At 38.2% G+C, this 144,179-nt stretch overlaps 2 protein-coding genes across 6 annotated transcripts in view; both read left to right on the plus strand.

The window, feature by feature from the left end:
• UTP25 (UTP25 small subunit processome component) overlaps nucleotides 1-6,286 on the plus strand; it is an 18,138-nt gene extending 11,852 nt beyond the window's left edge. Inside the window, exons 8-12 of the mRNA XM_068939731.1 lie at nucleotides 850-1,052; nucleotides 2,268-2,450; nucleotides 3,103-3,215; nucleotides 3,661-3,906; nucleotides 4,710-6,286. Coding sequence (XP_068795832.1) covers nucleotides 850-1,052; nucleotides 2,268-2,450; nucleotides 3,103-3,215; nucleotides 3,661-3,906; nucleotides 4,710-4,956 — 992 coding nt within the window. The 3' untranslated portion in view covers nucleotides 4,957-6,286. The remainder of the gene's footprint in view (nucleotides 1-849; nucleotides 1,053-2,267; nucleotides 2,451-3,102; nucleotides 3,216-3,660; nucleotides 3,907-4,709) is intronic.
• Nucleotides 6,287-40,592: 34,306 nt separating this feature from the next.
• SYT14 (synaptotagmin 14) lies at nucleotides 40,593-119,957 on the plus strand. Of its 5 annotated transcripts, XM_068939738.1 has the most exons (9): nucleotides 40,593-40,704; nucleotides 50,250-50,297; nucleotides 64,312-64,476; nucleotides 70,995-71,213; nucleotides 98,427-98,695; nucleotides 100,649-101,098; nucleotides 114,478-114,667; nucleotides 117,168-117,224; nucleotides 118,353-119,079. In XM_068939738.1, the coding sequence occupies exons 1-9, from the start codon at nucleotides 40,692-40,694 to the stop codon at nucleotides 118,664-118,666; spliced, it is 1,725 nt and encodes a 574-aa protein (XP_068795839.1). In that variant the 5' UTR covers nucleotides 40,593-40,691; the 3' UTR covers nucleotides 118,667-119,079. The 5 variants fall into 5 exon arrangements, with proteins under 5 accessions (XP_068795839.1, XP_068795837.1, XP_009667241.1 ...); XM_068939736.1 differs by lacking the exon at nucleotides 117,168-117,224 and having other exon boundaries at nucleotides 40,604-40,704; nucleotides 118,353-119,957; XM_009668946.2 differs by lacking the exons at nucleotides 40,593-40,704; nucleotides 50,250-50,297; nucleotides 64,312-64,476 and adding an exon at nucleotides 65,424-66,656.
• Nucleotides 119,958-144,179: the final 24,222 nt, after the last annotated feature.

The raw sequence follows: 144,179 nt of genomic DNA on the forward strand, positions 1-144,179 counted from the left end.
CAGTGGATGGTTCGCATATGATCCCAACCATCTGGATTTTAAAATTAGAAAACTCTGCGTTCCAGCAATGCTGCCGTGCAATCGTGGCAGAGGTAATGAACTTGTTTGCTTCCTTTCTTTTTCTTTTTTTCTTTAGCATAAGATATGACACGCAAGCCAGTTTGACCTACGTACTGTATCATTCTGCATGAGAAGCAATACGTTTCCTGGCATCACGTTTCCTGAGAGAGTGCAAGATCTTATGCTTTCAGTCTTTGTAATGTCAAGAACCTTTTCCTTTGCATTTTAGTAATGACTCTTGTGGCCCTGTGAACGAAAGCATTCTATTTTCAAGAGATCTTCACTGAATCTTTCATGACAGATTAAGATGACAGTTATTACAGGACATAATGGCAAAGATCGAAGCCCAGAAATCAGGGTGGAACAGTTAATCATTTCTGGGAGTTTTCTTGTTTGTTTTTGTTTGTTTTTACATCTTCAACCCTCTTCTCCCCACCCCCGCACCCACCCCCCAGCCGAAAGTCAAGAAAAACCTGTTTCAGTTCAAAAACATCGTTTGGGCTATGAACAATTTAGAAAAAAGTGCTACTGAAAGAGTTTGAACTTTGTGAAAATCTGCCAAATGCTTGTCAAATGCAATAATGTGGGGATGGGGTTTAGGGGGAACAGGGGGAAGGGAGAGCACATTTTCAGCGCAAAATAAGGGTTTTGGCTAGATTGGTTTTGTTCAGCTTTTAGTATGTGTGAAGGGAGAGGAAATGTAGGAGTTATTCTTACAGAAGCCTCTGGAAGAAAATAAGTTGGTGACTGACCTTGACTAAAACAATGTTGTTGGCTTTTATTGGACAGGGGTTGCAATTCTTCAAAAGAGTATGAGGTTGTATGCACCATTTTACTCATCAGATATCATCATTGCCTCTCCCCTTGGTATGAGAACTATTATTGGCGCAGAGGGGGAGAAGAAGAGAGATTTTGATTTTCTGTCATCAATAGAAATTCTTATAATTGATCAAGCAGATATCTACCTGATGCAGAATTGGGAGCATGTTCTGGTGGGTTTTTGCATGTGTATTATTTTTATGTTGTACTGTATCTTGTTATTCTGATGTACGTTTTTTCTAGCAGTGAACAGTACTGGTATTTTCTTGCTAGCTATCTTCCAGATACATATGTTTCCCTTCCCTCCCTTCAGCCTGATGTTTTCTCATACTAAGAATAATCTACCTGCAGATTTTGGTAGTATTCAAGCACCTATTCTCTGTAAATCTTAGTATTTGGTGCTTTAGGGGCATATTTCATCAGATTTTTTTTTTTTTATACAGTTTTAGTTATCTTGCAGGATGAGATAATGATGATTCCTTTAATCACGTCTGGGAGAAAATATGCCAGTTGTCTGCCAGTCTCAGTCAGACTGCGGCCGTGTGAGAAATTTGTACAGCCTAATACAGGCTCCCCCAGAAGGCAATGGGAGCTGCTGCTTGCCTCCATTGACTATAGAGGGATATAAGCATTAGTCATGTCCTAACTTAAACAGTATGAAAGCTTTTCTGTATGCGTAATGACAATATAGTTCTAGGATTTGGATAGTATGGGGTAAAATCTTGACTTCTTTGAAAATGTTTATTAACCAGATTAAAGGTTTCTTTTCACATTAAAACACCCCTGAGCGTACCTGAGCAAGGCAAGTTAACAGCATGATGATATTGTAGGTCTTGAATGAGTCCAGAAGGTGTCTTGTTTCCTGGGGAGTCCTAGGAAGGGTATGTGAGCCTGCTTGATATCCAAAGAACAGGTCCTGGAGCTTGTTTCCTGTTTTTCTTCTGGGTGCAAGTGCCTGCCACACAGCAGCCTAGACATCACTGAGGCCCAAAAGCAGTGAATTTCTTCACTTGTACCCAAACTCTCCCTGAGTGGAGTGAGAAGTGGACTTAAGCTTTCTCAGGGGAATAGGCCCAAGGTTCCTGAGGCAGTCTTGAATATAAACAAACAAAAAGCCCCAGTGTACTTGCCCTATGGGAGAAAATTGGAAGCTAAGATAGTATTGTAATGGCTGACCAAAGAGATGTGATTTTATTCCACAGAACTTAAAACTACCATAAACTACTCTTGCTGTGGTCAGTTAATTCCAGTCATGTCTTGGGAGGTCACTACTGTGTTATGTTTTGTGCTGTCTTGCTCATCCCTGCCCACTTTTATGCTGCAATCAAGGCTTTTGCAGTGTGGGTACAATGGTATCAGTCTGTACTGGTGTATTTTCATTTGTGTAGCACCTGATGAAGCACATCAACCTCCTGCCTTTGGATTCCCATGGAGTAGACTTCTCCCGAGTGCGTATGCTGAATCTCAATAACTGGTCTAAGTACTACCGTCAGACACTGCTCTTCAGTGCTCTTCACAATCCCCAGATAAACTCCATCTTCAGCAAGCACTGCTTCAATTACACGGGGCAGGTGAGTTCACATACAGGCCATCGCTTGAATGCTGGTGTAATGGAGGGGGAGAGGAGTAGAAAATCCAACACGTGGAAGCGTTCCATCTTCAGTTGTACAAAAGCTTTCACTTTCTGGGTGCCAGCAGGTTCCATTATCCAAGTATTTCAGTTTGAATCTCTGTGATGATGCACAACAGTCTCTGATGCTGTGACAAAAATTTAAAGAGCTACTCTTTTTGTAGCAGTACTTATTTGATCCGTTTGTTTCATGAGTAACAGCTTTGTGTCAGAAATCAGTTTCTGTTTGTTCATAATTTTACATGCTTACGTCAATTATCTTGTTTTATTTATTTTTGTTGTTAAGTGAAGAGTTTTCTTGCTTCCTTTATTTCCTAATGGAAAAAAAAGGAAACAAAAATACTTGTTGCTTCTGAGAGAAGTAGAGGAAGTGAAAACTTGAGTTTTCAATCTGAAGTGTATGAAAGGCAGGACATAAGCAGTGGTCATGTGCATTTAACAGATTTGTTATGTGTATATGTGTGAATATAGCTTTGTTTTTTAAAAGTAGTCTTGTGTGTTGCCTGAAGATATAAGTCACTAGTTGAAAGCTGACTAGCGTGTGGATGCCTTTTAAATACTGCTTCCGTAAGTGTCCTATTTTCTTCTTGCAGGTAGCTGTCCGAAACATACCACAGGTTGGCTCCATTAGCCATGTTGTAGTACAGCTTCCTCATGTTTTCCGGAGGCTAGAAGCTGACAACTTAACTTCTGTAATAGATGCAAGGTACTCTGCGTTGCAAACTCTTCTTCTGTGCCTCAATGACTGCAAATTCAGATGTGCTTAGCTAGTTGAGCGTACTGCTTCCTGCTGAGTACAAGACCAGCATGATCTCAGAACAGAAGCGTGCTCTCATTAGTCTTCAGGTGTGGGTTGGGCGCTGGTGGAAGTGTGTGCTGTTGGAGGAGAATGCGAACTTCTTGCGAAAGGCCCTGGAGAATAAAGACTGGGGAAAGAAATACCAGTCTGTCATATCTTTGTAGTAGCGATATAGCCTTTGCTTTTCATCTAGTACAAGCATAGAAATCCTAAGAAGTTAAAGTACCAAAGTATACTCAAGAAAATGCTCAGTGGTCTCTCATGTCTGACATTTCTGTTTGGTGAGATCATATCAGTACTGGAAAGCTGAGTGTTAAATTCTGGATAAAACATATGTGTATTCTTGTCCCAGATTTCAGTTCTTCATTGACAAAGTTTTGCCCGAGTACCGTGATGCCATCATGTCACACACACTCATATATGTTCCATCATATTTTGACTACGTACGTCTTCGAAATTACTTCAAGAAAGAGGAGTTGAATTTTGTTCACATCTGCGAATACACTAAGAAGGCTGGCATCTGCAGAGCAAGACGTTTCTTCCTTAAGGGAGACAGGCAATTCTTACTGCTCACTGAGCGCTTCCACTTCTACAAAAGGTGAACTGTGGGCTGAACTCTCTTCTGAGAGGCATGTGTGCTGTTTTGGAGGTAGAATCTGGTATTAGTCATAGATGGGCTATATTGCTTTCTGAACCAGTTGGATCTTTCTGGGGACTTTGACTGAAGTAAGAGTTTTTTAGATTACTTTCTTTATTTATTTTTAGACTGTCAGCAGTCCCTTGCAGAGCTTCTAATGCTTTGATATGCTCAGGGCTTTATTCAGGAATATAAGTACTGCCAAGTTCCACTGATGTCAGGAGAGTACAATCTATCCTGCAAAATGGAATTTCTTGTGCCTTTTATTAGTGTTCATCTGTGCCGCCATAATTACATAACATCTCAAAAAGGATATGGAATTAGTTTCATAATATGATATGGTAAGCCAATAAAACTTGGAAAATTTGCTACAGCCTGACTGGAGCTGTTTGAAAGTTCCTAATGGAACTTTTTTTTTTTTTTCTATTAGCAGATTCTTTTGTCAGATATGAAACGTTTCAGAAGCCTCAACCTGATCAGGCTTCGCTGTGTTAAAGTCCAAGGCAAAGAGGCTGAATTCTGTAGAAACTGATAGTACTTTAGAGAAAGTCCCAGTGCCTGGCAGCACTAGAGCTCTTAATTCTGCATCTGTGGCAAATCTAGTCTTCTGTCCATGATGCAGAGTTTGTCAAGTTGAGCTAATGACTCTAATGTGCACTGATATTGATGGAAATTGGGAGAACTGAGATAGGATTGATTGTAACTTGCACGTTTTGTAGAAATTTGCAGGACAAAACGTGATTTGTTTGTCTTTTCTACTGCAGGTACACAATAAAAGGCATTAGAAACCTCATTTTCTACGAGTTACCAACCTATTCCCACTTCTACAGTGAGATCTGTAATATGATGAAGGCCACAGACAATGGAATGGATGCCACTTGGACCTGTACTGTCCTCTACTCTAAGTATGATGCTCAGAAATTGGCTGCTGTTGTTGGCATAGATCGCACAGCTCAGATGCTACAGTCCAAGAAAAACGTGCACCTCTTCATTACAGGAGAAAATGAATAAGCAATATTGCAAACTAGAGCGTTCCATGAACCTGAATTTGCTCCTAATGTACTTTTTGATGTTGCTTTTTAAATAATTGTTAGACGTTTTAGTCCTTTTACTAACTATCTTGTTGAAATAATTCTTTATAGTATTAATTTTATACTTCAGTTCTCTTTTCAGTCCAACAAGGAAAGGGAAAATGCCATTCAAGGAAGCAGGGGGTGGCAGATTTCTCTGTATGTAAATAAAATCAAGCCACTCTTCGTTATATGTTGAAAAACTCACTGTTTGGTCAAGATCTGTGGTGTTAAAATACCTTTTGATTTGGTTGTTGCACTTCATTTTCAGGTATAGCAAACTCGCCTCCTTTCATCAAAGGCAAACTTTTTCTTTTAATTTAGGGAAAAATGTGCCCACTTATTGAGGCAGTGGTTATTATGTAAGGGAGGTGTAGATAAAGCCTCAGCAACCCGCACATATTGTTGAATGAATGGTTTAATTTGCCTTTACTTGGCTGATGAATGTGCTGGGGTGTGGACTGTGGTTTTCTATTTTCCTCGAGTGGCCTAAATATCTCTGCCTGCTATTTACAACACTCATTTTGGTCCCACAGGCTGGTCAGTTTTAGTGAGGATAGATTTTTTTTTTTTTTCCCCCCCAAAAGGGTTGGAAAATGAATTAAATTTGATAGGCAGAAGAGCCCAGCCTTATCTAGCCTCAGGATTATCAAAGCAGTGCTGTGCAACGCAAAACTGATGCAGTAGCAAATACCTGTTATCTCCCCAGATACCTGCGTTATGTGTGGTTTTTTTTTTTTTTCCTACTGCCCTTAATCATTGCTTGCAGAGAGCATGAAAGTGTCATTGTGCTGCCTCTCGTTTCTTTTTTTCTCCTCCTAAGAAGCTAAGTGTCATTTAAAAGGAGGTAGAAGTAGGGATTAATTTCTGTACGCGTGTGCTAGAAGTGCTGGGGGACGGTTCTGCAGAGGGGGCTGATGAGACCTGTGAGAGCCCAAATGCAAGACAGAAATATCTGCGCTGGGATAAGCTTTGAGGAAATTCTCATCTTGGGGGGATGGGGCAAGGCTTGAGGAAAATATACCCAAGGGAAATAAACTCCTCAAGTAAATGTACAAGCATATAACTTTAGCCAATTTTTTTAAATTCTATTCATGATTCCTGTATTTCTCAGAGGCTGTGAACTCATATGGTAATTGCACTCCTCAAATCATTTAGCAGATGTGCAAATTCATGTAGTTCCTTGCTTTCTGTTTTAATAGATGATGTCTGTTAGTTTTAAACATCTCTATTATGCGCATAAGAATTAAAAGCCAGTCACGGCAAAGTTGTCTTTTTCAATATCTGACATACTGCACAGGCAACAGGAGCAGCAAACAAGGCTTTTCTTGTATGGCAAAGGATTGATGTGGGAGAACTGTGGATGTGCATATAAAAGCAGACACACAAAATAGGATTAAGGATTTGTCTTCCCACATCAGCTGTACTTATCACAGATGAATAGCAGCTGACCTCTGAAAAAGCTAAAGTGGGATAGCTACTTAGGGAGATAAAAATGATGCAGTGCAGCTACTGTTTTAAAGAGGCAGCGAGAGTATTGTGCCAGAATCTTAACTGTGTAAGTTGCTGGCCCACTCGATAGTGGGACTGAGCTATGAACTGGATATGGGATTTGGTCATGTTTAAAATTTCTTTGCGGCCTTTACAATTTTTTTTTTTTTTTAAACCCTGCTGGAGTTCACAGACCCTGCAAAGATGCATGTTGGCAGTAAGGGCTGCAGTGTTGGTGTGGGAATGGGTGGCCGAGGACACGGGGATGAGGTGGGAGCTCTGTGGGCTGGTGTTGCTAACGCTGCTCTGCATCTTTAAATTCTACAGCCTACACCCGTGGCTCTCTGGCAGCTTGTATCATCTAGAAAGAACAGGGAATTCCACTGTGGAAAACCAGTTAGCTGTATTGCCTCACGTCAGGGCTGCTTGAGGGGAGAGATGCTGTCTGGTCTCCACTCAGTTACTCTGATTTCAACACCATTAAAGCAATGGTCCTATGAACTGAGTTGGCAGTAGTTTATTTAGCCGTAGATCCAAAGACAGTGAGATGCTCTTGGATGGCTAGAAGAAGCAGTGACGTGTTTCTTCAGGGCTTGTCTCTGGTGGCGCTCGGCACCCTCAGCCCTGGTTTACTGTGAAACCAATTGGTAGGTATCGAGAGCTTTCCACATCTGGTGGGATTTAGGTGCTACTGGACTATAAATATTGGTAATGACTTTGTCTAGTTGGGCCTTCAGAACCTACAAGGATGGATGTTGCCCCAGCCTGGGTTTGTATTATGCCCTATGATGTGGGTGCTTTCTGGCCTGTTAAATGTAGATGCTAAAAGCAGGTAAGAGATTTGGATCCCTTATTCACAGCATAGAAGAGAAGCTTTAGCCACCTGCTTCATTAGTATATTCCCTTTATTGGGGATTCAGATGTGAAACAAACATTGCTTTCAGCATCTCCTGTCTCTCAGGAAGCCTTAATAATTGATGACCAAAAGAAAGACATGTTTAAATACCTGTCTCTATAGGAATATTGTCCTTTCAGTTAAAGAGTTATGTTATAATGGATTCTTTTTTCACTAGTAAAACCTAATCAGGACGATAGGTTTGTTATGCTTTGTTGATCCTTTCAAAGATGACAAAAAGCATATTGTCGTGTGCAAATGTTGCTGTAGGATAGGAACCAGCCTTCTCCTGACTGAATTAATATGGAGGAGGGAGCGAAAGGTGACTTGGGATGGTCTGTCCACAGAGCTGGGAAAGTGCCTGCTGTGAGGAGAATGATTAGCAGTCATTTGGAAACAGAGGACAAATCGTGTGAGATAAAACGGGAGCGTTCTTATTAACAGCAGTGGAATTAACAATTATTTTACAGTCTCTCTCACACACACTGCCAGAGTTTGTAAGCTCACATTAGTCATGCTCTTGTGGCCTCAAATCCAGGAGTTCATCTCTAGGTTTTTTCTTATTTGGACCTGGTAGCTAACCACGTCTGATGGAGTGGTTTGCTTTCAGCAGGGTTTTCAGAAAGCCTGTCCACGAAAGTCTATGCGATGGGTGTAAGAGGAGACTGAGCAAAGAAGAAGAGGTCTGAGAAGAAGCACAGGACCGCAGTTGCTGTCTTGGCAGAGCTGCTGGGTGGCTGAACTGCGTAGGCAAGCAGGGCAGCCCCTTGCCGTGTCGCCGGCCTCTTGTTGCTGGCCTGAAGACCTGCAGCAGGCCCGCAGAGGGGGCTTGCCCACAAAGAGAAGGATTCCTCCTTCGTGGTCTGTTCAAACTGCTCCCTGAAACATGCAGTAGGAGGAAGCAGACAGCCTTCCACTCTCCTGGAGAGCCCGGGCAGCGTTTTTTCCCATAGAGAAAGTGAGGTGCTGGTACACAGACAGGCCCCCAGTGCTGGCAGACTGCGCCATGCAACAGCCTAGGGACTAACAGGACTGGAAGGGCACAAAGCCGGAAGAAATCCCTGCCAGACACTATATACTGTGTCTCAGATATTTGTATTTTTGTGGCCCAGCTCGCATCCTGGTCAACAGGATACTTTTGCCCATGTTAGGTCCAAGACTATTCAGTCCCTGTGGCTTTAAATCTTTGCCCTCTGTGCTGAGCTTGACAGTAGAAGGTAGTTAGCACAGGGATGGTTACCCATCAGCTTCTCCTTTGTGGCTGTGCCCAGGGACTTGGGCTGAGGCCATCAACTCTTAAAAGGAAAAACAGCAAACAGATTTGAGCTGCTACTGTGAACCAGCTACCTGAAATGGAGAGGTTAAAATAGCCATAGCACTGAGTGGTAGTCAAGAAATAAGTATTTAATACATAAAAGAGATTCAGAAATCTTCAGTAAAGGACGTGACAAGAGATCAAGGTAAGACACAAGGAAACACCACCGCACAGAACAAAAATAATAAGATAGCATAATTACATCACTGTAACTGAAAGCAGAAATTTGGTGTTAGTCTTTCAGATAAAACAGCAAAACCACACTAAAGTCTTATGTGCTTCATGTGACATTATAGTTCCTGGGTCAAACCCTTGCTGCTGATACTGGCACAGATCTAGAGAGATGTTGCTGAAATTGCTAAAATTGAATATTATCAGCATGTTGTAAGGTCTGTTATTAGTGCCTCCTTTACACGCTTATAAAAAGGGAATTTGGTAGCAGGGGCCCTAACTGAAAAACTGTTGCCAGTACCTTATTATTACTAGGTATTAGGCAGTGATCTCCATGTTATTTCCTTGTCTTGGGTGTCAGGTTTCAGACTTCCTTGCTATTTAATTAATAGGTTAGTAAAGAATGAATATTTAGCTTTAACTGTGCATTTTTTTAATCAAAGCAGGAAAAACTGAATCAGTTTTGTATCAAGTCAGTTTTGTATCATGAGCACAGGCTTACAATGGATAAATAAGAACCGGTTCATACACTTTATTTGCATCCAGTTCACACAGTTTTACAAAGCCTTTGAGGAGTTCCTTATTCAAAGGCTTCTAAAGAAACTAAACATCCGGTAAGGCTGGAAGTATCATAGCAGAACATCACAGCAAAGGGTTAAGAGCAGGTTATTTCAGTGCTAACTCCTCTCCTGACCATCCCTATATCGTGAACTGTAATTTAAATTTCCCTCTGCAGTGTTATTCTAGTCCTGGGCACTCCCTTCTATTCGTTAGCTCAATCACACCATTGGCACTGTTTCAGCCTGGGGAGGAATTTGAAGGGAGGGGAGCACACCTGAATGAAGGCCTTGCCACTGTTTGGAGCTGTGGCCAGCAGGTAGATAGATGTATGTCGAGAAAGATCATTTGGTGCCTCAAGAAATGAGTGGTGAAAGGGCCAGGAGGAAGAAGAAAAGTGTCCTACACTGGTCTTCTAGAAGACCTCCTCCCTGTGACCTCCTCTGGAGCAGCCAATGTTGATAGAAAATTTGAGTAGGTGGGGATTAATCCGGATTTTCTGGCAATTCCATTTGTGTTTCTCAGACATCAGTGAACACAGCGCAATTACTTAAAGGCTAAAATCATCTCCTCCTAAACATGGCCTCACTCCTTCCCTATAATAACTAGCATGTCTAGTTTTGTGAAAAAGTAGCAAGATGTTTAAAGGCTATCATTAAATTAACTCAAATACAATGCAGGTATGTAGCTTAATTTATTGCTGCTCTGCTGTTTGTTGCGCTCTGCTAGAGTAGGGGAACATTCAGTGCTAATGAACATAATCTCCTTCTGCTGCTCCATTTCTTTCAAGTTGCCTTGTAGTTTAGTTCTGGCTTCTTGTCTCCAGTGTTGGTATTGTGAGCAGAGCAGAGGCTGATAAAATGCAGCTAAAAAAGGAAGAAGCCTTGAAGGAATAAATTAGTGTCTGAATTAATTCCTCTTACAAGCTGAAAGCTTTCCAATAACTTCAGAGGCTGTTTGCTGGAGCGCAGAGGAAGGAAAGATTATTCAGAGATGTTCGTTGCGGTGCAGCAGCAGTCGGAGCGCTTGCAAGCTGGGGAAGGAGCTTGCTGCTGTGTGTGCGTTTGGTGGGATTTGCCGAAGGGAAATGGCATGAGCTAGGCCACTGTGTCAGTCGCCGTGGTCAGGAAGAACTGAAACAGATGTCAGAGCGCAGCAAGAGCTTGTTTCCAAAGAGGTATGTCCGAATGATGGAGCTCGAAATCTGAGTGCCTAAATGTACCACACAAGTTACTTCCAAGTGGGAAAATATACTAGGGAAAGTTTCTATTATAGTTACTGTAAGAGGGCTCAGAGTAACGATAGTACTGCAAGCACCAGGGAATGGGATGTTTCTAACAGCACAGAAATGGTCATTAGTGTAGGCATAAAGTGAGCAAGACAGTTTGACCTAAGCTGCAAGGTACAGATTGCCCATGTCCGTTTTCCCAATGTGGAAAAACTTGACCCCAGGAATTTTGCTATACCTTCTTTTAGAGATACAGGATAGGTAGAGAATGGAGTGAAGTTAGATCCTTCCCCCCCCCCCCACCCCTCCCCAAAAAACTTTACATGAGGCAAAGTGTGCAATTCCCTTTTTTCAATCAGATGCAGCGGGGCATGTTTTCCTTCTGTTGAAACATGCTGAAGAGAGGCAAACAGGGAAGGTTCTCTCTCCTCAGGAAAGGTGTGGGATCAGAGCTTGGCACTGGAGGAGCTGTTGAAGGAGAGCTCAGAGCCTCCACCAAGCTGGGTTGGAGCTGAAAACCCACCTGTCAGCTGTTACCCAGTCACAACCATCACTGCCACCACCAGTCTGTGATTTGGGGAGGGATACAGCACAGCTGGTGGGTCTGTTTTTGCATAGGTATTGCTTTTCTTCTAATTTCCCCCTAGTCTTTCCACTTGTCTTCCTGCAGGAGGAGGTCAAGCAGAATTCTGCAACGTGCAAAGAGATGTGGTACAGAAATTTTGTCCCAAATGGCAAACCCACAATGAATTTGCTCTCTGTATGGTGGCAGAGAGGAAAGAGCAACAAGACTTGCTCCATAAATTTTGCAACAGGAGTCTCAACAGCCTGTTCTCACAGACTAAGGTTAGTATTTTCACAGCATAATATTTTACTGAAGTTGTTAAAATAAAGAGAAGATATCCAATAGGTTACAGAGAAGCATCAGTGATCAAGCTAAGTAAAAAGCAGTCTCCTTAAACTTCTGGTCTTATGTGGTAATTTGCCAACTCTTTCTCCTTAGTCAAAAGAAATATTATAGTTGAGACCAAATGTACTCAGTGGGCAGAATGCGAACACCTTCAATTTGCAGGTGATGACCAAAATGTTAGGACTTCTCAACAAGATATGGAGCATCTAGTAAATCATTTTATTCAGCAAGGTTTAGAGCACTCAGACCTAAAGGAGAGCTCTTAGCCTGGACTCATCTTTTACGTGTACTTTGCAGGTTCTCATATACACCTATATAAGTAAATTAAACACTTAAAAAAAGGCTCCCAGTGTGTCGAAACAAAAAAAAAGTCAAATACCTGAGATAACTGGGTGGTGGCAAACTCTTTGGCTGCATCAGGTTTTTTTTCAGTTCCTATAGAATAAGACTCACAGAGGCAGGCAGCAGTGCCCTGTTGGAGCAAGGCTCCCTAATTGTGGCTCTTTGGATGCAGAGGCTTGTTGAGGGCTGGTCCTGGCGGTCTGTAGTCACAGTTTCCCTCCCCAGGTGCTTGCTCTATCTGGGAGGTACTGGGGCAGCTGCCATCCCTCGGGTGGCCTGTGGGCAGCTCAGATGAAAGTGTCTCTGGGGGTAGCCTCTGCCGCAGGAAGGTGCTAAGCAAAGGTGCAGGCCACAGATATGCTACAAAGTGCTTCCAGTGCATTTAAGACATTTCTTGATCTCATTGCAGGCATGGACAGAAAAAGCAATAATTGCATCTTATTGCTCCTACCCTTTGCAATTTGTCAGTTGGTATATTACTGCATACATTTTTTTGTGTTAAGAAATTCTAGTTCAGAAAGTGGTACTTTGCTCAGGAAATCGTTTTAATGGCTAAAAAGTTGAAGGTCACACCAGTTCCTTGGGATCTTTTGTACCTGAAAAGCACTCCATTCAGAGTTTTCTTGTGATGTGCTGCCTCTGCCCCCACTCCTCCTAGTAAGCGGATAAGTTCCCAACTGACCTGTCAAATGAGAATAATGATAAGAAGTCTCAGTGATTCACAGCTAGGACATGCAGTGTTCAGTTCTTTGCTCACACTGTGAGGCAATTAATGCAATTTGTGCTGTTTGGCTGAGTGAACAGTTTGAAATGAACCATTGAGCCATCTGTTCCTCCAGCTGACATCAGGCATGTCAAGAGCAGCAGTTAGTTTTTGCTGGGGAAGAAAAGAAATATCTCTCTGTCATTAAGGAACGTTCAAGGAAGGTTTTTTTCCTTCCCCTCTCTATCTTTAGAACAAGCTCTTTCTTTCATATTTGCTTCTGGCTTAGGCTACGTGCCCTGGAGACTTTTCTAGCGTCTCTTGGTGACTTGGGAGAAGTGAAGCAGAAACTATGGCTACACTGAACACTGCCTTCTCTCATTTCTTGCGTGATTTTGGTGGGAGACGGAGGTATTCTTTAGGGTCTGATTTTTTTACACAATTATTTTGCTCTTGCATTGCTCTAATCTTGTCTGCATGCTTATTTCCTGAAGCCCTTAGCTTAAGAGTCTCCCATGAAACCAGCTCTTGTGAGGGTTTTCAAAAGGCCTTTTGGAGGTCATATTTCATCCCCTGCAATTAGTAAAAGATACCTGCTACAACAAAAAGGTATCACCTCATTAGTAACAGGAGGACCGGAAAAAGGTTTGCCCACTTCTCAGTGGAAAGGAAGAGCTACCTACAGATAACGCTGAGGAGCTGGAGATCTGAAGGTGGATGTTTGATGCCTATTTTGCGTCTATCTTCACTACAGAAAGTTATTGGAAATAGATGGCTGGTGCAACTAACACCATTGGCAAAGGGATAAGGTGAACCTAAAATAAGACAAGACTAACTTAGAGAAGACTTAAGCAGAATGTTTTCAGATTAGCCAGGCCTGATGAACTGGCTCCCTAGATAGAGAGAGAATTGTCTAAAGAAACCTCAGAAGCTTTGGTGAGAATTTCTGATAACTTGTGGTGGGCAGGTAAGATATCAACAGACTGGGAAAAGGCAAAGGCAGTGCCTGTCATTAACATGCCCATGTGTAGGGGGGAGAGCAAAGTTAGGGAGTTATGAAGGAGTTTGCATCAGCTCAAAACTTTTAGGATGAGTGCCCTAAACAATTTGAAAGCACCAAGAATAAAAGAACAATGAGAAGTGACTGATCAAAAAGAAACTACATCGTACCAAGCTAATGTTCTTCTAGCCAACAGTGGCTAGGGAAGAAGCTGTGGATGCCCTTCATCTTGATAGTGACTTTCACCTTCATCCTAATACAACATTCCCATTAGAAAAGCTAGGAAAACACAAGAGTCGAAGGGGTTTGATGCCAAGCGGGGTGGGTAGCTTACGTAGAGGGTAGTTGTCATAACAGATATTACATCAGAAGTTTCCCACTACAGTCTTTTCTGGGCCAAGTCTTTTTCAATGGGTTTGTTAACAACCAGAGTGCTAGGCAGAAGAGCACGCTTATTACATTAGCAAATGATCGGAAAGCTTGAAGGACTTCAGAGGACAGGATTTGAATTCAAGATGTTCTCAAGAAATAGGAAAAATGGCCTAAAAAAAAAAAAAAAAAAGCAATTCAACTGAGACAAGGTCAAGATAACGTTCTTAGGCTGGAATAATCAAACGCACAAACACAGGCTATCAAAATACAACGTTTAACAAAAGTTCTGCAAAAGCACATTGGGGTGGCATTGTGGACTGCAGACTAAACATGAGTCCACAATATTCTGAGAAAAAGCTATACAACACTCTGAGATGTATAAGCAGGAGTACAACCTTCAGGACCTTTGAAGTAATCCAGCCCCTCTACTTAAGAATATCAGACCAGACTCCTTTGGCCTGGGGTACCCATTTAATTTGAGGTGCTGCATTCAGAGCAGAGGTGGACCAACTAGTCTGAGGCAAAGTTTGGAAAGTGTAAGAGCAGACTGAGCGGAGGAGAGCTTAGGTCTTCAAACGCACAAAATTCTGTCACGCAGAGCAAGAGTGTCTAATTTTTATGGTGGATAGGGTAGAGAAAAGGAAAAATTGAAGTTTAGGAACAGGGAAAACATTTTAATAGAGATGGCTCTGAGGCCGGGAAACGACAGCTCAGGGAGGGCTTATTTTGCTGAGAGGTGACGTTTGTGTGAGCATCTCTTTCTTTGCACAAATGGAAGCAGAAATGCTGCTGCCTGCGTTGTGGCAGGAGGGATGACTGCGCGCCCACACCCAGGGTGGGAAGCAGGGTGGTGCACGGGGTGGGGAGAGGAGTGTTGAAATGGGAAAGCTGTCTGGGCCGTACCGAGCTTGGCAGCCTCTTCCCCTACCCAGCTGCATTCAAGGCCACAGAGGGCCGCTGTCTGCCCTGCTGCCTCCCCGGCTCCCTGTCCCCCGCGCGGGCGGCCGATGGCCCCGGGGCTGGAAGGAGCCTCAAGGGGAGGGACAGAGCCAGCACCGAGGTCCCAGCATCTCCTGGGATGGCTCAACCTCTTAGAGAGGTGGGTTTGCTCGGTTGCTCGTAAAAAGGCTTCTGAAGAGCTAGGGGTCTGCCTTTGAGCAAAGGCAAGTGGGTAAATTGTTTTAAAACGTCCTAGGAAAGGCTGCTCTTTACAGTGCTCATCTGTCCGCCATCACGTGGGGATTTCTTCAGCAATGTTTCCAGAGAGAACAGCATGTTACATTATCACAGTTCTCACTGTATATTCTAGGAAAGAATCGACGTTTCTAGCAAAAAAGCTATTTGTTTAGCTAATGGACCAGGTTTCTTCCTTGATTTTGGAAAGCATTTGTGCTAAATTGGCAGTAAGTTAACAAAATTCATGGTCCGTTATCCCATACAGCAAAAGAAAGAGAATGATCACCTTAAGCAAATAGATGCTATACAAAGAAATAATTCATATGCAATGCAGTATTTATGTTCCTAAAGTCCTGTGGTTATTCTTGTACTGTCGTATTGTTCAGACACCAAGAACTGCAGCCAGCCAAGTTAAGTGGCTCATCTCTGTTTTGAGATCATTTCGTTTGTTCATAATTAATATGTCCTACATCCTGTAAACCCAAGCAATAGCATCTGACAGGTGTTTTTAATTTCTCAGTAGTCAGTAAACAGGCATCCGGCTGAGCTATGCTTGGCATTGTTTAACCAATAGACAGTTGTGTTTTATGGGCTCGTGGCACACTGGGCCAAATTCCAGTCCCACTGGAAAGCCCTGGTCCCGCTCCAAGGAATTCAGCGTAAGGACGACAGCGATATCCAGACCCGGTGTTTTTATTCTGGTAGGTGGATCCAGTCATGCCGTATTAACAGCTCTTTACTGGTACACAGGATATTGCTCTAAAGCTGTTGCCTCTTCTGTTAGACAAAACATGGATTTATTTATGTGCTGAACGCCGGACAGTGTGACAGAAGAGTGTGAGGCAGTGACCAGGATAATCTGGTAACTGATCTGTTAACTAAAGATGCTACTCCAACAAATTGTTTTAAAAGAGCACCTGAAGACATTTTGACTGCCTCTGCGCTTGGTGTTTCTTACTGGACAAGCAAGGTTTGTGCCTGCTTTCTCGGAGAGCTGGGCAGGATTCCTTAGCAGACAGCGTCCACTGGGAAAATGAGGAGGCGGTCACCTCGGCTGCATTTTCAACTCAGGCAAATTAGGACCAAGCTTCAAAACTCTCTGCTTATTTTAGTTAAAAAATTAAAATGTAAGTAATTTACTACTATTACCCCCCTTTGGCGTGTGTTTTCTGTTATTCGTTGTGCTTAGCAAGATTTTCTGCCATGTTTTATCTGTTCGAGGCGAACATCCCCTAAACAACCTTTCCCAAATCCTTTCTCTGGAATATTTTACGAGTATTTTACCAATCATGCAGCTAGTTGTTCTCCCCTTTGAAAAACGAATTCTCGCTTTGCCTTACAAAGCATCCACAGCCGCAGGACTTTTTGCCCAAGCGGCAGATGGGCCTGACGAGAGGAGCAGGGCGTTATGCCGAAACATCCCTGCTGGTGGCCAGGGCGGAGGGCACTGGGTGGCACCCGGATGCGAGCGTGGCCCAGCCCGGGGCCGGGGTCTCCCCTCAGCGCCCCGCACCGCTGCTGCTCTCCCACGCTCCTCCGAGCAACAGCAGCTCTCTTTACCGGGCTTCGCCTTTGCGTTCGACGATATTACCGGAGCTATTTCATTATCTGAAACTCAACTTTTAAACAAAAATGATCCCTTCCTCCAGGGGAAGGAGGCGGAGAGAGAGCCGGCGGTGTTTCGACGCCCCGGCGCTCCTCGGGCTGCCCCAGGTCCGCGCCTTTCTGGGGCGAGCGTGGTGATAGCTACTCGCCAGCGACATATTCTGTACGTGGTAGGAGCGTTCCTCTGTGAGGGCAGATGGCGTTCAACTGATAGTCAGAATAATACATGAGCAGCAGAAAAGATGTGGGTTGATTAAATAATTAGCATACTGTGACATTCTGCTGCTTAACGGCAATTTCGAGCTAGGTCGAAACGTTGGTCTATATGGCACCTCTCGCCTCCCCCCCCCCCCCCCACCTTCGTTTTCTGCCTGCTGTTGTGCTCACTCCAAGGGAAAGTTTGGACATCACGAGTGAAATCCCTCCTTGGTTGCAAAATGTAAGAATTTGCTACTCAGCACTGCATGCTATGGAATAAAAATAATATTATAAAAGAAATTAAATTTTGCTAAATTAATTTAAGTTGCCAGGCAACCAGTCATACACAATGAGGCTTCTACTCGAGCATTATTACAAATAAAAAGCTGAATGTGTAGAACAGATCAGTGTTTAGGCCAAAATGGATGATCTCAGGGAGCTGGGTCGCTGGGGGCTAGAGGGAGGTGTTGAGGCCAGTTTTCAGTCATCATACGCATCTGGATAGCGACTGCTTTCCGAATGTGTTTGTATGGCCACTAGAAGTGTAATCAGTGAATCTTATTAACTCTACCCCTCCCTGTCCCCCTGCTCTGCAATTGTACAACAATAATAATCACAGGCAGTTTTCTGTCAACTGAAGAATAAACACAGAAAACATGCTTCTCTCAAGAAGGATATCATTATTCACTAACTAAATACAACCCACTGAATTACTCATCCTCCTCTCCAAATCCTGTTGTCTATTCTGGGTTTTGTGGAGTTTCTCTGTGAATCAAAATGAAAGAAGTTGTCCCGCTAATAAATCACTGTCACTGTGAAGTGTTAGTGCAGTCTCCAGAGTAGTCTTCTGGCTGTCCCCAGCACTGCAGCTCTAGCGTCTTGTAATGTCCAGAAAGAGTCCCACAAAGCCAGCAGATCTCTTTTTCTAGTTTCAGTATGAAATTACTGTTTTCCCTACTGATGTCAGTACTGGAGATTACATTTCAAACTTCATGTCTGGCAATAATCATGGTAACCCTGACCAGAGGAGGCAGCTCAGGACCTCTGCTATGGCGAGCTGGCGTTAAGAAGGAAAAGAGCAATCGCGCTCCCGGAGATGTCTGAGTGGAGAAAAGCTCTGGCTCCAGCACGTGTCTGAGGGAAAAGGCTTACCGTTTCTGTGTCAAAGTGGTGTAAACCAGCCATAACTGACAGAAAAAAACAAAACATATGAGAAATGCTTAAGTCAGTGGGATTGCCCCTGAGAATCAAAATTTATTGAGGCTCTTCATCCTACTTTAGAGAACAAATGTTGAAAAATGATATTGAAGTAATCCAGTCAAGTTCTCTGAAAGATACTTGAATACAAAGTCTATAGTTAGACATGTATTAATTTCTATGAACTCTAAGCGTGAACCCTTGTTATTGTGTAGAAGTGGACTGGGAGCCATGGCTAGTGGGGGGTCAGCAAGAGCAGGTGTGTGGGGTAAAGACCGAGGTCAGCTCCTGAAAGTGCTGGCTGCCTTCCTGAGTTCCGGATGAGCCTTTATGTGGAAATTACGTTCTTCACTTCCTGTCCTAACCAGATAGTATAATTCTTGCCTTTTGAGCTAAACAGTTGCTTTGCTCTTCTCTGCAAGTGATTAAATTCCATTGCTGGGAGAAATTATTGCAACAAACTCTCGTTTTTCTTACAGAGTATTATATAGCTTAGTAAATGAATAATTCTAGCAACTTTAGTCAGCTATTGATAATATTATTTAAAGTAACTTACTAATAGAACTTTTGGCCGGGAGGTTAGAATCGTTGCCAGTTTATGCCACCCTGTGAACTGACCTAAAGGAATGACACGGTGAAGAAATTCTTATTTGCGTACAGAGACCCGCAGCTGCTTTTCAAAATGTAAGTTAGATTGACTTAGATGATGCATCTCAGACTCATTTAGTTGTTTAATTTATAAAATGCGCCTTGAAAAGCATTCTTGCTTAATGGAAAGGGAGCTTCAATGTCAAATAAAGACGACCGGACTGGAAGAGAACAAACAATTCAAAATTGGCGTCCCTTTAGCTCCGTCAAAAGCTGCAAATTAACAGCGCTCCTGAAGTTCATATCCACCAGATGAGTTATAGTGTTAATTTACCCCCTCACCTAATGGAAGGAAGAAATCCGATTACACTTGGAATCCTCAGCAGGAACGGGTATAACTTTTCATCTAGTTATTAACATTTACAACTGTCCTCAGAAGGACTGTCTGAAAATACAGCAAATCCTCCTTCCTTCTTAACCTCTGGAAGACTAGAATAAAGCTTTCTCTAGCAATAAAACATGAACAGAAATGGGTATTTTATATCAGGGGGTTTTGATGCAGACGGTAAAGAAGACAAGCTACGAGTGTAAAGTAGATGATTCTGAGTAAGAAGAAGCTTGGAAAAGTCTATTTATGGCTTTTCAGCTCTGCCTGCAAGAGACCTGGATACACAAATCCAGTTGAAAGTCTGTGGGAGTGATGGCATGATTAGCACACTATAACTCAGCTGGTGACACTCATTGCATAATTTCGCAGGAAAAAAAAAGCAGAAAAAACCCCAACAAGCAAAGCAAGCATGCAAAATTTTCTAATACCAAATTTTCATAAAGCTCTCGGTGTAACTGGCTGTGGCCTCATTCTCAAAATTTGCTTTGTCACTTAAAATATGCCATTACAATACATGTGAGGGGACATGATATTAGTGGGATGTGGAGTGACTTAGGACTGAATATCATCGTGTGGTCTGGGGGACCTCTGAGACAGGCAGTGATGCGGTCTAGTCCACATAGGTAAAAAGGCAGGCAACAGGCCTTAAAAACCACAAAAGTTTGCTGGTTAGTTGTTAGAGAAGTAAAGGGCTTGATCGTACACCATTTGAAATTTAGTAAATTTTGTCCGTTATCCTCCTTTAATCTGAAACAGTATATATTTTCAAAGGATGAGTAACAAGCTCACAAGGATATCAATTACAGTGCACACCCATTATCCGTCCTGGCCAGCCTCCATTTTCTTCCAACAAATGTGTTTTAAGTAAATCTGTTGCATTGGAGACTTGGTCTTGAGATCACTTTCTGAGGGGAAAAAAAACATAAAAAAGAAACCTCAAAAAACTCCCATTGCTCCTTAAACAAAAGCATCGTTTTGTAGCTCTTGTGAGACTGGGACCCTCTCTCCCATGCTGCATACCATTTATAGTTAAAAGGAGTTTGTTCTACCATATTTTATCTGCATATATTTTGGGTTTTTTTGTCATTAGTTTAGAATATTCTTGTTTAGCTACTGCATGTGTTCTTTACTTGGGAATCTCTTTCTTATTTCCACTTAATCATTTGTCTAAATTATAAAAGACAATTCACCCTCTCCTACTACAAAATGTACTCGACCAGCAGTAACAATAAGGTTGCATTCAGGATTTTAGCATCCATCTGATTTACTGTGAAGACAAAAGATGTATATGAAACATATGGATGATGTACTGTTCTGAAAGATGCTGCGACCAGAAGTGCTGAGTCACTAGATGCTGACTCAAAGATGAATTTGTATATACAATTATATAGTTTTGGTTTTGTTCCAAATAACGGTGGAATTAATTTAAATAGCTGCTCCTTCTAGATGCAAGAATAAAAACATTCAAAAATGTCTTCAGCCTATAGCCTTTCTTTGGCATTGACAAATACTCATTTTTTTCCAGTTAGAAAAATAAAACTTCCCAGGTCTTTAATTTGTGCAATAAAAAAGCTATTTTTGAAGCTCTCATTATGCAGGAAAGAATTTCACTTCCTCTCAGAATTTGCTACTGACTTCAGCTCAAAGAAGAACAGCTTGATGGTCCCGTGACCTACAGCCACAGAAGGCCTGCAAAGGTAAAACTTTATGCTCCCAGGCGTTTGTCAGCTGTGTGCAGGTCTAGAGTCCTTGAATAATTTAGAGATGTTTTCAGTTACTCTCATTGCAAATGACCCTGAACAGCAAAAGAGCTGTGTCCCTGGATGTATCCACATTCATTTCTCCTCTGCTAGGAGGAGGGATAGCTCAGGACTTCCTTTGAGGGTTTATGCTCAGCTTTGGCTGTGGTAGCAGTACCGGGGGCTTGTTACAGTATATCAGAGTAGATACACCGACGTCTAGAGGAAGCCTTCTCTGAGGCTGTAGTGCATTTATTGCAGTAACCCTGTTTTCTTTTGGGAAATGTGCTTGAATAAAGGTGGTAGGTCAGGCCCTCCCATCATAGGTGTGCTTTGAGTTTCCACCGCTGTGTAATACTTCAGCTCTTTCATTTTCTATTTATTTGATGTATTTAATTATTCATGTGGTATTAATCCATTCTGTGACAACTAAGTTGAATAAAAAATGTTAAAACCTAAGCATTATGGTTTTTGGTGTTACGGGGAATGAAGTGAGGGGTATTTAATCAGGATAAATAATACCAAAATTGATACACTATACGTACTTTTCCAAGGTGTACTTATTTTCTTAGTACCAATATCTTAAATGCAGCCCTAATCAATAGTATAAGTTTAGCATCTGCAAATATGGAACCACTTCCATAAAGGATTTTAGAGATTTTACTTTAGACCTGTGCATGTGAGCTTGAGTCAAGTGTTGTGCTGGAGCCAAACTGATGTTTGAACTTGTAGAGCGTCATTGAAGAAGATAGATAGATCAAAGCTTGAGGGATTGACATTGTCTAAAATGAAATTTTAATTCAGTCATACATTGCAGTTATAACATTTCATGTCAGAAGCCTCAAATTAAGTATATAGCAATAAAATCCATTAATAAATCTGTATCAGTCAAAAAGTTGGCTATGGTTTATTTCTCATCATGATAAGGAGTTTTAAAATTGATGAATGTCTTGTTGATTTTCAAAAAGCCAGGACTGCCAGCACAAGAATTGCGTTAATGAATTACCTAGACAGTACCTGCAACTTTCTGTGTTATAAATGTTTGAAAGGTAGGCTTTCAACGCCAAGGTTAATTGATTTCCAAAGCATGGATTTCAACTTCAGTTAGTATCTAAACGTGACTTAACAAAACTCCACGTATATGGGGATTAGAGCAATAGAAGTCTCTGGAAATTGGTACACATTTCCAGGATGCTAGAAATACTGAAAACTGTTAACATTTGAAGAGATCAGCCCCCCCAAATATCTATACTTAAAGACTATTGTAAGATATGTTTGTTTCTTCCTCTCCGTAAAGCATTTACTAGAGATCTTTTTAGCTTGGGACAGCTCTGTCATGACTGTTACCACCACTGACACGCTGGCACTCGGTGCCGAAACCAGCAGAGCGAAAGGCAGAACAGTAACAGCCCATGGCATGTGCTGGAGCACAGCTGCCCGTTAATGAATCCACACAAATAAACCCCTTCAGCAACACTATGAAATGCCTAGGTGTGTTTACTGTCACGGGGAGGGAAGCTCCAGCACAAGCGCACATGTAAAGAAATAGGAAACTAACAATCTGACTTCCTTACACATTCTTCCAAAGGGTAAATCAACAGGTCACCGGAGACAGCATCTCCTGAATATCTTACCGGCAACAATTCACTAACAGATTAGTTGCCTCTGTGTTACGATGATGTGACTTGGATTAGAAACTGTAGGAGGAGACGAAAAGGAAAAAGTTACCAGGAAAGAGAAAAATTCATTTTAGAGTGGCATGGTGAAAATCTTTCGTTTATGAAGCCTTATCTAATGCATAAATACGATATGATGTAGTTCTGGAGAAACGCAGTCTCTGCTTTCTGTTCTGTGTTTTAGACTTCATCGACTATGTTGTGTTTGTAGACAATACATAATTCGCAGGATGTAATAAAGACTTGATACATTTCTAGCACACTGTGACGAGATTTGGTGCCTGCACCTGTTGTTTGAAGCCCCACGGAAGATGGGAATTGCATTTTCAAGTATCATTGCTACATACCAGGGGAAGATTCACTCAGAGCAGCACCTAGAAGGGAGTGCGTTCGGAAGAGACCTGCGTCTGAGTACATAAAACAATGCCATCTGCTCAAGTGAAAGATTGATATTTAATCCAATACAAAGCTTTTATCTTAAAAAAATATTTTAATTGCAATCATCCCAGTACCTGTGAATGGTAAGAAGCCTATAAAGATCATGTTGAGCAATGTTGCCTGTATCACAAAATAGCTTAAATCTGGGACAGTGTTTCCACAAGTAATGTAAAAGAAACCTTTTAGTAACACAGTAAATGAAGGTCAGATTCAGGTATGAATAACTATATTATTCCGGGGAACTGTAATGATACTTTCAGCTATTTGGTGCCATTTAATTACAAGAAGGGCTATGTAGAATAACATAACTGAGCACAACTTTTTTAACAAAAAAAGATTGAACTTAGGAGGGTTTCTGTAGGCACCCTATAACTATGCTCTTCACAATAGACTTGCACTTAGGTTAGGAAGGCACTGTCTCTCCTGGAACACAAGAAAGCATTGGTATTTTTGGAGATTCTCGTTCTATATGCAAAAACACCTGTCATCTTATGGTGATTTAGCAGCTGCATTTGCTATTCTACCTATCTAATTCTGATCGCATCTCTGGCCTGTGTTTTCCAGCAGGCAGCAGCTCCTTTCTCCACTGCCATGACCAATGACGCTACAGAAAACATGAAGAGAGGAAAACAGAGGAGCAAATGGGAGCAGGATGGCAAGTGGGCACCTGGGCAGGCCCCGGGCGAAGGGACTCGCTCTGACCCCGACGCCGTCCCCGCGCACCCGTTGGGCGCTGCAGCCCTCCGCTCCTTCTTGTCTGCAGCCGCTGGCTGCAGCCTCTGCCTCGTGCCAAGGATTTCCGCGCGGTGTTGTGAATGTGTAAGCGTAAGGCAGGAAGGAAGAAGCCCCAGGAAGGAAGGGTGTCGGCAGGAAAGTGATTGTGCATCAAAGACAAGTAGGTTGGGGGAGAGGGGTGGATTTTTTTCGTGTCCCCAAAACAGTTTTGAGTGGCTTTGGAGGTGGGGACAGGGTATCTGTCCTGTTAGGGAATTAGAGGAAGAGATTCCTGAAAAGGAATTCTACCATACCTGGAGAACTGGCGCTTTAAAACGTTGATTTAAATATTGCACGACTCACTTGTGGTGTACGGATACCTTTCTAACATCACGTTATAAACCCTGTTATCTCTTGCCGTAGAGTGGTAATCAGAAGCTCCTTATGCAAGTCATTTTACAAATGTTACATGTTTTCTTAGGCCTGTAGCCCTTGAGCACTCTTGTGCTCTATGGAAAGTTTTCCATTAGGAAAATATTTACAATCTTAATTCTAATATAATTAAGTACTTTGCCTGGGAATTTTCATGGTCACTAATTGGGTTAATACTGATCATTAGAACACAAACATAATTAATGTCCCATAGTATTAAAATTAATCACACATTTAAAGCTAAATTAAGTCAACAGTGAGAATGAACAGTGCCTACATTTCTGATCACCCTGCGTCAGCGTTTCCCAAAGAAAACCTCCACCTAAATAATGCAGATGGATTGTCTGTGTGTTTCAATAACCATCAATTTGTAATGCACCAATTAGAGGGTAAAGAAGACGCAGCGCTGACATTCTGCAAGATGCTGGGGGATCACTTCATCTCTCCTGAGGTGCAGAGGGAATTTGTTTTCACTTGTATGCTTTTGGTTCTTCTTTGCTGAGCAGAAGGAAGTAAGGGATCCCGACGAGCGAACCCCGCTTCGTTGTGCTCAGCAGAAGAGGTCCTCTGTGTCTGCTGGTGTCCTCGGGCCATTCAGGCAGGAGTGGGGAGATAACACTTCCAGAGAGCACCTTGCGCACCTGGAGTGTGCTGCTGCCTGGGCAGCCCTCCCTGCAGGGTCACTCTGGAGTTTCCATAACAAGACAGCAATGAGAAAATTGGTGTCCTCTCCCGCAGACTCGCAAACTGCCTGCTCCCCAGGCCTCGCTGCAGAGTTTGGATCTTGGGTTATTTTTACTAGCGGTGTCAGATGGATATGTCCAGTGGTGCAGCTGGGCAAAGAGGACCAGCAAACCTGAATAGTGTTGAACTCTAGAAAAACCTGAATAGCGTTGAACTGCCCTCCTCCAAGAGGGAGCCAGGAAACTACAGGCCTGTCAGCCTCACCTCCATCCCTGGAAAGGTGATGGAACAGCTCCTCCTGGAGGTCCTCACTAAGCACCTGGAGGACAAGAAGGTGATCAGGAGTAGTCAGCATGGATTCACCAAAGGGAAATCGTGCTTGACCAATCTGATAGCCTTCTATGATGGAACGACTGGCTGGGTAGATGAGGGGAGAGCAGTGGATGTTGTCTACCTGGACTTCAGCAAGGCTTTTGACACTGTCTCCCATCACATCCTCCTAGGCAAGCTCAGGAAGTGTGGGTTAGACTGGACAGTGAGGTGGACTGAGAACTGGCTGGATGGCCGAGCTCAGAGGGTTGTGGTGAATGGCGCAGAGTCCAGTTGGAGGCCTGTGGCTAGTGGTGCCCCCCAGGGGTCAGTCCTGGGTCCAGTCTTGTTCAATGTATTCATCAATGACCTGGAGGAAGGGACAGAGTGCACCCTCAGCAAGTTTGCGGATGATACTAAACTGGGGGGAGAGGCTGACACACCAGAAGACTGTGCTGCCATTGAGAGGGACCTGGACAGGCTGGAGAGGTGGGCGGAGAGAAACCTCCTGAAGTTCCACAAAGGCAAGTGCAAGGTCCTGCACCTAGGCAGGAATAATCCCATGCACCAGGACAGGCTGGGGGTTGACCTGCTGGAAAGCAGCTCTGCAGAGAAGGACCTGGGCGTGCTGGTGGACAACAAGTTAAACATGAGCCAGCAATGTGCCCTTGTGGCCAGGAAGGCCAATGGTCTCCTGGGGTGCATTAGGCAGAGTGTTGCCAGCAGGTCGAGGGAGGTGATCCTGCCCCTCTCCTCAGCCCTGGTGAGGCCTCACCTGGAGTCCTGTGTCCAGTTCTGGGCTCCCCAGTACAAGAGAGACATGGCGCTACTGGAGAGAGTCCAGCGGAGGGCTACCAAGATGATTAGAGGGCTGGAGCACCTCTCCTCTGAAGAAAGACTGCAAGAGCTGGGCCTGTTCAGCCTGGAGAAGAGAAGATTGAGAGGGGATCTCATCAACGTGTACAAGTATCTGAAGGGGGAGTGTCAAGAGGATGAGGCCAGCCTCTTCTCCGTGGTGCCCAGCAACAGGACAAGAGGCAACGGGCACAAACTGAACCACAGGAAGTTCTGTCTGAACCTGAGGAAAAACTTCTTTCCTGTGAGGGTGACAGAGCATTGGAACAGGTTGCCCAGAGAGGTGGTGGAGTCTCCTTCCCTGGAGATATTCAAAACCCGTCTGGATGTGATCCTGGGCAATATGCTCTAGGTGACCCTGCTTGAGCAGGGAGGTTGGACTAGATGATCTCCAGAGCTCCCTTCCAACCTCAACCATTCTGTGATTCTGTGATCTTTCTGTTCCCTTAGCTTCACAGGACTGGGACAAGAGGCAAGAACTCAAAATCCGTAGCTTCCTCAGGACTTCGCTGGTAGGAACTGGCATGAGAAAAGCTTTAGGCAACCTTCTTTGCGCATAAACCTCATCATGTCGTTCTTTTCATTGGAGGTGGTGAATTAGCTCACTGGACTTAATGGGAAGTGTAATTAGGGTGAACCTGAACTCAGATAATCAATAAACTATTAAACAGCTATTAGCATGTCCCATCTTTTCCTATTGGAGAAATGCAAATATATATATCGTCACATCAATTCAAGCGAACGCTTACTGGACGCTGATCACGGTTACTGCAGTTCTCTGCTCAAAATCTCATAAAAACTCTCTCCACTGATTTCCATGACAAGAGCCCCAGAGGCCTGAGAGTTTTGTTTTTTTTTTTCTCCCATTATAAACTGCAGCCTTTGTGATAACATCTGTTAACAGGAGTAGAAATATATGTATTTCTATATATATATTTCTAATATATATTTCTGCCAATAGAAATATGTATTAGAAATGAAGACATATGCATTCCGCATTTGCAAAATAGATTCACCTTCAGTGATGTAAAATGGAATATATCCAGAATTAAAACTCTATATACTTTTTCATATTATAATGATCCCTTCATGCTCCTTTTCAAGATTCAAAATTATAAGGAGCTTTGAACGAACAAGATATTTTGGCCTACTTTCTAAAAGCGCCCCACTCTCTGAAAAATATGCAATATTAGAAGGAACTGAAGCGAAATGTAGCAGTAGATAAACCTTTTGCGAATGGACTCCCCTTTCTAAGTACTGGGAAACTATATATTTGTGAACTTTCTCTTCCCAAGCCATAAAACGGTCCCAGAATAGCAGTTTCCTTCTGCTTGCCAGGCCTTGAAATTTACTCTATAAAGCTACATCATAGATGGTTCAAAGGAAAGCAATATGTTAGGACACTATATTGTTTCATGTATATACATAAATTACCTCCAACAAGAACTGAGTATCAGGTAAATATAACCCATAATCTTTTTCCTTTTGGAGTTAAAAATATGCCAGTTTTAGAAATTTTGTAAAATATTGATGCAAAGATAAAATTCAGGAGATAGATCGATCTAATCCATGACAATATTAACATGAAGCAGCCCTTGATTTTGAGAGCACTGTCACAATGTATTGAGAGTGTGGTTTGATTTGTCTTTTTAAAATCACATTTCTTTGGATGTAGATTAAATTTCTTTTCTCAGTATTTATTCTTGTGCCACCTGTTTCTAAAACAGAAACTGGAGAGACTGTGATAAAAGAATCAAGAAGTTATTTAATTTCCCTGCAGCTTCTGTTATTGCGTTCGTGTCCTTTGTTGAACCGCGATTCTGCGACTCCTCACAGCCAGACTCCGCGGCGAGCAGAAGTGGATACTTCTGTGCCTACTATGGCAACTGTACCTTCAAGGGCAGTGGAAAAACTCTGACATCTCGAAGTTGTGTCATAGCAAATACACTGATTATTTCTCTTCATTCATATTAATAGACTGTGTTCCTGGAGTTTAATTCTGTCCACTGTCCCAAGCAAAACGGAGTGCATTTAGCAGAGGTATACTCTGTTAGTCATAAAGCGCCCACGACCTTTCCCAGAAAGGGAAAATTGCCGAAAATTAATGTAAGCCCCCTCCCAGGGATGCAACGGCAGCCTTTCACATGCAATAGCTCCTGCAGCAGCTTTGCTTCCTGAGAGGGGTTTTGCCAGGGGAATGACACTGGCATGGATTCATCAGCCGTCCGCCTACGCTTGCCTCCTACAGGCTCTTTTGCGCTGTCACCATGGCTCAGTGCAGGAGCACAGCATCACAGGCCAGGCCTGGGCAGGCGCTGCTGAGGAGGCTTCCCAAGAGCTGGTCTCCGGCTGTCCCCAGGCAGCAGAACCTGTTTCTTTGGGCAGAACATAAGCCTTCTGGGATAATGCTTTTGAGAGCTTGAAAGTCAGATCCTTTGAAATTTTTTGCTTTATGATCTTAATTTATGCACACATGAAAGTGAAGCATGTTTTTTTTTCCTTTCTCTCCTTATCTCTGTCCTAGCCAAAACATCCAAAAATGTCAATCTTTTCCTACAATTTTTTAGAATTGTTTTTAAAAATGAGAAAATAAGATAAACCAAGAACACTATAAACTGTTTTGAAACAAGCCATAAGATTTATTTTTTCTTTCCTCTATCAGATGTATAAGGCATATCTGTTTTGATATATCTGTCTAAAAACCGTTGACTTGTCTAGCATCACATGAGTAGTGTGTGCTAGTGCTGATGCTAAAATGCAGTTCTCTGATGCCTAAGTCCAGTTCTTTAACAAGAAAGATATTATTTCTCTTCCTACAGCTCCTTGTTTCTCATGCAGCAGCTCTTACAGTTTCTAAAACAGAGGATATGAGTTTTACAGAGAAGTTAATGAAATAGCACTGATTCTGATTGAAGAGCTCTGTCTAGTTTGTGTTCTGAATCAGGGACGGCTCCAGTGAAAGCAAACATGTACCAGGGAAATAAGGAGTCATTTCCCATGTGTTTCAGTGTCTTTGTTTTTTTCGGGATAGTTTGGGCACATGGGATGAAACGTGCTGACACCTCAGGAGCAAACTCCCAGATTCTGCAGCATCTGTGGAAACAGTAATTTCCTGTGGCTTCCACAGGGGACAGCAAAAGATGTGTTTGATTTAGATTTGTCCTTTGACTTGTTATAAACCTCTGTGCTGAGCCAGAAAAGTGGTAGAGGCTCTGCATCAGGGGAAAGGTAAGAGTTAATAGGTTAACGTTACTGAAACAATCTTTTCCCCGAAGCACACTCTCACAAATAACAAAAAAAGTTTGTCTAAACTTTCCAGAATGTTAGTCTTAAAGCTGAGAGCAGAGGTGGGAAGTGTTGGGCAGACGTTTCAAACTTGCCAACTCTATAAGCAATTGAAAATAAGATGTAATGGGAAAAGTTGGGCAACTATAGTAATAAAGTGCTAAAAGGACCACCGCATTAGAGTTATTACTGAAAAAGACATATGGTCATTCTTAGACAGTGATGAGAAATGTTTACTTATTTCCTTTCCAGAAGCAGAAACTTTTTAAAATGTTTGGTGCATAACCTGCATGTTATGGCTCTGTGTATTTTTTTTTATACATTGATGCATTTATCACTGGAGTCACTCAGGACTGTTCTCTGCCTACTGAACATCAGCACGATTTCATTTACTTTCTGTTCTTTCACGTACTGCTGGCTTACTGCTGGACTTGATGGAGTGGACTTGATGTCTGACCATTAACTCTGAAGATAAGTGACATTCATTTAGCTGATTGGACAGGGCTGATATGGATGTAATATGCTGGCATGAAGCAAATGTAGACTATATTTTGGGGCAAAACTTTTGAGTGAGGCTTGTACAGTGTGGATCTTGTTTTGCGTAAAGATGTGTTATCTCTACCCTCTTTGGCCTTAGTTATATTACACGGACACATAATTCTGCTAAATTTCCCCAGTACAAATAATACCTGCAAACAAGGTATAGAGTAATAGCATAATAAATGCTAATTCACTCCAAGAGGTTCAACTGTTGAAACTGTAAATCTCTCCCTCTCGAAATAAATGAAAGTATTTTTCTGGATAAACAGGATGCTTTATCCACAGATTACAGCTGAAGTATCGGTCTCTAAGCTGTGTCCAAAGGTAGCTAGCTATCAATTCAAAGTAACTGAATCAGATTGCTCACGGTCATACAGCAAGTTAGTGGCAGTAGTGGGAATACCAAGACTCCAATCTTGTGCTCAGATCACAATCGTCTTGTTTATATGGCTCTATTTTCTGAAAGGTTTTTTTTTTTTTAATCTGATACTTGTAAATTAAGTTGCTAGATGTAACCACAAAGGTATTTCTCTCCGATTCTGGCTCACAACCAAGCACATTTTTATTTTTGCAATAGGACAGCCTGTTCTTCTCATTCCAACGAGAAGTTAATTGTGAGTGGCAGGAGGATATGTCGTGATTTCATTTTGCCTGGTTGTCCTCTACCGTATTAGTAGCACAAAAAGCAATTAGTTCCATAATCCTTGTTTGGTGCCACTCCATTGACTTCAGTGTGCTGTAATTTTAGTATGCTGGTAAAACTAAGCAGGATAGTTCTACAAAGCTGGTCACCAATGGGAATAGATAATCCCAATGGGCATTGCTAAAACTGAAGAAGGATGAAGAGAAAAAAATCAGTGTTTATGCTTCCATAGAAATGTGAGATTTGGAAAAACAGTGCATTTGTTATGTTTAGTTTCTTTGTCAAAAAATTCTTTGTGGTCTGTCCGTGTTAAGGTTTTAATCATCCCATTAACTGGATACTACGGAAAGTGCATAAAACAAGAAATATATTGCCTGTTCCCTGAGTACCTAAGCAATAACTGCAGCTGAATCTATTTAGATGGGATATTAAACAGGCAATAGATTCTAATCACTAATCTAGCCGTAGACTAGCGATTAAGACAGGAAAAGCATACATTGGTTAACAGCATGCTCTTTATTGATTGAAAGCATGTGTGAGTGAGTGGCCTGTGAATCATCTAAAGTGTTTTTATCATGCACCCTAGCTACAAACTATTTTTTTCATCAAATGACAATATTTTGTAGTTGATCATCCATCATGTTGTCAGAGCGTAAGCTCGAGGCTCTGTTTGTTGTGCTATAACGGTAACAAAAAGGTTCCACTTTAATGTTGGCTGTCTAGACTTAGGTAGATTTGCCTTAACTGTAAGAATTGTTGTCTCTCTATACCGAGGAAAAGATCTAGCAGTAGTACTCGTTTGGGTGGACATAATGAATGCACTGGTCTGCTAGATGCACTATGCTGGGTTTCTATTTTTTTCTAATAGCAGTGTTAACACACAGCTGAGTGACAGTGTTTTCTTGCAACATCAAGCCCCACAGGCTATCTACTCTTAGAATTTGTCTATTAATTCATTTAATGTAAATTCATGACCTCCTTTAAGTTCATTAATTCAGCTTGTATATTAATTCACAGTTCATGAAATGTGAATCTTTTCAACTGATTTTTAATAGCAATATGAATAGGCACCTGTTTCAATTTCAAACCATTTTTTTAGGCTACTGATGTGTAATGGTAAAACCAATGCACTTTTCATAAAAAAATATTAAACCAGTGGAACTCAGCCACCGGAGAAGCACTACCTAAGGTGAAAATAAATTCCCTAATCAAAGCAACATTTCCATAGAGAGAATGGTCAAAGACAAATTGTTTTATGACGATGTCTTCTTCTAGGTTATGAATTGACTGGTATCAGTGTCATTGTGTTATCCATATCCTGAGTGGCACAGACAAATCTGTCCTGGGTCCCTGTACCCAGCATAATTCTGCAACCTGTTTCCAGCTGGCTTTTCCCCCTTAACTACCTCTTTGTACCCAAAGGCAAGCAGTTTGTTGCCCAATGGCAAACAACATATACCAATAAATGCCACAAATACACATTCTGATGCCTGGTCTTATTTTATTCAGCAGTGTACTTACAGCATCTATGTCACCGTTATTTATCTGTAAAATAAAAGAAATTGTGTTTCCCTACCTTGCAATAGTATTGTGAAGATAGTAAACTATAGAATACGGCAGATATAATATAAAATTAGTGTAAATTATGTGACATTTTCTCCTGCAGTTGCTACTGATATTTAAGGTTCAATTTATATTTGAGATATACCTATTCACATAATTTTCCCATTTGATTTAATTTCTTATTGACATTTTTAATCTGGACAACATGGTTCAACATTTCTCAAATAATTTGCCACATAATTCTTTCCTAGTGGTTTTTTTTTATTATTTAATAAAGTTAAGTCTTCCCAGACACAAAACCCTAGATAGTCAATGTTGTCTTTCAGGATGGCCATCATTTCTGCTTCTTTTTTTGCAACTAATGAAAAAGGTACGGAAATGCTGATGAAAACAACTCCTCCTGCATATAGTTTAGGATATACACAACTGAATTTATGTAGATGGCCTAGTCATTTACTATTTTAATGACAGTAAATGCTAACTATGAGATAAAAAAATGAAACAATTATACAGTACTAAGAAATTAATAAAATTTGACAGTAATCAAAAAGCTTCATAGTATGTCTACAGTTACTGCAAGTTGAAGCCGCTCTTAATGAGATTTTAACCAAAGGATCTTGATTTCTCTTGGACTAAAATATTCTATTATGCTACAAATGATTAATCAGGTAAGTATCTCATTAAATAATTTAAAGAGGAAGGGCCAGATTCTTCCCTAAATCACAGTGATACAGTTCCAGTGGAGTACTTTTCTCTTTTGGAGAGTCAGACAATCTGCAGTTGGAAGAATATCAAAGCTGAGGCTTGGGAAAGGGTTCAAATGAAATGCAAAGCCAAAGAATGACCTTCCAAAGACAGCAAACGCGTGTAGAGGAGAAGGAGCGAAACACAAAGATGATAACCAGCAACAAGGACCAATGACTTTGGGAGGGCTGGCAAAGGAAACGGTGGTAGGGAATGCAGCTTTCACTTGGACCACCTCTCGAAATGAAAACAAAAATTCTGGGAGCCAACAAGGACTGCCAGGGCAGAGCACTTGTGCAGATTGAAATCAGTAGTGGAGAGATTCCAGCTAGGGGTAACACGTAGCTGGAAAGAATGAAAAAGAAGCTTAGTGCTGGTAAGGGACAAAGAAGGTGAAAAGTTAGAAAGCACCATTTTAGACAGCTCTTGCTTCGTAGTTTTATCAAATATGGTGACAAAGTATCAGCACAGTAACTAGTTTTTAGGATCATTTTTTAGGTTTCATAGTGGAGCTTTGAATATTTTTCCCATTTCCCTTGAATTTTCCATTACATTTTCACCAGAGGCACTTGTTTATTTGCCTCTCTCAGAAAAGATGTGAATACTAGATGGACACTTAATAAATCTGAAAATTAATCATCTTTTTCTTCAGTATGTCTATTTCAGGCTTTTTAAAGAGCAGAGAAGTAAAAATGCAGCTTTTTGTGAAAGCCATTTAGATTGCTAATGTAAATTTAGGCCAGATTCAAACTCATATCAAGCAGAAATACGAATTTTAAAGCTATAAAGCTAACGCCTGACAGTAGTCCTCATCCTATGTTTTACATGCACTACAAACACACCTCATCCGTTCCCCTACTAAATCAATCCCACTTTAGTACCATCACAATACAGCCCTGGCAGTTCTGCTTCATGCCAGCATCCCTGGGGGGGGATCATGTTTACTTGTCTGCTGCGCAAGGGTTGGACTTACTTCCCTACAGGCAGCATCTCCAGTTAAACACACGTTTGCAATATCAGGCTTCGTTGTTATTGTAATGGGGTATCAGTAGGATCAAAGGACAACTCAGGCTGGAAGGGACCTCAGGAGGTCTCTGGTTAAACCATCTGTGCAAACCAGGCTCAGCTGTGAGGCCAGACCTGGTTGCTCAGGGCTTTATCCAGGTGGGTCTTGAAAACCTCCAAGGACATAGACTGCACAGCTGCTCTGGACAACCTGCTCCACTGCATGACTGCCTTCCTAGGCAAAAAGTCTTCTGTTATAGCCAGCTGAAGGCCCTAGCCCAACAGCATCGCGGTCCTAAGCATCAATATCCTGAGACTAGAATATATGTTGCTTTGTTTCTTCTAATGGGAAAAGCTGGGAAAGGAGGAGAGCACAGGCTGGTTAACTGGCTTTTTCACAGCGTGTTTTACATACCTCACTTGCAAACTAGCCTGCAGATCAGTTTGTTACTGAGTTTTTTGAAAAACGCAGTTGTCGTTATGGTCTCTGTGAAGTTCCCCACGGATGAGTTTTCACATTTCAGAAAGCACTATGGTAGTTTCTGCCTAATAGGAAAACTGGCAGTTGTGGCAATTTTCAAAATCACATGTTTAAGCTAGTAAATATCAAATGCTTGCAATGAGCTATTTCAGTAACTTTTTATTAATTACCTTAGAAGATGTCGGTAAGGCCTGAGTACTTCATACAGATAATAATTTAATTTCATGACCTAAAGCCCTTCTGCAGAATTCTTAATTTTACTGTAATTCTATGAAGAAATAATATTTAAAATAACCAAGTTTGCACTTCCAATTTGCTTATTATTTCATGGAAGGAATTATTTTAATCGGCTATGAAAATGTTAATCATAAAATGTACTTAAATAGGATCCCATATTTAACAGTGATTTTTAACAACTCTGCAGGTTGCGTACATTTTCAGCAAAAAATGTTTCTTTAAATTCAGTAGTGTCATTAATGCATCAATAGAGTATTTGTGGTGCCGTCAGAATGAATGACATATTCCGGTAGCTATTTTAAAAGTTAGAACAGAACATATGTTCAGAAATCATATTAAGAACAGCTTTGCTAAGTCCAGAAATCAAAGTAGATCATATTTTGCCATATAGCTTTGAATTATTCTAAATAAGTCAAGGGCAAACTAAAGCTTTTGTCAGTAAAAGAAGCATCGGTTTAGATGGATGTAGCCTTTTGAACTCCTGCTACTTTTTAAATAATTTTTGCAATACTGCTCCTAAGGACTAAGTCCAACAGCAGTGAAAAGTACTGACTACTCCACAGGTTTGAGCTGTGCAGCAGCGTGCACAAAATAAGTCATTGCATGGAGAAAGTAATTAAATGTCGGTGATGTGCTCTGTGCAAGTGTTCCTACAGGAACGGTTAAGAGGAATGGTACTTTCGAGAGGGACCATAAGAGGGCTGGCTGCCGCCACAGCATTTATCTGGTTGCTAAGGGGACAGTGCGTTAAGCACTTTCTTTTGTTAGTAGATAGATAGATACTGCCAGGCTCGTCTGCAGGGACCAGCTTCTCCTCCTCTGCATGCAGAGCAGCTGCACAGAAGTAGCTGGCGCGGGGTCGCAGAGCGGGCGGCTCGGAGCCGCATGGGTTACAGGTGGGAGGGAGAGGGAGGGAAAGGCAAGGCAGCAGCCGAGAGGGCACGAAAAGCAGCCAGGGAGCGATGAGGAGCTAATGCCAAGGGAGCCTTGTCATGGCAACGGGAGCGACTTAGACAAGGTTGGCCAAGAAGGGTAACTGTGGGCAGGTCTGGCCAAGACTTGTCACCAACACAGGACTTGCACACTTGCTGTAAATAGCTAATCCTAAAAATGCTTTGGAACGGTGTTAGCTTTTCCTTGTCTTTGGGAGGACAGCTAACCCTCTGCACTGCCACGACAGGCTTTGAGCAGACCCCTTGTACGAGCCACCTGCGCCATCGGGAGGTAAATCTCTCCCACTCTCACATTTCCAGCACCATTTGGTGAACCTTCACCTTCGGGAACACCCTGATGGAAAAACCTTTGTACCATTGAAAGCACTCAGATGAAAAATTTTTAACTTTGCCTCTGCGTGTGCTATAACGTTAGGGCTTGATACAGCTCAGCCTTCATTCAAACTGTTTGTAGCCTTTCCTTTCATCTCAGGTCATAAGAACAAGGTTATTTTGTGCTGGCGTGAACCACAGTGGTAGGCTCTGTTAGCATCCAAAATCTTGTTCAGTCTAAAAATAGCCATCCGTGAGGAGCTGGATCATATCTTCACATCCTCTTTTAATGTTCTAAATACGAATAATAGAAATTGAATATGTATTTGTTCCATGATATTGCCTTTGTGGCTTTTGATGAAGAAAATTTATTCTATAAAAAAACAGATATATCTTTCTGAATGGCTGAGCATTCGTACTCTCTGTCTGTCCATCGCTATTGTATGCTACAGTTTGTCTAATTGGAAGGCCATAGAATTATTCTGTTCTGTAAGAAAGTACTGTAATTTCAATCCACTTGCGTGGTGAGAGATTCGTAGGTGATACCTGTCTTTGAAAAAGCAAGTATTTTTATTAAATTGTATATGTTATTTTGAAAGTATGGCTGAATGGCTCATTTTTTGTATTTTATTGGCATTGCATAGGTTGTTTGTTGTCTTTCAGATTTTTAGTCTGATTTCCCAAGCGAATGAGGCGTATGTGAACACACTCTATTTGTCAAATGCTTCTCCCCTACCCTCAGCTTTGAAATGTTTGATTGGTTTCGTTAAGATCCCAGAGATACTTAGGGGCCTCTTTCTAGTTTCATGGACACTGACTGCTGTGTAGAGGGGAGAGAATGAAATTAGTGCCCCCATTGAGGAAAAGGCCAGGAAAATTCACCAACTATGAGAATTCGTCATTTATACTTTTTGCTCAGCGGCATCTGACTGGCCAATCCTCACACATATTTTGACTGTCCGAGCAGCATATCAATAGCTCTGGAATAATTGCAACATGTGCTATTATCTGTGGAGATATAACAGCGGATGTGGTGGGGGCAAACTATGGTTACCCCATAGAGGAGGGTGAAGAACTGAGCCTACAGTTGACCCGTTGCCTTAGTTCTGCTCCTCATGGAGCAACTGGTATGGCCACATGGATTTTGGATTAGTTTGGCACTGGATGATAGGGACTTCTTCTTTGGAACTGCACTTGACAGTCCCAACTGTAACTTAATGCTGATTTTGTTTTGGAACACTGCAAGGTAACACAGTGGAATAACATTTACTTCAGTAACTTGAGCAGGCTGAGTTTTTTGAGTGCACCAGTAAGTGTTATAATCCATCACTGAAGTTTGCATGTGACTCGTGTGGCTAATTGGACATCAGCTAAAATATTAGGCACCAAAAATTTATGTTTTAATTTATGTTTTCAGTTCATATTTCTGTAGCATATGAAATGCCCATAAATTAACCACAGTGAAACTGAGCACACATCTTCCTGCCTTAGCTCATAGGAAATTGTTAACCGTACCCTAGCTGGAAATCTGACCTTGTGGAGTACAGAATTTGGCAGAAGGAAGGTGCTGCTGGAGATATTCTTTTCCAGTTCCTCAATCATTTATTCATGAACGTGATGTTACACACTGAGTGGTATTCAGCCAAATTGTTTGCTTCAAGAGTCAGGTTATGACTCCTACCCAGGAACTGCGGAATAGAGGGTATCTGGGTAGATCCCTCTGACCAGATGTAGCTGTGCAGTTTGTGTCAGAGGGCCCAGACTGTCTTTCCTAGCTTTCAAAAGCTATGAGAAGCAAAGACTAAGAGTCATAGAGTATTCACTTAGTGCCAACAACCTAATGATGCAAACCTGAATATTAAGAGTTCAGGTATTTAAAGTCCTAATAAAGAACACTTTGTGTGAGAAACTAATCTGGATGGACATAAGTTTCCTATCTGATTGGCAGCCTTCACAAAATTGCTGCCAAAAATTCTTAGGGAAAGATGTAAACCGGTATCCCAAATCAGTTAGGGCATGGCACTACATCATAATTCTTAGTCATCTCTTTGTCTGCTGAAGCAATAAGATCTTTGGGAGATATCTTTTGAAGATATCTCAGAGGTCATGTTTTAACTTTGCATTCTGGGTTAGAGCTTTTCTGTTTGTTTGTTTTGATACTGCTCCATCAGATTTTTCTTTTACCTTCCTATAAATAACCCGCAAGGGTAGAATACCCTAGAACTGCACATCACGTTACTTCTTAATGGTACTTTTGTAAGGGCAAAGCTTCTGGTTGAAAGCAGCCTTTCAGTTTTGTGGGAGTTCTGATCTGTTCTTTCAAAATCTGTTTTCATTTCAGATTGGAACACAACTGGACAAATTGAACACACACACACACACACACACACACGCGCGCGCGCGCGCTCGCGCACACACACACACACATACTTGCAAACACATTGGAATATCTCAGTAAGTGAAATTTCAATAAAACATTGAGTTTTCTAACTGAAATATTTTATTTTTATAAAATCAAGATGGTTCATTTACATTTCAACATTACATTTATGTAAACATAATATGAAAGTAAAACATAATATGAAGTAAAAAAGGCTAGAAATGAAAAGTTTTTCTGAGATGAAAGGCCTTACATATGTTCCTAATCTTTTCCTCCCAATGGTATTTCATTGAAACCATTATTTCTCTGCAGAGTACCTACATCTGAATGAAATGGCAATATTCCACTGGAAAATCTACATTCAGCTGTTTCAAGCTTTCTTCTACTGTTTATTTAATTGTGAACCCATTTTGTTCATGTCATGACAATTATAGATAGCCTATCTGCCTGGCAGCTTAATTAGCAGATTTTTAATCTAGGACTTCAGCCTTTCTGGTTACTGGCAGCCTGTATTTTGTAACTCCTTCAGTCATTCTTTTCGTTCATATACACTATGGTTTTCATATAGTCTGTTTTCATTAAGCATAGACTCTTGCAGTCTTTATTTAATCAGATCTGCTTCATAGTAAGATGATTATGACTAAGGTGGAGGAGAAAATGAAAATAGGTTTGGTGTGGATCATGCCTTAAACGTGCAAAGTATCGTTTTATAATAAGGATCAGATAATTTAGAGACAATCATGAGATAAACTCCCCCAAAAGTACTTGCCAGTTTTGAGAAAAAGTAGTGCAGAGTTCTACTCAGAAAAGGCAAATATTTATAAATAACACACACGTGCATACAATAAAGGTATATAAACAACGGCATTGAGATAAGTTAAACAAGAGATTTGGTCTTAAGATGTAATTGTGTCATATTTACTGTACTTATTTCATATCATCTGGCTATACTTGTTTTCCCGGTAACCCGAGACCTTCATGACTTTTAATGTATTTATTCTCCTATGGGCTTTATGCCATAATTTCCAGTAGCTTTCAATTTTAATCACTGAAGTGGCTTCACATCAATGCAGTGGGAGAAGTTTCTCCAGCAAAGGTACTTTGCTGAAAACTTTAGGGCTTACCGGATAAAATATATTGTGTATGTGTCAGTTAGTTGTTATTACTGAGGTAAACTAGCTATCAGTAAATTTGTTCACAGATCAGGTGATAAAGTCTTCCCTTTGGCAGGAAACTACTGATAACCTGGAAATTATTCGTATGCTGGACCGATTTGTCAGAGTTGCTTAGTTACAGAATGTTAAGGTTAGAAGCTAAAGCTACCACAAATGAGAATATGCCAGAATTACGGTAACTTAACGCACTACTGGATCTTGGTTCGTTCTCAGACACCGTCTGTGTTGTGCACCAAGTCAGCCAAGAGGTACTATGGAGGAAAAAACTCCACAATCCTGTGGTGGCACCGCACAAGGCATTATGTGCACAGCGGAGCACGTGAAGACTGCATCGGTAATTTTCATTGTGACATTTCCTATTTTTCAGCTGCTTTCCTTAGCCAAAGTAACATGTTTTCTGCAGCTTTACTGATGTATATAGGCTTTCCATGCATTCATATATATATGTGCATACAGAACCTCTGCACTCTTGTCTGCAGTTGCTGTGTATAAAGTTATGCAGATGTTTATGGCACATGTCTGATTCATACAAAAAGCTAATAGTTTTCTTTTCTGTTTCCAATCTTTCCAAAAAAAGAAAAAAAAAAAAGGAAAGTGGTCAGTCAGACTTTCCATTTAGGAATATCACCTTTTTCTTATAAAACTTGGAACACGTGCAAAACTTCCAGGATGATCAGCTGTTGATGGCAAGGGAACAACACTTCAAAATCTTGCCTGTCCTGAATGCGAAAAAAAAAAAGCCATCATCGGAGGGGAAGGGAATCAAGCTTTTCCTCCTAATTACCTTACTAACTTTTAAGGAAGGAGGGGATATGATGTTTATATCCCTCGCCCCACAAAACTTCATGGAAAATCTCCAACCAACCCCGGCGGGTCGGCCCCCAATCTTTGTCCGACCGCCTCCACGGGGCGACCGGCGCCCAGACCTCGAGAGACGGCGCGGTGCCCAAGGCGAGCCGGGAGCCGCCGGGCGGGGCGGGGCCGCTGGGCCCCGGCCCCTGCGGGCGGGCAGGAGGCAGGCAGGGAGGGAGGCGGGAGCGCGCGTGAGGTGGCGAAGCCCTTCGGTTAAACGACCACCGAAGCCCTTCGGTTAAACGGCCGCCGTTCGAATTCGGCGGCGCGCGCGCAGGGGAGCAGCGGCGGCGGCGGCGGCGGCGGCGGCGGCGGCGGCGGCGGCGGCGGCGGCGGCGGCGGCGGCGGCGGGGAGGAGTCACGCGCCCTGGCACGCTCCGTCCCCCCGCCCCTCGCCGCCGCCGCCGCCGCCCCCACCTCCGCCGCCCGTCCCCGCGCGGCGCTGCTGTCTCGCAGCCTCGGCGCCCGGCAGCGCCTCTCCTGCGTGCGCTCCACTTGGTACGGCCCACCCCGGGGGGGATCATGGCGATTGATGGTAAGTAGGCCAATAACGGGCTCCTCTCGCCCCGAATGACTCCCCTCCCCCAGCCCCCTCCTCTCCCCTCCCCCGGGCACGGGGAGGGGGCCGGCGGCGGAGGAGGGCTCCCGCCGGGCCTCGGGGTGGGGGCGCAGCGCAGGCGAGCGGCGTGGCCGGCCGGCCGTGCCCGGGGCCGGGCTGAGGGGGGTCTGCGGGGGTCGCCTCCTCCCCCTCATCCTCGGCAGCCCGCCGGGGGCTGCAGCGGGACTTGCTGCCTCCCCCGCGCCGGGCGGGCGCGGAGGGGTTGTTGCGCGAGCCGCGGGGAGGTGGTGGTGGTGTCCCCTCCTCTCGGGTACGTGTGTGTGTGAGTGTCTGTTTGCCTGGCAGGCTCGGAGGAGGTAAATAATCCCTGGCAGGGTGGCTGACATCCTTCCTTTTCCCTCCTCCTCCTCCTCCTCGCCGCCTGCCCCAGGGATGCCAGGCGTGTGCCTTTAGGTGCTGCAGAGGAGACGGCGGTTCGGTAGTGGCGAAACGCTTCCTTGCTGTGTTGTGAACCGCCCTTGCTCTGGCTGGGAGGTGCAGGTGGATGGTCCGGGAGCCCGGTGCCTCCCTCAGCGGGCGCTGGGCAGCTGGGGCTGCAGCAAGGCGGCTTCCCCCGAGGCCCGGACTGGAGTTGGGGCTGTGCGAACAGGCAGGTGCTTCTGCCTGCTGGATGCGCTGGGGAGACCGACCCGGCACAATCTACCCTGAGATGAGTTTCTAGGGACTGTTGTTGTTTTCCAGACCTTCTGAATGAGAGGATGCCTCAAAATCCGGAATGTGATTGTAAATGTTAGGTGCTGAAACGTGCATGGCGTTCTCCTTCCTCCTTAGAGAGACTTTGCCCGTTGTTTTAAAACTAATCGTCCCTGAGGTCTATGAAAACTAATTCCTTAGTCGAGGGACATTCCCTTCTCTCTCCTGAGAGCTAACAGGCTGTGTATAAGCTTGTGTCCTCAGTTCGTTCTGCTCATCGCTTTTTTTTTTCCTCTTTTAAAGGAGTAAGGTATAGTAGACACTTGTTGGGTTTATTTGGAGAGGATCATCTTAGAAGGCAGGGCTTCTAAGCTTTGTTTTGAAACCATCCTTCTAGACTCAGAAAGTGATTTTACAGGTTGTTTAAAAATTCCTTAAAAAAAACCCCCACCAAACTTAAATTTCTAGCAGAAGAAGGATTAAAGGTATGCTGCTTCCTCAAACTTAGTTTTTTCTTCCTGAAAGCATGTCTTTTTATAACCAAAAGAATCCAGGGAAACAGTGAAGAGATCAACTGTTCTTGTTTATTTTGCATGTGGGATGTTTTTGTGCTGTCAGTTTCCGTGGATTAGTAAATCAGGCCTCTGTAAGGAGAAGTGGCGCTTCGCAAGCGAAGTTGCATGTTCACCCTGTCTTGGAAGCTATGCATACCAGGAATCTAAGTTGGACAGCTTTAAATTGGCCAGGTTCTTTTCTGCTGGAAAGCCATCTCAATATTATAAAGAAGGGAGCAAAACATTCTGCTGGGTCTGCACTTTTTATGTAACTCAAGCTCAGAAAGACAATTGTCAGTCCGTCATAATCTGTCAGTATTTTCAGGCTGCATTTTTCCAGAAATCCGTGAGAATTTGTAATAGATCTGAAAATATTTATAAAGATTTAAAATTTGTGTCTAATATTTGTAGAGGATTCAGGCTATTACCTCTTAAAGACTAAAACAGGTACCCCTGGATGAATTAAGCAATCTAGCCTCTCAAAAGAATGAGACACTTCTCACTAGGGCCAGGGCAGACTTTCAGAATAGCCAGATTCTCCTGTAGGCACGTAATTAAATTGCCAAAATGGGAGTTCAGCTCTCCTGAGAGTGTGGTCCATAGATTAGAGTTAAAGGTGAGGCAGGATATGAAAATCCAATCACGAAACTGATCTGCTATGTTTTGATTTAGTTCTCTTCCTGAAGACAGGAGGTGAAATTAATTTTTCTGCTGTAATAGGAATGTAGCAACCTCTTTTTTTTTTTTTTTCTTCAAATGAGTATCTGATTACTACAGATATGTTAATAGGTATTATAATCTCTATACCTCATCTTGGTGTTCTCCTCCTGTTCGTGTAATAGTATCTTCCTTGACTGTACTGTTTAGCAGTACTGCTTCCTGGTCAGCAATGTTTTAAAATGTGACTTTGATTTGAGTGACTACTGACTGCCTACTGTAAGGATCAAACTGCAGGACTTTAATCTACAAGTGTCAGAATACAGAATTTACACTGTGTCCAAGTAAATATTTGTATGATTTAATAACGTAATCGGAGAAAATACTTTGCTCTGTTTTAAAGACTGCAGTAGTAAAAGTTTTCAGGTTTTTTTTTTTTTTTTGGTAAAGCCATAGGAAATGAGCAAGATTGAAAACTTATAACTGAAGAATAAATATGAAGTAGTTCAAACTCCTTGTAGAAGAATATGTATATTATATTTGAAGAGTGCGCAAAATTAAAACAGCTCTCATTAAAATAGAATATGCTAGCTGCAAAGAATTAAGTGCTTTTGGCTGTTTGTTAAAAATTGTACGTACCATTTCCAGCGTCAGTATGTTAGCATACCAGTTTACATCAGTTTTAATGCTAACAACTGATTTTTTTTTTTTTTTAAGTGAAGTCTTTTGTATCGAGTTATAAAGAACCAAGAAAGTGAAGTTCATTTTGGTAAATGACAGTAGTTAGTTACTTCTGTATTATGGTTACTGACAGACGTTTAAAAAATGAGTATTCTTCATGTGACCAAGTTCAAAGCCACAATTTTACTGATTGCAGCAATAGTTCTTTTTTTTTTCCCCCTAGAAAGTCAGTATCATATTAAAACTTAAAACAAAAAAAAATCTGGTATATAGTTTGCATAGTTCAGGCAGTCTCAAATTTCCTAGGAAACAGCTGAGGGCAACCCAAATGAAAAAGGATTGAAGAATTATAATTTAAAACTCTTATATGTGGTATCTTTATGCTGCTTTTCCCTTTTTTGAGCAATAGCAAAACTTGGGCACCTCTCAAGAACTTTGAATTGAGATCCAGGTGAAGAGCTAGTTATGGAAATCATGCTGTATGTAGGAGGGAAAAGAAGTGTAAATGTCCCAGTATGCGTTATAATGTATGAGGATATCCACTTCTGTCGTCTTGAATCCACTTTTGCCAGGTTTTTGGACTACACTTGAACACGCTGTAACATGGTATAGACTATACAAAACTGTACATCCCTAAAGGAGGGGAATGTGTTTAGCGACTAACTTTTTCAGGCTAAGTTAATTCTTCTTGAATTCAAACTCTTCCAGGTTTCCATTGTGAGGAGCGTTAAAAATTGTGAAGTAGCATTAAAGAGAATAATAAGTAGTACAGATACCAGTTTTGCAACTTGAAAACTGACCAAATTTCTTATTTGGTAGAGCAGTGGATACTGGATCTAGTAGCTAAAAAGAAAGAACTTCAGTGTAATGCTATCTTTTAATAAGTTATTTCTTGAGTAATGGGATTAATGAACGTGATTTCCCATATTTTGTCCTGATGATACCACTGCTGTAGTACTTTACCGTCTTCCATTTCTTTATGGTTCCTGCTGCGGTATGCTGAGGTCCTCCTCATGTGTCTAGGCCTTTGAATACCTTTCATTTCATTCCTGCATCTCCAGAATCTCTCTGAAGTGTCCTCAGCTGTCTGATGTTTTTGACAAGATTGTCCTCTCTTTCCTCATCTGCTAGCTGTTTGGTTGGGAGCAGACAATGAAGCTGTTTGTACTGTGCATGGATTTATTGGCTGGTTGCTTGCCCCTGTATTTGGTGAGAGCACTGATAGCTGCTGGCTTTCATGAAACTTAGAAGTCTCAAAAATATTAAATTCCTGCATGTTTCTGCCGCTTTTAGTTTGAACTAGCCAATGACTTCAAAAGCAGTGGACGGATGGGGCAGGAAACAGCCTGTTTAATTATATAACCCTCATTTCCTTGGGAAACAGACAAAAATTATTAAATGAAGCTACTTATTATTTATGGATATAAGAAGAAAAAAGAAGTTAAACACTGCTTCATTATAGGTTACATAAGAGCTCTCTCTAGTAGCAAACTTTGTAATCTAGAAAAGGAAATGAAAGTAAGAGCGATAACCTGGGTACTGTGCTTAGGTAGGAGTATCATGTGTCGCTTATAGGTTGAAGCTGGCCCATGGAATGGTTTTATCTTGCCTTCCAAGTTACCAGAGATATTCAGGTGTCGTTACAGTATGCACTGGAAGGATGTAAGACAATACAGAGATCCTCAGGTTAGCCCGGACCTGAATTGGCTATAGCGCTTCTGAACCCAAGCTGATGCAGCCTGGGCAGGTGTTGGGAGCAACAGTAGTATCACATAAAGTTCAAGTGTAAGAACCGGTATTCTGTACCTATGCCAACTTTAATAAGTTTAAGTGTGATAGGGATCAAATGTCAGGATATCAGTTTTGAGCAGGCACACAGAATTGGTTTAATACTCAGTGTCTTATCCTCATTCATTGTCTGTAGTGGGAACTGTTTAGGGAGTATTACCTAGTGTTAACCTTCTGTTGTTGTCATTGTAGGTATGACTCCCTGCATTATTTACTGATAATTAAACCTGTGCCATATACAAAATTACAAACTTTCTTGTTGGATTTGTGTCATCACTGTAATGTCATGGGCATATTGAAATGAAAAGTCATTAGATCTCCTTCTCATTTTGGGTAATATAGTGGTGTACGTTTTTTAAAATATCTAACCTCTAATGCTGTACAGGCTTCTTCTGACAAGCTCCCAGTGGTCTAAGGTGAGACTATCATACTTTTTATATAAATGGCTGATCTATTCAAAGTGGAATTCTTCCTGAACACAGGTTAAGTTTTGAATGCTTAGCACTTTTTGCGAATTGAACTTTTGGCATTCAAGATAGGCATATAGGAAAACAAAAACACAGTGGCTACCTGATAAAAATGTTGGCTTGTATTACTTGCCCATCAACATACAGGCAGTTATAACAAAGAGGGAAAGAGCCGTACGGTCTTTAGGAAAACTTTCAACTGCTTTAGCGGTGAGGTCAAATTTTCTTTTCACCTTAATCCCAGACTGGCTCACTATGGTTCCTCCAGCTTTTGCAGTAAATGATGCAAGCGACCCACAGATGATAGTCGTCTTCCTGAATGTTGTCTGTTCTTTGGTCCGAATGATGCAAAGGTCCTGCATTGTAGATCAAAGTAGATGTGTACATGGGGACTGAAGTAAGGATTTGTAGTCAGCCTTTAATCCTTCCACTTTCTAATTCTTAAGTATTTGAGTCTTGGAAGTGGGAGAAATTTTCTGCTTTCTACATAAATGTATCCCAGAGTGGGATAGAGAAAGCTTGCCAGGGTTTTCAAAGGTACTTGTTAGGCAGCAAATGAATGTTGAGACTGCAGACTAGTAGGTCAGCTTCTGCGGAGGAACAGGTCCTTCAATGTGAAAAGTGGTAGGTTTAGTATGATTGACACGCATTTTACAGGTATTTTTGTTTTGGAATGTAAAATAAGCATTTTTCCTAATAACTGGGCTATTTTGAAATAATGTTTGATAGTAATTTTCCTTTGTATCAAAGCTTACTATTTTATCTGAAATGCAAGAAATCCAGGTAGCACATTATTTCTATCAATGTATTTTTCTCGTAATTTCTTTGGTTTAACAAATTATTAAAATACATACTTTAAAAATAAATGATGTGCAAATCCATAGATCATTAATCATAGAAAACTAAATGCTTCTCAGCTCACTTTCTTTTCTGAAGCTCTGCTCTGGGCTGAAGATTGTGTGGCATTAACTAGCTAAACACTGTATGAATTAGCTGAACATCACACTAATTGTTAGGTTTTTTTTTTTTTATCCCTTTGTTAATATCATCTTTTGCTGTTGACACCTTTCTTTTTAATTTCCAAAGCATTTGCTATCAGTATACGTTGCTTGGTTGTGTATATTCTAACCTGTTTTCATTTGCAGTGAACTAACAGTTCTTGTTGTAGCTACTGGTTCTTTCTACTGTTCTTTTTTTTTTTTTTTTTAAAATGCTGGACAGGTTTTATTTCGGGTCAGATTTTAATACTTTTTACTCTCTGTTTCTGTTGCTAGTTATATTTTCTGTATCTCTTCATTTCCACGGCTAATACTAATATATATTTGTCTGAGACCAAGGTGAAGTCATTTCTAAATATCTCTTTTAAGTTTGAATTGTTATTTTGAGCTGGCAGAAGGTTGAAGATGAGCCTTGTGATTCTGGGTAGAAAGGAAGCTGAGATAATGTTATTTTCATGATGTGGAGAGAAGGTCCCTGGGAACATCTCTATTTAATGACATAGTCCCATAGTTCTATTTTTTATTTATTTGTTTATTTTCTTCTGTAACTCGGTGGAGGTAGTTCCATTTAGTTCAGTGGGAGTTTCGGGCGTGTTAATGCATGTTATACATTGAGTTAGGCTTTCTCGCTTGGACCCCGTTTTATGTTTCTGCATCATAACATCTCTATTTTATGCACTTGCTGTACTGCACTGTTGCTTTCTTCTCAGTGTACAATCCTGCATACAAGGGGCAGCTGGACAGCCTTACCTACGATTAGTAGATTGGCTCACTGCGATCCTGCGGAGTCACAGAGCAGGAGTGAAGGGGCTCTGCTGAAATGCAGGTTCCTCATCAGTGCTGTACTTGGACCCCAGCTACTTTTCTGTAATGCAACTAGTTGGGCCCTAATGTGACCTGACAAATGCTTTGTCAACACCCTGGTCAAAGGGATGGCATGCACCCTCATCACTTTTGTGGGTGACACCTGGTAGGGAAGCAGCTGATATGCTGGAGGGCAGGGCTGTTATAGAACTTTTCATCTTTTTGGTGCGACGAATTGTGATAGTCATCTTTGCGAATAGAGGCTTGATACAGAAATCTATTTTAAATTGAGAAAATTAAATTTAATCAGATGTTTCAGCTGCCTCTTGTTCTAGGTAAAATCTGTGGCTGTTGTATTTGTCCTATATATTTGAATGATTTAGATTTTAGGTACACTAGGTGGTCCTGCTTTCTTGAGAAAATTCAGATGTAGTGTTGAAAGTGTCATTTTTCGATGACTTTATCTTTTAAAGTTTCTCGTGTTATTTTCAGTATGCATAAGTCCATGTTCCCAATTTTCAGATTGTGTTCTTCAGCAATTTGGAAAAAAATATTACATAATTTTATGTGCAAAATCACTTAAAACTTTAAAGCATTATATAGGAGGTGATGTTTATAGTCAGGATAAAATAGAATCAATAACACTTTTAAATCTAAATTAGACTTCAATTTTAATTAAATATGAAAGCATGATGACCTACTACTATATTCAAATCAATTACATAAAATTAAAATAACTTTTTAAACCCTGTAAAATTTAAGAGGGTCATACCACTGAACCTGTGGGAGTTGTTGGCTAACCACATCAAAACCAGAGTTGTTAACTGCTAATTTAACGTTCTAGTAGTCTGAAGTCTTGCTGTCTGGCAAAAATGTTTTCACATTTGCGATTTAGTTCTTTCAGTGGGTCGTTCAGAGCTGAGAAACTTCTCAGGGGTTATAAAGATAGGAAAGCTTATCTTCCCCTGCTAATCTGTGAGTAAAAACAAGGTGTCAAAGATGTATTAGTTCTGCAATTTTGAGGAGCACTGGGGAAAAGAAAATCAGTCCAAGTCACTTGAGGGTAAAATTTCATTTGTTTGATAAATTGATTAATTAAAAAATATAAAAGATTTTTTTAATTTTATTTTCTAAAATATGTAGTTCACTTAATGTATTTTTATTTAATAGTTGAATGATTTACAATTTCCTTCTAAATGCAGTTTGAAAAAAAAAAGAGTAAAAAACTAATAATCTATTAAATAAAAAATATCACTTAGGATTTTCTGACCTAATAGAAAGCTAAAATTAAAATCCTGAATGAATTCATGTGAAACTGTATAAATCTATGTATTATATAGCCCGTGATAGTAAAAAGTAGTACCAGTCTTAATCTATAGGCTTTGTTTAGTTGGAAGATCGTCATGTCTTGGCATATAAATCATTGAGAAGAAAACTTCTTTTAGAAAACAAAAGGTACCGGTGCAAAAGATAACACTGACATTGGTAAATCAAGCTGAGATTTCTTGCTTGTTGATTTCGATGATGATTGCAATATACAGTTAAAATCAGTTGCTGCTCGCTATCCTTTTCACAATGATTTGTAGGTGAATTTTTATTTCTAACCTATCTAGCCCCTGCGCGATGACAGATTCTTTTATTTTCTCTTAGTAATTTTTCTTCTATCTTCACTTCTGAATTTAGTTTTATGGAGGGAGAGGGGCGAAAATCCAGGGAGAAGTACACCAGTCCCATGTTATTCCAGTCACATGTTAAATTTCTCGTTTGTACTCTCAAGATGATCATGACTTTGAAAAAAGATTGTAACTTTCTCCCAAAGTTTAATTTGTCTATGCCTTTTTGCTATAAAAACAAAATCTTCTTTCTTACTTGTTACTAGCTTTGCCTTCTAGAATATCTTCTGCAAGAAAATAATATTGATGAATTTGTAGAAGGTTCTGGGGTCATCAAGCTCATTGATATTTGGCTTCTCATTCAAAAGTATTTTTGAGGCTCATGTTTCAGATTTCTGAATACTGAAAAAGTACATTCTCCATTTAAAATGAGGATAGATTCCTTCTCGCTTGATAAATCAGATACCTAATTTTTAGTGTAGAAATACTTTATTCCATTTATTTGATCCTTTTTATCCTTTTTTCCTCTAATATATGCATTTCTTATGTTTATGTCCTTAGAAAGTAAATTTAATTACAAATGCATGTGTTTTCTTGCACTTTTAATAACAGCAACTGCTGATGTATCAGTTATGATTTCAAAATATTAATTGATATTATGGAATAATTATGATCCTTTATTATGGACTGAAAGGGAATAATAAGCACTAGTGTGTTTCTACATTTCTTGAATTGGAAAGGACTTTGTTATCTAATGTTTGTTTTAGCATGTTGTGAAGTGTTTGGAGTCCTGTATGATTAATGCATTTGGAGTAGACGTTTTGTAGACTCTTTGAACTAACTGTTTTAATATTTACATCAGGTTGCAGAGAACATTATTTGATAACCTAGGCAGTTTTCTTCAGTTCTATGTGCATATGTTGCTAAAAAGAAGTCTTGCTGTCAGTGGAAGAAGGCTTGGTGGGCATTAGGGTATTTTGAAGATACAGGCCGTGCCTTGGAAGTGCTTGGAATTTTAAGGTTTGACCTTGGGGAATATCATTCTAAACTGTGTTATTTTAAAAGAGAATGAAATCACTAATATTATAAATGTATACAATATGAAGTAATAATACAACCCAGCCCTTTCAACAATTCTTAGATACCATCACAAGAATCTCTTCAACAGTTTGTAACTGCCTTTTCTTTTATACTATTTCTAAGACTTCTTAAGAAACCAGATACATTTTATCTGTTAATATTTTCTAATAATTTATTTCCATATAGGTGGAGAACGAACTTGTGGTGTACATGAGCTAATCTGCATTAGAAAAGGTAAGCAATGGTTTATGAAAACTAACGTTTTAGCCTGGGAAGAGCGCGAGTGAGAAATCTGCTACCCCCTGTTAGTATCTTACATTTTCTAGATCATTATGTCAGACCTTTGTATTGCAGAATCTTTGGTGACATCATCAAAGAAAAGAAGAAAAAATCATGCAATAAACAGAAAATTTGAAATTCCAAAATAAAATTGAATTTTTCACAAGAGAAAATGTTTTTCCCAGTACTCACTGAATTACATGGAAATGCTGAATGTTCTCCAGCTGTGGCTGGATTCTTGTAGGAGGATTTGATTTTCGGTAGTGATTGAGAGTTGTGGTGATACCTTAAATAGTTGATGTAATGGACTGGCAATCTCAGGCTATTTTTTCAGCTCAGATCCTAACGACACAAGCTGCTTTGAAAACAGCTATATCAGTAATGAAACCAGTAATTGGTAAGAGCATAAAACAGAACTGTACTCAAGAGAGGGCTTTTATATGTTTAAATTTGAGTTACAATGACTGAAGTTGCAGTTTGATGGTACAGCATTGCTGTTGAAGCTCTGTGCATTTGATCTGAAAACTAATCTTTCAAAAGAAGAATTATTTCCTCAGAGTCAATAATTTCCTTGAATTGACTCGCCCTTGGCTCAGAAGAGTCATAGGGCTTTTAAAAGAAAAGGAGTGAGAAAGTAGCAGGAGAGGAGGGCTGCAAGATTCTCTCTTTTGGCCGAAGCTGTTCGATTGGTTAATCAGCATTGTCACACTGTATCATGCTTGGTAGGAAGAAATTTTGTGTGGCCTTTGAATAGAGCTTAGTTTCCAAACTGTTTACCTGTACTGCATTCACTTACAATTTTAGTAAATATAGTTTTTTTGGAAACACTTACTTATTATCTGCTGGCCTCAGAAATAAATCTATCAGTCAAGGTGAAAAATGGCTTTGCTGTCACAAGTTTTCTTTTACGAAACATTTTATTGAAAGAATAATTGAAGGAATTGTATGTCATTTGACAATATTAAATTAAAAAATTAAAATTAAAAAATTTTTTCCTCTCTTAAAAAAAAAAAAAACCTCTGAATAATTCCATTCTTGCTTTTTATAAATTCTTTCTCATTTAAGGAGTTTGCTTCTTCCTTTTTCTTTTCCCTCCACCCCTCTTTATGGCTCTCTCTGTCATTCCACTGACCATCAGTGCACACAGTGTTCTGTATTCTTGCCTTAATCATGATAATCCCTGTTTATTTCGGGGCACTGTACCAATTTTAAGAAAAACAATCTTTTTGTGTTCTTGGAGGCAATGCTTTTTGTTTGATTTTATTGTCATTGCTGGAAAATAAATTGAAAAGCGTGCATCTTTTTAAGGTTCTGTGTTATGTTTGGACATTTGTGGCTTGTGTGATATTATTTGTAATAATGGTTGCATTGAACCTGTGTTGTAGTTTTGATTATTATAAATTAACCTAGGGATAATCTTGGCAGTTATAAATTTGCCTAGAGTAGTAACTTACTACCATTTATATCTGTAGTATGTCGAGTTCTTTCTTTCCTGATGTGAGTTCTTGTGTATTCTAACCAGGGGTGCCCGCATACCCCGTCATGCCACTGGCAAGTTTCTCCTTGGAGAGTGTGGAGAGGGTCTGTTCCTGTGTGTCCCCTCTCCCTACTTGCCTGCCGTTGTTTTTGTTGTCACTTGTCCTATTGAGAAGTTTCCAGTTTCAAGGGAGAGAGTGTAACTGGCGTGTATACATGGGTTATACAACTTGAAGAACACATGATCCTGGAGATTAGTTTTTTTATGATTAGTAAACTAACCCGTTCCCATTTGTCATCTTCTTGCCTGCCCACTCATTTGTGTTGGAGGAAGTAAAAACCTTGGGGTCTCAGATGATGACACGTGAAAAGGGACCAGAAAGGTCTGCAAGGCTGTGTGTGACCACACCATATAGCTCAAAGTTATTTAAAGAAATCTTCTGCAGTAGCATAATATATATGAAGAACGGAGGAAGAGACAGCTACTCTATATTAATTAAATGTTAACATTTTTCTTTCCTCTAGCTGCATATATGAAGGCATAATTGTAAAAACAAAAAATGATGCTTATGAAGGAAGTGTTCGTTCCAAGAACATTCGGTTACTAAAATGAGAATCTCTGAAACTTCACTTTTCAACTTTTTTCTTTCTTGAAGTTTTGCGTTTCACTCAAATTAGGAAAAATCGTGAAGTTTTTTTTTCTTGTAAATGTTCATTATTTTCACTTTTTAGGTACTCAGGGCTGCAGTATTGGGGCTGTAAACAGTGCAGAAGAGTTTTCATTTATTTAAAAGCATCGATTTCACTGATGTTAACAATACTTCCACTGAAATGAATAAAATTCATTTGGGTTGTAGATTTATTTTTAGCTTTTTGAGATTCAAATATTCGCAAAATTAATGCGTTTTGAATATCTGAGATTATCTAAAGACTAGTATAAATGCAATAATCAATACTGTAGCAACACGGAGCTCGGATTTGCTAAGCAAAAGGTACTGCAACTGTCTTGTAGAGAGTGGGCTCCCATGTCACGTGGTGCTGTCATGGCTCCATAGTCGCCCAACCAATGTTGTGGTGGGTCCACTTCTAACCTGCAAAATGTAGTTTACGTTGCTCTTGTGGTGTTTTATCTATTCAGGTTCCTTTTAACAAATTCCTATATTTTTGTGAGTAATCTATCAGAAATTGATCAGAATTAAGAAGATTGATAGGCTTTTTTGGAAAATCCTGAAAACTGATTTATGTGCTCTTAAATGAGGCTTTTTCTAAAAGCGTAAATATAGAGGGTGTGTCCTGAAAAATCGACATATTTTGTTGCAGTTACGTGACACTTAATAACTGCAGAATATAAAACAAGTCATTTTCCAGCTAAAGAAAAGGTACATTACAGAAATATCAGTTATTGTTGAAGTGTGGTAATACAGCATGTAAATTTGTGACTTCTGTATGCGATACAGCTAGGTGGTTGAACTGTGTGTATATTGTGTTGTGTTTTGGAACGTGAAAAAAAAAAAGTGAGAGTTTTTGTACTTCTATTATAAATGTTTATGCTACTCAGTTAAAGGTATTTTTGCAAACTATGTTCCTAACACCCAAATGCACCCAAATGTTTTTGAGATAATCATGGGAATTATATAAGATGCTCCTTTGATTATTTGCTATGAAAAAATTTAGGGAACTTGAGGTCAGACTTCCAAAAAAATGTGTGGTTTTTGGCTCTGTTGCACACTATAGCAAGGCTATTAGTCTGACTTGCAGTTGGCTGTTGTTAAATGTGCTGATATTTTAATTAAGGCTGCTTTTCATGTTCTGTTTGTACATATGAGACAGACTCATGATGAGTGGTTACAATATTGAGCTGTAACTGAAAAAACTCCTATAATGTGTTTTCATTTTCATTGTACTGCATAGAAACAATATTAAAGCAAAAAATGTATAACAGCATTATTTTTAGGTCTCTTTCACCTTTTGTTCTTTGTTTATATTTTTTTGAAGTAATGTGAAGCAGTACTTTAAACTTGGCAAAGAATTTCATATTTAAACCACAGAAATGTAGTTTGAGTATCTGTCTAAGGTCTGAGTTGCAGAGATTTTTTAACACTATTTTTATAAGTCCCTTTTTTCTTTTATAAAGTGTTCTTTTCTTTCTATTGTTGTGGCAGCCTCAGCAAACAAAGGAAATAGTTCAGCACTGTCTTTATGGCTAATAATGGAACAGAATTTCTCTTTAATATGCAAAATAAAGAAGTTGCAAAGAGGCAGTTTCCTTGGATGACAGTGTAAAATGTCACTTTTAATAATAATTTTGAAAAGATAAGGTATTAATTTTTCTTTTGTCATAACCATATATTAGGTAGAACTATGTCCCTGTTAATGTTCAGGTCAACTAATGATATCCACTTCCATGTATTTTAGTGTGAAGTTGCCAACTGCATTTAATTCAAATAGGAAGAAAACAATACTTACTCATGAGTTTCATTTACAACTAGAAACGTTTTTATTCAGTCAACTGCATTTGATATTCAAGATATATATTTAAATTTTTTTTGATTCTTACACTAAAGGAGTGGCATTGAAAAAGAAACATGGAAGTTTTTCCTTTTAGAAATAACTTTTTTTCCTTTGGCAGAACTTTTTGGGCCAATAGTTATTGTTCAGGAGAAAGATGACAACATAGACAGTAGCCAATTTCTTTAATTTAGGTAACCTCACAAATATATGTTATTACTATTCATTTTAGAGTTCATGTATGGAGAGTACAGAGTTCACTGGGCTTTCTCTTATTACCAAGATGTGAAAAAAAACTCTCTAGTAAAAAAAAAAAAATACACAATTCAAGCTATGTTTATGATATACTCTGAAAGCAGTAATTAGTCTGTTCATAACTGCACACTACTTAATTTTATATAGACAAATATATATATTTTTCAGACTAGAAATACATAAAGTTCTATATCTTTTATTCTGTGACTACTAAATTTAAAAGGGATCTGGGTAATATGTGTAAGTATGCCTGGGTATTCAAAAATTGGAAGTAATAATGTTAGAATTATAACATTAGAGCAAGCACTGAATCTTACACTCTGTTGGAAAGCTAATCTGAATACTTTTGTACAACGGAAAGTTTTATATGAAACAGACACTTTTCTTTGAGATGATTGCCCATGCAGGAAGCAAAGTGTGTTTCTGCTTGTTTTTCCATCTTTGGAGTCTTCTGCCAAGCAGCACCTTCTGGGGTCACTTACTTCCAGCTATCTCAGTTCAGTTTCTTCTGTAGCAAGTTTTATGTGCCGGAACGTTGCTATATCCAAACTCTGACTTCTTGGCATTTTTTCGCTTAGGATTTTTATATAATCATTATTCCTGCACAATGCTTTGCTACATTTGCTAGTTAGTATTTGGATCCAGTATCTGGATCCTTGATTGTCTCACGCTTTGTTAGTTGTAGTGATTGATTGGATTGCCAAAAATGTGGTTTAAAAATCTTTTTTAAATCATTTAATCATCCCCTAGTCAAGTACTACTTTGTAGCAACTATAAACTTTTATACTACAGGCCTTTAGGCCTATGCGTGTCTTTAGCACTTTTGCATTGGGAAGATTATTTGAGAGTTTCGTTAAAAGTCTTCACGCTAATCATTGCTGTTCCTTTACCCTCCACTTGGAGAATGTAGTCTTGTAATATGTGTAATTGTGACAAATTATTGGGATTTGGAAGTAATCCAGATGATTCTGTGATGTATCGCTATTCCAGGCAGCAATCCAACCTTTCCTTCCCTGTTTCTTTTCAGAGGTTTCTGTTGTGAGATGCTGCTTTAAAAAAAGTTGAAATCTGTATTGGAGAGAAAAGACGTTCAAGAACTGGCAAATCAGTGGGTGGTGGGAAGGTCACGAGCATTTAGGAATTGAAAGAATTCTGTCAAAGGTTCAAATCTCCATGTCAGACTATGGCTTCTCTTATTCCTAAATTCTTTATTAAATCAGTGATGTTTTGGAGCCCAGTGACCTCTTCTTCCTATAATTAAATTAATCTCTGAAAGACAGTTTCAGCATGATATTTTGAAAAGAAAGAAATCCTGTAAATGACAACTTGCAGATGCAGTATGCTTAAGGAACAGAAGTTGCTACAAGTAACTTTGCAGTAATGCATACAGTCGGTTGACTTGCTGAACCAATACCTTTTTAACACAAACTCTAATTTATGAAGTATATTGAACTCTATTTCATATAAACATTTAGTCAAGTTATTCAGTTACCCATATTAAAATTAAATATATTTAATATTTTTATTAAAATATACTCTGGACTTTCTTGCTGTGCAAAGACCTGGAATTTAGATTTTAGAACATATTTTTTCTTATTAGCTGTTATAATTAGATGGTAAGAAAATGAGGAGAGAAAAAGTCCTGATTTATTTCTGTAGCACTGCAGATTATCCTTTAGCCAATGTGAAGTGAAATAAACCAAATTGGGAGCAACGGTAGCTTTTTTCCCTTTGACTGTCCCCTGGAATAGAAGTGACATTGAAATTATGCTGGTGTAGCTGTACTGATGTAGTCATTCTAGTAAATTTTTTCATGTTAGCAAGCACATTATTTTTGTCATTTTTTTCAAATACATGATTTTTTTATAAATTATCCTTTCAGTGCTATCACATGTCACTTCAGATCATAAAGTAAGGTTTTCTATTTTCCCCTACATTATTTTGAAAGTGATATAAATAAAATTTTTAAAGGGCATTGTTTTCCAAAATAGCAAGTTAAATAAGGACTTTCATCCTGATATGATTCTGTCAGTCTTTCAAAACTGCTGAAAGGTTCATGTTGATAAAATTTTTTACAATAATGGTCTTGTTTAGGAAAGGCTCTTTTCAGTACTGCATTGAAATTAAATTGCCATTTCACGTTTATGTTCACTTAAAATTGTATGTCACTCTATCACTGGATAGAGATATTTTCAATGTTGAAATACAGGTAGCTTGTGTTGCATGTGCTTGCAATTTTTGCCCCTAAGAGTGTATAAACTTGCTGGATAACAAAATGCAAGATGCGGGAGAGGAACACATGGGAAGGAACATCATCAAGACTAGCAGTGTAAAATATGCATTTAACGTAATAAGTTGACAGGTGTGGCCATTAGTAGCTGGATGAATTAAGAAGGCTGTATTGCAGAAGAAAGGAGAAATACAAGTTTGAACTGAAAGGGTCAACATCTTTATGCAGAAAAGTTTCGGTCTTAATTTATTACCTGAGTGTAACTAAAGAAAAATATGTAAATAAAAACATTATTTTACAAGTGAGATTTGTGTGTTTTGTTTCACATTGAGCTAAAAATATTTCTCCTGATGTTTGCCTTGACAAAACAAAGATGAATTTGGTAAATTCGTAGAAGGGGATTACACAGTCCCAACTTTATATAAATAGGCACAGAAGAATAAACAGTGGAATAGAAAGCATAGGAAATACGTTTGGATTTTTTGTCTTTTGACAAGTTTAATAAAATAGAGGGAATTCTCAGTTCACTTTCTTTCGTTGATTTTAATGGCAACGTCAACTAATCCATATTGACAGTAAAGTTGCTTCTTTTTTTAAATGGGAGAGTAAGTGACAACTGACTGCTATTAAAATAGTTTAGCTTGCTTGTAAACCTGCAGGTAGTCAAGAATCTCATTTTTAAAGTCTTTTAACACAACGCTGTGTAAAAGATTACCACCTTTAGTTACAGCATTTAATCTGGATAAACTCAATTCTGTTCTAGTTATTGTGGTTGCTACAGCTGCTGCGCCAAACAAGAAAATGGTGGCAATTCTGAATTATTGTGGAGCTTTGTGTGTTGAGTTTACCTTTTCAAACAAAAGTTGTTTAGAAAGAGGACAAAATCTTAGCTAATCTTCAGGCTTAGTTACCTAGTAGAAAGGACACCATAGTATGTAATCAGTCATAAAAGAAAAAACGTTAACATTCAAACTGACACACATGAAAATGCAGTTCTTATTCTTGTTGATTACCTGGTCTCACTGAAGTATTTCACTTCAAAGCTGACTGACGCAAAGGTTTTGTGTTTGTTTGGTTTCTTTTCTTTGTGACATGAGTTCTTTGTAAGAAAGAAACGTGCTCTTTGGTGATAAATAATTTAAGCGTGGAGAAAAGGCAATCCAGGTATGAGTCCTATTTTGTAGTTCAGTAATCTGCTCAGTTTTCCTGAGATATGGGTGGGTGGGTTTGTTTGTTTTCAGATCTGAAAGTTGGTATGAAATGACAAGCAGCAGTGAATAGTGTTAGAATTAAAATCTTTTTGAGCTGGACTATACAGCTTATTTTCATGTAATGTCGAGTTTCAATGGTATAAAAAACAATGCAATGAGTGGCTCTTCTGTAGTATGAAGTACAAAACAGCAGTTTAACTAAAAGAATTTTAAAAGGCTAAAAAAAAATCTTAGATCAAGTTGTAAAAAAACAAACAAAAAAAACAAAGCAGGATGTGAATGAAAAATTAAGCATTTGTTTTTCATTTCAAACATTTTTGGGCTAGGGTCTTAGAGATAATGGAGGTTCTTTGGATCATGCCTGTAATTTAATTTGTGCACAGAAGAGATAGGGTTGCATTTATAAATGAATAATTAAAACATCACTGAGATAACTATATGGCTTTGTACACCATTAGCTTAGTGAACAGTGCGATGTGGAACGTAAATGCTACAAAAATAATAGTACAATTTAGTTATTTAATAGAGGTGTGTATATAGATATATATTAAAAACAAAGTGTTTAAATATGTCTCAAGATTTGTTTTTTAGTTTGATACTTATTTAGTGGGGCCTTCTAAAGAATTTTCTATTTTCTAAAGAATTTGAAATATCTTTTGGAAAAAAAGATTGTTTAATAACAAGAAAATTAAGTTTGAGAAGGAGACATTAATTTTATATTCAGGACCAAGAGACGGTAAGTTTCTGTATTCTAATGGTTCTAATTCTAGCGATAACAATAAAAGTACATTAATTGTGATGTTACTGTAAAACTCTTGTATTGTGAGTATGGTTTTCCATGATGTTTGCACAGACCTCAATTAGTCTTAACTTTGTGGTAAAACTTCTAAAAAATATTTCCAGAACTCTTATATTGCTTATTGTAAATTGCAAACATTCATTGTTGTTTATCATTAGAACTGAGGGTAATTATGAAATTTATGAAAGTAGGACACTTGAAGTTGATATTGGACTATTCAAAAGTACTGCCTTTCTACTGGTTTCTGATAAAAGAGATTGTAAAACAAACCACTGTGAATGTGTAAGTGTTTTTAAAATGCTTTCCGTGGTATGATTAGCTCCCAAGTAAGTCAGAATTTAAGATGACATATGTTTTGAATGAAAATAATTCTGATGCTGAATGTGTCGTCAATGCATTTTATATGCAAAATGTGCTGTCCTTTTATTCTATCTACAAAGTACAACTCACTGGCACTTCAGCTGTGAGAAGCTATTTGAAGGATTACTGTGATAAACGAAAGCTTCGTTTATAGACAGGAATCTGTACGCATTTGCATGTGGAAAATTGAAGTACAATTTTATTTGTTTTTCTGCCTTTATAATGATATTAAATTAAAGGATTTTCAACTTGGTAATATACTTATCTGTGAAGAAGCATTTTAAAATTCTTTACACGGATGCAAATTGGTATGAAAACATAATTTTCAAGTGCTATGTTCACATTGAATGCCATGAATAATTAATTAGTCTTGCTGCAGCTAAAGTTTCATCCTTTTTATAAGGTATCAGCCAATGTTCTTTTCACTCCAGAAAAATGTCATCAGATACTGTGTTTCCACAGGGAACTATACAGTTTGCATACAGTACTTTTCAAATTAATTAGTATCCAGGAAGAAAAAATTAAAATCATAGTGTTCTTGAGCTACTTTAGATTGTGGGTAACTTCCATACAGCACATACTGTAATAGATCAGAAAAGCTTTGATTGCTGAGCAATGTAAGTATGTGTAGAAAAATTTAAACTCGCCTTTTAAAAAGATTAGTACGCAAAGTACTTGAAAGCATGATTTCATCTAAGATGTGCAGTTAATCTGTTTAATTTTAAAAACATTCACAGTCCTTTGCTGGGAATCATAGGATCATAGAATAATTGCACTGCAGTTCAGTCTCCTGCTCAAAGCAGAGTCAGCATTGGATTTGAGCAAAGTTGCTTAGGACAACCTGCTCCAGTAATTAAGCAATTATCCTCATAGTGAGAATTTCTTTCCTTACACAAGTCAGAAACACACAGGTCTGAGTTGCTTCTTGTTCCCCTGCCTTGCAAATCAGTAAAACACATGCTTCCATCTTGATAAACTCCTCTTAGGCACAGGGAGGCTGTGTTAGGTCCCCCTGAAGCTGCCTCTTCTCCCAGCTGAGCAAATCCCCTTTCCTCAGCTTCCGCTCACAGGACAAGTGCTCCAGGCCCCTGTGACCTTTCATCAGTAGTCGGGAAGATGAGAACCTTGCTCTGCCGAAGAGACGGAGCTAGTCTTGGTCAGCAAGAAAGCAGTTTCTTTCTGCTGCTTGCCTGCATGTCTTATTCATGTATTCAGATGCTGAAAGGCACAAGAAAGGCTAACCTTTCAAGTGTACATCACAAGTGTACGTCGCAGGGCTAAGGCAGGTCAGCCTGAAATGCAGGAAGGGTGTGAGTCCTGCTGTGAGTTGCAGGACGATCAATCATGGTTTTGAAAAACTGTTTGGTGTGATAAGACTGCTGAAATACTGAAATGTTTTTTACATGAGGCATATTTTTTAAATCCCTCTAGAAGATGCAATTTGTGAAAGATTCAGTAGTCTGCTTGCTGAACTTATTTGTCATTTTGTGGTCATATTAAACAAGTACTTTGAGTATCACATTTTGCGACTCTAAGCGTGTATGATGGGTGGTCTGACTCTGGACATCCCTGCATTTCTCTACTGACTATAGAGCATTTATGATATTACATCTTAATTAGTTACCCAAAGTAGTCAGACATAAGACTGCAGAAACCTTTCTTGGGTTCTGTGTTAATATTAAGTTGAGTTTAACATGTAAGCTTTAATAGACCTAGGCCTACAAGTGTCATAGGTTATCATTCTCTTGCTTAGAGGTTAGTTGTTTTAGGCTCCTGAACTGTGCTTTAAGTGATTTTGAAGTGGCAAGTGCATTTTTTTTGCTCTCCTATAAATCAATATTGCTCATCTCTTTGGGGCTTTTTTTTTTTTTTTTTTTTAAATCTTGCCCTATGGAGAGTTTGAAGAGGATGTTTTAAATGGTTACCAGGAATGGAATGGGTTACATTTCTGTTGTATTTCTTTGTACAAAGATAATCTTATTCCTGAATAAATAACTGCCCTTTTGAAGATCAGAACTTTTAAGAATCTGGTAAAAATGTTTATGGCTTAATATGGGCATTCTTTTAGGCATGTACTACCAGACTGAAATATACAAAAGGTTATTAAAAATATAAACGTTATTAAAAATATAATTAAAATTGCAAAAGTGAGCATTTAGGAGTAAGAAAATGCCAGAGCTGCTTACTTAAGTAGCCATAATTTGGCATTCTGTAATGGGATCTTCAAATTATGTGGTGACCTACCATATTTTAAAGTCAACCTTTCCTCTTTTGAAACAGCATAGAATAAATGAGCAGTGATTCCATATTTCGTATTTTTCCCCTATTTTTATGCAGTGTCTGATTCTTGTCCCTACTTTGAAAACAGTATTAAATCATTCTCTGGTGTTACCAAATTTTGTCTTCAGATTTTTTGTTAACAGTGCTAAAGTTTTAGATGCTGGACACGTACAAAATGGTGTCATTTTTTATAAATACAACGTGTGTGGTATTTGGTAAATTCCCTGAGAAACGATGTGATTATAGCTTCCTTATTTTCCAGGTGCAAACCCCAAAAGCTCTACTAATTTTGAATACGTAAATACCTGATTTGGGAAGGCTAGGATCTTGTTATTCGGAACTGTTAATGTATGTTCAGACATACTATTAGTTGAAGAATACTTGATTTTTGGATGTAGTTATAAATAGTCAGTAAGAATAGTGGCCAAAATCTGACATCAAAACTAAAGCATGTGGCTAGTGGACAGTTAGGAAAAATGGGATCTTAGTAGTTTAGACTTAATACTATAAGAAAGTTGTAGAGGGAACAACATAACTCATTTTTCTAGAACTCTGAACTGCTTTTATCTGTTTAAAAAAAAAAACCCAACTTGTTCTTCCTCCTTTTTTCTCTCTCTACTTATTATGCACTTTCCAACTCTACAATGAGAGGTTGGGATTTTATAGCCAATGGCATCATTCATTATTTCCATTGTAGGTCCATCCTCTCTTGCATGAGGCAAAGATGGTATGGAAGAATTTGTGAGTTGTGTAATTAAAGATAATCAGTGGTGGGAATACAAAATGATACAAACTTTTTCATTCATGGTGCTGTTTCTTTCAGTCTCTAGCTCCTTGTGGCCCAGTTTCTGTATCTGTCCAGTCTTAATCTCTGTCGTCATTTTCTAACTTTGTTTCACATCCTGATTTTTCCTGTGCACTCCATCCCAGTGTTGCACCTTGCTCATTACGTATCTGTTTCCTCGCTGGAACTCATTAACTTATTTCTAATCTCCATGTTTCGCTTTACTCTCACTTCTGTTGGTCCTTGTATCCTGGTGAACCAGTCCTTTCTTCTGCCCTTGCTGCTGCCTCTGCGTTTGGTAGATGTTAGAACTGGGAAGTTATTGAAGAATGAAGTCTTTCTGCTCTTACCTTGGTCTCATTTGGGTCAGGCTAAGTACTGAAAAGCAAATTGGGCGTTGTTCCGATAGCCCTAAATTGCATTGTTGTAATTTATTCATATGCAGTCTTGGAAGGGGAAGGAGCATGCGTACTGCCAGCAGAACCTTAGGAGATTTTTTCTCTTTTAAACTTTGAGATCAGTAATGAATATACACAAACAGGCTTTTTTTCATAACTCACAGATTTCCTGTATTTAGGAAGATTTCATGAAAATGCTAAATGGATGCCTCACTGAAAAACTTCCTCCATATAATGCTGTTTTTCTTTTTTTCTCACCTCATTCTTATTCACACTTGACTATTTTGTAGTTAACAAAAAACCGCTTCAGCATGAGGTTGAGAGTTGACATAAGATTCAGCTGTAACAAATGATTTCAGTAACATTATAAGCGACTCTAGGTAGACTTGAAAGGGAATCTTAAGTAATCTTAGTGGGATGTTCAACATCTTTCATGGTAAACATATTTCTCTTTCTATTTGCTCATGATAATGAGAAGATGAAAAAATTTACCATCTCTTCCTCTATGGTTGGTGATAGAATTCCACTTTTTTCGCCTTGTTTCTCTGCTTGGCATAGCAGGATCCAGAATCCTGTAGGACTAATCTAGGGAGCTCTGTAAGTGTATGGGTCTTGGTGTTTCAGTAATGCTGTCTGAAATTTGAAAAAGACACACCTCCTAACTACTCTGGCTGCTTTTATAACTTAGTCAGCATTTCTTCCATTTCTGGACCTTCTTTCTTGCCACCCTTCTGTATCCCTTTGTCTGTCCAGTCTGTTTTCAAGTAAACAACGTGCCTCCATTTACTTTTTCCCTATTGGTCTCATTTGCTACATTCATTCCCAAATTTTCTATTTCTGAAAGCATTTCCTAGATAACCTTGGTCTTATATAGCATTAATGATATGGTGACCTAGGTACTGGTGACCTTGCAAGATTCTACCTGGCCAAAAGATGCCTAAAACTCCCCTTCAGTTATCTGGTTGATAGCAATTACATGCTGTTTATTCTGCACGCTTTCAAAGACCTGTCAGTCTGCTTCAGCCTTGGTTCGTCTACCTGGTTTAAATTAAGCATGCTTTATTCCACTTGGCTCTTTCTTGTTTTATACACAAGCTATCCACTTACCAGGATAAGGATCATATTGCTAGATGCTTTTTCTCACTCATTTGTGTTTTTGTTTTTGTTTTCTCCTCACACAGCATCCTACTTGTCAGGGAGCAGGAAGAACTAGCCTGTCCTCAGCTGCTCTATTTCTAAGTTGGCCCTGAGCCCAGGGAGCCAAACCTCCTGAAAGGGGGATGCTATCAGGGCCCCTACATTCTCTCCCTTAGATTTTTCATCAGAAATTGTCAGCCTTGACGCGTTCTGACAATCTCCTGGTTTCCTGCAGAGACCCTGTCTTTTTATGGCATCCAGTACTCCAGCAGGACCTTTTGCTCACAACATTAGTCTTCCTTAGTTTTAGACCAGGTATTTTATTTTCTTTGAAAAGATGGTTGTAGGAGGAGAAGCTGATGAAATTTAACAATATTAAACATTTATTCAAAAGCAAATGATAGTTTTTCGGCTATATCTTACATATATATTTGGAACTTCAGTAGTATTTATTAATGACCAGTTCTGATAAAATATTGTAACTTTGTACAAGATGAATTTTTTTTACCTGTTTCTTTCTGTTTCTTTCAGTGTCTCCTGAAGCAATTGGATTCCTGTCTGCTGTTGGTGTGTTCATTATCCTCATGTTGCTCCTTTTTCTATATATTAATAAGAAGATGTGTTTTGAAAATGTTGGTGGTTTCCCAGATCTTGATTCAGGATACACTACAAGAAAGAATTCACAAGATAAACTTTGTAAGTGTCTGAAATAGTTTACTAAACTTAAAGTTATAACACTTGTCATGCATTTTTTACAAGGAAACACAGAAATACACAAATAATCACATGACTCAAGTGATGAAAAGAGGTACATTATTGACTTTTCCTGTGATTGTGCGCTATGCTGAAGGGAAGAAACCTTTAGAGCCACAAGCCACAGAAATTCAACAGCTATATAACCAAAGAGTTGGCATTTACTTATGTACTTCTCTTGCAATAGGAGGATCCTCTAGAATGTGTTTTAAACGTTCCATAATTGTCTATAAGGAAATTTTCTCAAGTAAACTGTATTGACCTTATGGAGGTGTTGCATTTACTCACCTGGAAAATAGTTTTAAAGAATTCAAACAATGGAAATTAAATAGATCTCTTCTCCGGCTAATGAGTTATTTCTAGACTTTTTATTTTCAAAAGAACAAGGTCTTTAAGGGTAATATATTGAACTAAGGAGAATTAGACCTTACGAAAGGAAGAGCTTGAGGGCTGGTAAAATAAATTCTTCTGTGTGTTTGGGCTGCAAGGACTGAATGGGCTTTGTTGGCTCACATGAGAGGAAGAGACAGGCACCAGAGAACGGGATAGGAAATCTTAGCGGTGTTCTTCCCTTCTGCCTCTTTAAAAGGCGAAGCTAAATTTTTAATTTTTTTTGTGATAGAAGAACTTTTTTTTCCTGGAAATTAAGTTTTTCTTTTTTTGTTACAGAGCAGGTCTTCCTATTCTAAAATATCTTCTATTATGTAAAAGACAACAAATATTTAGGGGTTAAGAAGTCTCCCTGATGTGTGCTGTTGTGCAGCTATTATATTAAAAGTTATTTTAGTGTGAATTTAATAAAAAGACTAAATTGTCTTAAAACTTCTTCTTTGCAGGTTAGAATAAAAATGCATATTTACTTCTTGCACAGTTGTATTATTTTTGAAAATAATCAATTTTATTATGGTTAGTTGATGCTGCAATTGATGGAAGACTGTCACTTTGCTACTTGATTTTTGGCTTCATTTGAAGATACTTATGTTGCTCTCATTATTATTGTCAATGCATATTGAATGGAAAGAACAAAGCTGCAACTTCACCTGCTAAATATGTTAAGTTTGAGGTAACAAAAGCAAATAGCTGTGAAATTGAACTTGGAGAAATGGAGATGATCTGTTTGTGAAACAGAAGACCTTTCTATAGAAAAGTTGTTGTTGATCAATACATTGGACAAATGGCGTTTTTCAGGAACTTGCACCAAAATCTGAGCCTTCCATCTGTGTCTTCTCTGGTTGATACGCTTAGCAATGCTGTAGATGATCTGACCAATGCTGTTGGAGAAGTCAGCTACACTGTAGCTGATTCAGTAACAGAACAAGTAACAAGCATGATAAATGGCCTTCGCGCAGAGGATGAAAGCTCCAAAGTACAGAATGGTAAACCTATGGATGGTAGAGAGGAAACACTATTATTAACTCATTCCAAGGAAATTAATATGAAGGAAGAAAGTAGTACTGCAGAACATAAAGAGACTCATTATCCTAATTCATTAGATCTTGTAAAAAAAGATCTAAATCAAGCCCATGTCATATGCAAAAACCAGTGCCCATTAAAAGGCAGAGATGGTAACAATCATTTTAATGATGCAGAAGTGCCTCAGGATTTGAAAAATGTAGGAAGAACTGTTAAAAGGGAAGCAGTAGGAGGAAATCAGTATTTAGTAAATAAGTTCTCAAAGGATAGTAACCTGAAAAGTAATAAATTTACAGTGGATGGTTCTATCAAGGGACAAAATAATTGCCTACATGCAATATCAGGTAATTCTAAGAATCACTTGCAAGGAAAAATCAAACCACAATCATCTGGAATTGATTTTAAGGATTCCGAAGAAGTGCATAGGATGAATGTTTCCCAAGATTTAGAAACAAAAGTGAATGAAGTACAAAAGCAAAAATTATCAGATTCCAGCTTGAAAAAGACAGACGACGATCCTTCCTTAACAGAAAGGAAATCTGAAGCAAAAGAAAGGAACTCTGAAGCTTTTTTTGACAGAAAAGGAAAACCTATAACAAAGGAGGAAGATAATACATCAGCTACACTTACAAAAGCAGGTAAAAAGAAAAATCCTAAGAAAGCAGAGAAAAGTTCAAGAGAGCTAAGTAATAAGAGGACAACAGAAAAAGGTGAGGAGTCCTTGAGCAAGCTTCGTTCTTCAACCTTTTCTGAAACTTATGGCACTTTCTACTTATTTCACCTAATTTTCAAATTTCACTTCAGTAATACCATTTTCTGTGGATGGAAGTAATTTTGTTTTCTAGGTACTTCATTCTCTAATTATGATGTTATTTCTTTGAAGTTAATTACTTTAAAAAAAATTTAGTTAATGGAACTGATTACTAGATGTCTTTCGTATATTCTAACTTTCTTCCATATAACATTTTTCTCACCTTTTCTGAAGTGCTTTGTGTGATTTCTGTTGAAAACTGGGAATTAATTAATACTAGGAATTAATGCTTGTTGTTTGAAAATGGCTTTCTTTTTGTGTGCTTTAAAACTGTTTCAAAGGTTGTACGAATCTTACGATCTTTCAAGTTTGCATGAAGTGTGATGAGATAAAGAAAAAAGTGCACTTCTGTTACATTTGCATTATAGTAGATCTTCAGAATGTATTTCTGGGATACGTAACATAATAATTTTAAGATAGAGAAGTCACTGACAAGTGGCAATTAAGTAATTTTAAGTATAAAGAGAACTGAACAAGACTTTTTTTTTAAAGTTGTAGTCTTACAGAGAAAACCTATGTATTGTTGGTGTGGATGCTGTGTGCGCTGCCTTCAACATCCAGTCTTTTAACAATATAACAATGGAGTTTGCAATGATAGTTTGTGAGAAAGAAGTAAAACCTGGTATTTTTACATGGTTATTTTGCAGGATATGCAGTGACTTTTTAGAAAGTAACACATACTTTCCTTGGAGTTGCTATTTCTGTAGAGAAATGAATAACCTGATAATAGAACAACAAATTTTTCCCTGTGTGTGAGTTATTTCCTCATATGGGGCAACATTTGGAGAGTATATTCTCTATCAAAATGTCATTGTAGATACTATAATAAGCAAATCAATAGGTTTTAATAGGTTAATAATGATATATGAACTCCTTTTTGGCAAATAAAAGAAAGTCCTTTAACAGGAACATGAATTCTCCTAGGCAAGTTTCTGAATAAAATAAAAACTTCAAAAGAGAAGTGGCAAGAAGAGGCATAAAAAAAGCACAACCTTTTTGGATTTAGTTGAGGGTTGTTTTAAAATGTTACAGGAAGCTGTTTTTCTCCAAGAAACTGAAATAGATTTGTATTATTTATTTTTAAAAAATGTTTCCTTTGCTATCTAATTTCCATCCTAATTAAATTCTAAAGTCCTCTGAAGAGGACTTGTCCTGTTTCATGACTTGAAATAATATACATTCTGTCTTGTTCTTTTATGCTAGGAGTTGGAGAATAAATATGTGGTATCACTGGGAACTTCTGGATGCTTACAAACTTGAATGTATTATTAGAGGCATAACTTCCAAAACTTGTTTCAGAAATCTTCTAGTGTTTCTACCAGGTTCTATACTGTCCCATTTTTGATACTTTATGCAGATTGATTAAAGAACCCAATTTCATATTTACACACTCATTTTTTTAATAGAGATAAACGTCAGCTTAAGATATGTGTAATTATTGTTGCTGTTAGGCATTATATTTCAGTTTGGCACGCCCCGCTTCATTTATAGCTCTGGAGACGTTCTGTCGTTGTTTCCCAGCAGGTTTTAGACTACTGAGGATCATAAAAGACACAAACTTCTACTCCATGTAGCAGAAAAGGAGGCTTCTTTTTCCAGATAACTTTTAGCTTCTTGCAGTGAATCTGCTATCTGGTATATATTCTACTTAGTGTGACATTCATCAATATGTGGTCAGTGGAAATGAACTTGCTTTGTAGCCGTCCGTATAATGGGGAGCACCATACAATCTCCTGAATTAAAATTTATGGCCTGGAGTTGAAAGATTTAGCTGCTCATTAGCAGTCTTTTAAGGCACCAGTTTTCCTGTAAACGCTAAATTAAGCTCATATACACATTACATTTAGAGCTGGTAGTGCCGTCTGCAGTTAAAGTTTCCTGACATTTTCCATTTCAAGACCTTATTTTCAGTCGCTTATAACTGTGCCAAATTTGAAGCATTTTGGATGAAATTTGGCATGGTTTCTGTCTGAGATCTGTCTTTTAAGCTGTAGTTTAAAATCTTTAACTGTTTTCAGGAGTAGAATATGGGAAAAACATGCTGGTTATCTATTCAGAAAATAAATAACTTTTCTCATCTGCTTCATTAAGAAGCTTTTGGCAGTTCAGTACGTTGGATTATGTAATTGAAATGTGGGAGAGTAATTTTTCTATGTCAGAAATGTGGCTGTTTTTTTCTTTCTCTGTGTGTGTCTCTCTCTTTTTATAAGAAAAAAATTAAATTTGACAAAGTTATAAATCTTTGAAACGGTGTGTTTTGAAAATGCTCGACAAGCACTTTTATAATTTCTTGGCTAAATTCTTTGACCATCCCATTTGCACTTACGTGCTTTGTTGTAAGGTTGAAGACTGGAGCAGGACTTATCCTGCTTTTGATGCTTTTGGATATTGAAGGACACAGGAAGTTTGAAGAGAGCAGAATAAACATGACTCATGAGAGGAGAGAAACCTTCTGAATGAGTGCAAGATGGTGCAAGTTGTAGACTGGGATTTGAAGTAGGATAGATGACAGCTATGGAGGGAACTGATAATATATGAAGGTACAGAGAGGCTAAGGTTGAAAAATTGAGGCTACATGAACATATGGTTAGGTGCAAGTAAAGAGAATTTGGGATTGAATATGCAAAGAGAATCAAGAGAAGCCTCATGAGAAGCCAGAAGGGGGTGCTTGGAGCAGGAGCCTGGAATATGGAGCAAGGAGACAGAGACTTAGGATAAGATTCATCTCATTTAAATGTAACTATTATAAAAGTTATCTTACCTAAACTTGTAGCCTAAGCTTTCTGTATGAGCGTTGGGGTGAAAAAGACCTCTCTGGGAAGTGATTTTACTAAGTATCGTAGAGGCTCACCTAAAAGTGGGAAAGAATGACCTCTGTAGTAGAAAGAGGCAAGGACATTGACAGTAAAAGAAGCCCTAAATGACTAGCTTAGGTAGAGTTACCATAATTTTAAAAGGCCAAATTTTGTGTAAACTGAATCCCTTCTTTAGTCAGAAAGCTCAGGCAGAGACTGCCTGGGCATGAAAAGACAGGGACTGAGTGGGACCTGGAATGAATAACTAGAGAACACAGCCAGAGTTGGGAGGAGGAAAGAAAAGGCCAGGGGGAAGAGAGACAGTGTGGTTGGACAGTATATTAGACAATGTTCCCCTGCAGAATCGGGAACTGAACACAACGTTATGGCATCTGACGACTTCTGCTTTCAGTAATAATAAAAATAATAATAAAAGTTCACTGACAAATCACATGCCATGGATTTGTTCACATAGAGCAATAGTAATGCTAACCTTTGTTAAGTTTTCATGAACGTCTGTCTGAATTTGCTATCTACAATAACCTCTGAAAAAGTGTTAAATTTGGGTAGAACCCAGTTGAAGTTTGGAAAATGCAGGGAGAAGGTTTCCTTTTACCGTACTGAAAATCTAGCTGCATCTTTGCGTTGTAAGGGGAAGTCATACTCAAGAGAAGTAGTTGGAAGAAGTTGGAAAAGTACAGGAGTGGGTATTGTAAAGGACCTGGAATTAAAAAAAAACAAACAAACAAAAAAACCCCCTAGAATAGTTTCCTCTGTGCACCTTTAGCTGTTGTTAGGTGTCTGTAATGAGAATCTGCATTTATTTCAGTTTTTGAACAAAGGGATTGTAAATTAAATAAAATTGTGCATAGAAACATCTATCAGTAGCATTTTCTGATTTGCTGTCTTGATTTTAAGCACTACTAACAAATATTTTAAAACAGTTTTCTGATAGGCTTTTTTTTGTAAGTCGGAGTTTTATTTCTGCCCTATACTGCATGCTCACAGCAAAAATCACTTAGAAATGGAGGACCAGGAGTTGCCTTTTTGATGCAGCTTAGGTATCCGAATGTGATGTTGAGGCAGTATTGAATTTACTTTAGATAAATTATGAGCATTTTCATCTTAAATGAAAGGTTTCAAGAAGTTCAGTGTGTCCTACTTTGCCAAAAATGATCCATTTTCTGTTGTGGTTTTTTTTTTTCTGTTAAGGAAGTTTTATGTTTTTAGGTCTTAATTGTCTTTCAGTATTTGTAGAAGAGAAAAATACCTGTTGCCTATTACAAAACCGTATAATACTTATAACTGCAAGATAACATTTTTGAAATGTTACAGAAGTTTTACTTGAAATAGGTTATCATCAAAGATATTTAAGCTCTTACGGTTACTTTCTTGCATTCTTTTTTGAGCTGTAGTCGATTTACTTTATTTTGTTCAAACAGACAACTCTTATATGAGTAAAGACCAGCATGGCTCATCATCTGAGAGTGAAGATGAAGCACTGGGTAAATATCATGAGGCCTTGTCTAGAACCCAGAGTTCCAGGCTGCCAGTGGTGGATGGCAGACAGCAAAAAAACTATGTATGGGAGACCAGGCAAAAATATAGTCCTCTGTCTGCAGAATATGATGGATATAGTAGTGAAGCTTCCATAGATGAAGGTAAGATTGTATTACAAGTGTTCCTTTTATTCCCTTTTATTTTATAGTTATGTTGTGGGTAATACAGTTATAGGCAGGACAGCTCAACTTGCAAATAATCAATATCTGCAAGAAATTTCCAAATATCTTATGTATTTGCGCGTGCTCTAAAAAAATTGGTATGGACTTGTTTGTGTGTTCTTCCAGAAATACTGCAACTGATATAATTTCTTCTTATATTACATTATGTACAATTTTATTAATAGTCATTTTATTCTTTGGGGAATCTTCTTTGGACTGCTTTGATTTAGGAAACAAACATGGCAACCCTTGATAAATTCTAGGGTATTATAAATTGCAAACAAAACCCAACTACAGGTTCTGTTATGCTTTTATTGATAACCACTTTGCTGTTATGACAGTTTATTGCTCGTGGTACATATGGTCATTGCCACATGCATTATTGGAATGTCTTGCATCTTTCTGTGAAATCATGCAAGGAAACAATTTTAAAGATTAGATTAATATAAATCTTTCGTAGAGTTAAAAGAAAATATTGCATTTACATCCAACTTTTATGGTATATATTTGTTAATTTTTGGTAAAAGTCATTGCTAACTGACTGGGTAGTTGGCTATCAATGCTTTGTCTGTTTTTTCTGCTTGAAAGTACTGGCGTATGATAACAGTATCTCCAGTCATTTTGTAGCGTGGAAAAAAGGGAACTTGGGTTGAAGTTAGTTAAAAGTCAGGCTCTAATATAGCTGCTCAATTATAGTAAGACATTTCTTGGCCTCCCCTTAACAAATTAAAATATGCTGTTTTTTTTTTATTATATTTTTAAATAAAAAGTGGATACATATAATTGAAAGGAAGCCTATAGCTAAATGTATACAATCCAAAAGCACTTGAAAAAACTGAGTTTTTGTACTGTGTGATGTAATTCTATTATTTAGAAGTCCATTTGTCACTAAAATTTGAAATCAGTGCGTGCTCTTTAATGATTCCGAAGTTAAGGCATAAAGGATGTGAAAGCCATCGCTGAAGCTGCAGAGTAAGAGAATTCTTTTCTCTTCAGAACATCAGAATGTTCAGATTTTTCCTTTGCTTTTCAACTATAGAAAGACTGAGTCTGAATTCCAGCAACTAGAGAAGGAAATGCAGAGGTGAGGTGGGATGGTAAGGACTGGTCCTTGGACACTTTTATGGAGAAGGTCAGCAATGAGAAGGGATAGTAAAAGTATCCTATTTTATTTTTTATGTCTACTGACATCTGTCGGCAGTATTGTTGGGGGGAATATGAAAGGTGAGATACTAGTTTTGTTGGGATCCACGTACACCTGATGTCACTGTCAGAAAGGAGTGTGAGATATGCTAACAGGAGATGGGAAAGCAAAGTGCAGTTATTAGCAAATACTTCCAGCTGCTACTACTACTACAACAAGAAAACTGCTCTCGGATTCCCAGCATGATATATTTGTCTTATTTCAAACCAGCAGGGCCCGTTGTTAAAATAAAGTCATAGAATAATTCAGGTTGGAGGAGATGTCTAATGCTCCTCTTTCTATTTCACAGTTATTCAGATTTTGATCGTACTTCATCTTCTCGAATGCTTTTCTACCTCAGCTTTCCACTTTGGCCCTATATGATGTAAGCTTCAATAGCATTGTACTATCCTCAGTCTGGGATTTTTTTTCTCTTGTACTGATGATCTTCCTTATGATCCTCTCAGATCATCAAAATTCACGCTCACTGACTTTTGTTCTCTCTTAAGGAATAAGAACTTCAGTCTGGAAATTTGAATCATGGTTAGAATCTAGGACAAGAGAACTCTGTTGGCAAGCCCAAGCGCTGCAGCAAGAAACCAAACAACTGTTTTTCCCCTCCTGCTTTTTTGTTTTTCCTTCTCTTGCTAAAGATATCATCCATCACCAGCTGCTATCCCTTCTCAACGCTGTTTTCATTTAGAAAGTTGACTGAATGTTAAACTCCCCCCCCCTTTTTTTTTAATTTAAAGAATACAAGCTCTCAACTGATACTAAATGTGTAAATTCAATTTATTTTAATGAAAACACATTATTCCTAGGGTTTAGGAAAAAAATTAAAAGCAAAAATATCAAAGCATTCTAACTTACCAAATTGTAAAGTCTTTAACCACATATTTCTACTTTTAAAAAAAGCTTTAAAACTGTCAGTTTTTTGCTTTTTCTGCTGCATTTAAGAGACCATTCTCTTCAAATGTTTTACAAGGAGTGGAGAATCAGTAGTGTTATTTGTCTGATAGTCAGAAATTATTCTAGTTTTCTACAAAATGCTCGCAAATTAAAGCGGTGATCTTGCTTCATGATCTTTGTAACCTGTTAATGTCAACAGAACTGTTCCAAAAGATTCTGTGGCATTGGACATGGCAACAAAGTAACAACCTACTGTTTTTCCACTTTTTAGTGACCTGAAGGTGGCACACTATAGTAATTAATTAATGTGTTAGAACTTTTTTATTCTTCCTACATTATTTCAAACATAAAGAATCTTTGCACAATGATAAAAATGTGTTTGAATAGAGGAAAAGATAGGCAGAGTATATCTTGTTATGTTACATTCATAGCAGAGGGAAAGCTGCCCAACCTAGAACTTTAGTGAAGAAAACCTGCAATCAAAAATAAAAAAAAAATGAGATTGGCTATCACTACCAACCAGTTCATATGTGTTCAAAGAAACAGCTCACTGAACAGATGAGGTTAAAATTCTCAGATTTCCAAGTAGGAAGCATCAAGAAACATTCTAGATGTTCGGTGTAATTTTTTTAAAATTTCAAATCTTTACAATTTTTAAACTTAAGATAGAAGTCTTTAGAAAATTTGAGATGCCGTAAATACCCTGAGATATTTTCACTAAGTAGTTGGCTTTTATATTTGTTGAGTTAGTTTTTTAAGTGTAAAGAAAAGTTATTTCCTAATTCTTTGCGGTGGGGGGAACAAGTAATATGTTCCTATGTACTTTAATTTGAGAAACAATCGTTTGTTTGTTTGTTTGCTGTGTTCCTCTGTTTCCTTATACGTACTTTGTCATTTCTACTTTTGAGTAGAATACTGAGAATTTTGAGAATACTTAAGTATTTTAGCTGTGCTTCCAGCCTAAGGCACCCTTCCATCCATTTCTTGACCAGAGCAGGATACCGTTGCAGTGATGAGAGGAGAGAATTCGTTTTTATCTCATCTCTGTTCTCCCTCAATTCATCCCTGGTAAATCTGCCTCTGATGGTGTCATTAAAAGTTGTATCGGAGAGAAAGAGTGTTATGAGCTGATGAAGATGCATGATATTTCATTTCCAGAAACTTCTGTGTTGTTTTCTCTTTAGCAGTTACTCTGTCATACATTGCATCTTGCAATAGTGTCCTATTTGTTTTCAAAGGAGCCAATAAGTGGTTTTACTAATGACTGCTTACTCTGCACTTTAATCTTCACATTTTAAATATCTGCTTGTTTAGACAGGCCTGCACTTAACTGTGCTCACAAAATATCGCAATGGAAGAGACAAAGAAATAGTCTTGTACTACTGACACAATCTTGTGTTTACTAATACACCTTACAGGCTTTGTTTGCACTGCTAAAAGTTGTTAAATATACAAAATTAATATAAAGTAATGCTTGTGTTACTGAAACTATGGAAAAGTCTGATTATATTATCTTAAAATTTGCTTATTATCAATTGGTTTATTACATATATTTTCTGGCTGCGTGTCTTCTCAAAATGTATTATTCTGAAGCCTGAAAATGTGTGGTATATTTTCACATCATTCTTTTCTCCTCTAGATGGCCATATTAATCTTTCTTTTCAGCATATTTGTATAGAACTGACATAGCATTTTATATAATGTGTTTAATCGTTAAGTGAAGAAAACAATATCTTTTTTAAAATTTATTTTTATATATTTCAATGATGGAATGTTTTAGTAGCACATTTATTTGTTCTGTGAAATTTGGGTTTTGAAATTTTGATTCACAAATATGTGCTTATGACCGGTATCTGATCCACTTTATGTATTTCTGTAGTACATTTGAGGCATTTAGATTCTGATGAATTTTAATAAGTATTTTAAATGGAAAATTCTAATTGATATTGGGCTTAAATGCAAGCAATTCTGCAGACTCTAAGCTGTTAGTAAATAGCTAAATATCTTTCTGTTATACCTCTGTATAAAATCAAGTTAATTCGAAAATGAAGATGAAGGCAAATCATGGCAAAGTAAAATGGTACAGAACATACATTTACATTTAAAATCCCCAACTCTTGCACAAATGACTCAAAGCTGTTAATCGCTGAAAAGAGAGAAACCAGCGTATCTGCAGTACTACTTGATATCTCTATGTGGATTTAACCCAGTCTCTGTGCTTAGGGCCCAGGGTTAGGGGTAGCTCAAAGTTTGAATTCTTACTTTTGAAGTCGTTTTTGTTGTTTATCATGTTATCCAAGAGATTATGTGTACTTATTGAAGTAACCTTTGTTCCTTTTCCCATCCTGATGCAACTTTCCTTTCATTTTTGATAATGTGCATCCTATTTTTTGTAGTGTGCCCTGCCATTTCTAATGCTCTTACGATCCTATTGAATATATGGTAGATGCCTTTATTTGTTTCAATTTTTTATAGTATTTTGGAAGAGGTAATTAGTTTAGGCTGTGATGTTACACATCTATTTCGGAAGGTAAAGAACAGAAAAAAGACAAGAAACCCCAAAAGAATGAAAAAGGCAAAAATAACAATGTAAGATATTTCTGCTAACCAGGAGGTTGTTATGAATTTAAATGGGGATATAAATAAGGTAGTGTTTTACTTACAAACCTTAAATTGACCTTATTCTTTTTTACTTTGGTAATTGAAAATATTTTTTAGTATGTTTATTGGCCCTAATCTTAAATGGAGTATGCTTTCTTAATAACTTCAATTTCCAAAAAAACATACAAAATGGTATTAAACTAGCCTCTTTATTGTCTCCAGTGGTGGCTACTTCCTGAACTTGTGTCTTTGTTATCTCTATAAACTTCCTAGGCAAGTAAAACGTATTTTCTCTAAGGAAGTAGTCCCTTGAAGCTCCTGAAAATGGGAATTTTTAAGCTTAATGTTAAGATATCTGTATTGAAATTACAATTTTGTTGGCAGATGTCAAAAGCTGTAGGTTTTTCTTTTGTTTTGTAACCAAGATTCTCTGAATTTTTTCTCTGAGAGGAAAAAGGCAGGAGGGGATTCTACTTACTTACAGGTAATTTGCTATGTTCTTAAAGCAGTTCTTGCCCAAATCTCCTCTTTAACAGCTGTGCAAAATTCCAATTGTTACGAAGCAAATCAAGAACATCGGTCCCAGGTCTGATGTAGAGTAAGTGACAATCACGATGAAAAAGGTAGAAAACTTTAAGCAAACTTAGATTTACTTTATATAGCAGTGCAGTACAACCACAGGTTATCCAACCTATTTTAAAGTCTGTTTCTAACATCTCAGTTGGTAGAGCGCTGTGGCTGAAGACATGTATGTTCAGAGACTATTTCTGAGATTGGCCCAAGTGCCTTACATTTCACAAGGTTTTTTGGAAACATATGGAAGCACTAAAAGACTGCAGTGAGAAAACATAAGTTCTGTTAAATGAGAATCTGCTGCTCTAGCAGGCATATGCTACTGGATTTTATCCATCTTTTCCATATTGTGAAGGTAGAGTATGATGTTATTTTTGTAGTTTATCTTCTCCACTTTTATTCTCCTTTAGGCTTTCAGCGCTTTATGTTGATATGTCTGTTGGGCATATGTTTGCCTTGCTCCTCAGTGTCAATCTTTGCACGTGAAGGCGACTGTTCTTCTGGAATCTCTTGGATCTGATTCTTTATGCAGCTTTTTGCATTTTCTTTCTTGTTAGTTTTCATCTCTTAGATAAAGTGTCTTCACTGGATGATATATAGAGATTTTCTTTCAGTATATTCCCAGCATAAACAAGAAGAGCTCTTTCATAAGAAGCTCATACTTCTGAATCTCCCAATTTGTTAAAGCACTTGGAAGGGAGTTAGAATATGGTTGTATCACGTTCAGCAAACCAAGGCCATAAAGTTCTTTCAAAGTTGATTTATCTATCTGTATATTTCAGATACTAAGAATTGCAGGCAAAGAGTATTGTGTAAGTAGTGGAATAAGAGCTATAAATTAGTTTTCAGATTGGAAGAGTGAATGCTCAATTGAATACTATATCATGTGGTGATGATATAGTTATTTCTCTTCTTTTTCCACTAATGTGCTTTAAAGAAAGAAATTTGAAATATAATGGAAATACTATCTAGTAAGAAAGCGGCCACACATTTTTCTCTGTCTTTATTAGATTACCTGTGAGGTTACTCTGGTACAGTATTTGTTGAAAGAAAACATTCTATGTGGCCTGAGGCTTGGGTAGAGAATAGTGCTTTTAGTAGTATGTTCATCCAAATAATTCTGAAAGGGCCTTAAGTAAAGACACTTAAGAGAACTCCTAAGTAATCTTTAGAGCAGTTATTTCCCAAATGTTTCAAAGTGTATTTTAAAGGATGAGTCAAGTTACAGCTATGAGATACTCCAGGCATTCATACTTGTGTACACCACCATCAGCTGATACTGTTATCGATATGTTTTTTAGAGGTTTTTTTGGAGAGAGAAGGGTATACTGTAAATATATATATATATATATATATGTATGTATGCACACACACACACACACACACACACACACATGCACATATATGCATACATACATATATATATATATGAATGATCCATCAGATTTGATCTTTTATCCATGTGACTATTTATACCAGCTTCCATATGCTTCTGTTTTCATTATGTGGACAACCATCCTTGAAATTACATGTTTTAAGAGTAATTTAAAAATGATTATGTAGTGTGGGAGAATGGACGGCAACACAATGCTAATGAGGCAAAATTTCTGATTCTTGACTATGTGCGTATGTCTCTTATTAGTAAATTGAAGGGAGTAAATTGGGTGGGTAAATTGGCTCCAATTGACTCCTTAAAAATTGGAGAAAGAAAAGTTTTTGTGGTTTTGAAGCCCCTGTAGGTGTGGCAGTTCAATCCATATCCATATCAAGGGAATGTCGTAGGGATAGTTTTGTGTCTACTGTGGTACAAAAAAGATAACTTTGTAATTCAAAGATCTGTAGGTTACTGTCCACAGCAAACTTAATTTGCCTTGTTTTCTTCTTCCTTACTATGATGTGCTTTTTTTTTTTTTGACTTTCAGGATGGCTTTCTAGTGTGTTATTTTGTGTTAGTGAAAGATAATCCTCTGTTATTCTGCTCTTACAATAATAGGAAAAGATAGTAATTTCTGTTAAGTATTTGAAATTGTGGAGCTTGTCTCTGAAAAATACAATTGACTGAGCATTGCAGAGTGATTTAGAGATTAACTTTTGGTCTGTCTGATGTTCTTCAGTTTTACAGAATACTGATCTGTTTTATTTCCCAAGAAAGTGTTACTCTTTCTCTTTTGAAAAGTTCCTGGTATTAAAGGAATATTATTTGAGTATTAAGGTACAGTCATGCTGTGGTTATGGGTCTTTACCCATGTGAATGGCAGACAAGCATGTTATTTACAAATAGTCTGGAGATCTGGAATGCATAGGATTCACAGGTAAGAATAGAAAGCAAATGTAATCCAATATTATTCTTGTAATGTTCTTGGGGAATATTACAGAAGAGGGAATAAGTAGACATGGGAGTTTAAAGACAAAGGTGGTTCATGGCAGACTTTAGATCTGATCTGAAGAGAATGGAGTTATATGGAGAACTTTTGAGTTGAACAGCTAGATAGATGATATGAAGTAGTGCATAGCAAGTCTTTTGTTGACCAAAGGTAACGTATGAAAGTGCTTAACAGAGTGAAGTTGAATAATTTGGAAACCATGGATTTACCCAGCAATTAACAGTGGTGATGCTGGAAGATGATGTTAAAGCATGCATATCATCTATGGATGACAGGAAAAGACTAGTAACAAAACTCAGTCAGTGATGATGATGATGATTTTCAACAAGAAAGTTCCCTTTCCAGCTAGGTCAGCTCCAAAGGAGGATGAAGTCCACCCTCCAGTGGGAAAGAATTTTTCCTGATGTGTGCAAGTGAGCAGAGCAAACTCGTAAATCAGGGTGCCCCTGCCGTTTTGAAGTCTCTGAAGAAATATGCTTTGCAGTGATGTGAAGTCTTTGAAGAAAGTTACCCTTAGCAATGTGATGTCTGAAGTGATGTAAATCATGCATTAATAATTACAAGAAATTTTTCATTTTATTTTAAACTTAGTTAAACACGTCTCTCATCTATTTGAATCTGTGATTTACAGAAGAATCAGGATTTCTTTTGTTTGTCATTACCTGGGAAATATTTGCATGGATATTTATGACTAAAGTATTTCCTTGTGATATTATACTCTGGATAGATGTTCCACATTAATAAAATGTAGAACTGATTTGTGGTATAAACACAAGAGGTAGTACTAGATCAGCGAAAAAGATCACTTCCCTGATGAACCGGCTTGAATCGACTTTTGCTGATTCTGACTGGAAATGGGATATTTCTTTCACTTATATGACCTAAAAGATATATAAACAGGAAACCTTGGAAAACCTGATGTTGAAAAAAATGTAAATACATTGGAAATGACCAATAAATATTTTTAACAGTAAGTGCCTGCCAGTTTCAGCATTTAGTTTCGAAGTGAGACACTTTTTTTTTTTTTTTTTTTTAATAATAGCACTTGCTCCATAATAGAGAGACAGAGAGAGAGAATGATAAAGATAAAATTAGTCTGGACCTAGCAGTGGTGAGAACACTGGAATAGCGCACAGCAGGTACACACCTTCCAGTTGTCTTGCAACAGTATTTTAGTTTTGTACAAATTCTACCACTGCAGTTTCTCAACTTCTTCACACAAAATCTATAGCAAAATCAACAGATGCACTTTTATGGAGGATAGGTTCCCCTTTATAGTCAGAGCTTTGCTTGAATTAATACTTTTAGAGAGGGCGAGGTTAGCAGCTAAGTTAGTATCTTCTGTTTTCCTCCTAGTCTATTCCATCTTGATCCGTATCTATGCTCAGGCAACTTTTATTTCCTTTTCCTAATTTGTCTTCTATTGACAAGAACAACAGGTTATTTTTGTAACTTCTCCTGAACTGTTTTTGATTTGTTACCCACTCAGTGTAATTACTTTCCTTATGTCTGTTTATTCATTGCATAGATATATGCTATAACTATTTCATGCTTAATATCTGTTTCTTGTCAAAATAAGCTTTCTTATACTATTTGTTGTACTTTCAGGAATTATTGGGATATTTTCCTTGAGAGAAAGCGTGAGAGGTGTAATATAACTTGAAATCCCTGTCTTTTGGCCATTACCTTTTCTCTACTTTATTTGCAAGTAGTCTGGAAAAGGATCCTTAAGTAATGTAATTTCCATACTTCTGATCGCTTCAGTATGGCTGAAGATTATTTGCTGTGATGGAATTGTGATCTCATGGAAGCACACAGGAAAACCCAAAGGGAAAATCATTTTATTACTGAAAATTTGATTCTAGACCTTAGAGGGAAGCTGGCAGTCATGCTAAACTGGGTATAGGATTTTCTGTGTGGAGTCATCTATGCCCAATCCAACTGAAAGCTTGGTCTTTAAATTTGTAAATAGGAAATCCTGCTACATTCACTTTCTGCACCATTTAATATTCTGCCAGCTTGTGTTTTCATGCATATATTTGTACTACTTTTTGTTAAAAAAAAAAAATGCTGTTTATTTGTAACCTTTGTGCTGAATCTTGTTGAACCGCTTTAAATTTTGTCCTTAAAAGTAGTCTTTAAAAGATACTGACTTATCCGGTTTTTTTTTCATTTGCTATAATTTTTAAAGGAGATTTATGATGTTCCTTTGCAAGAGGTATCGATTTATCAGATAAAGGTTTAAAATTAGATACATTTTATTCATGTTAAAGTCACACCCAGCTTATTTAAAGGCAGCTTTGACTTAGAGTTGCAAGCCTGAGGATATTGATTTGAATTATGCATGACTGTCTGGTATGCGTTCCATTAGCCTGCTGGATGGATAATGTAAACATGTTCAGAATTTTAAGTATCCTATATGAGCAGCAGGTTAAAAATAGAGCTGATAAGAGTGTGTGTATTTGGAAAATCCAAATCTTGGAGAACAAAACTGTAAAATGTTGGTCTCTTCAGGAGGCTGACTTCAGGTGTTTTTGGTATTTTTTTTATTTGTTTGTTTTTTTTTTCCTTTGAGAATGTTCAGCCCGAATACCACTTGTGTACTGCTTGAACAGGTGAAATGGTTGCTGTTTTTTACTACAATGAGTTGACATCTGTGCCAGAAAACATACTCATAACAAAGATCCAGGCTAACTCTGCATCTGCTTACAGAAAAGGAAATAGCCTCTGTCGTTGTTCAAATTGGTCAAGATTAATGCTAGTGATTAGTCTGATTTCTTCTTATCTTCAAGGAATCTTGTTTAGAAATGTTATTTGATGTTACTCAAACTTTCTGTGGCTTGCAGTATTTTGTAGTTCCCATTTTTGTTATATGTGATCTATTTCTTTTCCATTAGTAACTCCTATACTTTAGCAATCTGTAGTTTGGTACATGTAATGGCTTCTGAAACTCTGTTTTGAAACCCTTAGCCCTGAAAATGCTGTTTTTAATAACACTTAAAACAACTAGAATCTTTTTAGAATTTTGTTGAAACTTCATGTAAATTTTTAAAATAGGAAAATATGACAATTCTAAAGTGAAAAATACAATACCATCTCTGATATATTTTTGTTAATGCTTAATATACTTTTAAGTGTTTGTCATATATGTAGCATCCATGGAAATCTAATGAGTTGAATGAAAATCAACAAAAAACTAGAAAGGTATTGAACTTATTTTCAAAATCTAGTGAATACAGAAAAGAAATCCAGTCCAATTTTGTATTAATTTTGTATTAATTTATATTCTCAAAATTATTTTAGTTGAAGGGTTTCATATTTTGTTATGGTAAGCTCTGCACTTAATGTCAAAATTGAACCATTTTTAGAGAGTAATGGAAAAGAATAATGATGTATTTTTCCCTGAACTTTATGGTATTTACTTGTTTTCATGCAATTATTTTTATACTAAGGAATAAATTTACACATAAACGTTTGACTTGGAAGCTCCTCTTGAAGATGGAGTTCTCTGCTCTGTCGTGGAGTGCTCTGATTTTTTTTTTTTTTCCTTTTCTTAACAAATCTGGGATCCTGCATTGTTGGTCCACACAGAATTTGGCCCATAGGTAACTGTTGAGTACCTCTGGTGAAATTTGAAAATATATTTTGAGTTGATAGTCACTTTTCCTTGTAACTGAAGAATAATTCATCTATTAACAGAGACTAATGTCTAATGCTGTCCTTCAGAGAAAGTCATCATCCTATTTCATAATGGCTGTTACATTTGACAGTTTCCAGAGCAAAATTCCTTTCCCTAGTAATGAAAACCACTGCTCTGATTTGCCCACTTTTACTGATGCCATTTCCTTCCTGTTAACAAAGAGTCTTTAAAAAGCAGATCTTTGAGGATAAAAACACTGTAGTCATCTGTGTAAAAGGCAATCTGTGGCCTCGGAGATGGAGAACAATGGTGGCCCTTTCCAGGCGTCTTTGAGATTCTGTGAAGGAAGAACCTCTACTTAAGAACTTTTATTATGAAAGATGGTAACAAAGATAATTATTCTTCTTACTTTAAAAGTACTAGTTTGCAATTTATTTCTACTCTAAGAGGAGTGGGGGAGCTCTTGTATACTTTGGCACACAGTGTGGGTAATCAAGGAGAATATTGTACAGAGAAGAAATAATAGCATGTGAATGTGATGGCAGGATTACGGAGCTGTTGGGTGTCTGGAACAGGAGAGACATTTACACAATTTTTTGTGAGTGGTTCCAGCATTAAACTGAACTATTAATATACCAGAAATACCACAAAGTTGTGCTCATTTTGAGTTCTTTTTCATTGATCAGTAACTTTTAATTCATTTTCAAAGAAATTTTCAGCCAAAAAATTTGAGAAGGTTTAATTATGGTTGAATGTACCTTACTACAAAGTTCAGAGTAAGAGCATTACATTGATGGTTTTCATACCCAGAGAAAATTCAAAGTTAAATTTAAAATTGAAAAGAAATGCGTCTTATGAAATCCATGCAAGCATAAGTCTAACTGGCAGTGATGGTGTAAGAAAAATGAAAACATGTAATTTGTCTTTTGTACATAAAAGTTTGTGGAAAACTTACTAGAATGGTAAAGCTACAGCACAATGTTGATAAGAGAGAGAAGAATTTGTGGGTCTTACACTTCAGTATCTCTGGCTCAGGTGCGGAATTTAAAGCCAAGCTGAGCTTGTGGATATGAACAAGTCAGGTAGTTTTCTGTGGTGTGGTTTGCTGTAATAGAGAAGTTTAGCAAATTGAGGAAAAGGGAGAAGAAAGCTGTTGCCTAGCCATTCTTCTCTGGATGTATAACAGTTGGTGGCCTTTGCTGCACTCAAGCAGCTGATATCTTTCCATAAACTCTATGGAGTCAAAATTAAGGGTTCTGAATGAGTCTGTATCAAGTCCTTATTACTATAATTTATTTTGTCTTTTGGTTATTCCACCTTCTCATACATTAATTCAGATTATATTAGTATCAACGCTTGGTTTTTGTGTCATGTATAAATTTGGCTAGCTACATGGGAGAGTCTTCCCTCTGTAAGAAGAGGTCAGAATGTGGGAACGTAGTAGGAAAACCAGTTTACTAACTGCAATCTACTTCAGGACAGTTTGCTGTCCTCTGTGTCACTGATTAGTATACGTTATTCCCAGCTTATTGGCATTCAATTTGCCTTTGAAAATTCCCCTAACAAATTCATATAAGGAAGCCTAACAATTTCTATTTAAGGGAGTTCTATTTACTACTGTAGGTTATGTGTAATCTCTGAATTTAGTACAATATTTCTGTAATTCCTTCCTGAAATGCTTGCTGAAATTTGCTACATATTGTACATCTTCAGTAGGGACATTCGTCAATACTTTGTAAACACTTAAACTCTGTCAACTCAAAATAAATAGCAAACTCATAATTATCCTAGGTTCTCCTGTTTCTGTTTTAGCACTCTTTCAGGGCTGATCAGGTTAAACTGTTTTACATCTATTTCATTTTGGTTTCCTTGAAAACCAGTACTAGATATAAGATAGAAAAGAACCTGCTTGTTTCATTACAAATGTAATATATGGCATACCTCTATCTTTTTTTTTTTTGGGGGGGGGGGGGGGGGGGAAGAAACACTTCCAAGAGATTAGATATTCGTCCTGTATAGATGGCTCACATTCCTACTGTGTCAGTTTTCTGGTGTTTGATAAGGCACACAAAGCAGTTGTGGAAGAAGCATATCACTTGTATCCATGGTAACTCAAAAGATACTTTGGAACTCAAAGGGGTAAAATAAGCCAGAGTAATAGGTCTCATTATAAGGGCAAAATACATAAAAGGTTCGGGCATATGCTTTTAATTAGTTGCCAAAAATAGCTAGGATCAGAGATGACGCAATGAAACAATAATTCTTAGTGTTAAAAATGGGCAGCATTTAAAATGTAAAGATGTGCTCAACTGAAAGGCTCTTATCTTACCATCTTATGGGTATTCAGTCCATGAATACTAATAGATTTGCTATGGTTTCTTAATCATGCTTAGGACATGAGAGAGCACACTGATAAAAGCTAGCGTAAGTCTCATATGACTGCAAGTTTTAAAAGTTGCATAGTGATGTTAATTCTCATAGCTGAGATGCAGCTCCTTATGAATAGCGTGTGCAAAACATTCTGGTGTGCTTTAGAAGTGCACCATTGGAAAAATGAATTTAATGAGTGCATCTATGCAGCAGTAACAAAAAAATGATTGAAAATGCAGATTAGTTTGAGATTGAAAATGCAATATTTTTCACAATAAATCACTTTGCGTACCTTGCTATTTTAAAATTAATTAATGTGAGAGTATGAAAATACAGTATGAAACTTGAATAGATGCACTGGAATTGAATCCGGGAGAACCAAAATAGAACAGTATACAGAGAACAAGGTGTAGGGTATTCGCATAACCATTTTAATGGAAATATTTTAATACAGTGAATAATTTTAAAGTTTTCTATTTGAACAGCTCTGTGTTTGTAAGGAGTCCATCTTGTATTGCAGTGCAATTCTCCACATTATTTCTTCTGTTGCTATAGAAACTAATTCTAGTGCAGCTGTGATCACTTATCAAAATTCTAATGTTTCAATACCCGTTTCTTATTTTGAGTTATTTAAATAGCCTTGCCTTATTTTGAATCAAACTGCACATTTCATCACTGCTGAATTGTTGACTGGTCAAAATGTTAATGTGAAGTGATAGAAAATGTTGGGGTTTTTTTTCCTCTTTCTGCCATCGAAGCTATCATACTTATTGTTAAAGTTTGAATAACAAGAAAATTAAGGCTTTTTTACTTGCTAAATTATAAAGGTCAATATTTGCTGTCTAACATCAGCATTGTGTAATGGATATTACTTCATCAATGTAATCTTAATTATATTTAATATTTCATAAGCCTTAAATTGTACATGTTACAGATATGTGGCCCTGTGTGTGTGTATTTGTGCGTATGTGTCTTTGTGTGTATGTATAATTAAACTACAGTTAATTTTATTACATGAAACCTGTATGTTGCCCTGTTCATTTTATCAAAATTAAAATTTTCAGTGATACTACATTGTCTGAAACTGGTCAGCAGCGAGGTATACTGCAGTACAACATAACCAGTTAACAAAGTATTCTCAATCTCTTCTGGTTCTTGTTTTATTTATTCTTCTTTTTTTTTTTTCTTTTTTTCTTTAACAACGAAAGTACTATGCTGGTAGATATAGGTCTATAGTAGATCAGAAATCAGCAGTGTTGTTAGCATATACAGCTATACTTGCCTGTGACTTGTTAAGCTGCTGTCTTAGAGAAAAGCCTTTGTAGATATTTGAGATGATCTCTGTTCTTGATTATATAATACAAACTCCTCTTTTTTTTTTTTTTTTTTAAATAAGCATTGTAGAATCAGAGAGTCATGGGTTGAAAGGGACCTGTGGAGATCATCTAGTCTGATGCCCTGATACAAATAGGGCTAACTTCAAAGGTAGAGCAGGTTGCTCAGGGCCCTGGCCAGGTGAGCTTTTAAAACTTTCAAGGCTGGAGGTTACAGAACCTCTCTGGGCGATCTGTTTCAGTGTGTAACCGCTCTCGTGGTTTCACATGTTTTTCCTTATAGCTAAGCAGGATTTCTGTTGTTACAACTTGTATGTGTATCAATTATATATATCACTGACTTTAGAATAGCTTACTTAACATATAAACTGTAAACACTCGGATTTGAAAAAAACAGCATTCTCATTATGAACTATGTTAAACATCATTCTGCTGAGTGTGATTTCAACTATAATGCCAAGATCTAGGAACTTTGGTAACGCCAGATTATGAAATTGGTGGGTGGGAGTAGGCCTGGCTGAATATTGTATACTTTTGAGACTTACAGCAAAGCTATTGAAATGTTCCGGCAGTATTTTTCAAGATAATCACTGACTTTCTGAATGAGTGTACACTAATTTCATGTAGAGTGCAATAAATCATTTTCAAATTTGAAATTATCATACAAACATTTTGCAGATGTTGCTGTCAGACCTTGATTACTAATTAGCTGCTATGCATCACCTTTATATCTCTTATTCAACAAGCATCAAACAGTAATTTCAGATTAGGGGCATAACATTTTGCTAATATAGCATAGTCCAAAAGAAACAAGATTTTGATGAACATGCATGATTTTTCCTTTGTGACAAAGCCAAATGAGTTTAAGTATAGCATCATCTTCATGACAACAGAATCTTCCAGGTAATGTTTTGGGAGATTAAATGAGTTGCGCATGATATGCTGCACTCTGATTCTTGACTGCTCAGTATTACTATTTTATTGGGTAGATGGCAGGGAAAAATGATTCATCTCCTACTGTTTGAGGGCTGGAGCATCATTCTGTAGCCCTTATGAGCCCTTGTATGTAATGTGAAGCTTTGCCACTGTTCTCTGATTTTAATAAGCTCATGCATAGCCTTACACTATTGTCACTGGTGCTACAGCTCAAAATAAATATCTTCATTGGGCAGATTCAGTTTCATCTAGTCCTGTAGAAATTCAGATAATCACCTGTTTTGTGAGTTTCATGGCAACTATGGAAATATATTAATAACTACATTGTACGTTACTTATAAGCCTAGTGAAGCAGCTTGTCTGTGACAGTGGGAGGTCTCAAAGGTGCCACACAGAAGTGCAAGAAATTTATATACGAAAATCTTGTCTCTTTCTACTCAGAGAAATTTGTTTGAGGCCTTCCTGGAGCAAGTGAAACCGGCTGACATACTCCATGCTCCTTAATCAGTGCCTTTTCTGTGAATTCTTTGCACTCTTATTGGTTGTGTGAAGGAAAGATACCTCAGTTGTAATTCTCCTTTTTTTTTTTTGGGGGGGGGGAGGGGGGGGAAGCTAGTGCCATCATTATTCCTAACCACACCTTCTACAAGCATTAATATTTAAAAAGTTTTAGAAGAATTTTTGAGGATATGTAGACAATTTTCTGCTATCAATGACCTATTAGAGACTTCTGCAGACTGTGATGGTCCTTTTTTTTTTTTTTTCCTGGCATGTGGGTTGTAGCTGTTTTTGTTTGGTGAAACTATGAGATTTGTTTCAAAAGCCAACAATTCTGAGTTTTCTAGAATCCATTGGGCAGGCATACTTTGATGTACTGCAGGTAATATAGTTCATTGTACTAAAGGAAGTTACTAAGTCAGTGTGCCAAGGAAAGAAGGGAAAGTACCTGAATAGATGAGAGATCAAGGTCCTTTTGGAATCTCAGGATTTGAATAAAGAATTACCACCCTCTTCCCAATCATAAATACATACATACATACACACATATATATATGTATGTACTTATATAAGTATATAAGTATATATGTATAGAAGCAGTTTATCCTAGGAAACATCTTGCCTCTCCTGGAATGTAGCTGACAATATTCTTGAGATTGTGCAGATTTTCATCTACAAAAATAGATATTCCCACCCATCAGTAGTCTCTGATTTCTCTCTTATCTTTTTGTTGTTGTTGACATTGCTTTTTTCTCAGATCTGAACCACTTTCTTGCATATCACTTGTTGTTTTATTTTTCCCCATTCCTTCACCTTTTTTCTCTGTCATTTTTGCTTTTTTTTTTTTTTAGGTGTGTGTAATTTTTCATTGTTATTTATGACTTTTCTTTTTTTTCCTGTCAATTTGCTTTTTCTCATTTTCTGTAAATATCTAAACTTCCCTCTCTTTCTCTTCTTTCCATTGTTTATTTGACAACAAGTTATTATCACTTCATTTTAAATCATTGTGCCTACTTTCTCTTTTAGCCTTTCCTTTTTTCTTCTTCTTCCCTTTGCTTTTTTCCTACTCAAATATTGTAATTTTTGAGTTTTTTTTTTTTTTTCATCCTCCTCTTCCAATGGAGAATTGATGATAAATGGAAAATTCCGTAGAGGTAGATCTCTTAATAAGCTAGAGAGTTGGTGTTTCCCATGTTGTTAGTGGTACACATTCAAGTGAATTCTTAGCTTAAGGATAATTGAGAAGGCATTAAAAAAAGGAAACAAAATAAAATCTCAAATGAAATACGGTCCGACAGCTAGAGTACTAGACTTAAAAGATTTGGTTTCAGTTCCACACTTCATTGAAAGCTTGTGATCATGAGTGCATGACTTAGGGCTAGATTCACAACAAACTTTACTGCCTAACTCTTATCTAAGCCTGTACTTTAGTCTCCATCTGTAAAATGTCAAAAACATTAACTTCTACTATTTCCCTGTAATATTTGTATACATCAAGAATTGTGACCAAATCGGGACACAACCCAGACTGTGCTGCTCAAATGGCCCATGCAGAACCATTGTAGTACTGCTCTGTTTATATTGTTAGTAAGCCACTCCAGGGGAGTATCCCTTGCACCCAAAATTGCTCTGAAAATAAGGTAAAGGAATTAAAGCAAGCTCTGTGTTTCTATTCGGAAACAGTTCTGGAAGGAAAATGTCTTTTCTGGTTTCATTGTAGAATTTTTGGAAAATAGTTACAAAACTCAGCAACAAAGGCAAAGCTTTTTTTTTTAATAAACTGTGAGAAATTACTTTATTTTAAGCTACAGAAACAGTTATCTCCAAAGGTATTGTACTTCTATTAAAATAGAAGTACAAAATGTTGTACTATTAGAAGTACAAATAGAAGTACAAAACATCCCAAAAGAATGATAGAATTATGATGATTAAGAAATGCATTTAAGTGCAGTATGTACTGCTGAATGCATTTTACTTACATGATCAAATGAATAATTACTGAGAGTTAAGGCTGTTTTCTGCAACATTTGGAAAACTTTGCAATCCTTTTTTTGTCAAATTAAAAATTAATGTGACTGAAATAAGCTACAAATATTAAAAAAGTTCAAGATAAAGATAGATATATATGTATATATTTTTTATATATATAAATACATTAATCTTGCTTTTTAATCCTACTTTTTTCTTCTTTTGAGACCAAATACAATGCAAGGCAGAACACTAACGAAATACTTGCTCTGTGTTACAATACTTTACAGGGAAATTATTTTAGACCTAGGTGGAATCTTTTCCACACTTTATCCTGCTACATGACTCCTATCTTTGACTACCCTACACTTGTAGTATTAAACTGGGCTGCCATTTGAACAAGAATTTGAAGTGAAAAAATGAAGCATAACCCTGACAGGAAAAGACTTTCTAAGCCCACATTCAGATGCTACAGCCCAGAGGTATGGAGGGATGATAATATACACACTGGTCAAAAATGGGTATTCTCAGAGGCCTCAGACTGTTGACAGTGGATGGGGTATTCAGAGCTTTTAGCTGTTAAGCTCTAAACAATTGCTGTTAAGCATCCATAAATGCTGATAACTTAGCTGAATTTGGGTGAATTTTCACATATTATGAAAGACATTTCCTTGTCGCAAAGATGCTAAGATTTCAAAGCTGGTTGTCAATCACCTTCATCAAACAGGACTTAGAATGTATTTTAAAAGAAAAGATTCTGTGAATTTATTTAATTTGTTGATCTTTTTAAAGGTGGCACTTTTCCAACAGTTTTGCTAGTGGTTTTACTAACTTGGAAAACAATTAATAGAGAAGAGAGAAGCAAATGAATATATGCTCATTGATGGGGTTAGCCCACGTAATGGTTTGAAAAGTAGTATAAAGGAATAGTAAAGCTAACTGCTTATAAAAACAGCAAAAATGAAACCAGCATCCAAACTAAATTAACAAAAAATGAGAATTTCTACTATCTAAGAAGGTCAGTGAGCAAACATGGTATACATACTTTACCTAAGGAAATATATAATCATGGAAAGGAAGGCAAACCATTGTACAATTTCTATTCTTAAGAACCTCCACTTCAAAAAAAAAAAAAAAAAAAAAAACAACCTTTTCCGATTCGGAACCGATACATTTAAGCAGTATTTAGATGTATTTTGGACAATGCCAAGCCTGATAAGTGCAGAGAAAGAATCAAGTAGAGCTATTTTATGTTCAGATTAATGAAAATATAGTATAAGATGTCAGGGAGTGATCCTTAAATTGAAAGTAAGTGAATTCAAGAGACACTAATGTATGATTTTCATTGAAAGAGGACTAAAATATATGGGAATACAACAAATGACTGTCTTTGACACTTAGTTCACTATAATGTTTTAATAATGTGGTTATAGCTTAAATCTAGGCTAATTTTGGAATGGAAAAGCTTGGATTTCTCTCTAGTGTAGCCTTTTCTTTGTTCTGTAGAACAGAACAATAATTTCTTCTTGTCTACTGGACAGTTTTACAAATTGAAGGTGCTCTAATAAGTGCAGAAAAGTACAAAACTATTTTGTCAGCAAACAAAACCAAGCTGTAGTTTTACAGGCTTTAACCTCCCCCTTCCCCGCCACTCCCATCTCCCTCCCCCCCCCCCCCCCCCAAATGGTAATGGCATGAAAACTGCTGATTTCCATGCAGTCCAGGGTCAAGCCTGCAGTGTCTATAAATGTTCTAAATATTAGGAAACAGAGGAGACGTAGATTTATCCAAAAGAATCATATATGATTACTTTTCTTGTTTACAGTGGGAAATGCTGAATGTAAAAGCCAGTTGTGCTGTGAATAATAGCCTAAAATGTGGCAAATGGAAGAAGAAAGTTGATAAGAGGTGATTTTGTTTTTGTTTTTGTTTTTTCCCTTGTTGCCAATAATTGCTCCATACCATTCTTAAATCCCCCTTTTTTTACATTAAGCAAGTCTCATGCCCATAATTCTTTCGGAAAAGAAATAGAATAATGCAAAGATAATCTGTTTTATTGTGAAATAACAGGGTTTTTGCTCCCACAAAGATGTATGTAAGCATTTCATTTTAAAGGAAGGAGAGCCCCACGTCTTCATTCAATATTTAATGCTTATATTTTATACTTCTCATAATGTGGAGTAATTCAGTCAGTGTAGTATTTTGGTTGTGAGCGAAGTTCAAACATGAAAATTCCATTTGGACTGTGTATGCTGCACATCAGAAGCCTCTAAGGGTATTTAATCATTCTGAATAAGAAAGGTTTCTTTAATTTTTAAACAAGTATTTCATTTTATGTTTTATTTAAATTGTCTTAACATTTACATAGAACCCCTGGAAGGCTCGAAAAGTTGAAATTTATGTTAGAATAAAAAAAAAATAATTATGAAGTATAGCAAATGTGGGGGAACAGAGGCAGAAAGATACTGTTTTGAGTATGGAGATATTCGTGGTAATTACAAATGTGACTTGCAGAAATTATTAATTTATATAGAGATTATTTGTTTAAAAGAAACTGAAAACCAGACTCCCAATGAAATTCTGTGATGATGCTGTTCTCCCACAATAGTGTGAATATTTAAAGAAGCAATATACACGAGAAACTCAAAGTTAACTTGCAAAAATACAGTTAATTACTGCTTATGAGACAGGGGAGTTACCACCACATGGGTAAATTCTGCTTCTATATGTTGATGAGATGGACGTTCTTGGAATTACTCAGAACACGTGGACTAAAGAAAGCTAGGACTGTACTGCTGACAGCCTTTGGGAAAAATAGTTAAGATAGCAAAGTCTAAGCATTGTAAACACAGAAAGGAACTTTGCCAGCCTCATGGTAAAATGTTGTACAGCCTAGTGTGGTCCACAAGGGACCCAGACATAGAGGAGAAGTGAGGAACATTGGGAGTAGGAAGTTTGAATAATAACCAAAAATTCTAAAATAAAAGCATTGCGTATTAGTAAGCTCCGGTAGTTTTAAACTGCAATTCCACTTGGACAAATGACTATGAAAATGTTTGTGCGTCTTCACATAATTATAAATTGTATGTTCTAGTAATATTCGTTTGTCCTAAGTTGCCGTGTCGGATTTTATTGACAATCCCTTGAGTTTGATGACGGCATATGTGTTATCTCCCCTTGACTTTGAATAAGGCCTGTGTAAAAGGACTTACGAAAACAGATTAATTTTCATTATTTGACCAACAGTAGCAAAACGTAATTTATGTACTTCTGACTTAAATGTGTTTATGACAGTTTACATGCTATAATTTGTGATGGTAGCAGCAAAATGCTAATCTGCTTGTGTTTGTTGGATATTTTTGCTTATAGTTCCTGGTTTATTCAGCTGTTGAACAAGGACTTTATTATTACTATTACATGAGCCTTTTCCTGTTTCACTAAAGAAAGAAAATTGTAATTAAAGCAGTTAACCCTTAAAAGAGTATTATCTGTTTATTGACAGTAATACACTGAATTCTCGATTTAGATTTTAGTGAACATTTATTACTGAACAACTTGGTTTCACTCATTTTATGACAGAACAAAGTTATTGCACGTATTTTTCGGCGCAAAACCGGAGGTGGGATCCTCATCCTATTAACTTTCTTCTTTTCTTTCCTGTATAGTGGCACTTCCTGACTGGTTAGGATCTCAGGCTAACCCCATTTGATTTCTCTTCGATTATTCTCTTCTTCCACATTTGGGATATATGTTGAATTATTCTTTTTTGCTGACTGGTCGAAAATGGTATTGTAATTTTATACATTTATGTTCATTGAGGGAACCCGGAGAATTTATTTTTTGATTTGAGAGCCGAAAGTTTCTTAGAAATCTTGCGTGGAAAAGATGCTCCAATTAATTCTAGCTTTTTTACTTTAACGATATGCTTGTTAAGAGTAACTCTTTAGCAAATATTATTAGCCATGTTCGGTGGTCTTTGGAGAGCACTTTTTGGCTTTGCTACAGTATATAAGTATGCAGAGGTGTAACAGTGTGTAAGTTTGCACCTTAAATGAAAAGTATGTTTATGTTTATGGACAGTGGGGCTATATGTAAATACGTAAGCACTTCAGATTTTCTTTTTGGCTCCAAATTTTTTCTCCAATACTATCAGAAATAGGCCAGTGTGCACTCATAGTGGTTTTTTATTTTTAAATTCGATACCTATGCAAAATGTTGATTGGTTGTTGTTAAGTTTGGTATGACTTCTATGTCATTTTCAAGGAAAACGCCCAGCATCTTTTATCAGTCCGTGATGTCATTTGTCTTTGATATCATGTCACTAGAATGTCTTCACATAATTCAAATTTGCAGTACTATCAGAGAGTCTTAACATGAAAAGCATCATTTAGTATGGGGAAGGGAAAATTAATTTATAATGAGACATTTTTCACTCAAAGTATATTTAAAAGCTTTAGTATCTTTTTATTTAGAGAACTCTCTGGTTCAAAAACCGTTTATGCCTGTTTAGACAAAGGTGTCCTGAGATTTTAGAAAGTGATATTGGATATTTGTTTTAACAATTTACACGTTTCTATTTGGTAAGTAACCTTTCAAAAATAAATAGTTGAAACCTGCCTTGGTGTTTCTGCTTTTCTGACATTTATGAATCGCAGTTAGCTGGGTAGTAAGAATTTTCTTTTCTTCACTTCTTCCCCGCCTACATTAAAAGTGCCTTCTCAGTCATGCAGCCTGTGCAGTTTTCCCATAGGGACATATAATGGAGTTCATCAAAGTGAAAAAAGTGAGTCACACCATCATTTATTTACTCATGTAAAACAATAATGGTGTTGATAGTTACCCAGACATAGCTCCAGTTCTTTGGATTATGGAAAAGCTGAGGTTAAAAAGTCATTACAGACTAGAGTACAACTGAAAAAGAAATTGAGTTGTAGCTATACGGTAGTTAGTGTCTCCTTTACTACTGTTTGTTGCCTTTTGGCCACAATGAGCAGAAAAGTAGTTGCTCCGAATTTGAAATAATATTTAATGACATAAGTTATGAAAAGGAAGTCCTGTTTTTACAGTATAGAGAGTGAAATTATATTTATTATCATTTTATTTTGATAAACATACCATTTTAGATTCTCAGACAATGTCTGTCTAGTTCCATGGGCACAAGATATTTAAATCTAATATCAAAAAATGTGCTTTCCTAGATCGCTCCGTATTTTACAAATAAAACTTTCTCACTGTTCCTGCATGATGAGTTTGATATTCTAACTGTCCTGCTTAAGAACTCAGTTTCTTTTTTAAAGTTTTATGTGTATCTGCTAGGCTGATGACTTCATTTGAGTATGGGATTCCCTACCTGCTCTTTTGTCCTTTCCATCCCTGGGGGACTGGAGTTTCAAGAGTGAGCATCACTGAGCAAACTAATAACAGAGGACCTTTTACATGAGTGTTGTAATACTAACATGGTCACTCTGAATGGTAGCCTGGCTCTGATCAGGAAAGTGAGCATTCCTAACAACAGTATTATCTGGTAGGAGTGCTTTATGTTGTTTTAATTACCCCCCCTTTTTTTTTTTTTTTTTTTTAACCTAAAGCTAGGAGGAGCTCAGTGAAATAGAGAAGAGCCCTGCTGTCCTCAACACACGTGATCTGTGAGGCCTATAGTTACCTGTGCGGTAACTAGTAAGCTTTCATGTCCTCCTTCTTTAGTTGTCCAGCTTTGGGGGTCTACAATGCACTTTGGCTCCACAGAATCACAGCATCACTAAGGTTGAAAGGCACCTGCGAAGACCATCTAGTCCCATTCCACTGCTCATGCAGGGTCACCTAGAGCATGTTGCCCAGAAACGTGTCTAGGTGGCTTTTGAATATCCCCAAGCATGGAAACTCCATGACCCCTCTGGGTGACGTGTTCCAGTGTGCAGTCACTCTCACCAAAAAAAAAAAGCCTTTCTTTCTGTTCAAATGGACCTTTCTGTGTTTCAGTTAGTGCCTGTTGCCTCTTGTCCTGTCCTGTCACTGGGCACCACGGAGAGGAGTTTGGCCCCATCGTCTTTACACCTTCCCTTCAGATATTTGTATGCATTGATCAGATTCCCCCGCCTCGGTCTTCTCTTCTGCAGGCTAAACAGGCCCAGCTCCCTCAGCCTTTCCTCGTATGAGAGATGCTCCAATCCCTTAATCGTTTTAGTGGCCCTTTGCTGAACTTGCTCCAGTACATCCATGTCTCTCTTGTACTGGGGAGCCCAGTGCTGGACCCAGCACTCCAGGTGTGGCCTCACCAGGCTGGAGTTGAGGGGAAGGATCACCTCCTTCGACCTGCTGGCAAGGTTCTTCCTAATGCACCCCAGGATACCGTTGGTCGTCTTGGCCACAGGGGCGCATTGCTGGCTCAGGCTCACCTTGTCCACCGGGACTCCCAGGTCCTTCTCTGCAGAAGTGCTCTCTAGCAGGTCAACCCCCTAGCCTGTCCTCGTGCAGGGTTATTCCTCCTCGGGGCAGGACTCTGTACTTCCCTTTACTGAACTTTATGAGGTTCCCCTCTGCCCCTTTCTCCAGTCTGTCGAGATCCCTCTGCATGGCAGCACAGCCCTCTGGTGTATCAGCCACTCGGTCCTGTTTTGTGTCAACAGCAGACTTGCTGAGGGTACGCTCTGTCCTTTCGTCCAGGTCACTGATGAAAAAGTTGAACAGGATTGGACCCAGTATTTACCACTGGGATACAGAGCTGGCTGCAGGCCTCCAACTAGACTATGCGTAACTCATCACAGCCCTCTAAGCTCTGCCGTTCAGCCACTTTTCAATCCACCTCGCTATTTGCTCATCTAGCCCCTACCTCATCAGCTTGTCTGTGAGGATGTTGTGGTAGACAGTGTTGAAAGCCTTACTGAAATCAAGGTAGATGACATCCACTGCTCTCCCCTCATCTACCCAGCCAGTCATTCTTCCTCCCTTCTAGCCAAAGTGCCTGAGTTTGCTCCTTGTGGATCGTGTGCACCAAAACTATGGTGGCCTGAGCATATGTCTAGTTCCAGAAGCTATGCAACATTCCTGCATGCCACAGTATAACTTCCAAAACAGAACCAAAAAAGGGAAGGGGCGGAGGTGTTCACTAAGACTTTATTTCCTGAAAGCCACATTACTGTGTTTTCGACCTCATTCTGTAAGGGAAGCTGTTGATTACCTCTTAGCAACAGATTGAAAGCTAAAAGGTTGGTGTACTTGGTGAGAATTTAGGACACAGGCAGGGCTTGCACAATTTTAGGGCCTGCACGTTTAGATCAAAATGTTCTTACTGCCAGGAGGCAGAACCCAGAAAGCTACTACATGGAATTCCACACTTAGAATCCCCTTCCTGTCTGTCTGGTTGGCATCCAGCAGAGGCTGTGCAACTAGATTTTTAAGCATTCTTTCCCTACCACATGAAACAAGTGATAGGAAAAAAAAAAAAGGAAAAAAAATTCTTATGATATAACCTAAAGGCTTATAAGGACTGGTGAATGAAGACAGAAAGCATACAAAGACTGAGGGTGTCTTATGAATCATAAATGCTGTATGCCAAATTTTGGTGGTGAATCTAAAATGTAACAACCTTTGTGATATAGGAAAGAATATTAGTTTCTTTCTTAGCTGAATCTGAAATGAAGTCTTGCATAATGTTCTAGTGTTCATACTTTCATTAACTTATTCGGTAGATTTCTTATATGAGTAGAAATGTTATTGCTTTGAAATTTTTGTGCATTTAGTTATTCCTACATGTGAGACACATCACAATTTTCATGAAAGCCTGTACGGCACATATAAACAAAACGTGATCCAAGCTTTAGCTGTCCTTTGTATATTCCTTTCATTTCAGCTAACGCGCACCTTGCTCTTTTTTCCCAGCTACAACGAGCTGTGCAACGCTGTGTATTAAAACAGATCGAAAACTGAAATGTGATTGTTTGGAATTAACTTTTGTGTATCCATAACCGTGCACCCCAGGTTTATTTTCTGAGGAATTTTATAACCACAGTTCCATCCATCTAGCTAGCATTAGTGAGAAGCAAAGATGTTCAGCGTCAAGTATCCATTCTAAGCACAAGATTGATCATGGTGCTTTTGCCACCGACTTCAGTGGCTGACCTAGTATCAAATTTCTAGACGCTGGGTACATAGCCCTTAGCCATCCTTAACAGGTAATAAAGAATCTATCTCTGAGATGCTGCTCCATGCGTTAAATTCACTGATGAGCAGCGTTCAGTTGTGTATAAAGGCTTGTGTCAACCTTTATTACTACCTTATTTGTCTTAGGCGTTGAATTTAATAGCACCCTGGGTGAGCAACTGTGTGGGAGGTATTCAGAAGTTTGATATCATGGCTTTAGGGAGTGCATTTTGAAAAGAAAACAATTAAGGAAAATTGGTCTACGTTCCACTTGCACGGAAACAACTCACGGTATCCAAAGGCTGAGCAAGGTAAGTACCCCTGAGATTAAACCCTGGAATTTTTGTCGTGTCATATTTGTGCTATGCTTATTCATGTACAACTTGCACAGTCCGTTATGACTAATGTTTAATACTTTGCTTTTTCTTACATCTTTTATCAGAGATATCAGTTGATTCTGTTTTTAACAAATATTTTTCAATAGTGTTTTTTTATCTAGCTTGAAATGTAAAGTAAAAATAGATTTTAAATACTGATATTTGAACTTATCATTTCCCACAGAACTGTTGCGATGGTAAATAATCAGAAAGTAAGTAAAGAATTTTCATTTATTCTCAGCGAACTGCATTCAGAGGATGAGAAGAACACCTCCACTAGATGAACTGCAGCCACCTCCATACCAGGATGACAGTGGTTCTCCTCATCTTTCATGTACGCCCTCTGAAGTTGGAGACAGTAAATGTGAATTTTCCCAGTGTAGCAACAGTCCAAGATGTTCATATAAGTGCCCGAGTGAGGGAAGCACAGGACACGAAATAGAAAGCTTCCATAACAAAGGCTATGAAGAGGATGTACCAAGTGATAGCACAGCTGTCCTTAGTCCAGAGGTAAGTGAGAACAGTTAAATGTTCTGAAATGTCATGCAGTTCAGTCTTCTGGGGGCTTTTTTCTAAAGATCAGTGTACAAAGATATGAACGCTAATGTTGCAGCTCATCCATACAAAATATAGCTTGTCAGATAATATTGCAGTAAGATTTCAGATTTTTCTTTATAGGTACATTTATGACATTTTAACTTTCAAACCAATTCCCCAAAAGAGTGAATTATTTTTTTTAAACCAGTCAGAAAACTTTATCAATTTTATTAAGGACTAAAATCAAAACTCTATTTCTTCTCTGTAATTTTTAAATTAACATCAAGCAACCCAAATAAAATATTATTCTATTAGCACTTTTCAAACTGAACACCAAAGAAAAATTATTGAATGGAGAAAAAATATTATTACATTTTTTTTAACTTCAACTTTTGAACATTTAAAAAACCTTGTAATAGAGATTTGGTCCATTTACTTCTCCTTTTTTCCTTGGTAACCCATAACGATATCTATTTACCACCAAAGAATCCCCCTTTCTGTAGTAGCGTTTATTTTACAACCTAGTCCTACAGAGCACTTAGCATCTTCTCTGGCATCTATTTCTTTGACGTATATTTAACAGCCAGGTACTGCACTGACATCTATGGGTGAGTCTCCATGGGTGATGCAGTGTGCAGAAGAGACTTATATTGGTGCAGATTTGTCTTGTGTCTCTATTCGAAGTTTTGGGGTCACAGTAGGGAGCAGTCCTGATGTGCCAACAGCAGTTTCCCTCTTGGTAGACCCTAAGTGGATGTTACGCTCTGGGGTGTTGGAGGGCTTACCTGCTAGGATGGTGCAAGGTCGTCCAATAGTTTGCTGTGTGCCTGTGCCTGATGATCACAATTTGTATGAAATTCATTGCTGGTAAAGACACAGTGTGTATATATGATCCTGGAACCACAATAGATCTCAGCAAATCAAACATTAGTCCGTCCTTTTTCGTGTCACAGCAAGCAATAATCTAGATGTACCCAGTAAGAATGGCAGATACTGCCTGCTTTTTTATGTAATCACTCAACAGCTTGTAAAATGAAGCTTGTAGAGGAGTGAATTCCCATAGATACATAGCGTCAGGTTTAAAATAAGAACAAAACATTTTTGTATCAGAAAGACTATATTGTAGCATCTATTCATTTGTACGAACAAGCGTATCTTTGATGATATGAAATAAGTTTGTTTTTCATTTTTGGAATAACTTCTTGTTATTTATTAACGTCTTGTATTCAGTATGTAATCTGTATTTGTAAATATTACTTATTTCAGTATCATTATCAAACTAGCTTTTGTTAAAACACAACATATCAGTATTTTGTTCAAAATTCAAAGTGACAATAAGCAGTTTTAAAATTAAGCTTTCGTTTTAGGACTGATGTTGTTTATGGAAAATTCAGAAAGCATGTTGAAAACAGACACACCTTACACAGTTCTAGTGGAATTACGTTAATAAAGCCGTGTTATTTTTTGGTACATACATAGAGCCCTTGTTGCCTGCAGCAAGAGCTGCATGTGTGAGTAAGTGTTGTATTTTGTCTTTTCTTTGTTCACGTCACACGATCCAAGTCTTAAAATCCTAAAATATGTTAACTCAAAAAAATGTATACGCTCACACGTATCTCATAACAAACATGTATTTGTTTTAATGTGGGGAAGAGAAGAAGAGATCTTAAATACAGCTTAATTTAATCCCAGGTCTGTCTGGTTGGCATCTGGCTTTTGGCAATTTGGCCAGGTAAAATCTTTTGATTTCTCTTTGCTGCCAGTCAGCCATTCACACTTTCAGTTTTTAATTACCTTGTTTATGAAATGAACAAAGATCACAGTCACTTCTTGCTGCTTAGAGAAACCCATATATTTCCATGCTAGATTTAATAATAGAAAACAATAAATAAATAAATAAAGGTATTTGTATTTTTTTTCCTTCAGGATATGTCAGCTCGAGGATCATCTTCGCAGCTTCCTAAACCTTTTGATCCTGAGCCAATAGCTAAATATGGCACACTGGATGTGACTTTTGACTATGACTCACAGGAACAGAAGCTTCTGGTGACAGTGACAGCTGTCACAGACGTTCCAACATACAGCAGGGCAGGTGGAAGCTCATGGCAAGTACACCTAGTTCTTCTCCCTATAAAGAAACAGAGAGCAAAAACCAGCATCCAGCGGGGACCGTGCCCTGTCTTCACAGAGACATTCAAATTTAATCACGTTGAGTCTGAGATGATTGGGAATTATGCAGTTCGTTTTAGACTGTACAGTATACGTCGCATGAAAAAAGAGAGGATTGTGGGAGAGAAGATTTTTTACTTAACAAAATTGAATCTTCAAGGGAAGATGTCAGTACCAGTGATATTGGAACCTTCTTACAGTCTGTCTGTGAGTATTAAATGAAGCAGAATAAGAATGCAGTGATGTACAGTGTCCTGAATTTTGTAAGAATAGTGTATATATTTATAGAGTCATCACATCCACTGAATTTTTTTCAACAGTCAGCGCAGTATTTGCACAAAGATAGTACATTCCTTTTTTTTGCCTGCAAAAGCTGCCCATATTTTTGCTTTTAATCACTTAGAGATTTCCAGTCTATAAATATAGTTATTGTGATAAATGCATACATCTACATACTATACATATACACATATATATGTATACAGTGGTATCATCTTTACCCTGCTAACTGCAGACTTCAATTAAAAAAAAAAAAGCTGTACTAGCCAGTGCCTTCCATCTGCTACAATTAAATCTTGTTTGCAGTAACTGTTTTCCTTTCAAGAAACAAAGACAGGAAAGAGAAATTTTGAGAGTGCAAAGCGATTTTTAATAAATTCAGATTAGAACCTTGTAAATTATTAATTTCTTGTTTGGTCTGAAGTGAAAAATTTTATGAAAAGTAACTCAAATATGGAAGGATTTTTTTCCTTGCTGAAAAAAAACCCTAACAATTTCTGATGAATAAAATATTTTATCCTCTAAAATAATTTAATTTAAATATTTTAAATAAAGTAAAGCAATAGTACTTAACGGTAAACTTAGGTATCACTATCAAAAGAGAACAGAAGTTGGGTCTGCATCTACTTTACCGTGTTGTCCAGTGGTGAGGGCAGCTGCCAGTGATACAGGAGATTGCATACACATCTCCCTTCTTCCCCAGTGAACTATAAGTGACATTTCGTATCTTTCAGAAGTTTGTGTTAATTCTGGAGTCACTGTGTGGGCAACTCTTAGCCTCTTCTTTTGCATTTTGATAAGTATTTAAGTCTGCATTTTTCCAGAAAGAAAATGCCTGTGACTTTCTGGTCAGTGCTTCCTAGACTAGGATGTCTTGAATATTGGTTGCTGAGGAGCTGAGTATGTTCGAAATAATAGAATTTTGGTGGGGAAGGAAAAAGTGACTTACTGAGGACATCCTTATTTGCAGGGTTTTTTATTATCAAGAAAAGAAAAAGAAGAGGAAAAGGAAAAGAAAGGAAAAGACTTTTCAGCTGAAATGATGCAGTTAATTTGGCCTGAATTTGCAAATAAGTTTGGGTCAATTGAAATGGCATTCCTGTTGAATATGAATTATCAGCCAAAAAAAAAAAAACAAACCAGCCATATTTCAGAAGACATGCAAAATAAAATCCAATTGTATTTAATGGCTAAATATAAATTAAACTTAATCAATAAAAGCTGAGACTGAACCTTGGATCTGATGGAGGACCAACATACAATAGCAGAGCTATTTTTATGATTCCTTAACAAGTATAAGTCAGTTTATGTGAAGGATAAAGGGATTCACTTAGCTAGTGTGAACTTTTGTAATGCAGAGTTTACTGATTCCACTGCTAGGAAAAAACACCCCGTGAAACAAAACATAGAATACTCTAAATTTACTTGTTAAATTCATTTTGTGTGTCTTCTCAGTAGGGTCTGATATGAAATTTACCGGTCAATGAAAGGGAACCCAAGGAATGGGTCAGGCTTTTGGTTGGTATATCCCATTTATGTATTGGTTATTGTTCTATATTATTTTCTTGAGTTTTTGTGGAAGGGAGAGTATAAGCAAATTCTAGAAGTCATCAAAGAATAGAATAAGATTGTTATTTGTTTTTGGTGATGGTAAGGGATGCCATATCTCTATTCCTCCCTCCTTCTTTCTTCTTTTTGGGAAGAAGTAGAAAAGGATAAGTAAAGAATATTGGTAGAAAGTGAAAGAGTCTTCCTTTTTTTTTTTTGTTGGAATGGAGCTTACGCAGATTTCTCTTAGCCCTACCTATTGCTTGAAAGGAACCTTCATTGTCTCAGTAGCTGGAATGAGGACCCACCTTGTTTTGGAGCTATGAAAATCAATTTCAAAACCTTTGGAAATTCATGCACATCTAAGTTTATGGACATTTTTCTATTATTATTTTTAACCAGTATCATACTTTTTTCAGTGAGCTGATCTACTGTAGGATTTTACATGTAATTATTCTACAGCAGTGTTACAATTTTTTATGTTTTTAGGATGTAAAACTGGAAGGGGCATCCTGGGCCCTTGAGTTCATGTCCTTGCTAATGTGGACAACCAGGTTATCCTGGTCACAAATTTGGGGATTTCCATCTGAAAACATTGGGTTGTTTCCTTTCCAAACTCAATTTCTTCATGGCCAATTTATGACTATTTATTCTTATGCCAGTGTGTTCCTTTGGCTTAGTTCTTACCCTTCTCAGGTGTTTACCTCAGGGTGTGTTTATAGACATCAGTTGTACTCTCTCTCAACTGTCCTTTTGCTAGAATAAACCAACAACAATCTTTATGTCCCAGTCATACATGCTAGGCAGGAGTTGCTTAACAGGAAAAGTATTGTTTTAATTTGGAGAGATACAACTATTCAGGGATATTTGTAATTATAACATTCTTGATTAGATACATGGTAAATTCAGAATTAAATTTACCTTGTTCAGCTGTAGAGTGTTTTGTTGCTGGGAAGTGTTAATATTTGACAGATTTTTTTTTTACGAAGATATTTTTTGGACACGTAACAGTTGCCCCATTTTTGCACTGCTTCTCATTACATGCATTTTGATATATACATTATACCTTCTGTCACTGAAACTTGCTAATCCACTGAAACATCTGTGCTAATCTCTTCTGTAGAAATGTATTTTATTTGCTGCTGTCTGTGCCTGACACTATATTAGTACATTTCATTTGCTCATCATTTGCCTTATGATTGTGTAAGAATAGTACATATCCTGTGACATTTAGTATTTTTTCAGTAATGCCTCTAAAGCTACTGACAAGGGAATCTGGCTAAAGGTAGACCAGCAAGCTCAATGATCTGTGCCTTTGAAACTTAGAGGCATGCTCACGTGTGCTGGGCCTGCAACCTTCTCTACTTGCTGTCAAAAACATGGAGAAGTACATGGCATGGTGCGTATGTAATACAAGTATGTTCCTTATCTAGGTTTTAAAGCTATACCTGGCTTCAAATTTAGGAAAATATTCACAAGCTCTATTTCTCACCCAAGTTTTCACCCTCAACTTCCTACTTTGTATATAATGTGGAGGTCTTGCATTAGCAGCTCTACCTACAGTATTATTGCCATTTGCCTTTAACAGTTCTTCATTGAGTAGTTGCTTTATCATAAGAGGGGGTGTTTGCATGTATGTATGTGTGTGTGTGTGTATATATATATATATATATATATAAAATATATATATTTTTTTTCATATATATGTATATATGAAAATAATAGTTATTTTCTCCTCCATCCCAGTCTCCTTTCTTCCTCAAAACAAAATAAGTTTCCCTGCGTAATGAAATGGTTTAGGCTTGGTTTCCTTTGGATTTGTTGTGCCCCACCTCTGCCCCAGTAACCCTAACTCTTCTGTCACAATCCCCAAGACCGCTTTGCTGCAGTTCTACCATGCATCTAGGGAATTCCTCCTCCCACAGTATTCTCAGCCCCCTTCTTTATCACACATTGACAAAAATATCTCTGCCTTTCTTCCATGTTCAGCATATGTTTGAGTGGGCAAAAACCAATACTGGCTGGCTGGAGTGCGGATGTCACTGTTACCTGAAACTCTGGCTCTCTTTCAAATTTTACAGAAATAGGCCATTGCATCAAAAGTTATTAGCAGATGTGGACGTTGCAGTATTGTCTGAGCATAGTTTGCTTAGGAAGACTTTTGTGGTGCTTTAGGAGAAATTTTTCGTTTAATATGGTGGCAGACAAATTTTTGTTTGTAGTATGGAATCTTTTTAGTATGGAATTCACTGCAATGTTTATGTTCTTCAAGAAATCCTTGTGAACCTGTTCTTTACTTGTTCTTCATTTTTTTCACCCAAGCAAATATTCCAGAAAGTGAACAACAGCCTCCAGTCATGATATTATAAAAGACATATAAGCAGTTTATTGAGAGAAATCTGGAAAAGATCAAAAAAAATCACCCATATTGCACTTCACCATCCCATAAGTTACTTTTTGGTTTAAAATAACAACGAGTAATGTTTTATGTATGTATGTAAGTGTGTATGTATCTATGTTTTATATTTTCTGATTGATTTTGAAAGTACAACCTGGAAAATCAACATGTAACTTTTCCTGCTAAGCAAATCTAGTAATCTTTCACCTTGTATTGTCAATAGGAGGATGTTTGCTGTAAAGAGTTAAATTTAATTTTCTTTCTTTCTACAACATTCTCCATTTCTAACATACTGAACTTCTAGATGTGATCCCTAGAGCAAAGAATGGGTGATGTAGACAATCATATGTGCTTAAAGGATTTTTTTATACATCTTTCCTATAAATATCTGGAATGTGTGACAAATACTTAATTGCAATTTCTTAAGTGAACTAAAACATTTATGCATGTGATGTATAAAAATGCTCACTCGCTCTCTCTGTAGACTTTGGGGACGATAGTTAATCATCTGGTATACATTTGTTTATGCATTGTGCTTCAGGCATTTGTTCCGCGTTACCCTTTATGTATGGCATATCTTCGATATTCTTTCTAATGGATGTTGTAAGTCTTGTCTTTTCTTCAGTTTATAAACTTCTCGGGAAAAAAGCTTTCCAAAATGGGATTTTTTTCCAGTGAATTCTTGATCATTATAGAGCAGAGCTGTCATGTTTTGTGCAAAGGCTAATATTTTATACCTCTGGTGATTTTACTATTGTGCTCCTATGGTATGGTCTGTTCAGCATTGTATTTGGAAGGCTAAATATTAAAATTCATAAGTATAAATGTATCCTTACTCAACAGTAACTATCAGTATGATACCTTAAAACAACTAGAGAAAAAATAGCTAAGGCTTTTCTAACAGACTCATATGAAAGATTTTGTTCATAATTTTATGTAACTAAAATTATACCTAAAATTAAATGTGTTTACGGATCTATGTCATAGTGCATAAATGCTTTAATTTAGCTTATAAAAATTATGTCCCCCAAAAGAAGGGGCGATTATCACTAAGCACTGGAAACACTCTTATCTCGGGAATAGCGTGCTGAATTCAGTTGAGTTACAGTGGTGTAAGACACGAATGATCAGAAGTAGTCCTTTGACACATTAGGAAAAATGACTCTTGAGATTTCTTTGAAGAAAATTATTAGATGATCGGAAAGAGGCGATCATGTTAATGAGGCTGCAAGAGAACTTGGCAGTATCTGGCAAGTGAAGCGGTATCTCTGCGTTTGGCCGGTTGTGCAGCTCTGGAAAGTGTTATCTGCTATGCGAGAGCCATGCAAGCAGCAGCCACTGTCTCCTTGGTGTTTTGACTGCCTCAAGTTGTTGTATGCCTCTTCAGTGCTGTACCCCTGAACATTACTCCTGTCAGCTGAGAAGATAAGCATTACCCATGGCTCCCTCTGCTCATGTCTTACATCTGGATGGGGAGGCAGGGGGGGAACAAAACAAAAAATCCTGTGGCTGTCATGCTCTAGAGCCAGTTATCCATTAGCACTGTTCTTACAGGTGCAAGTTTCAAGAACTCAAGTAGAATCTGGCAAGATGGTAAGGACCTGTCACTAGATGAGTTTAATGGCCACAGTTAAAGAATTACTTGGATTTCCAAATCAGTATTATTTGCTTTTCCTGATTTTTCTGCAAATACGTCTCATCATTCATGCCAAATTATGGCATGTAATTAGTCTCTTCATCCAAGAAGCACTTGATTAGACATTGAGACTGTAAGACTGTTTCAGTCCCATACAGAATAACCTTCATACTTTCAGATAATAGTTTTAGATACTTTTCAAGAATTTTTTACAATTAGAACTTTTCTCAGGTGACTGCAGCAGTTTTATCACATCAGGAGCAAAATGGCTGGCCAGTTTCTGCATATGCTGCTTGTTTTTGATAACTCATTACTGCTATGGAAGGTGAGGAAGTTATTTCTGTCAAAGATTGAAAAGCATCTCAAGAGTGAGCTAGCCAGAAACACTACAATGCTTCCTCAGCCTGTACACGGAAATTCATATCCAGTCATTTCAATGAATCCAGAAAAAGAGGCCTTGCAAGCTGTATTAAACTCTATAACTAAATTCAATACTTCAGCCTTTTCAGGGAGAAACTCATTCATATCTCCAGTGCGATCAAGAGAAGGAGATCTTTGTCATCAGAATGCTCTGCCTTATCCCATCAGAGGCCTGGGCAATCTTGCTGTTATTTGTCTATTGAAAATCTGATTCAAGAACAATTCAGGAAGCTTTCCACAAAGAAAGTTCTGCCTGCCCACATACTCCAACTTAAATGCAACACTTCAAGGTTTGTCATTTTGCCCTCCCTATACTAAGGGTTGTGATTTTTGTTCTGTCAGTATTTTAACGTTAGTATAAAGCTTTTCGAAACAATGACGAAAAACTTCTAATTCACTGCAACCCAGCTCCTGACTGCTTCTGAGATTGTGAGAGCCTGTCGTTGAGTCTTGTACATCCATGACATTTCTCAGTTACCCTGTATTTCTCTCATTTCTTGCTGGACTTCTGTGTAAGATGCAAGAAGTATAATTCAATTCCAGTTATTGCTGACAGTCATGAATAATAGAGCTATCAAAGTATTTATATACCACGTCTAGGATATGCTGACCAATGTTGATCTGAAAGTCAAAACATTCTGCGTGTACATAGTTGGACCCACTGCCGTTGCAGAGCTAACAAAGTCCACCTGGTGTTTCAGTTTTTAGAGTTAAAAAAAAACTGGTCTAATAGTCGTAATTGTATTCCAACACTAGGATTTACTTCACATCAGCCAAAATATAACTTGAATTTAACATTAACCTTCAGCTGCCTCAATGATCTCCCAATGGGAGGCAAGGTAACTAGGTCCATTACAGTGACCCTGAAAATGAAAGGTACTTGGAGCATTCTTTGAAGGCAGCAGCATAAGGAATTTCATCCATTTGTCAAAATCTTCAGTGTGTCATTTATCAGGAAAGATAGTTTCTTGTCTCTCTGTCTTAATATCACTGCACTGAATAAAATAGTAATTAAAAACTGGTATCTTTCTCCTTTAATTGATGAGTTCTCTGAGAAAAGGCACCACACAAGTTATTTATTTAGTTTGGCCCTGACAATCTTTGATATCTGTGTCAGCAAATAATAGAAAACTACATTTCAGACACAGTATTACTATTCTGAGTGTTATGATGATGCTTTCCGGTCTCACAAATGCCCCGCCAAATGTCAGCACTCTGTCAGTGACTGTTCTAGACCAAAGTAATCCACTTGGGTAATACTCTCTATTTCCTCAGAAAGCTAGTCAATCAATGGTAAACATGTTTTTCTTAGTACTGCATGTCTAGTTTTTATCATTTAAAAAAAGTAATAAAAACTCTGACCAATACATAATGCTAGAAAAATGTGAAGTTGATCCAGTATCTGTGAGATTCTCAGACTATCATTCTCCTCAGTGGTAAAAGCATGAATTCCCAACACAGATTGCAGTCTCAAAGAGCAGTAGGCAAAATAATCATTCTGTAAGAACATTTTGTAAATTTGCCAGAAGTAGCTTCACAGAAGGAGTTACAGTTAAAGATTATCAAGGTCATCACTATCATGAAATTTCCACTTTTGAAGACTATGAACTGCTTCTTAACTCTTCCTCAAGCAGCTATTCCAGTGGCAGTAGATTCTTTAATTTTTGATCCTAAGATAAATTTCTATTTCCCTTAGAGATACTGACCTTTGCACTGTTTCATTTTCTCATCTCTTGATTTCTCTCTTGTTATTGTTTGATGCTGTCCTGTAGAGAAGGTGACGTTATGAAGTTAGTGTGTAACATACGTGGGTTCGTATGTATGCATATACACAAAAGTTTTTTCGCTCTTCTTGTGGTCTTGCAAGGAAAAAGAAAGCAGAAGCTGTTATTGTTTGCTGGTTTGAGCACCCTTCAGCAAAAGTGTGTGTGCTGTCTCCCTCCAATTTCTTTTCCACTGGGGAGAACCCAGGTCAGAGGCATTGCACAAGCAGATGAAGTTATCCAGCTTGTAAGTTGCATCTTTGTGGAACTTTGGATTTTAGTTTTCAGTTTTCTTACTTATTTCTAGGTGATTCTTCTTTTCCTGGATTTTGCACTGTAATGTAAGTGTTTTACTTTAGTGTTCGCTTCAGATTGAGATCCCCAGTTAATCACTCCTTTTGTATATTCATGCTGCCTGTACTTGGTGACAGATGCCTGTTTCTGTTTGTAGGGTATCTTTTGCAAGGGACCCTTGTAGTTGTAGTGAGTTAGCCTCTTGTCAGGCTTGGCTCTCATATTGTCTGACCTTGAGCTGCATCTTTCACTTTACAGTTGCTGCCTTTCTCTTAATCAGCTGCCAGCTGGGTCCAGGAGAATCCAGCTTATCTCTCCTTCTTGCCGTTCTTTGTAGTTTATATGATAGCTCTGAGAACTGAAAGAGATCACTTCCAGCCTGCAAACATCTGGTGAGGCTCTGATCATGAGACTTAACATGACCTGAACAAATCAGAAAGGGCACCGCTAGTGGACTTAATTAGAGCTGGGTGAACTGTTAATAGCAAACAGTTTAATTAGCAACTTCATTATGAACCTATGTTTAATGTTACAGATTTGTTAATTGTGAAAAAAGATTCATTAAATGTTTATGCAATGACAAACCAGTCCGTAGGTTGACTACTTATAAATTAGTCTTACTATTTGATCAGTGAATCATTTTTCTGCTCCCCATTTGAGTAAGTGTAATTGTTGCAAGGAGAAAAGGGAAAAAACAAATTGTTGGCTATTTTGATCTCCCAGATGAGTGCAGAGACCGTCTATGGAATATCTTACAAGATTAGGGTAGTTGGAGGACATTTTGTACTGTACATTTCTTTCTGAATAACAGGCCGTAAGGTGCAGATCTGAGAGCTGGGTAAAGAGGATGGGTGCTCTGAAACTGGCATAGGAACTGTAAAAGTAGCAACGTCCTGAAAGAGCACTGCTATTTAGAAGCATTGCCATCTAGGAGCTTGGAAGCTATAACACCTCCTCCATGATCATATACTTTTGAAAAGGAGTAGAGAGACATGTATGTGTGAGCATGGGTAGAAGTTGTTCATGTAGCTTCATCAGGACTGCAAGTAAAATGTCTGTATTTATTTTGTGTCAGATGTTCTTAACTAGATTGCTAGCACAAATGTCTAACAGCTTTTAGTGCTTTAATATTTCTTTATGTTGTGTGTCTTATCTTAGCAAACAGAATTCAATAAGAAAAGGCCTCTTGCATCTTTTCCTCCCCCTACCCCATCCCCCCTCACTATGTAAGAATCTGGTAGACTTTTGCAATTTTGAAAACAGAACACTTTGGAAACAGGCATTGTAAATGCTGTAAATTCCATTGTACATACTATATTTCCAGTTCCTTCCCCAGCTTCTCAGGTTTGCCGTGCAAATTTCAGGGCCATTAAGTCTGTGGAGCAAGTAGGTGCTCTTTTATTATATGGCAAGGAAGCCAAAGGTATAATTTAAATACAGACAAATAAAAGTTATAGAAAACTTTAAATAGTTCCTTTTCTGCAGATCATTAATGTTTTGTTCTACAGCATTGAATATTGAAGCTCTTTTTAAGAGACTTGTAAAAACTTTTATACACAAAGTATTAATAGCACAATCTCATAAAATATGAAAAGCAGCACAGAAATCTCATTGTGAACTTGCTCAAAGTCTTTCCAGAAGATGGAATGCTGCTTTGCATATATAAATTTTATTATGTCATTTCATTTTATGACTAAATTATTCAAAGTATCCTAAAGTTTGAAAGCAAATCTTGATTTTGAGTAATACTGTATGTTTCATTATTAGAAAGTATACACAGGTGAAATTAATGTAATATTGTCATGGATCTAAGGAAGTTTTATAGCTCTGTAACGTTATAGTTTCGGTGGTAAATTAAAGCTGGTATATAGAGGTTTTTAGGGTTTTTGTCCCTTGACTGTAGTTAATGAAAGGCTAATATTTTTAATTTGATTTCCATTTTCTAGTGTTCTGCCTATAGCAAAACAACCTGTTTTTCTAAAAAATACTGCATCCAGAAGCTTTTTCTCTTGAGAGTGAAAAACAAGGCAGAGCAGAAACTTTTGATGAGAAATGGTAATTTTAACTGTTGTTGAGATAATCTGATTTTAAGCTACATTAATAATAGTTTAATAAACAAAACAATTCCATACTTGATATGAATAATACCATGATGTTGAATGTATTTAATTTCAAAAGTCTTTTAATTTGGAATTTCTGAATACGAAATTATAGCAACTTTTAAAGCATGGCATTTTACACAAGCTAAGTATGTTTTGTTTTGTAAACGGAAGTTACATAATGGGAATGTTATTAGAATGTTTAGTTTCGTGATTGTGATTTAAGTTGACTTAAGTATTAATACTGTAATGTGTAAGTATATGAGTAAAAATGCACAGTATAATACTTAATTGGGACCTGCATCAAAGAAACTGTCACATATAATCACCTCTCTTAAAAAAAGATGCTTTCCTGAGCTTGAATCTTTGAGGTGCCTAAAATTCTATACATGTTAATGTTTGCAAGTTTAGCTTATTAGCTTAAAGTAATATGCTGATACTATACGTTCTCTTAATTTTACTGTACAGGAATATCATCTGCAAAAGGATTGGAATTTCCTTCCTGTTCTGTTGTGGAGATAGCTTTGCACAGTTCCAGAAGTACTGACTTTCTTTAAAAAAAAAAAAAAAAAAAACTTTTTACAAGAACATCCAGATTGACAACTGATTACAATTAGTTATTTTTAAAAATCATAAAAACTTCAAAACGGTAATGAAATATAGTACAGAAGGAAACCTTTTAAAAATTACCCTTGTTTCATGTTTATTTCTTCATTTAATTGCTGTTTAGCCACATCTTTACTAAACTAGTGAATCTTATTATCTCAAACATTTTTAACATTGTAGCAAGCATCATGTAACAGTTTTTTTCTGCTAAATATATTTCCACTTAAGCAGAAAGAGATGCTAATGCTGTTGCAGCTAAGTAGAAATCAGTGCCATATATACCATAGCTGAATTTTGTTTTTTGAGAGCTATCCCTATGTAACTAATATTCATTAATTAAGATGTATTGTCTTCCTTAAGTTATCATGTACCCTGCAAGTTGCTTTCTTCAAACCTAAATTGTTCTCCTGAAGGATATGAAGACGTACACTTCCAGGAGTGTAGGTTTTGATGTTGGTAGACGCACAGTAATTGTTTTTGATATCCATATTCTTACTAGAATTGCAGGCATATTGTGCAGAGCTCTGCCTTTAAAAACAACTACGTGATATTTTCTGCAAGTGTTCATATATAGAAAGGGTACCTGTTGTTTAATTTAGGGGATTGTTTTATTATATGACTATCGTATGTTTGAAGACTACTTATTTTTAAGTAGATTGATCCTCACAGTAGGTGGAGGAAAAAGAATCACTATCACACATGTAATAACTGAGGCAAAAACACATGGTCACAAAAATATCAAAGCACCCGGTATAGTATATGAGTGGGATCTAGATGCGAGAATTCAAAATTATAAAACTCCATTCTTCGACATTCCTAATTATTTTACCTACCTTCGTTTTCAGCGCTAAGTTCTTCGGGTGCTTTAAATTCTCTTTCTCAGGAAGGGTTTAAAATACTTTCTCAGACAAAGCATGTGAACCGTCTAGGTTCAGTCCCTCCTCTCCTCCCTGGATCTCGCCTGACAGCCAGCCTAGAGCCTCTGCTGTGCTGGGGGTGCTCTCATCGCCTGCAGCAGCTTCAGCGTTCAGCACCGGGTTGGTGATGAAGAGAGGAGTACTTTTGTCTAAAATGTTGGAGACCTGGATTCAATTCCCTCTTTCACCTCTTAGGATTCAAATTTGCTTCCCTAATGTCTCAGTTGTATTGACGTAGAAGCAGAAGGAAGTAATGTGCAAAAAGTTCAATAAGAGGTTAGTGGTATAACATTAGCATGTAAAATTCTAGAGAGATATTTTGACAAGTAATGAAGCCCCTTTCAAACTTTTTGGAAGTGTTGTTCTATTGAGAAGAACTAGTTAAAACTTCAATTTGAAGGATATTATTGTAGATTATTCTATCATTTCTTCTATAATTTGAGATTCTGTAATGCAGTTGAGCTTTATATTAAGTTATTTGCTTTTATTTAAGTTTTAGAAGTGATCTCACTCCCATATCTGCTGCTGCTAGAAACGGTAGAGAGACATTTGGAATCTGGAGGAATCAGCTTGACACAATCCTCACTCCTTGAAGGAATGCTGCCAGATTCCCAAATGAGTCAACCCACAGTTGATAAAACTGTGGACACAATTTATATTTTTTTGAGATAATATTGTACGGGGTTGTATTCATAATTCCAAATTGTCTCCTCAGCTTCCAAGGATATCGCCATGCCGCAGGCAAGGTTCCATCCAGTCTGTTGTTTTCAGTGCCGTAACTCTCTGCGCCAGTGCGTGAAAGCAGGAAATCAAAGTAGGAGTACCTGTGCTTTGATTAGCACAGCAGTGTAAAGAAACTGTAAATTTTCTTTTTTTCAGGGCTAGGAATGAGAGGATTAAAATGCTAAAAAGGGGTATTAGAAGCTCCAATCAAAGACGTGATATAGTGAGAACTCATGGGCTCTCTGCATTTTCTGGAAGCTTGTGTGGTGGAAATTAAAGTCTCATTTGCTCACTACTAGGGTATAACATTCTTCCTCTCCTGCCCAAGGTCTATTACAATTCTGTATCCCTGGACCAATTAAATTCCTTGTAAGCTAATTTATTCTAGACAGAGTGCATTTATTTCTATTTGCATATGTTCTATCATTTTGTTGCTCATAAGTTCTAAGTCTAGAGAATAACCTTTGCAGAGGATGAATAAGAATTTCCTGCATATTATTATCCTCAGAGTTCCAGTAGTGTTTTCCGTTTTTGAAAAGTAAATGATCCAAAGTTTAATGTTCTCTGGGAGGCTTACAGATTATGTTACAGGTCTTATCTTCCCAGCTGAAACAAATAGGGGTCATAATGGCTGCTTTTCATGTCCTCCTATTATCCTGAATAATGATGCAATGGAAACACAGAATTAAAAATTATTTTAATTCCAGACTGCATTAGTCTTTGTTACCTCTAATATATGTGGTCTGAGTATATACTAAGGAAGTACATTTCGTATTGGGTCATTGAATGGAACTTCTGTTATTGTCAGTAAGTTACTTTCTGATTTCCTGTGTGTTATATTAAAAATTGACTTCCCATTAATTTTGCTCTATAAAACACACAGAACTTTTTCTCTGTTTATAGGGTTGCGACTCCCAAATGAGCATGTCAGAAGTGTCCTGCAGTGAAAGTACCTCCTCTTGTCAGTCTCTGGTACATGGCTCAGCTCCAGAAATCCTCATTGGCCTCCTTTATAATGCTACAACTGGAAGATTATCAGCAGAAGTGATAAAAGGCAGCCACTTCAAAAACTTGGCAGCAAACAGACCACCCAGTGAGTGAAAATCTTTTTTTATCCTAATGCTTCTGAACTGGTGGGACTCTCGATAGCAAGGACTTCAATCCTATCATTTAGTCTTACCCAATCAAAATGAAGTAGAGCAATCATCAACTAATCTGTTTCATGTTTTACATTTCTAGTCAGTTGGGAAATAGCAAAAATCTAAAATTCAAAATATTAATTGTAAGTTGACAAGACTGTTTTAATTTTTCATGATGACTGAGTAATAAATTACCTTTATCATAATGATTAATTGCTAAATTACTAATGCCTCACATCACAGGCCAAGAATAAGAAGTTGTAGTGTTTAAAGAGAAAGTATATGCCAGCTAATATTAATATAAACATGGTGAACAGTTATTGCTTCCTAGGGGAGTTGATACTGCAGTCTTTAATTGCATATGTGCCTATGCATATGTGAAGGTAATGTATGTAATTTAGGAATGTCAGGGAAGACAACATAGAACCAAATTGTGACTTTTGGCATGCATACTGTACAGAAGGAAAGTTCATCGTCAGAAAGGACTCCAACTGAGTGTTCAAACATTCATTCAAAAATACATTTGTCTAAAATATCTCTGAACTTTGTGTGCTTTTAAATTTAAGCCAGATGGAATATGTCACATGCACAGAATATTTTTACTCTGTCTCTAATTCGTTGTTATAGCTTGAGAAAGTCCAGTAGTGAAGGAAAGCAGGAAGTGGGTGTTTTTTAAGAGCATCAGTCAAACTTACATAAATTGTAGCCAGACCTATTCCTTTTGGTTCTCTCTGGAGGCTCAGGTTTTGGCCCTTCTTCCTGTTTTTTAATCCCCAGGTTTCTGTGGCATCACTAGGTTATCCTGCAGGCTGCCAACATTGTAAAAGAGGTTTGTGCATCTCACCTTGTCTTCAGAATTTAGCAGTGAGCCCAACAGTATTAGATGGCTCCTTTTTCTTTCTTGACCCACGTTTTGTTCCATGCATTAACCATATTTGGCTGAGCCTTACTCTATTTTGCTTTCTGTATCCTTTTCACATTGACGGAGCCAAACTTTGTTAACGTGGCTAGAGAAGGAAGGCCAAAGAAGAATAAAAGAATAGGAGGTACTTCCCTGTAGTTACGTAGCTGCCCCAGAGTCACCTGTTTGAAGACAAAGCTTGAAAAGAGATGGAGGAAGCTAAGAAGACTCAAGGACAGCAGGATGTGGGGAAGGAATGAAAGGAAAAGAAGATCTGGAGAGAAGGGGCTGCAGAGCTGAGAGTGCATTGTGGGCATATACCAGCTTCTCTTTCTGCCGTCATTTCCACAGAAAGGAAACTCAGGCATATAAGGTTGATGATGAAATGCTCTGTAGTTTGGACCATTAGCGATCTAGAACCCTGAGAAGTGCTGCAAAGCACGGGCACAGGTCAATTTTCATTTTGCTCTTGAGAAACTACAATGGAAAGGGAAGTGATATTTTTTTTCCCACAAATGGTCTTTTCTGTATCCTAGGGGTTGTGAACCTATGCAATTATTGTGAAATGTTTTTGAAGCAAATATGGATCAAGTCCTAGCTTTCTACTTCTTGATAGCGTATACTCTGCTGTTTATTTTATACAGTACATAGTAACTAATCCAGGAAGTGAATGCAAGCAAATTGGCCAACTTCTGCAAGCAGTCAAAGCTGATGTTAGAATGTGTCTTGGTTCCTCTGTGTGACAGTCACTATATGTCTGAGAAGAGAAGAATGCTCCTAAGTATCATTTAAAATTTTGTTGAAAAGGCGTATGAGCTTTTGCACATTAAATGCATGCATGTGCATGCATGTGCGCACACCACACGAAGTCCATGAACGTATGGATTTTAAATAGTGAGCTCTTTACATTTTAAATAGAAAGATCCATAGCTGAATTTCAGATGTAAGCATCTCTCAACTTTTTGTAGACTTTAGATCAGATTTAGTCTCATGACAAGTCCATCACTATTCAAAAAGCAAGGCATTACAGTCATATAGAGTGATGATAAAAGCTAAGGCCGAAACTATTATGTATTTATAGGATTAGTTTTCAATTCAGTGATTTTTCATTTTGTTGCTTTTAGTATATGAAGTATAACTACTGTGTGCAGTTTTTCTTAATATGCTGGAGTTTGCATGAAAAAGTATGAGGTTTGATAAAATGGATACAGTGATTTTTACCCGGTCTTTTATAACCTAATCATCTGCATGATTCTTTCTATGTTCAGTGTGCTTTAAAACCCAGTAGCTATTAGTGCTAAGATACCCACTATGTAAGCAGTGTAATTTTTTGTTAAAGATTACACAAAAACTGCACAAATTTTCATTTCATTAAATTTTACCCAAGAATCCTTTTGTTCAATCCTTTTTTCAGATCTATACTGCTAAGGTTTTGTGTTCTTCCACTCCAGTGAATAGTGTTTCCTCTTAAACTTTAACCTTTGATCCTCTCTCACCCAACTATTGACATCTGGTCATTATTTCTTTTACTGCTTTCCACCCCCTGTTGTCAGACGGACTGTTCTGTTGTCTAAAACACTTGATAGGTGGACAGGTTTATATAATCCGAGGTGAGTTCCTGTAGAAACTAATTGGATGTTGTCTTTTTCATGCAAAAGAAAACTTACCAGCAGTAAAGCTATCCACAGCTGCCTACCATATTGGTTTACAAAAGCACATGTTTATTATCTGTGGCACTCTTTAATGAAGAAGCTGCATTTATCTCTGATTATGGATGATGGGATTTCAGTGTACCTGCACAGTGAAAATACGCAGAGAGACTCCAGTCTTTTAATAACATTATTCATTAACGTGACGGGAATAAAAAAATTTAAAAAATGTTTTATACACTTATATATTTCATAAAATCAGATACACCTTTGTGGAATGCACATCCTTCTGCAGTAGCGTGTCTTGGTGCTTCTAGTCAAATGAAAATACAGCTTTAAAAATAAGGGTTTATACCCAAATACTAAAATTCGGAGTGTGCTAACCACATTTACTTACGTGAACTTCTTAAGCGCGCTTCCAAAGAGGACTACTCAAGCAATGTTTTAAACAACCATATTAAATTATGCCAAAATTTATTTCTCTTTAAAGGCATATTAAATGTAATCCTTCAAGAATTTAGGAATTAAGAGATTTGTTACATTGTGTAAACCTCCACCTTTAGATGCACTTGGCTACATTTTGCTCTTCAAAGATGAACAAAATCGAAAAACCCAAAGTGAGAAACCACATCCATGCAGAGATTATTTTTAAGCATTCCATTCCGGCTGCGTTGATATTATCACTACATATCAGCATTACTTTTTTTTTTCTTTTGATTAGTTGTGTTCGTTCCACTTTGTTTATTCTTATTCTGTGACAATTCAGTGGTATGCTTTACAGTGTTGTGGCTAGTTGGAGCTTGCTAAGTGTTAATGCAATTTAAGTTTGCTTAGAACAAGTAAGGGGGGTTGATGGGAAGAAGGATTGTGGGGTATACCTTTAGCCCACTTACCTAGTACTGAAGCTAGTTAAGTCATTACTGTGCTTGTAATATTTTGCTTTTGTCATCTTTTTCATGTGTCTAAATTAAGCTATGTTCAGTCAACATGGTATACACCATATCCTTATAAAATATGTTGTATACATCTCATTACCCAAAGCTTTTGATCTAAGATATCTGACATTCCAAAATGTGATTTATTTTGTAGATACATATGTTAAATTAACACTGCTGAACTCCATGGGGCAAGAGATGTCCAAATGCAAAACTTCAATCCGCCGAGGGCAACCAAATCCAGTATACAAAGAAACCTTCATTTTTCAAGTGGCATTGTTTCAGCTGTCAGATGTGACACTCATATTGTCTGTATATAATAAACGCAGCATGAAACGAAAAGAGATGATAGGGTGGATTTCCTTAGGTCTCAACAGCTCAGGAGAAGATGAACTCAATCACTGGACTGAAATGAAGGAATCTAAAGGACAACAAGTATGTAGATGGCATACTTTACTAGAGTCTTAATGGATGGTACAAAATACAGTCGTGGTTTAAGGGAGTTTTGTCTTTCAAGAAGATCATCCCTTGGTCACAATCAAGAGATTTGTTGTGGAAGTAAAAAATTGAAAATTGAAGTCAACATTCCATCTTAAAGGATGCACAACATGCAAAATGGAGCGATTTAATATATCATCTTCACTTAGTATCAGACACTTTGCTGGTGTCAGAGAAACCTTACTTTATACAAATATGCTAGCAGTCCCTCCCCCATCTACCTGATGCTGTATTGGTTTGGGTTTGTTTTGTGTTTTTCAATTCAGAAGTATTTTATGTAAGACTCTCCAAATCAGTGTAAGCTCCTCCTTGTGTACTTTTCTTATTTCTGTAATACTGTAGCTTCTGACCTGCCTGCATTCAGATTAGGGGTCAATAATTTGCACTACATAAAAAAAGAAAAAGTTATTAGTCTGTATAGCAAAAAAAAAAGCCAATGGAGAAGAAAATTTAGAAATATAGCAAATATGAATATACTGTTGTTTTACGCTGAATTTCTTTCCAGGAGCTTAGTACAAGTAAGTTTTAATTTTTAATATGCAGTTGGTTTGAAAAATACTAGCATTGAGGCATCAGGTGAACTTTGACATAAAATAAGAGTTTCTTCAATCTGTGACAGGAACGAGCTCTGTACGTGGCATAAATTGGGTCTTCCCTCTTGCCTGTGCTTCTGCCTAATCCAAAGAGACCAGATCATTAGTTTGGTCCCTTCCAAATCTCCTTAGACAGGTTGTACTGTAAAATTGTGTAACTTTCTGTTGAAAGCACTTCCTGTGTTCATGTATTCCAATGTAGGAAGCTCATAGAGCATGACTTTACTAAAATACCTTTTCATTAAACAAATTGATACGGATTTCTCTAAAATGTCAGCAGTTAGATCAAAAGACTGCGAAAGAAGTGGCAGCAGTTGAACTACTCAGAACAAACAGGAGAAGTACTATGACTTTTGTTGAAGCAGACATCCGTTTGAGCCTCTTATGAGCTGTTTTAGGGATTGCTGTATGATGTTTAATGGAAGCAGAGAGCAGACCAGGAGTTTTTATCTTTCTTCTTGGAGAAGAGAATATCAGCGAGTTACTTTTTTTTTTTTTTCAATGACTTGCCAGCAATTGAATAAATGTCCACACCCAAAGGAGAAATCTGCTTTGCTTATGTTCAGGTTGGGGACTGCAGCTTTGTAATAATGACACGGTTGTGAAGCCACATTATCACGAGAAAGTTTGCCTTCAAATAAACCCTCACAGCTTCCACTGAAATTAGCAAAATATCTGTGTTTCTAAGATTCCTGTTTGGCCCTAACATTTTAACTACTGGCACACTAACTTAACTGACTGCCAGATCCAATTCAGATTACTGAAGTTGTGGATTTTCATGTAGACATTTATTTAAAATGCTTCCCAATTCATTTTGCCTGTGATTATAAGTTTCATTTACTTTTAATTGTTACTGTATGGAACGCAAGCAAATTTATACTTCTTATAAATTATGATGTCTTACTAATATGAGAACTCACTGGCTGTTGCAACACTTGGTGGGTAGAAGAGTGAAGTTTTGGATTTTTTTTGTGAGAATTAGTGGTATTATATCCTTTATAATACTTTCAGCAATCCTGGCTTTAGGATATATAGTGAGATTGGAGACGGTGAGTATATTATAATAAAGATATTTCGTGTGGTTCTCAAATTCTCACACTACTTAACAATTTCACGAGGTCCTCTTTAAAGGATATTGTAATTCCACTTCTTAGTTTATTTGGTGCCTTTTGAGGGGTTTGTTTGCAGAACCAGGTTTTCAGGTTTTATTGATTTAAAGATTTAAAACACCTTATTACACGACTTTTGTGTTCTGATATTGCACAGTTGTTTCATTTGCAGAAGCCTTATCTACTAAATACATAAAATACCAACTTTCTTTAAGCAGAAATCGTCTTGCACTGATATAAGTTGTGTCTTTCAGTCCTTTTTGTTGCTCAGGTTGTGAAATGTAATGTTATGTGTAGAATTTAAAAAAAAATCAACAATAATTTTATAAGCATAAGTCAAATGCTCAAATTTTTCTAATCCTTTTAGCTTTCTTTATGATAGAAGTGCTGACTTAAGAGCCCATACTGATACAAAGCAGTTTTTCAATGCATATAGAAGGATTTTTACTCATTTGCTTTGTGGGTATTGGGATGCTCTTTCCTAAAGTTGAAAGTTATCTGTTAATGGTTGTCTCTTATGTAGGTTTTTCTTTATAAAATAGCGTAGAGTACTTAACAGCAAGTCTTGAGCGAATTAGTTCAAGCGGAGGGTTAATATCACCATTAAACTAATTAAGTCAGTTTGGAAGGTGCAGCAAGTAACCTGTTACAGAATCCAAGCTGAACTAACAGTGTCATGACTTGGGTTTCAGTTTGGAAGGTGCACTGCTTCAATTTTACGTGCTAATCATTCAGATTTATTAGACATTGAAATCATAATTTAGACACAGCAGAGATTTGTAACAGCCTATGTTGGGTGCATTTGGGATGACTCCTCTTTCTAGATCATGTGACTTTTCCCAAGTTCTCTAGGTCCGATTCGTGCTTCAGGAAAAAAATGGTTTGGCTTTTTTGGATTTTTACCGTAGAAAAGGTGGAAGTGAATGTTTAACTTTAGGCAATAGAATATGGGTTTTCCATGCAAAACCAGTCACACCAATAGTTGGAATTCAGCATAGGATTGTTATGAATTAGTTATAGTATCAGTAGCTGTCATGTTGCCTTTTTATTCCTAGAGCCCATTCTTTTGTTTGTCATTTTGTTTTGCTTATTGCTTTTTACAAATCTATACTCTTGTATTTGAAATCTGTCTTTATCTAAAGTTTTGGTAAACCCTGCATAGTGGCTCGTACATAAAGTGTGTGTGTGGCGGGGGGGGGGTTGTGCATTCAGTTAAGTCTCAAGCATGGAACAGAATATAAAGAACAAAATAATGGAAACAAATTAGATTTGTGTTTTCCTCAGAGTGGCCACTGCTGGCTTTTTGTAGCTTTTTGTTATTTACCTTTCTTCAGAAGCATTAGTAGTACTTGGAAGAGCCTATCAAATTATTTGACTACTTTTCTGTGTGCCAATGTACCATGTAAAGATTATAATTCTTGAATTGAATGTTTCCTGATAGTGTAGCCTTAAATAATTGTAGAACAATGAAGTTCTTACAGATTCTGTACTTGAAAATATTTCATCCTTTCCGCATCTAATCTATATTTGGATTAAAGTTTAGAACATTTCACATGGGTCTTCTCAAAGGTACGCTCTTCTTAAAGAGCTATTAATGAGAGAAAAGGTGGTTGGTTCCGTTTACACTCTGTGGTAAGGGCGAGACTGTGATCCAACAGGCCAGTGCAGGCAAGTGCAAAATCTCACTGTGCAGAAGGATGAGAGGACATACTGCTGCTGTAGGACATAGCTGTTTCTTATCTCTGTGGAGGCAAGGGATAAGCAGAGCCGTGCTTCTGCTGCCCATTCAGCTGGAGAGCACAGCCGATCGAGCGTGCAGACATCCGCTCGTAGTGGTGAGGTTCAAAGCTTGGTCCCTGCCGTGCTGCCTCGTGCTCAGAACTGAAGAGACAGCCACCTTGTAACCACGCAGTGAGGTCCGACTGCAAAGGCAGAAGTTAGGCAAGGTATAAATTCTACTACTTGAGAAATATAACATAATTTCTTAATGTAATTAAAATCCTCTAACCTCATTAATAATTAGATTTCAAATATGGCGAGTCCTTGGAACTCACGTGTGTGCTGTTACTGGAGCTGAAGATTCTGTTTATCAATTTAGTGAACACGCTCAAGCTGAAAACGGATTTTGCGGCATCTACTGTAGAGAATATTTTCGCCTGTAAACTCTTGTAACCATTCCTGATGGCTAATGTACTGCTGGCATCAGTACCTTCCCATATTCCATATCTTTGGACCAAATATGTCTTTGTTGTTGACCTAAAATTTGTATTTGTGTTACTGATATTCTCTCTTTTCTCCCTAATGACTTGCTCCTGTGAACTCCCCAGCAGCCTGAGAAACCTGCGGCAGTCACTTGACCTTGGCAGTCAGGAGCACTCTGCCCCTCTTGCAATAAGGTGCTGGGGCAATCTGGTGCAAAATTTTATGACTCGTTCAGCTCCTGAAGGTTTCTAAGATGCAAAATCTTTGGAGTTTTAGCATGATGAGGCAGAGGAAGAAAACCTCTTTTTTTTTTTTCCTTTTTGCAAGGCTATAAGATGTTTTGATGTACGAATTGAATACAGATCACTGTTACAACACAAAAATTCTAAAAAAGTTTATGACGAAATCAGAGAATTATGTTTTAGGCAAAGCTTTTTGACCTTAACTGTTCCAACTTGAAACTAACAGCAGAATGCCCTTTGATTTTTAACTGAGAGCTGTACTGAGCCCTTTACCCCATTCTTCACACTTTCTGGAGGATTGCTGTCTTATCTAAAGCAGTCTCTAATATTATGGCTTGTCAACTGTAAGGCAGACTGACTTCCTCCTTAAGCTGATTTTTTAGTAACCACTAAATATTCATTTAATTTTCCCACTGATAGGCACTGATAGGCATTAATGGTAATGAGAGGAACTCAGAGGCCATCAACGGGAGAATAGACCTGACCCTGAAAGCATAATAGGATCAGCAGATGAGCGCGTTGGTACAGGATAACACCTGCAACATAAGCAAATGTAATTTAAATTATGAACAGAGGGAAAAAGCAAATATCAGGAGACTGTTATAAATTAAAGTATTCAATTATTATCTCTTCTTTTTGTTTCTTCTTTACTGTTCACTGTCAGAACAAGCCATCCAAGAATTCTTTATTTTTGGCCTATTTAACTCAACTGCCAGGTTTTGCAGTACACCAAAGCTGGATTTTGGCCTATTTTGTTGGTCACTTTTAAGGGAGAAGTCACAGGAGCATTTACTTGTCAGTGAATCAATACCTGATAGAGTGATCTCATCTGAGAGTGAGAGCGTTAAAATAAGTGATGGCTTGATACCGAGTTATCTACAATGACTCAGATTCTACTCTTGGAGCCTTGTGGTCCTTGGAAGACCCTGCTCAGAGAAACAGTTGTGGAAACTGCACATATTCAAAGCTGCACAGATTTGTATGAGCACTTTATGGCTTCTGACCTAATACATTTTAGAGATATAAGAAGGGTGAATAGTGTTCAGAATGGATACACACTGGCTTACAAAGACTTGTGTAGCCTTAAGAACTTATTACTGCCCCTCCATAAATTCAAGCAGGATTTCTTCCTTTCCGCAGACTGCAGAAAGCTGGTGCACCAGGCTTATCTGCTTATACCTACCTAAATATGGCACAGTTATATTGATGTTAGCAAGCTTAGTCCAGATGTAACATGGTACAACTGAATAATTTGGTCTGACATAGGCTGGATCAGGTTTCAATGCATAGGCTTTTGCTGGTACAATGTAAAATAAGGTCCTTATGAGCTGAACATGCCAGGAGTTAGGAAAGCGGGTAGTACTGCTTGTTTAGGAATGGAAAACAGGAACCAACTATGCCCCAGAAAACGGGCAAGGTTAGCCTAATAGCAAGTAGGGAACGCCAGCTGCGTTATATGTTATTTCGTTCACTTTCTTGGAAACATCTACTGGCAGAGCTCGTGTAAAGCCCCCAAGACTTGCCTATCTCTGAGAATCCCACTCAGTAGAGCAAAAGCAGTAATATAATACTATGAAGGAATACCTCATGGACATTCAGGGATGTAGTTAACGTCATCCTTTTTCCTCTTGTGTCTGAGGACAGGAGTTGCCCACTGTATCGAGTTAATTCTTTTGCTGTGTTTTTCAAAGCCAATGGACGTTCATTGCATGTCTAAGATTCAAAATGGATTGATGTATAACTTTGATTTCCAAAGCATAAGTTCAAATGAATCTACAGAGTTAACTAGAAGCATTACCATAACTTCTGAGATGTAAGGTGATTTCTATGCCATAGTGCAAGCAAGGAGCTGGGCTTTGAACAAGTTTTGATAGCAAATTTTGCAAATGGCTTGTTATACTGTTTTAAGAAAATTTGTAAGCAGTTGAATGTATTAGGGAACAGTAACAAAACAAAAGATGGAGCAGTGATCTTTTTTTACTATACAGCTAGTTTGCTGTCCTTTCCAGTAAACCACAAGGTTCATTACTGCTTGGTACTGTTTCATTTATGATAACTGTTTTTAAAGTGATTTTCATGACAAAGTGTAATTAGTGAAACTTTTATTCAATTTTTCCCTTTCTTTGCTTTTTTTAAGGAGAAATTTCTCCTTATATAGTATATATACTTTCTTACAGAGCTTTCTTACCTATTTTTATATAAGGTGATTTAACAATGTAAAATTAAATGCTCTATGAGCAAAGCTATATCACTGTTAAACAATCTAAGTGCTAAAATAATGACTAAGGGCCTGAACCCTACTGCCTTTCGCTCAGGTCCTGGTTTAACCACGCTTCTTTCATGCTGTGTAGTACCTTTGCCCATAAGCAGGTCCATCTATGTCTTTGAGATGACTCAGGGAAAGGTACTATTAACATGAATAACAGTGGTAAAACTGAGCCTCTTCTCCATTCTTAGTGGGACATCTGTCATGAGTAAAGGCTGCTGACTCTGTCCCAAAATTATAGATTATAGTTCCCTTGATCTTCAGTAATTTTGAACTTGTTTTCCGGTGACTATAAGCTAATAACTGACATACAAATATTGAACTGTGCTGTTATCAGCAAGTTTATTAAAATGTATTTCACATTTTAATTGATTCTTTCATAGAGATATAAGAAATTGGATTTGTGAAGCATTATGCTGCATAAAGGCAGGACACACATTCACCACATTTTTAATGAGTGTGTTAAATATACAGTATGTAGCATTTTCTTGCGTACTTTTATATAGTCTGTACACCACCGATGCACTCGGTGCCTTGTTTCTTTTTGTACAAAACTAATATTTAGAGAAACTGATGTTATCGTGTGTAAACAATGTCACTGCAGTTCAAGAGATGTCTTAACCTGATTATTCCTAGTACAGGAGGTTTTAAATGGCTATTCAGTTCAACATAATGCATTTCTTTGATTTTTAAGCAGTCCCTTTTCCTTCCTCATCCCCCTTTCCAAGAAACCTCCTCATACAACTGTTTGTTCTTAATCGATTCCTGTGTCTGATGTAAGTCACATGGTGTTAACCAAAGAACCAAGTCTGTTTCTCATTCTTTGGGCAAATAATGTTTGGACTCGCTATTACTTAAAGACAGAAATGATATAATGGATCTCTTTGAACAAAAAATAAAATAGGCTTCTGTAAATGTGATTCACAGCTGAGGATTCGAGATACCTCTTCTCTTACTGGTTGTGCACTTTCGCGTCAGTAGCAAAGCGTTTGATTTGCATTTCTTTGTGTGTTTTAATCAAACTCACAAAACAAATAGAAAGAAACAGTGCTGTCAAATTAGCCTATTTTACCCATTTTATACATATGTCAGAAGTTTACAACTGCGAGAACACAGGTAGGTTCAAGTTTTTCTGTGTCTAAAGTCCTGATATTATATAATACTAGCTAGTGTATACTGGTCTTACAGAAACAGACTCATGCTGCATTATATGTACATTTCCTATTAATATCCTCTTTCTTGTGTAATTTATGTAATATAACACTATTTTCAGCTACTGTTTCAACTTGAAATTCCTTAAGAGACAATGCATGTATAGCCTTAAACATTCAAGACACCGGGACGTTTTAAAGGGACTAGGTCATATTTGCAAGTCCTTTTTGGCACAGAAATCAGAAAATTATTTTTATATATCAGCCTGTTAAAAATTGCGGAAAATGAGTATATTGCAGTCATGTTACCAACCACACTCAACTCCTAAATATATGCACTTACAAAAAGCATTTCTGCCGACCTCTTTGGAGGTGAAATATCAGTGCTCGTTTTATTTTCGTTCTTGAATTTCCTTGTTTTGTTTTTAGAGCCTCTTCAGTTTTATATTTTGATTTCTGTACTGAAACCTGGAGCCCGTAACTAATGTGTGTGACTGAATTTGCCACTATTTTCAGAATTCCTTGATCTTCTTTTCTTTTCTGGTATATTTTAAGTAAATAAAATTCTCTATATTGGTTTTACATTTTGGCAGTAACAAAATCAGAATGAAAGGTTTTTTTTTTTTCAACAGTTTATATGGCTTATTGAGTTCTTAAGACTTTGTTTGAAACTGTCATTATAATACAGATAAAGACTTACTTTTCATTGCATTTCAGTCCACTTTAGGTGAAAATGGCGTTCTGGCAATGAATATGCAGATCTGGACATTGGGTGTCAAATTGTAAATCCCCAGAGGGTTTTATAATTATGTGTCACTTTGTATCTACAGTATCTCCAGTTGTGTGTTGTCAGAGACTTGTTGTTTTGTTTTCTTTATTATTAACTAGCAAAAAACTCTTTTAACATTTTATGCTAGTATGTGTTAATCTTGAGGGTTTCCAGTGTGTAAAATTAGTTAATCTTGTCCGTTCTCTTTCTATAAAAACTGGTCTTTCAGCATATGTGTTTCATTGCAATTCTGATTTTGGGGAGAGGCAACATGCCACCAGCTATTTGTAGTTATATTTACCTATACAGCACAGGTAACTTTAATTCCATGTTAATTTGATGAAAACATGCTGTAGTATATTTTCAAACCATGGATCTGTCACAACATTAAAATGGTCATTTTACATACTTGCAGCTTTGCAACTGTGGATGTTTTGTTTGTGCTGTCTTTGGTGTCGATCATTCTCTGAAAGATATTTCTGTTAATTTCAGGATGGAGTGGGTGTCTCTGGGTTAATTCCAAAACTATTTTCTCTGCGTGGAATCTAGCTCTTTGCATTTGAACTTGATTACTGGAAAGTATTTGAAAAAAGGAAAAATCACTGTTAAAATGGGTTATTGTTGCTTTCTTTTGGAATTCACTAAATGTTAAACAAATACAATAGATGTCACTATGTAAAAGATAGTAGTGCTTGATCAACCATTTGAACTGCAATCTGCAGTGCAGAGTACGTTACTTTGTAATGAGAAGAAAAAAACTTTTTAATTTTGAGAAGCCAATCCTGACCCTAACACACTTCATTTTGCTTTGTTTCTAAGTTTCCAAAATTTCCCTAATTCCTTTCTATTTCTTACAGTCTCTGCTGATGTCATGAGTCTTCTACTGAGAAAATTTTAATTTAACCAGTATGATAACACTCTTGACAAGTATGATGTGTGTGCTGGCAAAAAAAGACTCACTCAGGTGATAATTCTGTTTGACCTTGGAAAATGTATACAGTTTTTTTCTGTGTTCACGTAGGATTCTCTGTGCTTCTTTCTTCATCATGTATTTCTCAGGAAAGATCTCATCTAGCATACTTATGGTTAGCTTTAACTTCCTAAGGAATAAGTAAGCTGAAATAATTGGTTTGATTTAAACATGAAAGAGCACTTTCCATAAGTAGCAGTTATAATTTTACTGTGACACAGCATAGATCTTTACCGTCCTCTAATGATTTTTGAGGTGCATTTTAGAAAAAAGCTTTCTGAACTTTCATTGCAGCTCTGCTTTAGGATGTGCCAGAGCACATGCACATTTTAATACCTATTAGCATACATGAAAAAAGAATTATTACAACAGTCAAAGCATTTTTTTCTATCCTAAAGCTAGGAACGCTTAGTGTAAAGAGCGTCTCTCATTTCTTCCCGTTTCTGCAGGTGAAAGGAGCATAGCCCAGTGACTTTTACCAGATATGAAAGCGAGGAGGGGTGTGTTTCTTTGCTGTATCATCCTGAGCACCTGGACCCATCCTAGTCATTTCTGCAGAACCTAGGACTTCTACAAATAGGATAATGTGGTACTTGCTGGCATTAAGGCTGGAATTTTCCAAAGGCTATACACATAAAAACAGCTTGTCATTCCACATGGAGACTGGCACATGTTTGCTGATTAAGAAATTTAGGTCTAGAGGAGCATTTATGTTGTGGCCATATTCTGTAGAAAATGTCATAAGACGTTTGGTATCCTTCTCTTCAAAAAAACAAAAAGAAAAAAAACTACTTCTCCCCCAGGTAATAAGAAATCCTGAAACCATGAAATCTATTAAATCACATGAACTATCAGATATTTGTTCGCCAAGGTTAAAAGAAGTGAGGATTTACGAAGCTGTGCAAATATGGTGATTGAAGAATCTTCATGACAGAATAAATGAAGCATTTTATATGGTATTAATTTTTCACAGAAGTTGTTTAAACAACTACAGCCATTTTGTACTCAAAGACCACAGGAAAAAGCGTTAATGCACCCTGTGAATCAAATGTAGCTGTCAGTTGCATGTGTGGTACCTTTCTGTCACTCATGTTTCATGGGTGTGGCTGAGCAGAATTACATGTAGTGCTCATAGTTGTTAAATACACTGCTGTGCAACAGTCATTGCTCTAGACAGATAGGGCCAGGTTGTGTCAATTGGATCCAGGTACACCTTTACCTGGCAAAGGTTTTCACTGAACAGTTATGTTCATGTGGCAAATTCCACATTAGATAGTATTTTAAAATCTCTTTGAAGTAACTGGTTATTTGTTTCCCAAAACTCCTGTGGGCAAGGGCTATTAGCATTTTTTGCTATTGAAATTTGTAATATGCTTTTTTCCCTCTCTAGTGTTTTGTTGTTACAGTCCAGCAGTGCAGTTCTAATTTAGTGTTTGATTCATATTAGACATTTCATTTTACTTGTAAATTACCCTACTTTCCCAAAATTAATGAGAACAATACCAAGGCTTTTTGTTACCTGCTAATCATTTTGGGTAACTGCATTTCAACATAGGGATACTTCAAAAAAAAAAAAAATCCGAAAACACATACACAGATTTGCTTTATATCAGCATTAAGACAGAAAGAAGTAAGCCTAAAAGCCTAAAAGAATGCACAAATGATGTAAATTCTCATCAGCTAGGATTATGCAACAAATCAGCTGGGCTTTAGATAAATGATTTATTATTAAATTTAAAACCTAATAGGTTTGTGTGTTCTGAGTGTAGTTTACAGTGGTTTGTTTTCCACTTAATTAGAAGCCTTACATTGCATCTTATTAATAATGAAAATCCGCTTGTCAAATTGTGCAAGATCATGTTGAACTAATATGTATGTTTTAGAGGCAGAATAAAATCTCCCCTCATAGCCTTTCATATTATCTCATTGCATTATGCAAACGCGACATTCTGCTTTTAGTTTTGCTAGTGTGAAATAAGAATAATTCAAATGATCTTTCGGTTCCTGTTTGAGGAAGTCCTAGTTTCAAGAGCTGTGATGAAGATAGTTCAACCTCTGTAACTCACCCACTGTTCACAATTAAAGATTACCTGGAAATAGAAATACAGAATAACATGCCCACTCAGCTCAACAAATGTATTGGATAAATATAACTGTAAAAGATTACAATCCATCAGCAGTCAAAACTGAAATTACTGTGTCCTGTCGTACCACTTCTGTTGCAGTGGTGCAACAGTTCAAAAAGGGAGCAGGCTCAAATATGCCCAATTAGACAAAATTTGTGCCTCCTTTGTTAATTAGAGTTGAGTAGACATTTTCCATGATATTACATCATTCTCATCTGCCTATGCTGAGACCTAAAGGATGAATACACTAAAATATCAGTCACACAAGCCTTTGCTAATTAAAGCTTTTACCGGAAAATGTCTGGCATTCTTAGGAAATCAGGGAGATATAGAACACAGAGATCATTCATATTTATAAAAAGAAAGCATTTAATCAGCCATTTAATGAAGCTCCAAAGCAGTCGGCTAAGCTAAAGGTCATGCAAATACAGCTTGGATCTGAGCCTGAGCAGCAAATCATCACACAAGCTTTTAACAACTTCCTGAGACAATATAAAACACTCTTAAGAGCATACAGGCCAAGCCGATAGGCTGAACAATAGCCCTGACCATCCCTTCGGCACCATCTGTTGTACATGCAGCCACGTTGAGAGTTGGGATTCATCTTGGAAGTAGCTCTGTTTGTTTATCGTTATTTTCAAGCACATGGATTTTTTAGCCGGGCTCATGGAAGGCTTGCCAGCAAATACAAACTACTGTCATCAGCAGAGGTAGTATACACTGTAAAGCAGTAGCACTGACTGGGAAACGGCAATCAGGCTATTTCAGAATCTGGCGCAAACCCTTTAATAAAACCGCATGAGAGTGTGGTGGTACCTGTTTGTCCAAGCATGGGCCTGGGCGTTGGGAATACCCTTTAATTCCACACTTTGTGCAGACTGGCTTTGTAGCCTTGGCTTATCTACCTGGCCTTTGTTCTCGCCGCCAAAAAATTCCCATTTTCTTCAATGTCATTGATATATCTAGGCACTAAATGTCCTGTCGTAGTATAAAATTAATCTGTAAAACTGATGAACTCCTTCTGCTGGAAGATAGTATGAAGTACTGTCTCTAAAGCACTACTACATAGAAATTGCTGCATGTGATATTATGTTCAGAAGGATGCTTATTTATTTACGATTAAAGATGTTAAATATGTATGCTGAATACCTCAGTTATACAATCCTTTTGTGATTCTCATTATCAACAAGAAGACTCAGGATAAAACCTAACCAGATTTTAAAAAAAACAATGTTTTCAGTAGGGTCAGTTCCCCAATGTGGCTGAATTCAAGGCTAAATGGATGCTAGTGCCAGCATAAAGTGAGCGGGAATTTACAGTTTGAGTGGGGCTATCCTTCCTGTGACAATCCTAAATTTAGGTCAGCTAAATGTTATTCTGAAACCACAACCTGAAAAAGCTTTTATTGATATGGACGCATTTCACATTGATAACTATTGCCCGTGAGGACTCTCTCCAACCATGTCTCATCTTGTTTAGAAAAAAATCTTTTAAAAATCAGGGGTGAAACCCATAGGGGCAGACAGGAATGATTCTACGTATCTTTGAAACTTCTATATGTTTAGGAAGAGACCAACATTTCAAAGAAATGCATTTGATGTTATGTTAGGGGTTCTCCTAAACTTCCAGCAACAATCCCTCTTTTTTTACTTCCTCCGGAACACTTGTCCCACTGTGAAGACCTAGCTTGCCCTGAAGAGATATCTCACACAGGAATCACTGTAGAAGGATTGGCGCGGGCTGTGCTTGGACCTGAGGGAGACCCCTCTGAGAGGCAGGGTGGTGGTGCGGGAATGGTGCGGCAGCACCCACACCACTAGGAAGCTAAAGGAGCCAGTGACTGCTGAAGGTGTTTAGAAAGGAGGTGTTCCCAGACAGCCTGTTAAGATCCAAGGATGCTGGGACCCAAGCCACCACACCTTTCTCACAGATTTGCTTCTCCACTTCCTTCTCAATTTTTTCTTTAGAAAGAGGCCATCCACCTTTAGGCGAGCACTTCACTGCTAGAAATATTTTGAGAAATTGTTCTTCTCTTAGCGCATATCCAACCCTGTCTAATTATGCATAATTTTCACTGAAAGCTTTCTTGAAAGGTAGACATGCTGCATAAGATCTATTACATCAAGAGCCTGAAGTACAGGGTACACTTAAAATTGTTCACTGTCATTCTGGGCAATCCAAATTAAACAGCCCCAGTAAATGCTGCAATCAAAAGAACAAAAGCTGTAAAATGATTCCATGAATTTACAGTCTGTATAACCACTAGATGACAAACATTTCTCGCTTTTATGAAAAGTAGAAATGTGGTTTGCGCAGAGGGGATTTGTTTAAAAAATGTTAAAACATCATGAAAGGCTATACTCAGATCTTCAGCCTTCACTTGTAAGCACTTACACTACTTCTCAGTGGATTTCTCAGCAAATTATGGGACATAATCTTCCCTGGTTTCTTTTCTGGATGTAATGTGCCCTACTATGAAATTAGGCATTTCACTTCAGTATTTCTTTTGAAGGTGGGTATTGAAGCAGTCTACAAATACTACCTGCAGCATATGCTCCTATGGCAGTTAAGTGTATTGATATTCTTAACTGAGCCCTGAGCGAGCCAATTCTAAGATGAAACCTAGAAAGTTCTTAGCTGCTCAAGCCAGTGCTACATACCAGTTTAAGGGAGGAGATGGAGCGATTTAATTTAATGAGAGAGTTTGCAGGTAGACAGTAACTGAGTTGGAATTTGACCAAAGCCTTGTGGTTAAAGAACCTACCCTTATAAAAGGTATCATACCATCTTTAATGAATGCAAACAGCTGAGTTTAATATCTTTTGCAATGGACAGCAGAAACACAATGCTCTTTTTCCTCCAGCCATACTGTGCTGCCTATAGTGTTGCTGGGGCATTGAGAAAAAGCTGCCACCTTCTGAAATACAAGATTGCTTTCTGAATGGCCAGGTAGCAGTAGGCTGACCTGTAGGAGGAGTAGCTGGTTCATACATTTTAGTAATAGCCCTTAGATCAATACTAGAGGACTAGAAATAGCCACTAAGCAACTCAAGAAATCGTTAACTAAATTAATTTCCCCCAAATCCTGCTGATTTGCAGAATAATTTTGGACTAGTTTGCTGAGCTCTTCAGAAATGCTGGACACATGCAAGGTGTCTCTAGACTTACTGCTTTCCATGGATAGTTACTTCCATACCCATCAGTTCTTTTGGATTCTTCTCTATATCTTTATTTCCAAATATCACTAATGGTTAGAAAAAAGAAGTATGAATGGAAAAGTTCTTCTCAGCATAATAGTGAAAGACAGTTGGTGTTATAGTGTTAGTATGAGAATTGCTTGGCTTCCCTCTGGTTTAAAAGAATTATGTCAGCCTGCTTAAGCCCCAAATGTAAGTTTCTGTACGTACAGAGGGTGCTGCATTTTGTTGTTTTAAACCTCCTTTAGTGTATGATATTTCAGTCATTGAAATAAAACTCCCCTTAAAAGCAACAGCCTCTAAGATGCATGTTAACTCATGTACTTCAGAGATTTAAATAACAGTACCCATAAGACCAACTTTGTACGAGTACTTGAATCTTTCATTACGGAGTATGAAACTCTGATGTATTCATTACACGCTGCTTTGCACCAGGAAGGCCACGGAGCGGAAACTAGGGGCAACTGACTTGACTGCTTTCGTTGGCTAAAATGAGTAAAGAGAAGAAAGCAAATCTATTCAATTTAGATTTTGTAAAACTGGTAAAGCTAAATAGTTGGTAAACTAGTGAGGGTAAAGGTTTGTTTGTTTTGTTTTGTTTTTAACCATACATTTATTTTTAACCTGGTAGTGGATGTGTAATTCCCAGCACGCAGACATAGCCTGAAATACCAAGTGTGGTAAATACTTAGCAATTATAAAAGCCTTAATGCTTACACCTGTGTTAAGATCTGCTAAAGCAATATCAGGTGAATCAGACTTATGCTAACCCATACCCTACTGCAGAGTATAATGGCTCTGAGAATGAAACCCAGTTCCAAAATCTGCATTCAAATTTATAAATTTCACTTTGGGTTTTGTTCCGGTAGTTATTTTCATTGTACACGTACACTTTAAAAATTAATACATGTTTCATGATATCAGCATCAGATTTTGGGAGTGAAAATCAACTGTACTTGAAAGCATATACAGTATAGGCTGAATATGAAACTTCAGTTCAGTGCCCTGGCTCCTGGCATTCCCCTAATGCTTTCCTTTCTAGTCTGCATACATAGGAACAAATAGAGAGCAGAAGCTGGGCAAGTGGTTAATTCCTTCAAGATGACATGAATTTGGTATCCAGCTAGAAAATTTTCTTGTTTTTATGTTTGGTTTTTGGTTTGGATTATTAAGGGATATTTATCCTTCTCTCTTGGAATAATTTTACTTTTGGAATAATTTCAGGCAACAAATGGAGTCTACAGCTTAACTTACTGTGACCCACTCTGGCTCTCAGATTAACTTCTTCTATTAATTTACTTCTCAGTTACTGGCTGTGCTCTACTGTTTTTAACTCTTCTGTGCCCCTCAGGTTAAAAATTGCTGCTTAGCTGTTTTTCTTGAGGACCTTTTTATTTCTTATTTACTGTACTTTATAAGTAAAGAAATTGCTCTCTTATTGGTGTAGAGCTGTAAGAAGCTGCTAATGCTTTTTGAGAGCAGAACCGCACACAAGAGGCTTATATAATTTACTTTGTAATTGAATGGTATATTTCTCAGCATCCAGATTTTTAGCTGTTGGGATTTCTTTTTTAAGATGATACATCCTTCAGAGGTTGAGAAGTACTCACATTAAATACAACTGGGGTGTATTTCCCTAGCTCATAGTAATGAATTACTTGAGCAGATTATCTGTAGCAAATCATCCTTCCAGTTCTGCAAAATCTTCCAGCAACCTTGCACAAACTTCTCTCAGGCCTGTAATAGAAACTCGGCGCCTTCCTTTTGCCTGTATTTGAGCTGGGCTGGTGTCCCTTGGGACAGTACCTTTCTGTGAGCGTGTTTTTGTCTTTGGACTGGCTTGAACTTTATTCCTGGGGCCAGGTTCTGCCAGCTTGCTTGGGGCTGAGTAGCCTCATCGTGTTCAGTGGAACTAGTCATGGAGCGAGGAGAGGGTGAGGAGCTATTCAGTGGGAGCCGGGCTGGCACAGCCTGGTCCTTGGAAGAGGGAAGAGGAAAGTATGTTCCTCCCTTTGTGAAAAGCAGAGAACGTGTAACAGAGAGGGATGGAGGACGGGAATGGGCTGAGTGGACATGGGAAGGAAATAAATCTTTAATTCATGATCATGGGACGGCAGGGAAGCTATGGCTGAAAGTTGCACATCAGAGATTTAACACGAAATCTAAACTTTAGTATTTTAGAGTTCATATTGCAATTTCGTTGCAATGACACAAATGAATCGACCGAACAGTTGAATTGAAGCTGATCATTATTCAGTTTTTCTTGATGGTTTGATGGATGAACTGACAGTGAAGTTTAAAAATCCCTCCTTTTAGCAATAAAGTCACTGTTCAGCTCCAGAGTGCAAGCCCAAGGAGGACAGGATTTGCAGTGCCTTTTGGTTTCCTGCGGGAGATGGAGGTGGAAATGGGTATGGGCACTGGAGTATCAATACTGCTGTAGGCAAAATGAAGGTAAAAAGAAATACATAAATAATAATAAATAAATAAATACATAAAAGAGATACATATCTTTCTACTTCTCTTTTCTGCAATTCGGGGAATGGTGTAGTCCATTGCAGTCGTAAGTATGACTGCACGGTTTTGTTTAAACTGGTGCAACTGCATGTCCCCAGCAGTTACTCATACCAGGTGGAAAACTGCCACCCTGGGCTTCGAGGGACTTAGCTCAGGTGTCTCCTCAGTGTGAGGAGCTTAGATGTATTCTGAGACAGGCAGGCTGGATAAATAAGGGGGTTAACACAGCTGTGCAGTGGCTACTTGGGTGCTTTGGAGCAGGCAGGCAGGAATTACTGGGTGGCTTTGGGAAATTGCCATTGCACCAGAACCTGCCCTGAAAATGCAGTCCTGTGGTCCTTCTTGGTCCCCAGGAGTGTTATCTGTGTTGGATTGCATTGTCTTTATAAATAATGTCTACTCATGGTAATAAAAATAGTCCTGAAAAATGAAGTACCAGTAAAGACCAGTTTTCAATTCCAGAGGAAGAACCACTTCTGTGGATCACAGAGCTGTGAGTCTTGTCCCGGGAAGGACGTATGCCTCAACAGCAGTTCTCTAAATGAAAATTAATTCTCAAAATAATTTTAAATACTACTACTGTTCAAGTAAGAAGAAGAAGAAACACTTTCTGTAGCACCACCTAAATAACTGAAGAAGTTAGCAGAATATTGTCAGTCCAAGGACAGTTAAAATCTACTTCTCTGCTTTTGCAATGAAAAATTGTCCAGAGGAGTGCTTTTCTTACAAATGCATGTTTGTGATCTGCTTATATTAATCCTCTCACTACGACAGCTGTTACTGATATTATCACCTCATTTTTGTCCGTTCAAGATTTTTTTCTTGCTTTCCTTCATAGCATAATTATTTTATACTTTGTGAGTATTTTGTTATTTCTCCCCCGGCTCTAGGAGATGCCATTTTCCTTAACCTTTATATCAATAGGTTGGAGTTACTGAACTGAGTGTTTTATTTTTAAAAAACTTAGTCTTTTGGGTCTGCATTGTAAATTGCAAAAAAATCAATGAAGCCTTTTAAAATTTGATAAAATTGATCTTTGTTGTTTGTTTGCTTTTAGAGATTTTAGAATGTCAAAGTCTGAAGACAGGGGCATGGACAAGGAGACTGGGAGATGGATGGACAAAGACGTGTTAGTAAGAGTCAATCTCAGTGTTGTTAAGCCTCAGGAAAACAAGTTTGTAGGCCAAGTTTTGCATCAATGTGATGTTGCATATTAACACTGTAATTCATGATGCTACCTCAGAAAGCCCGTCTTTGAGAAGATGTCCCCAAGAGCACTGAGCAGTCCATTCCTGCCCAAAGTGTCTTTTACTAATTGCAGGTTATTTGTACTGCCTGGTGGCCTCGTGCCCGTTGAGGTATGAAATGTGTAAAAAATGGATGTTCAACAGCATTGGTACCATAATTTCATAATTAGACGTTTCTCTTTTTCTAATGTATTTTGTGTGCATTGCAAATATTTATTAGCAAAGAAAACATTTAAATACGTTTTAAAATCAAATCCCTGTATGCTATAGACTGGTGGACTCTCTCCCTTCTCTTCCCTTCCCGACTACTCACAACAGACGTGTCACACCGATGCAGCTGGAAAGTCTGCACAGCCTTCATCCTGTAACTGTGCTTTTACTTACTAATCTTTACAGAATACACGAGGGTATCAGTGCCACTGATTAGAAAGACGCTTCCTGCGAACACCTCCACACAGACGGCAGGTCAGCGTTATTCCCTTTGTTAAGTTTTTCCAGAACAGCAAGGTGGAGAAATCAGACTCCTAAGGTAGGAGCCGATCTTTACTGGTCTGGTACAACCCACAGGGATGCTGCCTCTCTGGCAAGTCCTGGGGGGGGGGGCTTCTAAAAAACAGAAAAAGATGAGCACCTCAAGAGGCTGATAAACCGTGCAGACTAGCTGCTTACAGTGATTTTGGACTTGTGGATTCCTAAATTCCATCATGGGCTTGCCTAATGAACTTGTTCCTAACAATAGATCATTTCTTCTTCTTGTGGTGAAGTCTCTGGATTGCAGGTTGAAAAACCTGGGGAATAACAAGACTCTGCTACCCTTTGCCTTCCTTCCTTCTTTACACTCTTGTTTCTGTTTCTCTCCTACTTCGGCTTGGTCTTGCTTATGCATCTCCTTCCCTGCAGCAACTGCCAGTTCCCAGCCGATCCGTTGTTCTTGTCACTAAAATGACCAGCCACATAATCATTAATATTAAAATTCTTCCGCCAACTCTGCAGTGATGTGGGGTCCAAGGAGCTTCTGCCTCCCAGCTTGCTTTGCCAAGCTGCCAGCAGATTCAGGAAGACACCACCACGCGTGTTTATCCTGGTTCTCTTCCCAGCCCTGGCAGTTAGTTATAATTGGTTGAATGATGGCTGAAGTTCAGCACAATTCAGCTGTCTCAGACAGTCTACATAAACATCACTCCTACTTAGAGGTTCTACTGGAAGAAGTGTCTGTTGGGCACTTAGTGAATTACAGGCTTTAGAAAATACCTGGCAATACTGGAGACCTTGAATCAGGCACAAAACTCTCACTAATGCAGCCTTTAATGTCTTAAGTAGGTATTTGGCTGCCGCTCAGTTTTAGGCATGCTGTAAAGGAACTTTAAAAAAAAATCTGACACTGGACCAGTGTCCCTGTTTGTTTCGTCTCGCTTTGGAGTGGTGAAATAGGAATTTGCAAAGGAAGTCAACAAGAGGACCAGCTTCTTTAATTTAAAATGCTTGTCTAAGTAGAACCAAGCTACAACGGAATTCACTTTAGGGTTTGCAAATTCTGCTGCTCTTGTCTAAACAGATTTACATTGTCAAAAACAAAACAAACAAACAAACTCCCCGAAATAACGTGAGAGAGCAAGAGCGTTTTAGAGCGTGTGGATTACAAGTGATACAGAAGAGACGCATTTTTGATTCAAAATTTTAAACAGCTGAAAAATAAATATGCAAAGTAGATTGCTCTGTTTGCAGATGGTAATCCTGCCACACCGATTTTGCTCAGCTGTCTGATCTTCCAGTGTCTGCGTTGCTAGTTCCTGGGCTTTCTGCTTAAGAAATAAAATAGGAGTCACGGTGCACCGTTACCTTCTGCACCTCTGCGGGGGTAACTCAGCGAGCGAGAACAAATTGTCGGAAGCCGATCCGGCCCCGCTGAATCCAGAGCGAAGTCAGGGGCTTGGAGGAAGCCCTTCCCCACTCTGCCCCTCGTTTTTCCAGCTGCAGCCCGCCTAAGTCGCCGCGCCGCTCGCGTTGCCCCTAGGTTTCGCACGCAGCCAGCAGCAGCAGCAGCAGCGGCAGCGGCGGCAGCGGCAGCAGCGGCAGCGGCAGCGCTCACTCCCTCCGCGGAGCGGTGCCCGCTGCCGCCGCCGCCGCCGCCGCCCGGACGCGCGGGCGCTCCGCGGCCCCCGGAGGAGCGCGGCGGCCCGCGGGGCCCCCCCGGCGCCGACGGGCAGCGCGCTGCGCCCGGCCGCGGCAAGGTGAGGCGCGGCCCCCCGTCCTCCCTTTCCCGAGGATGACTCAGGCGGTTATTAAAAATGTCCAACTTCCAGCTAAAAATGGCATCAGAAGCGATGCCCCGAAGGGAAGAGGGGGAGACGGGAGAAACGGGTTCTGCTCCCGTCTCCGTTTCCACCCCCCCCCCCAACCACCACACACACAGAGCTGATGTACAGCTCGTATGGGAAAAGTTTATTTTGCTATAAGAGGGGTTAGTATTCTGCTAAAGGCTTTTGCAAAGACTGGATCCAATTTTCGGAGCCTGTTGCCAATATTTGTGAGTCATTTCCTTGGAATCCTACCTTTGGTGTTTATTTCCCTTAGAAGGAAACTTGTAAAAGAATAATAATAGCTCTTATTCTTCGTGGAAAGTAGCACACAGTAAAGCGGGAGACAGCTTGCTCTTTGTTCCGCAAAACATTTTTGTTTGTTTTGTTTACTTTCCTCAGTGGACAAAAGTGAAGAAGGCAATGTAATTAACCCCATAAAGCCTCCAATTTATGGTGCCAGTGACATGCATGCGCTGCTGCGCTGGAGCGAAAAGTTAACTGGGAAAGCGGTTTTAATTGGTGCCTCTTTTTAAAGACTGGATGACGTGAGCTGCCTTGTGATTTTGGAACTCTCCTTATATAATAGAAGGACTTTGCTTTGCCAGCCCAGCCTGACTGGTGTGACCCTCTTCCTCTCTGATTTCAGTCATAATAATAACATCCAGCACCTATTCAGTGTCAAAACCCACCACATAAGTTAACTAATCAAAAATACTATCAGTTGTAGTTTACAACAATAGGAGCACCTTTTACTCTCAGGATACTAAAGTATTTTGCAAGCTGAACTCCCATTGAGCTAAGTAGAACCTGGACGGAGTTTTATGCGTATAGCAAGCCATGCACCACCAGTGGGGTGGAAGCAGAGCGAATGAGACATTTTGGCTAAGAACACTGGAAAAAACATGTATGCTTACTGAAATAAATACCATGGAGTTTTATTGTTCTCCTAGAGCAGGCAGGATAAGCACTCCTCAGGAGACGGCTGCAATAAACCTGATGTTACCTTTTTTTCCTGTCTGCCAGAGCTCTGTAGCAAAAATAGATTCATATATTTGAATCTGAATCATATATTTCTGGCGCAAACTATAGCCCTCACAACCACTGTTTAAGAGTTCACTGCGTATTGGCTGTCAAGAGTGCTGATACTTATAAAGGATCAAATAAAGGAAGGAGACCACTTTTCTATCAATATTATTGTTTTCCCTCAGGCGAAACAAGAAGCAGAAAAAGGAGCAACTAGTAGAATTAACTATTTCTCAGTTAATTCTAACATATCAAAAAGTAATAAAATCAAAGCACACAATCCGTTTCTATTCTGATAGTCTGGAGAAGGTGGTAATGAGACTTTAAAATTTTGTACTGGAAAGTTAAGAATTTGAAAGTACATTTTCTTTTTTTCCTTTTTCACTGAAAAAAAATGTTAGCTAAGAAAATCAGGGGACCCTAACTAACTGAAACAAAGTAAACCCAAACAATTTTCATGGGAAGACTTCAACTGAATGAAAAGGAAAAAAGACGAATATGTGGGAATTAGGGAAGTTAGAGAAACATCTGCTTAAAATTCTATCTAAAGACAGAGACACAAGATCATCTGGATTTGTATCATTGAAATTAGGACAGAAGTTAAGAAAGTGAAGATACCTTTGAAACACTCTCGTGGAAAGGCTATTTCTTGACTCACAAATCAATTTCTGATCTCAAGTGAATTCCCTTTCCACTGAACAGTAAGTCCAACCCTAGAAAAAAAATCCCAACAGAGGATTGCTTGAATTTCCCTCAAGTGAGGGCCAAGAAATACAGGGAAAAACACTAGACTTGGCAGGTCTATAGTTTATCTACCTCAGAAGGATGAAGAGCTGAATTGACCCTGTTGGCACACAGACCTGTTGTTTTACCAGTCTAGATATTTCACCCGATCTTAACTCTTTCACATCACTCCTGTATCATGCTCATGTGAAATGGTATTATATATGTTTCCGATACAACATGCATTGGAAAGAATGGAAAAACATCACTGCACAGAGTCCGCGCTGACTTGCTGCCACCTGTCGTCATTTCCCCCTTCCCCTCTGCCTCTTCCCTGCGGTCGCTTGACATCTCCCTTCTTCGTGCCTTTTGTACCAGGTTATCGTTGCACCTTCCAGCGGTGCCCTGCTCCTCTTTTTCTACCAAGTACGTGGCTCCCTCCTTCAGACTGACTCCTCTGTTTACTGTTGATCGGGAACCCTCACTCCCTTTTCCACTCCAGCCTCTGGCGAACGCGGGGCCCCGGCCCTTTCTTCGTTCTCCGCTGTGGCGCTAAACTGGGAGCTCGCTGCTCAGGAGCGAATGCTCCGTATCAGTGTGCTGAAATACCGTAGTTCGTCTCACCTGTTCGTATTATCGAGATATGGAGGAGATCTTTGTTTTCCTTCGGGCCTGTCTGCGTCTGCTCCCAAACCATGGCCTGTCTCTTGGAAGTCCAGCTTTCCGTTTACATTCAGCACAGCCAATTCTAGATGTTTCCCACTTAACCCAATGCTTGCAATCTTGCTGTTCTCGTTACCACCAGAGCCTTGAATTCAGGGATCTGCTTGACTCTTGGCGGTCATTTACTGTGGCTCAGTTGCCCCAGTTTTCCGCTGCTTCACTCACAATGTTTCTGTAACTGCATCCTTATCTATTCAGGCAATAAGCATTTGAATCAAGGCCCTGGTATTTCCCATCTAGGCTTGTAACTTCTTCCCCCTTGAACTTCTGGCATGACAGCTAGCTTGATCTACTCAAGCAAAAGCTCTTACGTCTCCTTCCATGCCCATTGCTGTGGTCCGAGCCAATCGCCTCCTGCCTTTCCTCCTTATTTTCCTGCGTCAAGTCAAGTCCTTTGTTTTCCCGTTCTAGGCCGTCTCAGCTCTGCCTTGGTTGTTGCTGCCCCACGACTGTCTCCACTGCGTGGCTCTTCTCGCTGTTCACCGGGGAGGCGGGCGTCCCTGTGCGTTTGTCTGCTTCTCGCGGGAGAGCCTTTTGGCCCTTTCCCACGCTGCTCTTGCCCACAGAGCCTCCACCGGATAGATTGGTGATACCCAACTTTGTTGCAGCAACCGTGAAGACTAGGCAGCTATGAAAGAGGCTACGCTGGAATTGTTTATGTGCGATGTTGTTGTTGCTTTTTTCATGTATATGCAGCACTCTGTGCAGTATCTTTCCCTTTCCTCTCTCTGGATGCCGCTTGCTTTCTTTAGACCCTGGGTGCAGACAAGCACTGCTTGTGCGCAGGGCTTGTACAGGGGGATTTCTGCAGTGTGAATTTCAAATAACACCAGCAAGGTAACAGCCACCAACATGAAGGCAATGATATTTCCTAAGCACTATGATCCACAGTGATATAGTACAGTTAAGAAGCATTGCTCTGTCCTTAAGTTGTCTTGTTATGCTATGAAAATACTCCAGAACAGGGTGTATGATAAATACTGAAACCTCAAGAGCACTTAAGTACAAGCCCAGGACTTAAGAAAGGCATAGCCCCTTTAAGACTATTCTCTTGTCCTTATTGATCTTGGTGAGACCTGCAGCATTATTGTAGCAGGCATTTTATATTTAAGTTGGGGTTTTTAGAGGCATTCTGGAGCTATATAAAGAGCCCTTTTCACTGACATCGGCATCAGGCTTGTTATAATGTGAATGGCATCATTACAGTTCTCTCATTAACATCATAATGGCTCTGGAGGAACAGTGAGTGAAAACCCCGGCAAATGGAGTGGAGTAGCAATGTATAGTAGTCGTACTGTGCAAAACCGCATACGGAAAAAGTTTGACATTTTAACCTTCAGGCTGCTGTAGATGCCTCAGGGTGTCCTTGCACTGCATGCGTTTGGCTGACAAAGTGGAAAAACTGTGGTAGCCTAAGGATTGAGGGCTGGGTTCAATAAAAAATTGTGCCTGGCTTCCATGCCACTGAAGCCCACACAAGGCTCCCAAATGGATTTCTTAAAATTGAATCCAGCCCTAAGTGTCAACCTTTTGCTGTAATTTTGTATAGTACATGTATTGTGTGCTCAAACGTGCATCTTTCATCCTTTACTTCCAGTGGTGTTAATGGAAATGTAACAATGCATGTGCTGTTCTGCAAGGTCTCATTGAAATGAATGGGATTTTGGACGAAATCCCTACACTACATACAATAATGTACTACAAATGGGCTGGGCTTGTGGCTGGGGGATGATGAGATCTGGGTTCTATTTCTAGCTCTGACGCTGGTTTGCTCTGTGACTTTTGGCAAAATATTCAAGAGTAGCTTTTGCCACCCTTAACGGGGAGAAACAGTATCTTAATTCTTTAGGAGTAATGCCGGAGCTCTGGCAGAGTGCCGACGTTAGGTACGGTACCACTCTGTCGGTAAGACCGACCTCTTCAGCCTTGCAGTTGCGTGGTGCCGAACTTTACACGGAAGGAGGCTGATGTTTCAGATGTGCCGAGTACTCGCAGCTCCCCTCCCACTCATTTGCAGCAGTTGGAAATCAGTGCTTCTGAAAATCAAACAAGAGCAAATCGCATGCCCAGAATCGGAAGCCCTTTTCAAAGACTGGCTCTCGGCTTCTGTGCACTGAAGCAATTTCTTTGCTACAAAATGGGGCTTATTTTGTAGCTGAGTGACACCACGCCGAGACCTACAATTTGGGGGGGGGGGGAGGTTGCCTTCTTTTTTCCCCCTAAGGAAGCTCTATGTTTTGTTTTTATTCTATTTGAAAACATGGAGAATGTGCATGGACAGTAGCTGTTTATAGAAGTGAACTGGCCTGCCTCTATTAATTTTGC

Source organism: Struthio camelus, chromosome 3 (assembly GCF_040807025.1).
Source record: "Struthio camelus isolate bStrCam1 chromosome 3, bStrCam1.hap1, whole genome shotgun sequence".
NCBI classification, from domain to species: Eukaryota; Metazoa; Chordata; class Aves; order Struthioniformes; family Struthionidae; genus Struthio; species Struthio camelus.

Bases quoted from the DNA above. Each gene is read 5' to 3' on its own strand.
- SYT14 (XM_009668946.2), top strand. From the start codon at position 65,708: ATGGCGTTTTTCAGGAACTTGCACCAAAATCTGAGCCTTCCATCTGTG. The intron at 98,696-100,648 runs GTAAGTGAGAAC...TTTTTCCTTCAG, and splicing joins CAGCTGTCCTTAGTCCAGAG to GATATGTCAGCTCGAGGATC. The intron at 117,225-118,352 runs GTGAGTTCCTGT...TTTATTTTGTAG, and splicing joins ACAGGTTTATATAATCCGAG to ATACATATGTTAAATTAACA.